This window comes from Ovis aries, chromosome 1, assembly GCF_016772045.2.
Source record: "Ovis aries strain OAR_USU_Benz2616 breed Rambouillet chromosome 1, ARS-UI_Ramb_v3.0, whole genome shotgun sequence".
Lineage (NCBI taxonomy): Eukaryota > Metazoa > Chordata > Mammalia > Artiodactyla > Bovidae > Ovis > Ovis aries.
The window spans coordinates 65,455,186-65,599,364 of NC_056054.1; the positions used below are offsets into that span (position 1 = coordinate 65,455,186).

The 144,179-nt window shown below is 38.7% G+C and overlaps 1 pseudogene; it reads left to right on the plus strand.

Annotated features, from left to right (window-relative positions):
* Positions 1-78,195: 78,195 nt before the first annotated feature.
* On the plus strand, positions 78,196-78,416 carry LOC121817547 (cytochrome c oxidase subunit 6C-like; annotated as a pseudogene).
* The last annotated feature ends 65,763 nt before the right edge of the window (positions 78,417-144,179 follow it).

The window sequence follows — 144,179 nt, forward strand, 5'->3', positions numbered from 1 at the left end:
TCTTTAAATAACAAGATTTCACTCACTGCTCAGAATCTTTGCTCTTTCAGAAGTTCTGAAATGGAGCATCTAATACCAAATCACCAACCTTCCATGCCCATCCATGGAGTACGAAATATCACACAAGTTCAGCATTCCGCAAAGCCGAATCAAAGGTTTGAATTTGGCAGCAGGCGACATTTCTTGGACTTTGAACTGTACCTGCCTTTAAACTTGACTGGCTGTCATGGAAAAGCAGATGTCTCAAATGTTCTCTTAGGAGCTGCAATGAATTGGAGGGCATCCCTTTCTCAGTAGATGAATGAGATGACTCTGTGCTTCTCATCCGCTTGATACTGAAGCTTCCAGTCAAGGACTTCAACATCCTGCCCTGCTCCTCACTGCTTCCATTACCTTAAGTCTCTTATCCTCTGAACAGTTCCCAGATACAGGCCTACTTATCCCCATGAAGAACACAATATTGCTGTATTCTATAGTCTGAGGAAGGAAGCCAGGAAATATGGAGTTTTTACCACCCAAAAAGATAAAAGCAATACTAGGGGGGAAAATGGGATCTTCTAACTCTCAATCTAGTACTTTTGCTATAGACATTGGATATTCACTGCTGAAAAAACAGTGAAACAAACATATGCCCTTGTCATTCTCAAGTAGGAGGGAAATGTTATTAATATTTTTTAGCCAGAGGTACACACCTGATAAACACATAATGATAATGACGCTCCATTTAATCATTTCTACAATCATTTTATTTTTTAAGAAAAAAATACATATTTTATCACACTCCTTCCTCCTTTCCTGGCCTCTCTCATCTGTCTCCAGCTTCTTCTCCAATAGTGTTAGTGTTGGAAGAGGTCTTCTAAAGAACATGATCACATGTTGTCCTATACAGTGGACCCAGGCAACTGAATGCTTCTCACCCTCTCCCCTGTCCTTGGGATATAAATCCTGCCCACTGTTCCTACAGTAGGAGCCATTTCAAGGACGCAGCCTTGAGACAGCAAACTTATGGAAACCATCTGACAGTGTATGTAACTCAACCTTGTTAAGGCCTCTGTATACTTTTAAGACTCTGGCTGATGGGTATGGAGACCTATACTCATCTTGTAGCCACCTTAGACAAGCCTCATATGCAAGTTCTCTGGCTTATTAAGACTGCCACCTACTCAGGTGGAATGGGCTGCCTCTTTTTTCTGTCTTCCCTTATCCTCCATCTATGGGGACTGGTTTCAGATTTCAACCAGGGAATTCCAAAAGTTGTGAACTAAAAGTCAGGAGTTCCAATTATGATTTAGAACTTTACAAAAGCAAATCAATTACTGAAGAATTTACTCAAATGAATTTACTCCTACCACCTGACCTCAACCCTTGGAAAGAAAGATTCCAAGACTGATGGAGAAACTGTATAAGAAATTTAGTCTAAAGTTTAACAGCCCAAACTTCACTGACTCTGAATATCACAGATGGATTTCAGAAAATGATGTGAATTCTCAAAATATACAAATTTTAAATATACAAATTCACATGCCTTTCTTTTGAAGAAAAGTTAATGTGTATTATAAAGATTAAAAATGGAGAAGAATGATATTTAAAGAATGCTGCATGCATGCCCACAATGAAGTCATTATATATTTTATAAAGTACCACAATTATACCATTCTTACCCCAAAATTTTTCATAAATGCTCCTCTTCAACTATTTTATTGTCTCAGAAAGATTTGCCATGTAGCATGCAATTCCAACATTTATCAGTATAAATCCAAGAAAAATCCCCTGTAATGTGCTTACAAATTTTCTTTTCTTTTCCAAGCAGTAATAATAATACCTATAGCAAAAAATACAGGTGTTACTGTTTCAGCCTTTGTGGCTGATTTGATGTTAAGGTCCTCTTCAATTTTCAACTATCTTCTGATACAACCCAAGTTTCCCAGCCTCATCAAGGGTTTGCATTCCAAAAACCACCTTGTTTCAGAACACTCCCAAACCTATCACAATTTCATGAGTGATTTGTCCTACTGTTAAGTTCTCCCTGGTTAGAATAATACACAGTGGAGTAATTTGGGAATTAGCTGCTTGGTCTAATTATTTGAAATACATTTTTTGCTTAATAGCTATAAAAGCATTGGAGTCTCTTCAAGGTTTCTATGACTCGCATCAATTCAGAAATCATGCATTTGCACACTCATCCCCCACCCTCAGCACAACTGGAACACAGCCCAGCCACTCCTGAAACCAGCCTTTCCAAAGACACAATATACATTTTTGTTTTTCAGAGCATGTTCCCAATTTTCACTTTCAATAGGAATATTTTTAGAGATCATTGAAAGCAAAATGTCTCGAAAATGTCTTCAAAACTTCTCTAAGTTTCTTTCCAAATGTCATGATTTTTGGAAAAGACCACACCAAGTGGTAAAGAGATGGACAAGACTGCAAACACTTCTAAAATCTCTTTGGAGATATTCCATGTACCACATTATATATGAACTGAGAAATGAAACATCTGTGACTAATACAAAATTGAGTCTGTCTTAAATTATAATTAACAGCAATGAGAAAATGTTGCCTGTTCACTTCTTCAGAGAATCAAATCATCTTTTTACCATTAAAAAGCTTGAGTCAATGATCATTATTTGTATAATTGCCCTGCCCAGTGTTTTTCCAAATTGCAGCTCAAGACTCACAACAGAATAAGAACAATGAGGACTCATGCCACAATTGAATAAGACCTTCAAAAATTAGTTTTCAGAGGACTTTAAGCGCTCCATAATACTTAATCTGTAAGACCTCTTTTTGGCTTCATATCAAATATTCATACCATCTTTTTCTTTGCACCAGACACTAAGTTGATAGAACTTAAGCTTCTAGCTTTAGAAAATATATAGTACTAATTTTTCTCCTGACAAAATCTCCAAGAGAATGTAACAAAGGAGAAGGGAATAAATTAAATGTCTTTGGGGATCCATGCTGAGGGCTCTAGGCTGTGCTCGTATAAGAGGAAATAAGTCCTTAGTATATCAGCGCTTCATCACAAACATGGACACCTGATCCCCAAGGCCTCCCCAGCCTTTCCCCATTCCAACAGCATTGATACAGGCCCTTGCCTTTAAATAGTCTAGTCTACATCTGTCTGCCAAAGGTCTTCACATTTTGGGACACATCACTCCTCCTTTCTAACTATCTAATTGCAATGCATCCTTCAAAGCTGGTTCTAGCCGTGCCTTCCATTTGCAGTTTCTTTGACAACTGATAATTTTGCTTTCTCCATGAACTCCCTGTCTTCTGAATTCCTATTATAGCCCCGAGGTCTTGCCTTCTTTAGTGTGTGGGTGCCATACCTCAACTCAACAAAAAGCTACTCAAAGGTAGGGTGCTGTTCTAGTCTTCATTAACAAGAACAGCAATTCCTTGTACCTGGGAAAACATTCTGGAAAACCATAAATTACTTTCAGATTTCAGCCTCCTTATATAAGCCTTTCTATTTGAGTTTCACAATAATTTTGTGAGGTAAGCCAGGACAGTCTTTTAATAATTATATTGTACAGACTTGAGAAGTTAAAAGTTAGATCTATCTGGTGACAAACCAATGGTACCCTTGTTGAAACTATAAACCAGGTCTAGGGTTCTGTACATTAACAATAGTTTCAAAGTTTTCATATGAGAATACCATTCAAACATCTAAAAATTCATAGACCCTGAAATAATTATTGTTGCATTTAATTTATGTCTCCCTTGACTCTGATGCTTACCTTCCAAATTTTTGGGGCCCTCTGATATCCAGTAAAGCCTGTTTTGTGTGCCATGCATCCACCCACATCCACTCCCGAAGGTTCACCCAGTTAGTCTCTTGGCTGGCCCTCTTCCACTGACATCTGGGACTCCTTGTAACGTAAATCATAGTTTCACTTAGAAAACTAATCACCTTCTCAACATCCTCCTGCATCTTGGCCTTCCAGACTACCAGAGCTGCTTGTCCCTAGGGAAGGGGGTTTCTGTATTCTCCAGGCATAAGAGCCCATTGCATATTTTGGAAGCAAGCAATGTCCATTTAAACTTCAGAAGGGTGTCTGGCATTCACATAAATAACTGGGTAAGAAGGACCAGTCAGGAAGCTATTTCATGAGCCTAAGCAGTCACTTCATGGGAAATAGATGGGGAAACAGTGGAAACAGTGTCAGGCTTTATTTTGGGGGGCTCCAAAATCACTGTAGATGGTGATTGCAGCCATGAAATTAAAAGACACTTACTCCTTGGAAGAAAAGTTATGACCAACCTAGATAGCATATTCAAAAGCAGAGACGTTACTTTGCCGACTAAGGTCCGTCTAGTCAAGGCTATGGTTTTTCCAGTGGTCATGTATGGATGTGAGAGTTGCACTGTGAAGAAGGCTGAGCACCAAAGAATTGATGCTTTTGAACTGTGGTGTTGGAGAAGACTCTTGAGAGTCCCTTGGACTGCAAGGAGATCCAACCAGTCCATTCTGAAGGAGATCAGCCCTGGGATTTCTTTGGAAGGAATGACGCTAAAGCTGAAACTCCAGTACTTTGGCCACCTCATGCGATGAATTGACTCATTGGAAAAGACTTTGATGTTGGGAGGGATTGGGGGCAGGAGAAGAAGGGGACGACAGAGGATGAGATGGCTGGATGGCATCACTGACTCAATGGACGCGAGTCTGGGTAAACTCCGGGAGTTAGTGATGGACAGGGAGACCTGGTGTGCTGCGATTCATGGGGTTGCAAAGAGTCGGACACGACTGAGCGACTGAACTGAACTGAACTGAAGCAGTGATGAAGCCCTAAGGCAGTAGGAGTCATGTTTGGAAAGAAAAACAGGGGCTATGAGCAAGGAAGCCCTGAGCAATATACAATAGGGGAAACGAAGATGGCATAATATGGCATAAGAAAGATATGATACATAGAGAAAACGGGAAACTATTTAGCCAAATAGCATCTCACTTTCTTTTCCATTCAGAAGCTCCTTCAAACCCAACCTCCTATAAAAAGTTTCTGCAGATTGTTGAGATGGACACCTTTCAGGTAAGTGGAATGAGGAAAACATACCTCTTTAGTATAATAAATGGGCTTCTTAGAAGTTTTTTTCCAGTTGGTGTCAGGACCAGATGGTAAAGAATCCTTGAATGTTAGTGCTTGAGCTCATTAGTTACGTACACCATTCAGGAAAGCTGAAAAGAAGAGAATGCATGTGTGCTAAGCCAATTCAGTCCTGTCCAACTCTTCAAGACCCTGTGGACTGTAGCCTACCAGGCTTCTCCACCCATGAGACTCTCCTGGAAAGAATACTGGAGTGGGTTGCCATGCCCTCCTCTAGGGGATCTTCATGACCTAGGGACTGAACCTACATCTCCTGCATCTCCTGAACTGGCCGACAGGTTCTTTACCACCAGCACTACCTGGGAAGCCCCCAGAGAAAAGAATGTGTATGCTTAGTCGCTCTGCTGCTGCTGCTAAGTCGCTTTAGTCGTGTCCAGCTCTGTGCGACCCCATAGACGGCAGCCCACCAGGCTCCCCCATCCCTGGAATTCTCCAGGCAAGAATACTGGAGTAGGTTGCCATTTCCTTCTCCAATGCATGAAAGTGAAAAGTTAAAGTGAAGTCGCTCAGTCGTGTCTGACTCAGTCATGTCCAACTCTGCAGCCCCATGGACTGTAGGCCCACCAGGCTCCTCTGTCCACGGGGATTCTCCAGGCAAGAATACAGGAATGGGTTGCCATGCCCTCCTCCAGGGGATCTTCCCAACCCAGGGATTGAACCCAGGTCTCCCACATTGCAGGTGGATTCTTTACCATCTGATCCACCAGGGAAACCCATGAAGAAAAGAATAGTAGGAGTCAAATGATCTGCCATCCTTGAACCTCAAGCGTGAAATAACGTGTGTATGGTGGTGCTTTGAATACTAGAAGGTGTTATTGTAATGTGACAGTGAATGACATCTTTGAGACACCTGAGATGGACTGAATACAGTCTTATACCAGTCTCTGTGTATGGGCTGATTGACCGGCTGATTATTATCCAAATCAGGTTTACCTGATTTCAACTCTTTCCATTAGTACTCCTCTATATATCAGATTTAAAATATCAACCCTGTTGCCAAGTATTGAAATATTCACATTAAAATCACTGGCTTAAAGTTTAATTGTATTGATCTGATTTTTACAGGCAGCTCTCACAAAAAATATTAACTATGCTATGCTGCAATGCAACATTGACTCAAATTGGCTTTGAACATAAAACCCACCCTGCAATTATGCAATCCGTAAACCCTCAGAAGCAAAGACAAAGCATAATCCATGCTGAATTTCACCTCCTCCCCTACTGATTGCATCTCTCCTTCAGTGTCTCTGTAGTGGTCCATTAAGGAGCCCTCAAGCAGTGAGTGGTGCTCCATTTACTGAGAAACTGAGTAATCGTGGGACAGAAAAGCATCATCAACTTCTGACTGATTGTCAGAGGCAGGTAAAAGTAACAGAAAGTATGAGAGCCTGGGCAACAAGTAAATAAATTTTCTAATTTTGGTTGGAGGTATTAACTTAGATGAACTACAAGCAAATCACTTATACTCATCTCAAACTTCATGACCGAAAATTAGGTAATAATCTTACCCAACTCACATCTCTGGAAAGGACAGAAGTAAGTTTGGGAGCCATCCTAGCAGGGTTCAAACCCAGGATTCTCACAAATCACACCATTAGTCATTATGTCCTCTTGAAATTAGGAGAAATAATTTTTAAATCATCAGTGCCATACAAGGATTAAATGAGATAATGTGGTAAATGTATTTTGTACAGAAGATATTCGCTAAATGTTCTTTTCCTTCCTTCCTAAAGAGCTGTTATGGGAATCCAATTATAGCAGTGAAAGTGAAAGTGAAGTCGCTCAGTCGTGTCCGTCTCTTTGCGACCCCATGGACTGTAGCCTACCAAGCTCCTCCATCCGTGGGATTTTCCAGGCAAGAGTACTGGAGTGGATTGCCATTTCCTTCTCTAGGAGATCTTCCCAACCCAGGGATCGAACCCAGGTCCCCCGCATTGCAGGTAGACGCTTTACCATCTGAGCCACCAGGGAAGACAAAGACCTATGCAAGTGTATGTGTGTTTGTCTACCAGTTGCATAGAGTGTCTACCACTCTTTGAGACCCCATGGACTGTAGTCTTCCAGGCTTCCCTGTCCATGGGATTTCCCAGCAAGAATACTGGAATGAGTTGCCATTTCCTTCTCCACTATTCAAGTGTAAAGTATTATTATTATGATTATGATCCTTCAACTCAATTTTCTCATTTCATCCAGACACTGGTGTTCTTTAAAAAAAAAAAAAATGGTTTGTGGATAAGAGACAAGCTGAGAGGAATAGAGTTAAAAAAACTAAAGCAGACAGTAGAATGCTAATGCTTCTTCATTTGTTTCCAGTTCCGTGGTACTTGGTAAGTCAGCAAATAAAACCAGTCAGTTCCAATTAACTTTCCTGGAAGTGAGGAACCAAAAATAAAAGCGCAAGTTATATATGTATTTTTTAAAATCTTCTCGGTGGTAAAAAAGCCCCAGAAGTCTGTACAGTGAAAAAAAAATAAAAGTGCAATGATATTACTAACAAAATGTGAATTACTACCTGAAACAACAGATAAGATCCTCTGGTGACTGGGAAAGAGCAAGATTCCTGGGTTTCTGTGGGTATTGTTCATAGCTGACTCATACAATCACTAATAGCAGGAGTACTCCAAGGAGCGCTGCTGTGTGGTTGCCAAAAAAAAAAAAGTGGATTTCCAAGGGCTGTATCCTAAATTCTGGTCATGATACCTCCAAAAATAGCAATAAAAAGCAAGGACTTCAATCTGCTCATGGTGTGAAGCTACCAGTCCTTTAGCATCCACATATCAGAAGCTACCAGAAATAGTCTCAGCAATGCCACAGGTGGAATAACTATCCTTATAAAGATAAACACATAAAAGGAACACCCACAATTGGACATGACCCTGGGAGTATACGGAGAAAGAAGTCTTGACTGGAAGTCAAGACACTCAGTTTAACTTCAGAAGAGATTTATTTCAAGGCTCAAGTTTCAACTAGTTCATTTCTTGTTTAAGTAAAAAAAAAAGTTACTCTTTCTCCATATGCCTTTAAAAACAGAATTCTTCAGTGCTGTCCCCCGAGAAGCTTAGTTATATAGGAAGGGAGATCTTTTAACTCCTGTAGAAATTCACTCTTCATTTAAAACATGGAAGGAGAAGGAACTAACGTGTCTAGCTTTAAAAAGTGTTAAAATACAGGGAACATTGTGAAATGGTCATTTTAACTTAAAATCCTAACATTTTCTTCTACCAGTTTTCCCAATCAATTTCTTCTCTTCATCCACAAATACAGTTGTATTCCATCAAGAGTCCTATGCCTTCAAATCAAAACATATGGAATAGGCTTCCTCTTTCAATACCCCCATTTCTCAAGTAGGAAATACCTCACACTCATTACTGAACCTGACAATTCCTTGTCTTAAATGCCATTGTAAGTCCACTGGATATGGAATTGTTAATGTTATAAATAGGAAAATACTAGCCAAAAGGGAAACAAAATAGCATTGATGAGCTTTGCTCCAATGCTGTACATTAAAATTCTCTTCACTGTAAAGCTTTTTCATCTTTTGAAATTTGAAAAAGGGCTAAGATACATGCTAATTTTTTTTAAGTTCACACCATCTAGCAAAACCATCCAAATCATTTTGGTGTGCAGAGATTTTATTTCTAATCTTTCTCTGCAAAATGCTTTGTTAAATCCTGATGACAACTTTTATGCATAATGCATAAAATAAACTTTGCCAAAATCTAAGTCACTTTCAAAAGCATGTAAACCCCTTTAGAAGCAAAATGACACATTACAGGGCATGTCGTTGCAATACACTGGGAAAACCACACGGCAAGGTTGACAGTTAAAGCACTGTGCTCTATATCATTAACTTCCAAATGTCTAATATGTGTAGTTACCTTGGTTTGCTTGCATTCAAAATTGTTTGCTATTTCTTGTAAGATTTTTCATATACTGATGCCTCATTTATGTACTACATAAATTCAACTCTTGTCTTCCACACTTCTGGGAATCTTTACACTTTAAAAAGACCAGGTACTCATTTCATATAACCAAGAAAATCTTGTCACTGACCAAAAAATAATTTTGAAAATGTTTGTGTGTGTGAATTAGTATTTCTACACATGTACCTTTCATTTGATAAATTAGATAGGTAACTCCAGTTCAAATCTTATGGCTGTTTTTGCTTATTTAAAACCATAAAAATAGAGACCAGGAAGGAAAAAGACTTAGCATTCAAAAGTAGGTACTATAAATCCTGTCATGCAAAAGCAAAATAAAAAAAAAAACCAACAAATAAAAATCACAATAATAACAGTGTATCACTAGCCAGTGTCACTAAAATGATTTGTTTTACTCCTTTAATATTTACCGTATCTAAACTGACTATAATAAATGAATAATCGCTCTGAATACAGAGCAGTTAATTGAAAAACTGCACCAAGTATAAAACCAAGAAATCATAATACACAATACAAGGTTTCATCAGTGTTTAAGAACATGTCTTTGTCAATATTTTTAAGGTTCAGTGTAAATGATATTGTTACTATCATATATAACAGACTCTCGTGAATTATGTTAGATATCCCGTGAATATTAATGGCCTTAGGTTAAATGACATTTCATCAGCACACACCCAGGTGTGAAATTCTGACAGAGTTTGGTTTCTTCTTCAAAGGAAAAGGTGCGATCAAAATGAGCTTTATCTTGAAAGCCAAGTTTCTGAGGGCAACCCCTCTTGAAAAGGCATGTGCCAATTTGACAAAGAGTGGGCATCGCCTTGAATGTGGAAGGTGTGGCCTCTAGCTTTTGGGCAGGTTGTTTTTCAAAGTTTCCCTCTGGACATTCATTTACCATTGTGTGTACCAAACAATGCAAATCCTGAGAGGGGGGTGGATATTAGAATGCAGAAACAAAAACTGCATTGTTGATTTCAAACAGTGTTGTCCTGGGAGAGCACACATTTGTGCAGGCATCCCACAGTAGACAAAGTAAGAATTTGCTGAATGGAAGCAAGGGAACAAAGACAAGTTGTTAATTATTTGGGCCAGTGGAAAATGTCCTTTCTGGAAAATCTCTGAAAACCTATAGCACCTGAATTTGCATGAAAGTAGTATTGTGTGAATATTTCTTTATTGAAAATAAAGCATTTCTGGCTCAGTTCAATAATAACAGCTTACAGGAGAGTAATTGAAGTTATCCAATTCTCTTCCCATTGAAAATGACCTACAGTACATACATACAGAGACACACACAGAAAAATCTGTCATGCCATTTTATTGATACTGAAGTAAAAAGGAATTGGGGTGAGGCACTGTGTGAGCGTTTAACGCACACCAAATGATGATATGGTCGGGGAAAATTATCCCTTTTTCTTCACGTTCCTTTTCCAAATTCTCATCTTGTTCTACCCCCTGCTGAGCTCCTATTGACTTCAAAGAGAGGTCCATGGGGGTCCAGAGCAAGATGAGAATTTGGCCCCGCATGCATAATTTCTGTGCTCTCTTATTCATAACATACACAATAAGCACTGGATTTGAAAAGGCTCTAACAGAGGCTGGTAATGGCTCCTGAACCATCACATATCTTCTTGGTATACTAAATGATATCTTCAATTGTGCCAGTGGAAACACTGAACACTCTGAGGATAAGACCATGCCAAGTCTTTACCATTCTCCTCGTCTATCATTATTACTCTAGCTAATAATAACAATATTTATGCTGTATTAGAATCATAATCTCATCATTGAAACTTTTATAAGATCACAGGCATATCTGAATCTTTGTAATAAGGAGGATGTACAGAAAATTCTGGAATCTGCTCCCAGGAAATCTCACCACCCCAAGGTGCAAGAAGACATCATGTAGACCAGCATACAACAAAAATCACATCAAATTACTGTGAATAATGATGAAATAATGAGATGAAGTCACTTTTTAGAACACTAGTAGAGAAGATAAGTTAGTCTATTCTGTGACTGCAAATGTCATAGATGACATCCGAAGGAAAAGCTGAGAGATAAAGCTGGGGTGAGGCTGGAGGATGCACCTGAACATTGCAGCATTGTGTAAAGAATATTACAGGGAGGGGGAATGTGTAATCAAGTTACAACCTGATGGAATCTGACCATCTTGGCAAGCAAGACACTATACCATGACATTAGTTTATTATTCACAAATGAAAGTGTTCAGTCAACTATAGACAAATGAAGAGCAGGTAAAGATAAATCAGTCCCCCTAGTATATGTTCAGTCCATCATTATTTCATCCTACAAAGTTTTTACCTAAGTGTGTGGTTAATCTAATATTGCCTCTTATTTTTCACTGTCCTGTCCTTAAAGGATAATTTGCATTCTCAAACACTGATGCCTTACTGTCTATACTATACTATCAAAGACAGCCAAGAATGTGGATTTGCTGAGCAACTCATTTCCTTATATAATTTTCAGATAATCATTTTGACATTTCTTGGTATCCAGGATCCTCAAAAACAGCTGATATACCTTCCTACTTAAAGTGCATTTATAACTTCGATGGGCAGCAAAGTGCTCTCCCCTATTTATAGATAAGGCCTGCAACTTACAGAAGTTAGTATACAAAAATTGGAGTGATGTCACAAACCCAGAAAGCACTTTATGGTTTGTTTACAAGAAGTTTAAATATTTTATTTCATTTGTTTCTCAACACTATTGGAAGTCCGTTGAAGGGAAGAAAGAGGAACTTCTAATCACCAGGGCAGCTTGCAACAGACCTCTGTGCTCTGGCAGATAAGGCACTTAACAAGCAGACATACTGCTTCTTCGGTCACTGACTTCCCTTTCCTGGATATCTCCCGGTAGCCTTAGCATTCCACCTTTGTCTTAGTTTTTAGTATTGTTATTATCACCAATATATGCAAAAAGGAAAAAATGACAGTAACTCAGAGATGCTATCATAAGCGTTGAGCTAGTAGTGTATACGCTCTGCTTTTACTTCTTTGAGATGAACCTTATATCAACATACTGTTACCTGTTGTTCTAGCTCTATGACTCAATAATGCATGCTTCTGGACTAAAGAGGGGAAACCAGGCTTATTTGATATCCACCTGTTTTTCCTTCCTGATTCACTATTTAAAATGAAATTCATGGACAAGAAGTTCTATGGGTCCCCAGCACCTGACTAAGCACTTAGCACAAAATAGGTCATCAATAACTACCTTTAAAATGAATGAAACAGTCAATGTGTATATTATGTGCAGAGACACTCTTTTAAAATAATTATTTGATTCATTTGCCTTTAAGACATTACTCTCAACTTGAAGCCAATTTAAAATTTTAGGCTCTGTGATTTCATTTACTGATGGGTCTCACTACTGTAGGCATTTAAGGTGGACCTAAAAAGGAGAATTTAAAACAAAGGCAAAGAATTATAACTCAGGCTTTTTCCTAGCTCGTTGGGAAAGATGTCTTTCCTTAAAGAGACCTTTTCTCCTGTCTCTCCATGGTTGAGAAATCCGAAACAAAACACAACACACAGGCGAAAATCACATGTAAATGGTTGAAGCACTTGGCATGCAACTGTCTCACATTCTCACAGCCTTAAGTAGTAGAAGATTATCCTTTTAACGAGGATAATTTTATTTTTCACTAGATATCTATCAAAGGAAAGATTACAACATAGCAGCTGGAACGCTGGAACCTACATAATGTATTGCGCATTTTAATCATGTTGGATAAAACACTCTTTCTATGGATATCAATTATACTAATGACTCTTATATAATACTCTCATTGTGCCTACGGGATATGTATTGTCACCTCTCCTTTGTCATAAAAATAGTAGCTCTGGATCCACACTGAAGTGGTTGCTTTCATTTTTATATAATGAATGAGTAACACTGTAAAAAAAGACATTTTATCCCATATTAGTTTAACAGAGTGAAGAGATTTCACATATGACAGTGCTAAATATACTTTTAAGCTGCTAATAAAGCCAAAGCCTGCAGGGAAAAATTCTAATGATGAGCAATGCTAGAAGTTTGTATTTCTGAAACTAAAGCAAAAATGTTCCACTTAGGTACATGCTGAATATCTTAAAAAGGAACAGGGATTTCTAATAATTTCATTTCCAATAAATCTCCCTAGTCAATTTGGAATCATTTTATTTGCAATAAATCTCCTCAGTCAGCCTGAAAGATAAGCACACATTTTTTTTTCTTTTCCCCGAGTGCAATGTTATGGAGGAAGCTTCTTTTAATGTGTCCTTAAAATTAATAATGACAACAGAAGGTATGATTCATAGCCAGACTACTACATGCTTCCTATTTATCAACAGAACAAAAATTTCTGCTAGAATGGTTGAAGATTATTCACCTAAAAATAAATAAATGACCACGTGACCAAATTTCTCAGGTTATGTTCTAGAAACGCCTCTGCCGAGGGTCCATCAGTGTTCCCATTCTTTTAGTACCTGCTAGCAATGCTGGAGTTAAGGCTTTATGAGAATTTCTATTATAAACTTCTAGTTTCCAGGTTTAATAAATCAGTCATAAAAATGTGCTCAAAGCTGAAACTTGGCAAAGCAATTTAAAGACAAGAAAAAACTTCTGCCTGGTCATTTTTAAGTTACACAAGTATAAAAAAGATACGGCTAGGAAGGAGTCTCAGAAGCATTCCCCCTGCTAGTGGTTTTGAAGGAATATGATTTCAATTATACAGAAAATTGGTCAAGTGATTGGTCTATAGTATAGTCAGGGTATTTGGGGTGGTTTCAAGGAAAAGGTAAAATAATGAAGTTATTTAAATTCCACCTAGAAGCTTTTAGATGTGCATTTTAAATGTCATAGTCTCTCCAGTTCACCAGAGTTTTTAAAAAAAGCACTGGATCATCACTTGCTTCTCTTTTTGTTCAACTAAATAGGGTATCAATCTGAAAAGATCTTGGAAAATTTTCTCCAATTTAAGTACTGACATTTATAAGATATGTATACATTTAATTATTTATGTAGCAAAATGGAATTACCTGCATTAATAGAATTTTTTGGTTTCTCCAATTTCTTTACAAAAATTGCCTCTAAATTTTGTGGGTAACTCATTTAAATATGTCAATAGATCCATTTCAACACTAAATCTTCAAGTCCATATTGAGTGTTTCTTGGACTCTACTCATACAATCGAATGGAATATTTGTTAACTTATTATAACCCCTGTTCAAGTTTGATGGCACCCCACTCCAGTACTCTTGCCTGGCAAATCCCATGGATGGAGGAGCCTGGTAGGCTGCAGTCCATGGGGTCGCTAAGAGTTGGACACAACTGAGAGACTTCACTTTCACTTTTCACTTTCATGAATTGGAGAAGGAAATGGCAACCCACTCCAATGTTCTTGCCTGGAGAATCCCAGGGCCGGAGGAGCCCAGTGGGCTGCCGTCTATGCGGTCTCACAGAGTCGGACACGACTGAAGCGACTTAGCAGTAGCAGCAAGTTTGATGGCCAATTGGAGTACTGAAGATTTTGCCACAGCTATCCAAACCTTACTACAAAAACATGAGGACTAAGGAGAATTTTGTAAGGCAAACGTCTTTTTAATTTAAATTTCTTCCCTTTCTCCCAAAATGGAGACATTAATTCCTTGGTAGTTACATATTTAATCTTTGACTGTTCAAGGTCAAAGATTTTGAATTCTGAAGGTTCACACATTTTTTTCAATTTTGCTCACGTCCACTGTGAGATCCATATATAGGGGAAGGACTTAGCTGGTGAGTGAACCAAGCCAGCTGCCCCCAATCTCTATCCTAACCCAGCTCTTTTCTAATTACTCTCATGTATCCAGTAATAACATGATCATTTCTTGTAAAAAATATCCCTTAAAATAAAGGTAACTGGTATTGAAAGTGACACAGGCTAAAAAGTTATAATTATTAGTACAAAACAGAGCAATATAGTATATTGTATTGGAATTACACTGCCTGGATTCAAATCCCAGATTCATTCATTTTCTATTTGTGTGACTATGGGCACATTATTTATTCTAAAGCTCAATTTCCTTATTTGAAAAAAAGGTGATGAAAATAATAATAATGCTTCCTCATAAGATTTTTGTGAGAACTGAGTTTCAGCACTTATCAGACTAGTTATCAGTAACCTACTATTATAGTTATTATTACCATCACTGTCATTGTTAATATAGTCATCCTCATTAAGGAGAAATAAAGATGTCGTCCAAATATCTCCCGAGCTTTCACAGTTCCCAAAGTCTATGTCAAATAGTTTTTATCCCACCTCCTTTTTTTTATTTCCTTTTGGTTTCTTTATGCTCATTCTCTGGCAACACTTTATAGTCTAACTTTCAAGCAAAGCGAAGCCAAGGGTACCTGTCTACCTACTAGTGAATAGCAAGAATAGTTCACAACTTGGATGAAGATTTAGAAATCATATCTGTCAAACTGGTATTAACACATAACATAAAGTTGGCACAATCACTAATATGAGAGATGAAAAAAATAAAACTATAAAGACCCCAACAGATGAAAATGATAGGTAAGAACTAACAAGGTAGTCAAATCACATTTGGAACATTGGGCTAGTTCTGGGCAAGAGCAGACTAAATTTCATCTAAAATACAATCAAAATGACGAGAGGCCATGAAAGTCCCAATATCTGAGAAAAGATTGAAATATTTGTGACCATTTTTCCCAAATAAAGACTGAGGAGTCAAACATACCATTTTCCAAATATCTGAAAAAGCTATTATTTTAAACAGAGATTGTTTTTATTCTGCATATTTACATAAAGATTGACCAGGGCCACTGGATATAAAACTGGACATGGATTTCAAATTATTAAAAGATTCTTTTCAAACTATTAGATATTTCTCTAAAAAAAAGAGATTACTCTCATGAAGTGCTACATTCTCAGTTTTCTCATCTTGATTTTGTATTTTATTTTTATTTCTATTGGGCAATATCAGTGATTCTCACATGCTTTGTATGCTGACGTTTCTCCTGACTCTAGGTCCAAATGTCCCCTGGATTTCCAACAAGCCTCTCAAAGCAGATTCACTATCTGAATATGCCAACGTGCTTCTATTCCAGGCTTCCCTGCTCATTTCTCAGTCACTGAAGATAAAAACTTGAAGGGCTCAAATTTTCCCTTTCTTCATGATGATGATGGTGACTACTTTCTGCTGAATTTTTACTATCTGAAGTCAACATGCTAAATTTTACATATATTACTACATATATAATCTTTACAGTGATTTTTTTAAAGTTTGCATTATTTTTCTCATTTTATAGAGGAAGCTGAGGCTTAATAGGGTAAGTTGAATAGCCTGGATTTGTAGTCATGAGTATATGACTCTAAAGACAGTATGATTATTCCCTCCCCTATATAGCCTTTCCAATTATTTATCTGTTCTTCTGCAAAATGTTTCTCTCTGCAGGCCTTCTCACTTTTTGTCTCTCTGAGAGTGAGGGAACTCTGGCTCTTCACATGGCTGTCTTTTTCTCTCAACCTCCATGCAGCAGTTCATACGTCATCTTAACTGAGAAGACCCCCTTTACTCTAACCTCATGGCACCCTAAGCATAGTGTTCATCATCATTAGTTCTTTGTTATATTTACTTATTTATTGCACCAATTCTTTAAAAAAAAAAGAAGAAGAAGAAGAAGAAGAAAATTCCATGGGGGAGAGCTTCCTATCTTGTTCTCTGAATCTCTAGCACCTAGATTGCACTCAGTCAATATTTGCTGATGGACTGGTTGACGGGATATGGCTTTTACCCCCTCCCCTCATGTGTAGTCTTTCCACCACTTGACACGGTTCAAGCCCTGATCATCTCATTTAGGCAACACTGACAGTCACCCCTTTTGCCTCCAGTTTCTTCTCACTTGAAGATACAGATACAGAAAGAATCATGTCCCCTGCTCAGAAATCTTCAGTAGCTAGAGAATAAGACTAAACTTCTTAACATGACACTGAAAATTTGATACTAACACTACATATGTTACCTTCTATGTTCCTCATTACCAGTGTTGTTTGAGTAAGCTGTATAATAGAAAGCAGTATAAATTCATGTCCTCATATCTATCTAATGTTGTTTCATTCCAGAAACACTTTTTTCCCTCTCCTGAAAAAAAAGAAATTCATTCCTCAGGAATTATCTCTTCCACATGTGTTTTTCTGGTTCTATCCTTCAGAGGAAAGTTAAACATTTCCCCCACTCACATATATTTCTGTTGCACTTTGTCCACTGTCTTTATATTTGTAGAATATATTACAATTCATTATACACTTTTTTTTATCTTCCCAATTGGATTTAAGATTACAGAAATGACGTAAAATAAATGCTTAATAAATGACTAAATTTTGAGTAAAGGAGAAAGTGTACTAAATGATATCTAATACCCTTTCATATTTGATATTGTATATATCTTTAATGATTCCATTATTTTAAAAATAAAAAGCATGTTGGTAGCCCCTATCACATTCTTTTACTTTTGATCCATGTCCACTCATTAAAAGCAGTTAATGTTAAAAAAAAAAATTATAGTGCCAAAAATGGGGAGGGGATTCATATAAAAAAATTCTTAGGTTATTTAATGCTGACACCTATTAAGCAACTACATTTTTCATTTAAATTAAAAATCTCCTCACACATCTCTGGTGGAAATTTAAATTGATGAATCTGTTTGGAGGACAAGCTGGCAATATGTATCATGAGTTTTATAAATGTTTATGGTCTTACACTCAGCATTTGACTTCTAGGAAATAAAAGGAAAAACATCTAGGAAAAACAAAGGTACAAAATCAATTGTATCATCAATTTACTATTATATTATATATTATTTTATACTAAAATGGCCAGATAAAATTGGAATCAAAAGTTCAATAACAAGAAAATGAAGAATATTTAAATAAATTAGAGTATCTGCATACAATTAGAATACATTTTTGAATAATCAAGGGCACAAAAAACTGATCGTAACAACATGAAAAAGTGGCAAAAAATGTTTATCATATAAACCCCAATATATACATATGTATACATACATACACACATATATACACACATATATACACACATGAATGCATACATACATACATACATACATGTGTGTGTGTGTGTGTCGGTGTCTGTATGTGCGTGGGGGGGGGGGTAATTAATCTATAATCTCCAGGCGATGAGACTATGTATAATGATTTTTTTCTTTATTTTCCAGCTCAACAAAAATAGATATTCCTCATGCATAAGATTTTAAAAATTATTTTAAAAGTTTTCACACTCAGTCTGATTGACATTCAGACAATCTAAAGTGCAGTTAATGATCCAGAATCCTCCCAGTCTTGAAGCCTAGTAGGACTACTAGCTAACCACACAATATAAATTCTGCTTCAAACAAACATATACTTCACACAAAAAATCTTCCATGCAGCATAAGTTATAAAATGTCTTCTGAAAAATTAACACATTTTAACCAAAGAGCTCAATAAAAAGTAGCATAAAGAAGGGGGTAATCTAAGAAAGAAAGAGCATACATAATTCTTGGATGAAGTTGATATATGGAAGTGATGAATGGTTAACATAATGTGCCAAGGAGAAAGGGACATGTGTGGGAGAGATGGCCTAATATAATATGTGTACATATTCATGTCTGAGTAAAAAATGCAAAATATATCCCATCTGTTTTCACCCTCTTTTTATTCTCTTTAGTTCCTCAACAGCTGGTTACCCAGCAGTGGACTTTCTTGGTGATCATCGCTTGTTAGAGAAGGTTTCCATTATTACTTTAATAAACCAGAGATGGCTAATGGGGCCAATTCAAGGGGACAGACACTGTCACAGCTTATGTACAAATTTCCTTACATAATGAGTGGTCCTGGGTTATTAATTCAGTCTTTAGTTTATTGCTCCTGCCAGGCACATTTTGTCCACCTTTAGTTATAAACTATTATGGTATCAGGACACTTGCAACAAATTCCTATCTAAAGTAGGGTGGCAGAAGGTAAGAGACTTGCACAGATTCCTTTCACTGCAGTACAACTTCAAACATGCTATGTGAGCAGTTTGACACTTTTAAGTTATCATCACCTGAAGTATCTGCAAGACTGAACTGTAACAAGTAAAACTTTTCTGAATATTTCTATTTCATTCATATAAATAGCATATTCTTTCTGACTCTACTCAGATGGCCACCATCTCAAGGCACCCAGGATGTTCCTGAGTAATGACTTTCCTGTTTGTGAATCAGTAGAATATTCCTTCCACAGTACTATCCAAAGTTAATATGCTACAATGGGAAGAATACTATAAGAATAATAAGATCTAGGTTTGGGTTCTACCTCAGCTTCTAATCAATTGCATGATCTAGGACATGTTATTCAGCCAACTCACCTTCAAATTCAGTATCTAAAAAAACTAAAATGGAGTGGAACCTTAGAAGTCTATGCTTCCACCCCAGTGTTTCTTAATCAGGCATGGTTTTGTCCCTCTGTCCATCTACTCAAGGGACATTTGGCAATGTTAGGAGATATTTTTGGTCATTATAATTTGGATGAAAGAGCTACTAACATCTAACAGGTAGAATCCAGGGCTGCTGCTAAACATCCTACATGCCTAGGACAGCTTCCCAAAACAAGGAATTACCTGACCCAAAGTGTCAATAGCACAATATTGAGAAAGCCAGCTCTTATCCTCCAGCTGTATCATTACAGAAGAGAAATTTCAAATGATACATCAGCACTTTAAACATTTACTTTTTTATACTATGAAGCTTGAACATTTATGGCAGGATTCTAGATGGTTGGTGAGCTTCATCTTCTAAAATGAAAAAAATTAAGAAAGACTAGAATATCACCATCTATTTCAACTGTCTCAGGGACTTAATTTAATAGGTGGTTATTTATATAAAATGAGTCTTCTAAACCTTAAGTACAAGTGGCATTTTCTCCTATCTCAGTAAAAGATTTCAAAAATCTGTTTTCAAGTGACCAAAACTCTTAACATTATGAATGTGATAGCATTTGGAAATCAATGCGGGCTTATCTATCAGTCTATTTAAATAGCTGACCATTTACTTGGTTATTTTGCTTAACTCTGAGCTTGGCCATTTTTTCTAATACTAAGGTTGCCAATGGCCTCATATTACTGAAGTAATATGAGGATTAGATGATAATATTTCTTGTTGGAATTTCATTTCTTAAAGGACTCAAGATTCTAATATAAATGATCATTAATTAAATGTGAAGATTAGGAAAAGTTCATAGTTAAGAATCTTCTTAAAAAATATTTTTAAAAGCCAGAGTTTTATGAGATTTAAATATATATATAGTATAAAAGATTCATTTTGTTAATTTATTTGTTTTCCTTTAACAGGAGAACAGTGAAAAATCTGTTATTGACATTAATGAATACTGTAGTTCAATATGTTCTTTGAAAAAGAGATGGAGAAAAATCTTGCCTTATTTTTTCTTTAAAATTGTAACAATTTTGAAATAATTCTGTCACCATGGGTCCTAAGTATGGATTTATAATAACTGAAGTTCCTATAACTCACCTTGAAGATTTCATCAGAGATGCTGTCAACTTCAAAGATTCTATTTTCCATTGATTTCTCATGTTGCCACACCCTATCAAAAAAATGAAAAAAGGGTAAAATTTGCTTTAGATTAGAAGTTCCAAGTTAGAGTTGCAAATACATATCTCTCAACAAGAGTCTTAGCTAAGTAAATCTTCCGAAAGTCCTTCAATAAACACAAAATTATTTTTTAATATTCATAAAGTTAGACCTCAATGTGTCCCTGAGTGTGAGAACTATAGAACATTGTGGGAAAACCAAATGAATCTGTATATTGTAGGAATCAGAGAATTGTTGGGTAGACATATACATATCTGACTATCCTACCATTTGTTCTTGATGTCCTAGGCTCTCCTTTGAAACTCTGTGTAGATAGTTCCATTTCTTTCGCTTATAGTTTAAGCAATTTTAGAAAGCTTTAAAAGCCTTGTACTAACAGTCAATCAACTCTTAAACTGCCTCGTCATTCTTGTCAAATCAGCCTTAATGTTTCTTGGCAGAAAATCCAATTGTTTCCTTAATGGTGGACTTAAAGAAACCCCAAGTTAATGCTGAGGAGGATTCTTCAATTTCTAAAAGAAAGACTGGTACAAATGCTTTAACTTGATTTGAATGTTCAACCCTCAGTTGTTTGACAGGATAAATTCTGCTATGGCAGTCTGACATCATAGGCAGAGCACAGAAGTTAGGGACCAAAAATATCTTCCTTAGAATCACAGCTCTGCCATTTAATACTGGTGGGTCTTTGGATATATTACATCACATTACTGAGTCTTAGTCACTATTATGGGATAAAAACACTCAATTTATAGGGTTATTGTTGGCATTAAAAGGAAAAATGTTCTGAAAGTACTCTATATATTGCAAATCACTATACAACTGTCAGTCATAATTTCTGCCTTTAAGGATGCATCGAATAGATACACTGAGCAAACTAATCCAAGGGTAGACGTGGTAGAACACACGCCACTATGAGCCTGTGTGCTAACATCATGACAGCACAGTCTTTCTCTACATTACAAGCAACCTATTTCTGTAACTGTGCATAGAGGAAGAGCTAGCTCCTACTCCCCTAGAAGGTTAATGTCTTTTTTCCCCCTTAATATAAAATATGTAGCAAGAAGATTACCTCATGAGCTTCTATTTTTATGCAGATGTAGAAGGAAAAGGAGTTGGTAAACTAAGGGTCCACAATAAGAAGGGACCCTTTCCAGGAGAGATACCACTGCTAAGGAAAGCGGTTCCCAATATTCAGAAGTAGGATTTAGATGCATATTTTTGTAGAAGCAAAGTAAGGCGCAGTAAATGTAATTGAAATAATATTTGCCATCATTGTTATACTTCTGGTTTCCAATAGTGTGCAAAAGAGGCGCTTATAAATAGCCTCCAAACCTAACCATCACACATGGCATTCTTTCTATAGGAAAATGTGTTTAAAATACAAACAGATAAGTTTAAATTAACATTCAGAGTTCGACTGCACTCAAAGTTAGGAAGTGCTTGTACAACCAATTAAATATAATTATATTGCAAATTCTATCAGGTTTAGATTTCCTGAGGATGGAAGCAAGGACTTGCCTGCTAGTGAAATAATGGTGAGCAGCTGGCCCATGATGTGCTATTCAGAATCCTGGTTTAATGGAAACAGTCCCTGTCTGCTTTGGTGCACACCATCTTTCTCTGAGTTTTCCTATTGCCTTATATTGTGCTTATCTGATGAAATGTGTTTTAATATAATATTCTACTTGCTTGAATAAGAGGAAAGGATAATTGACTTTTCCTTCTTCAATTACCAATGACTCCATTCTTAAACCCTAGTGTTCTTTACAACCCGATGTGAATGTTACTAAATAAATCACTTTTCAGAATTATTAATAAATTAATGACTATAGTCCAGATAATTTTATCATCTCAGCTTTTTCTATCATGCCAGTAAATATTTGTGACTGACTGGTAGTATGAGGGTGTAAAATGATTCTTATGAGTACTAACATTATTGTATGTTTGCTGTTGTTCTGTGTTAGTTGCTCGGTTGTGTCCAACTCTTTGCAATCCCATGGACTATAGCCCGCCAGGCTCCTCTGTCCATGGGATTCTCCAGGCAAGAATACTGGAGTGGGTTGCCATTCCCTTCTCCAGGGGTTCTTCCTGACCCAAGAATCCAACCCAGGTCTCCCACATTGCAGGCACATTCTTTACCATCTGAGCATGAGGGAAGCCCAGCACTTACATTACCACTTTATGAATACCTCTTTACAGACCATTTCCTGGGTGTAGGGAATATGTTATTTACCTGTAATAATTACTATAGAATAAAGTGAATCAAATAAATAATAATTCTTTTATGATTACATAAGAGATATTTGAGAGTCAAGAATTGTGCTCATGATGTTTTAGCTTCTTAACAGTTTTCACAAGTCTCATAATCTGATCAGTTTTTTCATTCAGTGGATCGTTTGAAGGGTAGTTGTGGTTTCTGTGTATCCATTGTGTGGACAGAAGACCCTGCATTAGTCGTATCCTCCTACCGTGTATTTAACGGTGATATCATGAGTCTCCCACAGGAATTCTCAAGCCATTGATTCTACTCTGATCGTTCCTAATAATAGGTCAGTTGCAGATCTGAGGAGACTGGCTGGACTCTCAACAACTCTACTCAAAACTATCTACATAAATTTGAGAAAGTTACTTAACCTCTCGAGACCTCAGGTCTCACATCTGTAAAATGACGATTGTTGTAATAACATAACTTGTGTAAAAATCCTAGAGGGCACCTGCATATGGCAAGGGTGCTATGGCAAGAATCATTAAATGTTTCATCTTAATTCTTACTATGGCAAGAATCATTCAATGTTTTATCTGCCTGCTTCCCTCACCATTCTCATCCTTCTTCAATAGCAAAATTTGATGTAACCATGTTGGATATCATCGTCCTAATGGCCATGATGATTCTACCAAGGGAGAAAATGTAAACATATAAGTGGAAATTTTTAAAAACATGAAGTAAATCACCTACTTTGAAAAGAATCTATAATTCCCAATACCTCATTCATTCATTTATTCACTTAAGAATATTTTACTGAGTGTCTGACATGTGCCAGAACTTAACTAGCTTTGAATATACAGTAATTAATAAGACAACATTCCTTACCCTCATAGGACATTTAGTCTAGTGGCCTTCAAACTATGAAGAAATCAAATGCTTGAGTTTATGTATAAAGCTGGAGAATAGTTTTGCCTTCTAATCATGTGTTTTATTGTTTCTTAACTAAGACAGAATTTCCATGTTGAATTGTTTCCCAGTAACATATTTTTTAAGGTTATCACAGTGTCTTGTACATAGTGGCTGCTGAAAAAAACACTTATTGACTTAATGAAATATTAGAAAACTTGTATTTATTTTAACTTTAAAATGCCTATGAAGGTACAACAAGTCCAAAAAGATCTTAGAAATAGTCACTGAATGTTGACTGAGGAGCAAAGAATGTGAATTTTATGCATCATGCCGGCTATCCTGCCTCCTCTAGGAAAAACAGACAGGTTGGATATCTAAATAAATAAAAAATTTTCACAGCTGGTGATTTTGGGTATTTAATTATGAGATGAGAAGGAACTGCTTTTCCTACCAGAGAGGAACATGTATTGGTCTTACCCACAGAAAAGATTTTTAAAAGCATATTTTACTGAGAATAAGTTACACAAGAGAAAGGAAAAAATATCCACCCACTGGTGCATGAGCATACTAAACATTCATTCCATTGAGCTTGCTGTCAACTTCCTCCTTTTGCTTCTGTGAAGAGACTTTGGGAGCCTTTCTGTTTTGTTCTTTTGTAGCTAGGGTGGCTAATGGTGCTTCATTGAGTCTCACTGCACTTAGGATGTATCTGTATTTCTGCAGAAAGTGAAGAGGCTCTCACTGCATCAGATGATGAAGAATACCCTTGTTCCAACACCCACATGGCATTGTGCAGTGCTCACTGAGGCAACACTAACTTCATCCTCTGCAATGGAACAATGGTAAAATTTGGGAGCTATATATATACTTAGGATTTCTTAGTTGTTTGATCACATCGATGAAAGGATATGCAATCAATCTACCCCTAAGACAGTGAGTGGTATTGGCCATAACTCATTACTCCGTCAAGGATTTGGCATTTCAATCGATGGGAAATGATGTGTGATCATTCTAATTTATTATACATCATTTCCCATCAATCGACAAGCTGAAGCCTTGACATAATAAGTACTTACAGACACTGTCAATCATTCTTGGTTTAAATACCTCCCAGTGCTGCCTCTTGGGATATCCTCAAATAGTCATGAAAATGGGATGTGCCCCCAAATCTCAAAATGCAATGACTTCATCCAGCAGAAGACATTGAGATGACCTCTTGCTGGTTGATTCCATCAGTAAGTACTTAACGGCTGGACCATCCACCAAACTGGAGGGGATGAAATTGATGAATATTTTCATTACCCATGATTTTCCGCCCAACAAGTCCAAATGGGATTCAAAGCATGGTGGTGTTACCAGAATCATAGGGGTACACATCTGTCTTTGGAAAATGCCAATCTTCTCAACTTACTTCATCTCAAAAAAATTGCTATTTCCTGAGTGCTTTTTGGAATAATGTCAAAGCACATTTATTTTCCTGCCTTTTGTCACTGTGGGTAATGACATCACAAGAGAGCAGATCACTAAATAGTATCAAGATAAGAGATCTCATGAATTGCCAGTCCTTTTAAACACCGCAAAGGATGAAAACTGTCTGGTTTGAATAGTTTTAATTGTTTAAAGCTGAATTCTCATGAAAATAACATGAAATAATTCACAAGTGCATGTGCCAAAGCAACAATGTCCAAAGTCATGATTTTGGACATTACATGTTGCATATGGTTTTCATGGTGACTCCAAAAAGTGCCTGCTGCTTCATATAAGCACTTTTTGGTAATTTTGAAAATATATTACGACATTTTCAATCTACTTTGTGATGATTTTCAGAAACCAAAACATATTGCCATGAGAATTTGCATATATAGTAGGAGGAGAATTTTTATTTTCACCAGGAGAAAAAGGGAACATTTTCCGAAGAAAGGAGGGTGATGTACTCTCGAACTGACACACATAGCAACATTCTTGTGAGGACAGAAAGAAAAACACTGCATTTGGGCAGGAAAAAGTTTCTTTGCCTGTGAATATCTCCTTTAAAATAGCTTGGAAAATAAGTAAGTCAAGCTGCAAAGGATTTTTCAATCTTAATAAATTTTTTAAAAGGAGGAAAGAAAAGGAATAAACTCTACATGATATTTTTTCACTGGCAACATTTGTGGCATCAGCTTTTTCAAATTTTTTTAAGAATCCAGCTGCGGAAGTCTGATCATTGTGGAGAAAGCCTAGCATAGTGCTTCGCATGCAGTGTGTGAGTATGATCTAGAAGTCAGTTCAGAGATGCTAAATCATCACCAAGAAAGTCTGATTCCACCCTGTACAAGGACCCAGTACCCAAGAGATTAAAAATGACAAACTAATACAATGGATAGACTCCCTCCATCCATTAGTCTAGTTAATAGACTCCCTCTCAATGGGTTTCAAAGCATTCATTAGCTCTTTGAATCTTCACAATCTGCCTTAGCCAATAACTTTCTAATCTTGGGGGTGAATGCCCTCCTCCGTCTTCCCAGCACCAGTGTTTCCTCTTTGCTTCCTCATCAGGAATCAGTGGGTCTTGGCAGAACCAGGGCTTGCTGGGGAGCCAGCTGGCTCTGTCAGCTCTTCATATGCTCTCAGGCTTATCCGGACTAATGGAGTAACACAGCTCATTATGCACCTTCCTCCTTTACCCCCTCTGAAGAAGTTCCAGGGTATACCAGGTTTAGGGTAGGAGGCATCGTCGCCACAGAAGCTGCCAAAAGGAGCTGCCAATATCCTATGGAGGAGCTGAGGGATATCAATACTTGTAATAAAATGTACCCTGACCTCAGAAGAGGCTTAGAAGGGAACCCAAGGATGCGGGAGGACTAATGTTAGGGCCTAATTCTACCTGACTCTATATTAGTAGGGCACCAGCAACCATCACTAAAAGGGCAAGCCCTTTACACATATTAACTTATGTATATCTTTATATAAATATATATAAAAACAATGCTAGAGATTGGTATTGTTATTGTACCTGTTTTGTTTTTTTTTTTTAATGAAGTAACAGAAACAGGGATTACATAGTCAAAATCACTTGCCTAGAATCATGTGGCATGTGTAACAGCTGCCATTCCAACCTGAGTTTCAGTAAGCCCATCTTCTTACCTGTATTATTGTTGTTCTTTAGCCGCTAAGTTATGTACAACTCTTTGCAGTGCCATGGACTGTAGCCCGCCAGGCTCCTCTGCCCATGGGATTTTCCAGGCAAGAATACTGGAGTGGGTTGCCATTTCCTTCTCCAGGGGATCTTTCCAACCCAGGAATCGAACTCATGTCTCCTGCTTGGCAGGCAGATTCTTTACCACTGAGCCACCTGGGAAGCCCTCTTACTTATATAGTACAATCTTTAAGAAAGGAGAGAGTTGACATTCAATTCAGAGACAAAGAGGAAAGCAAGTCAAGGAGGCATTTTTAAGCACAGAAAGGGGAACAGGCAAGAAAAGAGGAGGGAAATGGCAAACACCTAAGTGATCAAGAGAAGCTTCCAAATATGATACAAGCACATAAAATTATAAACTAAAAGAGCATAAGGGTGTCCTTATGATAACTAAGACTTTTTAAAATAAATATCTATTTCAAGAGAAGAAAAGGTATAAACATTCAAAAACATTTTAGAGAAAAATTGATTTCAAAAAAGGGAAGCTTTTTTAAAAAATCTGATGCAGAGTCAATCACAGTCCTCACCATTCCATAAGAAATGAGGCTCCTGCCTCAGAACCCTCGCTAACAAAAGAAACAATGCAGAGAGTGAATGCTCACACATGACATCTGAGTTTGATGCGATTTGAAAAGCTTGAGTAATAAACTCCTGAAAAATGGGGTTTGGTAATGAGCAAGGCTTTAACTATATAGACATGTTGCCAGGTACCACTTTAATAAACTATTACAAATGATCGATGCAAAGGTGTTTCCAACAGCTGTTTATGCAATGTGGCTGGAAGAATTCTTCCCTAAAGAAACTGTTAGTGGAAAAATTGGCTATGCATGGTTGTGATGTCAAACCCATACATAACAAACTTTTTCCTGTCAATCAACAATCTTGCCATAAATTAATCCATTTATAACAGGCTTTTTTGAGTTGACAACATCGATGTGAATAATAAAAAGGACTCTTTAAGGATCATGAACTCAGAATGGCTTTTCACAAGTCTTTAACACATAGGGAGAAGTGGCAAAGGCTTGTGACTTTTAGTTTATATTGAAAAAGGTTGGCAGCAGCTCCAAACACCAAGGTAGCTTTCCAAAGACATCTGAATACAACAAAGCCAGGGTGACCTCTAACGTTCAACTTACAGAGGTTAAGCAGGATCAGTACATATTCAGTGATGGAAACAAACGCCAGAGCATTTCTCTTGACTGCTTGAGACACAAAGATCAATGTAGATGAGGCTGTTATGTAAAAATATTCTTGTTTGCATTCTGTTCAATAGGGTATTGGAGAGCCTCATGTAGGAAAATGTGCCTGTTTCGTTACTAGCATCATATCAGGTACATGAAGCAGACACTTCCATCCTGATTTAGGGTTCTGTTGCCCTGACCTTTGACCTTGCTTTGATCTTACTTTTCACCCATCTTGTTTCTCAAACTCAGTTAACTCTGCTTTCTGATGTTGTTTCAAAGAAGTTGACAAAAATCACGGGTTGTAAAGAATGTCTCCATGACATCAGATATGTGCTCAGTGTCTCAAATTAAACAATACCAAGGCAAGAGTTGGGTTCTTAGACAGCTAGAGATGAAATGTCATAATCCCTTCAGAGATCTCTAATCCAACATTTCTGAGTTTACCTTCATGTAGTACAATGGCCCTTCCTACCGTCACTACAGTGAAAATTTGACTATTTCTCATGTCTAAATTCAACATGCTTTTTCTGGCTAACTAACACATATTTCTGGAACCAGGGTTTCCTTTCTCCGAAGTTCTTTTAGCATATATAACGTTTCTGTCCTCTTCAATCCTCTTTTACCTTCCACTTTGTCAATCTGATCAAAAAGTAGATATGAATACATGACCATAAACAGACATGAAAGGCAAAATTATGTAACCTATTAATAAGATTTTTGCAATGTATTAGGAGTATCTGGTTGATTTCTATTTTGTTTTCTTGCACTGGATAAGAACCACTGCTTTAAATTCTCCACACTTTACCCTATTTCATCTGCCCTTAAAGAGAGAAGCCAATTCTGCTGCTGCTGCTGCTGCTGCTAAGTCGCTTCAGTCGTGTCCGACTCTCTGCGACTCCATAGATGGCAGCCCACCAGGCTCCCCTGTCCCTGGGATTCTCCAGGCAAGAACACTGGAGTGGGTTGCCATTTCCTTCTCCAATGCATAAAAGTGAAAGTGAAGTCATTCAGTCGTCTCCAACTCTTTGCAACCCCATGGACTGGAGCCCACCAGGCTCCTCCGTCCATGGGATTTTCCAGGCAAGAGTACTGGAGTGGGGTGCTGTTGCCTTCTCCAAGCCAATCCTAGACCCGATCCAATATATCTCTCTTCACAGGTGCTCTGTTAAGAAAGATTACTCTGAGATTCCTTTGTTCTTGCTTTGCCCATCAATTGGCACACTAGCTGAACTGCTCACCTGCTTCCAGTTGATTGCACCCCTTTGCCTGGTGAATCTTTACAGGCATAGTCACACATAGACACAAAAAACCAGTGTCTAGGCCTATCCATTTATTTCATAGATGCTTGAGTTTTTCCCACTAATTTTCAATCTCTTAACTTTCCCTCATGTCTTCACTTTGTCAAGAGCATATAGTACTAAATCTATTTTCCAGTGTAGGCTCACCCAACTAAGCCATACATGCCTCTGTAGAGTCCATTTTCTCAATTCCACCATCAGAGCCGTTGATGAAAATGACTAAGTCTGATCACAGGGTAGGGTGTTATTGACAGAATAGATTTTAAGATGGAATATAAAACACTAAATTTTGAAAGACAATGAAAAACCATTCTAAATACATCCCTCTCCCTTTATCTATCACAATGTGTTTTATACCTAGCAGACTCTTGCATTTGTTCAGTAAGTAAGTGAATGGACAAATAAATAATTGGTCCAATGGAAACTTCTGCTGGGCAGGGAACCTACATTCCCAACCGCAATGCATAGCTTTAAGTTTAAATTTACTCAAATTAAGTTTCTATAATGTGGACAAATATTTCCATTTAAATATCTCAACCTACCCTATGAAATTCTTTTAAGGATCTTCTTCAATATATCAATACTATTAACACAACTATAACTATTTCTGCAGAGCTACCAAAGACTGAAATACTAGTATATTCAAAGAGAAAATTACAGCCATACCATTCAAAGCAGATAAAGCAAATCTGTGCCTACTGTTAAGAAATGCATTTGTTCAAAACGTGGGGAGCCTTTTACACATTAATGTTGAAGATGTAATAAAATGCTCATTCTCAGTATCTCAATTATTCATTTGAAGTTATTGCCCAAACCAGTATATTGGTCTCAACTTGTTTGAAGCTAAATGTTACCTACTCTCCTTCTTCTCCTTCCTTCTTTCCTTCAATATTCACTGAGCATTTAATGTGCAGAGAATATGTGATCCTGCTCAAAACCAGATGTTCCTGGCTACAGCACTCCAATGAGACTGTACTGGCAGGATGAAGGAGGCACAGCAAGTAACCAACAAGATTTCTTTCATATTCTTTCACAAACATGTATTCAGGGCCAGGTACTGTTCTGTCAGTGTTCTATCAGTGTCAAAAATACCTAAAAACAAACAAAAGTCTCTACCGTCATAGAGCCCATTGAAGCAAACAAGTCCTATATTTTATTTTACTGATTCTGAACTGGTTCAGTATTCAGTTCAGTCAATTTAGTCACTCAGTCATGTCCGACTATTTGTGAACCCATGGACTGCAGCACGCCAGGCCTCCCTGTCCATCAGAAACTCCCGGAGCTTGCTCAAACTCATGTCCATCGAATTGGTGATGCCATCCAATCATCTCATCCTCTGTCATTCCCTTCTCTTCCTGCCGTTAGTCTTTCCCAGCATCAGGATCTTTTGCAATGAGTCAGTTCTTCACATCAGGTGGCCAACGTATTGGCACATCAGCTTCAGCCTCAGTCCTTCCAATGAATATTCAGGACTTCAGGATTTCCTTTAGGACTGACTAGTTGGATCTCCTTGAAGTTCAAGGGGCTCTTAAGAGTCTTCTCCAACACCACAACTCAAAAATATCAATTCTTCACTGCTTAGATTTCTTTATGGTCCAACTCTCACATCCATACATGGCTACTGGATAAGCCATAGCTTTGACTACATGGACCTTCGTCAGCAAAGCAATGTCTCTGCTTTTTAATACGCTGTCTAGGTTTGTCATAGCTTTTCTTCCAAAGAGCAAATGTCTTTTAATTTCACAGCTGCAATCACCATCTGCAGCGATTTTAGAGCCCAGGAAAATAGAGTCTGTCACTGTTTCCATTGTTTCCCCATCTATTTGCCATGAAGTTATGGGACCAGATGCCGTAATCTTAGTTTTTTGAATGTTGAGTTTTAGGCCAGCTTTTTCACTCTCCTCTTCTATGGCTCAGTTGGTAAAGAATCCACCTGCAATGCAGGAGACCTGGGTTGGATTTCTGGGTTGGAAAGATCCCCTGGAGAAGGGAAAAGCTACCTACTCCAGTATTCTGGCCTGGAGAATTCCATGGACTTTATAGTCTATGAGATCACAAAAAGTAGGATACAACTGAGTGACTTTCACTCACTCAGTCATGAACTGATTTAGATAATGAAAAAGATGAAAGAAAGGACAAAGAAAGCATGAAAAGAGAAACATGAGACAGGCAGTCAGGGAAATGGGCCTGACTTAGGTTAGAAAATCAGAGGCTTCTTCAGTCACCTATTTTCTCTCTTCCCTGCCATGTTAAATTCTGGATGCTTCATTATCACCCAATCATGAGCAGTTGCTCTGCAGGAAACCTAACAATCTGAAACAGGCTAAGTTTACCATTTGCAGATATCTAAAACTTCCCTTCAAATCCCTAAATATGGAGAGCTCATTGCCTATAGATCAACATTATCCTTAAAAAATCCATGTATAATGAAGAATAACAACAGTAATCCAGGTGATTACATATCTCCCCTGCTCTCAAGTCCACCACAGTTCTTTAGTAGCATTGTTGGAAAAAAAGTTTTCTCTACTCTTGTAGTTTTTTCTGTCCAGCTGAATAGTTAAATTGACTTGAAACAGATAAATAGCAAAACAACAACAACAACTTTAATTACATATGTATGGGGAACTTGAACACAAGAGATTCCAAAGGCAGTTGGATAAAATGAGATATATTTGTCCGTTTGGACTAAGTAGAAGGAGATAGGGGTTTGGGACTTCAGGAAAAGAAAGACAATCACAGGAAGATGGAAAAGAGCAAATGCTTGGTCAACAAATATTTGCTAGACCATGCAGAGACAATGAGTGACTGAAAGTTTTTGGTCTCCAGGCCCTCCCAGGTTGCCTCGACCACACCCAGCCCAGATTCTGTGTGAACATCTCAGAGGACTGACCTCTTCCTAGTCTAAACCATTTATATAAATATTTTTAGGCATTTAGTGAAGTTAAATGGGCTTCCCTGGTGGCACAGAGGTTAAAGTGTCTGCCTGCAATGTGGGAGACCTGAGTTCGATCCCTGGGTTGAGAAGATCCCCTGGAGAAGGAAATGGCAAGCCAATCCAGTGTTCTTGCCTGGAGAATCCCACGGATGGAGGAGCTTGGTGGGCTACAGTCCATGGATCACAAAGAGTTTGCAACACTATGGACTATACAGTCCATGGAATTCTACAGGCCAGAATACTGAATTGGGTAGCCTTTCCTTTCTCCAGGAGATCTTCCCAATCCAGGGATCAAACTCAGGTCTCCCGCATTGCAAGTGGATTCTTTACCAGCTGAGTCACAAGGGAAGCCCAAGGTAAGGCGGAGGCAAAAAAGAAGGGCTTCCTGAGTCTTCTGCTTCTTTAAAATAATCAGCCTAAAATAATCCTTGAACCAAAGACACATATACTGGAATAGCAATGTCTGCTCCCTTACAAAAGCAAGGGTCTCCTTTCCGGGCTGCATTGCCTCTTCATTTCACACCACCTATTCAATTAAACAACAATTCACTAGCAAAATCTGACCCTAAATTTCCTGAACTTATTATTTGAGAACTTTTCCCAAAAAAGACATTTGGAAAGAAGTGATAAGACTCAAAAGCTTAGGTGAACATTTTTGCTTTGGCTATATAGTTTCAAATTAGGAGCAGTGCAAATGGAGATCCTGGGATAAAGTTAATGTAAATAAAGTCTTTGTCTCTAAATGATACTAGTTCCTCAAAACTCTTATTTCTTTTTGACTTGAACCATTCGGCATGGACCTAACAGAAGCAGAAGATATTAAGAAGAGGTGGCAAGAATACACAGAAGAACTATACAAAAAAGATCTTCATGGCCCAGATAACCATGATGATGTGATCATTCACCTAGACCCAGACATCCTGGAATGTGAAGTCAAGTGGGCCTCAGGAAGCATCACTATGAACAAAGCTAGTAGAGGTGATGGAATCCCAGTTGAGCTATTCCAAACCCTAAATGATGATGCTGTGGAAGTGCTGCACTTAATATGCCAGCAAATTTAGAAAACTCAACAGTGGCCACCGGACTGGAAAAGGTCAGTTTTCATTCCAATCTCAAAGAAAGGCAATGCCAATGAATGCTCAAACTACCACACAATTGCACTCATCTCACACGCTAGTAAAGCAATGCTCAAAATTCTCCAAGCCAGGCTTAAACAGTACGTGAACCATGAACTTCCAGACGTTCCAGCTCATTTTAGAAAAGTCAGAGGAACCAAAGATCAAATTGCCAACAACAGTTGGATCATCAAAAAGGGGAGAGAGTACCAGAAAAACATCTATTTCTGCTTTATTGACTATGCCAAAGCCTTTGACTGTGTGGATCACAACAAACTGTGGAAAATTCCTAGAGAGATGGGAATACCAGACCACCTGACTTGCCTCCTGAGAAATCTGTATGCAGGTCAAAAAGCAACAGTTACAATTGGGCATGGAACAACAGACTGGTTCCAAATCAGGAAAGGAGTACGTCAAGGCTATATATTGTCACCCCGCTTATTTAACTCATATACAGAATACATCATGCAAAATGCCAGGCTGGATGAAGCACAAGCTGGAATCAAGATTGCCGGGAGAAATATAAATAATCTCAGATATGCAGATGACACTACCCTTAAGGCACAAAGTGAAGAAGAACTAAAGAGGAGCCTCTTGATGAAGGTGAAAGAGGAGAGTGAAAAAGTTGGCTTAAAACAATATTCAGAAAACTAAGATCATAGCATCTGGTCCCATCACTTCATGGCAAATAGATGGGGAAACAATGGAAACCATGACTGACTTTATTTTGGGGGGCTCCTAAATAACTGCAGATAGTTACTGCAGCCATGAAATTAATAGACATTTACTACTTGGAAGAAAAATTATGACCAACCTAGACAGCATATTAAAAGCAGAGACCTTACCTTGCCGACAAAGGTCCATCTAGTCAAAGCTATAGTTTTTCCAGTAGTCGTGTAAGGATGTGAAAGTTGGACTATAAAGAAAGCTGAGCACCAAAGAATTTATACGTTTGAACTGTGGTGTTGGAAAAGACTCTTTTAAGAGTTCCTTGGACTGCAAGGAGATCAACCAGTCCATCATAAAGAAAATCAGTCCTGAATATTCATTGAAAGTGTTGCAGGAAGGGGGATCCCTTCCAGGGCCCGAAACTGGGCTCTTGTCTAACACTCAGAAATGAATTGTCCGAGGAGACACATGTGCTGACAAAGCAAGAGATTTTATTGGGAAAGGGCACCTGAGTGGAGAGCAGTAGGATATAGGAACCCAGGAGAACTGCTCTGCCGCGTGGATCGCAGTCTCAGATTTTATGGTGATGGGATTAGCGGTGGGTGTTCTTTTCCAGGTGGTCTTTGGCCAATCATTCTAATTTAGAGTCTTTCCTGGTGGCACACGCATTGCTCAGCCAAGATGGATGCTAGCAAGAGGGATTCTGGGAAGTGGACAGACATGGTGTCTCCTTTAGACCTTTCCCGAACTCTTCTGGTTGGTGGTGGCTTATTAGTTCCGTATTCCTTATCAGGATCTCCTGTCATAAAACAGCTCATGCAAATGGTTACTATGGTGCCTGGCCAGGGTGGGCGGTTTCAATCAGTGTGCTTCCCGTAACAGAAGGACTGATGCTGAAGCCGAAACTCCAATGCTTTGGCCACCTGATGGGAAGAATTGACTCATCTGAAAAGATACTGATGCTGGGAAAGATTGAAGGTGGGAGGAGAAGGGGACGACAGAGGATGAGGTGGTTGAATGGCATCACTGACTCAATGGACATGAGTTTGAGTAAGCTCCAGGATTTGCTGATGGACAGGGAGGCCTGCAGTCCATGGGGTTGAAAAGAGTTGGACAAGACTGAGGGACTGAACTGAACTGAACTGTTAGACCCACTTGCAGTCAAATTTAATCACATTCATTAGCATTTCTAAAGAATGTAAGCTACTCAAAACAGCTGCATTGTCTTTCCCTTTCAACTAAAATGCAGCTTTTTCCTCTAAAGGGAGAAATCTCCCTTTAGTTACAGGATTCTTTCTGCTTGGCACCCATAATTTTCAATGGCAGAGCCAACCCTCACGAAATAGGAAGCACAGTCCCATTTCATCTCACTTGAAAGAAACTGTAAATACTTAGTAAGGATGGAAACTGTGGCTTAAAGAAAAACACAATAATAATAACAACAGTGGAAGGAAAAAATGCAAGTGAGACAAAGCAACAGTCACTTAAATGACCTAATTCTTTGTCCCTGAACTAACACTATCATTATCAAAGGTCAATATATTCCCTGTGGAAAGCAGGCTGTAGACTGTCAGACTTCCTTCTTTTTCATTGGCTATTTCATTAGAACATTTGAAGCAGCCATTGGAACATTTCATCTTTTTAATTTCTTAGGTCTGTATGAATAATATTCCATATGCTTCAAATCATAAAATTACCTACTTATTTTACAGATGGATATTGATAGAAATATTATTGCAGGAAAGAACCAAGGGTTTATAAGTTAATCTTTTTTCACTGACACAGAAAACCATCTTTCATGATGCCCAGTTAAAAATTCTGCCTGTAATTCAATGTAAATCCAATTTTGTGCAGTTAAAGCTTAGAGAATATGCTGTTATTTACAAAGGAAAATGGTGCACTAACCCTTCTTGAGAAGGACAAGCCCTGGGCCTCTGTTTCAAAAAAGTTTCCCCATGATCTATAAGATGTTCTGCTGTATCCCTGTGACAGTTCTATCAGACAAGGTTAGAGGGGCTTTGTGTTACCATGGGCTGGAGACCCCACTAGTTTCAAGTCCTAATCCGATGAACTAAGCAGGAACAGAGATTAGGAAAGTGGTGGGCATGCTGGAAATATGGAAACGGATCATTTATAATCACATCTGAATGAAACTAAAGACAATGCAAGATTGAATCAATCTTCTGTTTCCAGTAGATGTCATATTGAATTAAAACACTGTAATTTATAAAAAGCTGACCAAAAGAACTTTTGGAAATGAAGCTGCTCATTAGTGGAATCCACTAATAGCAACTGGGTCTGATGCTATAGACAGTAGGAATAGCAGCAGTCAAGGCCCTTGCTACTAATGGATGTTTTTGGTTTTTTTGCTTGTTTGTTTGTTTTTTTTTTTTAAGTGTCTCACATGTGATTTGCTCAAATTACTGCACTTGTGAAATTAGTAAATCCCTAAACAGGTGTGTCAGAGACACTTTCTATGTTTAAACCTGGCACACCAATTCCCTTCGTAGAAACTGCTGCTGACCTGGGCTGAGTAACTCTCTAATAAGAAAGAAAATATGAATCTGAGACCACAAGTGATAATCTGATTGATTCTAAAATTTCATGAGATGTAAATCCTTCTTAAAGGAATTTTTCAATTCATGCATATGGAGAACAGTAAGTCAGAAATGTCAAACTGCAAATGACAATTCCCTGCAAAAGTGCTTCTTCAGAGACTGTCATCCCTGAAAGACAGGCTGGTTAACTCTCCAGCATCCCTGTAATGAAACTGAAAACTGTGGGTAGTTACTCACATGTTACAGGAAACTGATTGGAGAATAGCTTTATAAAGAAACGCAAAGGATCCAAGAGAGGAGTACTAGCAAATTCGTGCCGTATTCCATTAGGGACTCTCCCAGCTGGGAGAAACAACAGCATTTCTTTGTCCTGACGGCCCAAGGAGGACAAGTATCTGATGCTGTAGTTCTAGAAGGAGCATTGGACTCCCACTGGAAACTGTGCCCATCAACTTCCCTGAGTTTCTGTCATGGTGGATGCAGAGATCCAAGCCGAAAGTGTATGATTCTAAAAGATTTCATCCATTCTGCAGGAAATTTTGCCAGATAAATCCTACTCTTCAAAACTCATTTTGACCCTGTTCTGACCCTCTTGGCTTCCCTGGTGGCTCAATGGTAAAGAATCCACCTGCAATGTAGGAGACAAAGGTTCTGTCCCTGGAAGGGGAAGATCCCCTGGAGAAGGGCATGGCAGCCCACTCCAGCTTTCTTGCCTGGAGAATCCCATGGATAGAGGAGCCTGGTGAGCTATAGTCCATGGGGTTGCAGACTCTGACACAACTGAAGCGACTTAGCACACATGCACATATGACCCTCTTACTCAAGTGTTGGTATACGTAGAAAAAGAGACACTAGTGTTTAAGACCATGATTGAAATGGAAGGACACAAGTATGGGTATGTGCCCTCCTCCTGAGGATCTATATAACATAATAACAGCAATAATAATACTAGCTGCGGTTTACTGACCTTGTATTTTATACTGGAGACACCAATAAATACTTTAAATGCATCCACCTTCTTAATTTATACAACAATGCTATGAGTAAGGTATTATTATTAACCCATTTTACAGTTAAGAAAATGGAGAGGGGCAAAAACAGATGGAATTCTTGCTCTTGACATATAGCTGTCAAACAGTATAGGAGGATGAGTCTTCAAATTTCTCTATCACCAACTCCATACATTTAACTAGGATGTTAAACTCCCTCGTTTCATAATAGTTAAAATATCTCTCTGTCCTAGCTGAGCAACTGTCCTGTGTAATCTTGCAAGACTGTCGAGAGAATCATCCAATCATTTGACCACATTATGCATGACACTTGCTCAGACAGTAAAGAGTCTGCCTGCAATGTGGGAGACCCAGGTTCAGTCCTTGGGTTGGGAAGGTCCCCTAGAGAAGGGAATGGCATCCCACTCCTGTATTCTTGCCTGGGGAATTCCATGGCAGAGGATCCTGGTGGGCTATAGTCCATGGGGTCACAAAGAGTCAGACACAACTGAGCAACTTCCCCATTCACTACTATCTAAAATTTCTTTTGGGCTTCCTGGTTGCTCAGCTGGTAAAGAATCTGCCTGCAATGAGGAAGACCTGGGTTTGATCCCTGGGCTGAGAAGATCCCCTGGAGAAGGGAATGGCTAACGACTCCAGTATTCATGGAATTCTAGAGAATTCCATGGACTGTATAATCCATGGGGTCACAAAGAATCAATATTTTGGGGCTTCCCTGGTAGCTCAACTGGTGAAAAATCTGCCTGCAATACAGGAGATCCTGGTCTAATTCCCGGGTAGAGAAGATCCCCTGGAGAAGGGATAGGCTACCCACTTTAGTATTCTTGGGCTTCCCTAGTGGCTCAGCTGGTAAATAATCTGCCTGCAATGTAGGAGACCTGGGTTCGACCCCTGGGTTGGAATGACCCCATGGAGAATGGAACGGCTAACCACTCCAGTGTTGTGGCCTGGAGAATTCCATTGACTGTATAGTCCATGGGCTCACAAAGAGTCAGACATGACTAAGCAGCTTTCACTTTCACTTGCATGACATACATGGCTTAGACTTCAGCAATTGAATTTAAGCTCTCTAGAACAGTGCTAATCTGTAGAACTCCCAGCAATGTTAGAAGTACTCTAAAAGTTGCACTGTTCAATGCGGTAGCCACTAGTCACATGTGACTATTAAGCATTTGAAATGTGTCCAGTGTGACTAAAGAACTGAATTTTTTATTTACTTTAATTTTAGTTAATTCAAATTTAAATAACCACATATGGCTAGTGACCACTATGGTATAGCACATCTCTAGAGGGAAAACACGACGCTCACCGAACTGAAATTATTTAACTTAAATAACGTTTCTTGAGAGCCTACTATACATCACATCCAGTAACAGACATTATAAAGAATACAGTGAACAAAATAGACATTGATTTCTGACCAAAAGGGAGAATAAGATAAAGGAGCCAGAGAGGTTAGAGTAGATTAAGAGTGTGGCATCATGTAAAGTCAGAGAGCCTTGGGTCCCTGCTCTACTGTGTAGACAGCTATTGAAAAGACAAGAAAAAAACACAATTCTGAGCTGGATCTGTCATTACCAAGAAAGGTTATCACCTTATCCAGAGTAGTTTCAGTGAAATAAATGAACGATAATCCAGATTGGAATTGGTTAGAGTAAATAGAGTTACGAAAATGAAGACAAAGATGACTTGCATGGACAATACTTGAGAATTAAGACTAAAGAGGGGAATAAAGAAATGAGGGTGATATCAGAAACGATATGCATGATCCAGGCATCTGGTATTCTGCATATTTGTAGGCCCAAGGAAATAATCTACTTAACAGAGAAGAGAAAAAAAATGGCAAAGCAGAAAAAGTTGGGGAGTAATGGAAGGGAATATTATCCAGAGACCAGTGAGTGGTCTGGCCTGGCTCAAAGGAAGGACACTTCCCCAGATAAGAGCAGGAGGAAGAAGATAGTACAAGTGAGGAGAGGCCTGCAGATTTATCTGCTTCATCCAGCTGAGCCTGGCTCCCCTGGAGCCTTCCCAAGCCAGGTTGTTGTTGTTCAGTCACTAAGTCGTGTCTGACGCTTTGCAGCTCCTTGGACTGCAATGCACAAGTCCTCCCTACCCCTCACTATCTCCCAGAATTTCCCCAAGTTCATGTCCATTGAGTCAGTGATGCTATCCAATCATCTCATCCTCTGCCACCATTTTCTTTTGCCTTCATTCTCTCCCAGCATCAGAGTCTTTTCCAATGAGTTGGCTCTTCACAGCAGGTGGGCAGGGTATTGGAACTTCAGCTTCAGCATCAGTCCTTCCAATAAATATTCAGTGTTGACTTCCTTCAGGATTGACTTTTTTAGTTGCATCCTAAAAGGTCATCTAGTATCCAAACATAACTGAAAAGCAATTAAATATTTTTGCAGTTTCTGGAGAAATCCCCAAAGGAAGTTACATTAGTAACATACAATTAAAAAAAAAAACTTCCTAAAACTTCTTCACCTGTCTGTCTCTCTCTGTCTCTGTCTGTCTCTGTCTCCTTCTCTTTCTCATTTCCATCCCTATCATTTCCCACCATTCCAAAATCTCAAGAAAGTCTCTTACTAAAAATATAAATGGAGTGAGATGAACCGATGTCTAGCGCTAGCTCTAAAATTTTATGATTCTATAAATGATAGAACCTGATATTTAAAACTCCACCTTTTCATTTGTGAGAAGCACAGCAAGCTTGGAGGAATTTTGAAGGTTATTAAGGGTTTTTTAAATAAAGTTACTAAGATGCCATATCGTACAGTATGTAAAAATTTAATGTGGAAAATTCCAAAATTGCAAGGAACATAATATGAGGGGAAAAAAGGTTTAGGGAAGGCAGGGTTTGGAAATGGAGGAGGAGGAGGAAGAAGAAGAGATCACAGAAATAAGTAGGAACCAGGGCCAGTGTTGCCAAGCCCTGAGGAGAAAATTAGAGATGTAGATGGAGGCATAACATCTGCTTTTCTGTTCCAAGCAGCTCTTGTTTCCAAGTTCACCTCTTCTTTCCTTGCCTCAGCCAGACCCTGGCTCCCTTTCCTTTGAAATAATCTAAATAGCAAAAAACTCACCAAACAATGGAAATCACTGTTATATCACATCCCAAATGAGATGGGTGCACTTGAGCACATAGGATGATAATAATACAACCAGGATTTTCCGGGGTTTTTTTTTTTTTTTTTTAATTGAAGGGGATGCAAAGGGAGGAGGTAAAGTAACTTACCTCTTAAGCTGTTTGTTTGAAAATAATATGCAGAAAGGGAAAAACAATCCTCAGCTAACAACTGCCTTCCTTGCCATCTGCTTAATCTAAACATTAGCATATCACATATCTGGGTGAACTCAAATTGCACTAGAAACAGAGTGTTCTGTTCTACTTTTTCAGGCCCTTAATGGAAGAGTCAAGTGAGAATTCTCTATGGGATTATATGGGCTTTATGGGCTTCCAACACATGCATTTAGGGCCACGTTTTCAGTCCAGCCTTAACTCATCATACTATGACTGGAGGCAAAATTGTGCCTGGCTTAATTAGCACAAGTACTAATCAAGTACTAATGAAATTTGCCCACAAGCATTTCTTCAGACTAGGGCACAAGTAGTGCGCACAATTTCCGTATATATCACTTAGCATGTCAGCACAAAAGGAGGGAAGAAATGAACAATTCTTTCCTAAAATTTGCTTCAGGCTAACCACAGGCAAATATCATCTCTACGCAGAAGTAATACATTAGTTGCCTCAGTGTAAACTTCGTAAACCCCAAATGTGCAAACTGCATCCCAATTTGCCATATTAGGTTGCAAATTTATAAAAATATAAACAATGTTATTAAGAAGGACACTTCTTTCTCACTGTTTTATGAGCTATTTAAGACCTGAATTTGGAAATGAATGTGATCTATAATATAGCTTAAAACACACAGGCACCCTTTCAAGCTAAAACATCAATTCTCAAAGGTAGTAATAATGTTGGAAAACAGACCGATTTATTTACACTCAGAAGAGTGAAAAAAAGGAGGCCCAATTTTTATCCCTTCCATCAGTGATAGGTCCCTAGTCCTCTTTCTGTGTTTTAAATCTGCTATTTAGATCTGTCCAAACATAAGAGCTTACTTACAACACAAATATCAATTAAGCTAAGGAAGATGCCTTCAATCTATCAATTAAATCATACTAATCGGAGATGCGGTAAGCACGCTGAAATAAGTACTTATGTAATCGAACTTCACCAATAAGAAACATTTTGCTCTGAGTATCTCACAGTTTTGCCAAAAATGAAATCCTGGGTCATCCCATTTCAGGGAGCACAGGGAGGCAGTGATTCATTCTCAGAGCAAGGTCATATTAAAAAGCCAGGCAGAAAATTAAGAGAGTACTCTAGGAGGAAGGAAGCTGCCATCTCTTCTTCCCTGTAAACTACACCCCTTCCTCAAAGAGCTGTTACATTTCTCCTGGGGAAAGATGTCACCTTTAAGGAGCTGAAACTTACCCACTTGAACAGGTGCGAGGGCCAGACAACCGGTTGTTCTCTTTACGGACTATCGACAAAGATCACTTAAAAAAAATCATGATCACTGGTGAGTGGTAAAAACCAGCCAATTCACACAATGCCTTCAAAAAATGAAACTCAGGAGAGAAGAAAGAAAATTGACCAGAAGCAGGGTAACTCAGATACAACCTGTCACCTGTGGTTCCATGCAGTGAAAGCCTCCTACAGGGCCACCGAAGTTAAAAACAGGTTAATTTTGACACTGACTTCTCTTGCCCTTTCAAAGATGAAGTTGTCTAGGTATTATGTTATACTCATTTTTTGGTCTGTAAACAGATCTAACTTATCTCTACAGAACAGCGGAAGGGGGAAAAAAAGAACTTTCTTGTCATTAATAAGTTTTGTTTTTCTTGATTAAATACATGTTTGTGAACTATAAAGAGTATGCAAATTTAACATACTGTAGAAACAAGCAAAATTCATGTGGACCGCAGACATTAACAAAACCCATGTCTGACATTCTTCAAAGGAAACAAGGGCCCCATCTGCTGATGTTTAAATGTACTACAGTAGCAAACAGATTAAAAGGAGCATATGAGACAAGAAATGCTGGCACTAAAATACAAATAAAGTGCCTAAAGATGCAGAATCTGAGCAGCAGAAGGCACCTTTAGAAGCTGGAGACTTATGTATTGGGACATACCTGCAGGGCAGTCTTTCCAAGCAGATAAGTAGTTATTTTGGTTTTTATATTAGTCCTCAGGAAAGGAGCTCCAAGCATACAGTCTTCCCCAGCCACCACTTCTCTCCTGAGAGACCGCTGGTTGGAGCAAGTGTTCTTGTGCCTCTAATGGGGGCATTCTTGCTTTTAAGGGACTTTAAAGAGTTTTTTTATCTTAACGGGTTTTGAAGTTTCCCCTTTTGATGAGAAAGAAGACATCCCAATCGCTTCTCAGCCTTATCTCCAACATGAGATAGCTCTGGGTCCTCTCTCTCAAGTTTATTCTGTGTATTACCATTGCAGCAACTGAATGAGTGAAGGATAAGAGGAAAAACCTGAGATATATTAGAATAATGTGTTTTGGAGTTCCGTTCACAGCTGTGTCAAATATTCACTATTTGACCTTTTTCTACCTAGTTTTATTCACCTTAAAAGTAAGGTGTCAGACTGTGTGAACTTTAAATGCCTTTCTTCCCAGCTCTAAAATCCATTGTATTATCCAAAAGGGTAGAGACAGTATCATATAGATCTTTATATCAGCATAGCACATTGCATACATTAGGTGTTCCATAAAAATGTGTTAAATGGACATGCTTTCTGTCAAAAAAATATTTGTCATGTAACCATCTTCTTTATCCAAAGTTTATTATACCCCTTTTATATTTGGAACTTAATAATACCTGTAGCTAATCCAGCAGTAAAGAACCCACCTGCCATTGCAGGAGACATGGTGGGTTCAATCCCTGGGTTGGGAAGATCACCTAGAGAAGGAAATAGCAACCCACTCTTGCCTGGGAAATCCCACAGACAGACGAGCCTGGTGGGCTACAGTCCATGGTGTCGAAGAGAGTCAGATATGACAGCAACTAAGCATACCTGGAGCAGACAGTTTTCTTGGGATAACACAGATGCCCTTCCCCCTTTATTTATAAAACTACCTCAGTGCTCTTAGGAACAATTATCTGCCCTCCACTATGAATAGTTCTGGTGGGACCATCAGGCAGGCTTCTCTCTGATCTCCCTCATATGAGTCATGAGCATACGAACCAAGCCTGGCCCACTCTCTGCCATGGCTTTGAGTCATATGCAGAGTAAAAGCATACAGGGTGGTTCATTCTAGAAGCATGTTCTGAAATACCTGTCCACTGGTGCCTGTGACCTTGGCCCCTAGACTCTAGGAGCTGACCTAGTTTCTGTCCTATTTCTGAAATGGATTCTCCAGCCTTTCCTTCAGGCAGCTGAAGCAGGAGGCTGAGCTACTTTCCAGGCTCCTGAAAACATTTATTTTCTGCATAAGCAGTGTGGTGGACATTTGCTGGTTGTATTTCCCACGTGAATCCCCCTTGCCTGCTTTCTAACAGCATCCGGACGTCCCAGTCATGCAGTTAGTGTAGAATTGACTCCATCTGTCTCTCCAGGGGTAGATCTTGATTGGTTCAAGCTAATTATCACATCTCCTCCCTTGGCCACAGCAAATGGTTCAGAAATGGACATTTAACTATATAACTAAATTTGGGCCAATCAAATATAAGACATGTTTACTGGGGACTCTGGGGAAGAGGTTACTTCTATTTTCTGTGGAAATTATTTTAAAACTTGCTCTCTTTATCATTGGATGTGAAGCATGAAACCCTATTTGTATCAGCATCAGTAACTACCTTATTATCAAAAGAGGAACCAGTCTCAAAACGAGGCCAACACTTTGAAAACTATAATGAAAAGAAAGAAAGAAGCTACATCCTTGGAGATAATGTAACAAGCCTGAAACCTGGATTTTTTAGCTGTATGAGGTAGTGTATTCCCTTTATTGTTTAAGCCATTTTGATTTGGATATTCTATTACTTAACATTGAAATTATCCTAAACAATATCCAGTCTGTTTCTCTCGGTAAGAACCAAAGCACTTCAGCAGGCACAGTATTCATTTAGGAATCTGACTTTCTAGGAAAATGAATCATTTTTGTTCTTACAGTCTATATTATTATCTAGTTTTTTCAGCGTGATGCTTGATGTGATATTTCAATACCATGCTTGCTTTTTTCTTTACATTGGTGAATCCTGTTCAGTCTGCAGTCCACTATTCCCACCATTCTCCTCTAAAGCCAATCAATCATTTATTCTCTTCTATTGGGAGATTTTTTCTTCCTTTATTTACTTACTTCAGTATTTACCACTTATCTTGTTTTCCTAAGTAATTCTCAAGTAAGCAAATTTTGCCTTCTAAACTACCGGGCAAGTATACCACACAGTAGGTGTTTGTGTGAAGAATGAAAAAAGGGCTTTATGTCCCAAACCACTCTACTTTATTAATTTAATGAATACTCTCCTACTGTTACTCTAGGGTTAAAATAAATGAATTTTATCAGAGGTCCAGCAAGGTCTTGGCTTGGGAGCATGTGGTTATTGAAACACTAATGATGTGGTCATCTGTGACTGGGAGAGCCAACCTAAACCCTGTTTGGATAAACCCTTGATTTTCCTCTGTGGCACTTATCCCACCTGTTCAGCTTCCACTGTCCTTTCTCCCAGTAATAGAAGGGAAACTGGACGGACCACCTCCCTGACTGCAACACCATCTCTCATCATCTGAATCACTTATCTCACACCGAGTTCCCAGGCACCTCGAACATATCAGCTCCTTCTGTTTCACCGCTTTCCAGTCCTTCTCCTTTGTTTCTGATCCATCTCACCTGTGAGACCTTCACTCCCCAACTTGCTCAGACTGAAACACCAGCTTTTCCTGTCCCTCATCCACCACATATTAAAACCATTGAAAATGGCTGACTCTATATAAGCAATAGTTAGCATATCACCTCCTCCACTCCTATCTGCATTTTCTGTTTGGGACTCTTTTAAACTCTTAATTGAACTATCATTCTACTTCGTGTCTCTCCCTCCAGTCCTGCCACATTTATACACATCTTTCATTTTTCTCCAGGGTGATGCATCTAAGATGTAGATGTGACTTTGTCATTCCCCTGAATAAGACAATGGTTTCCTATCACTTTCATTGTGCACTCTAACCTGGATCCTGCCTGCTCTGTTCTTATCTCTCACCACCATGGACGCTGCTACTAAAGTTCCCGGAAGATTAAACAACATGTGGTTCCGTCTCTGAAACATATTCTGCCTACTGTACTCCTTATGGCTTATGCTATTTTCTCTGCCTAGGATACCTTTCCACCACTTCCTCCCTAGCTAACTTTGACTGAACCTGCTTGAGTATCATCTTTCCCAAGGGGTATGTTCTGACTTCCCCTAGATTTGGCCAAGTGATCAAATTCTATGACCCTAGAGAATTCTGAACCCCATCAAGTTTTAGCATTACAAAGCCGAATTTGAAGTAGATATATCAACATACTGCCTATACTCTGCCTCCTTGTGTAGCCTTTAATGAACTTAGACTTGATTTTACCATGTGATCTTACTTTCCTGTTCCTACTGATTGGATCAGGGGTAGGCACATAGTGTCAAAGGGCAGCCAGGACTGCATTTAAAAAAAAAATGGGTTGGACCAATTCTATCATGCTTGTAAGTATTTTGAACTAAGTAATACAGAGAAAACTTTAGAAACATGGGAAAATTCTAAAAACCCATTATGTAGAGGAAAATATTGATCAATTCCCTCACCCCTCACAAAAAAAAAGATTTACGTGAGCAGAAATTACACATAAGAAAAAGGTATATGATAGAGAAGTAAAGAGAGCCTGCTGAGGACTAGTGAAGTCCCACTCTGAAATGAGTGAAATCCCCAGGGCCACCTGCATCCAGAACCACCTTTCAGTTCTTGCTCTTCTGAAGTCAAGAGGCTATTGTGTGCTTATCTTCTTACGATAATCTTTATAACACAAGATGTATGAGCTGAGTCTTAGTCCTAGTAAGTAAAGGGGTCTGACCAAAACTGGGCTGAATTTTCTGCTATCTTCATTGGTGTTTATCACTAGCTTACATGCTTTCTAGGGAACAAAACATATATAGCATCTGCCACATAGTAAATACTAAATAGAATAGATATTGAAATCCATGAATGAGAAATTAAATAGAAAGTGTGTAGAGCAGGTGATGGGGATCTATTGCCAGTAAACTTACCTTAACTATAAGGAAATTTACATAAAACAATAAAACAGTATACTTGTCTCATCAATTACTTAAAGACTCTTTATTTTCAAGTGATTATCATGTAAGGGAAACTGTTCCACACTACCCTGTATCCTATAAAGTATGGTATTTGAAATTTGATGCTATATAAAATATTGTAGGTTAAACAAGGACTTAATGATCACCTGCTATGTGCTTAGCACATTGCTGTGTTGTACTCAGTTGCTCAGTCATGTCCAACTCTTTATAACCCCAGGGACTGTAGTTCACCAGCCTCCTCTTGCCTCTTCTCCAGGCAAGAATAGTGGAGTGGGTTGCCATGCCCTCCTCCAGGGCAACTTCCCAACCCAGGGATCAAACCCAGGTCTCCCACATTACAGGCAGATTCTTTACCATCTGAGCCACCAGGGAAGCCCAAGAATATTGGAGTGGATAAGCCTATCCCTCCTCCAGGGGATCTTCCTGACCCAGGAATCAAACCCGTGTCTCCTGCATTGCAGGCAGATTTGTCACCAGCTGAGCTACCAAGGAAGCCCCAGCACATTTCGAGCCACCAGGGAAGCCCGCTATGAAAGATACTAAAATATACAAACATAAAACTCCTATTACTGAGACCCCGATTTTCAGCATCTGTCCTTTCTAATGTTTCATTATCACCCTGTTCCCTGATCTTTACGATGTATTTTGAAAGTAATTTAATCATCCTATACCTTGCCCATAAAAGCTTTCAAAAATGGAGTATTTTTTAAATGCCACAAGTTCTAGCTTCTTGCCCCAGTTAATCTAGTAAAGGCACAGTGAAATATTATCTACCATAGACAATTTTTTTGACTACTTCAGCCACAATAAAGAGATTATGAAAATTCTAAATGCCTTGCAACTTAAAGTATATAAACTCTATTTTTCAAACTATATGAATAGCTAGAAGAAGCAGCTAAGAGGAAAGGCAAGCAGGGAATTGTGGAATAAAACTTTCATAAAGTCTCTGAGATGTCTAGTGAGGAAGTCTCAGGGCTGACTGTTAGGATGATTTAAAACCTTAAACACTATTTTGTTGACACATAATTCTTTTATATATTTTCAGTATATAAATTGTGAGCTTCTCTAAAGGAAACACAGTTTTTCACAGCAAAAACAAAGCAAAAAGCTTCTAACTCTTATTACATTTTAAGCACTAGATAACTTTGCAAGTGGGTAACCAAGTTTATGAAATCATGTAAGTCAGCACTCTGTGAATTGGTGTGGCAGGAAGCGTCTCCGAAGCAGACTTTCTATTGACATGTATCTAACTGTTTTCACATTTAATATTTTTTCTTATGGTTGTTAATGTGCCGCAAAAATATGGAAATGTGGAAACCAATAGATTCTGTGGCTGCAGATTGGATAGTAACTAATGCAGACAGAAGTTTTTTTTTTTTTTTTTCTTTTCCCTTTGGAAGCTTGGAAAGCTTTGAGCAGTAACAGGGTCTTTATTCCTTCAAAAGAAGCCTCTCTTATTCACAACACTATTTCCACTAAATATAATATCAGGAGAGAGGTTGTTTTTCCTTTACTACATTGGGAGGAAAAACAGTGCTCAACATATATGTATTAATATTCAATGAAAAAATAGATTAAAAAGAAAGCAGTAAGGGATAGAAATGAGGGTATAGTGGGAACTGAGGCAAAGCTTTCTTTTTTTTAAAACAAAATTTTCTAAAATTCTAGGCCCCACCTAAGGTGGCTATCACCATGGCATTTCATAACGTGAAAAAGAACAATGAGTCGTTCTTGGATCAGATAAGGTTGTTTTCAGAAATCAGATGACCGTTCAGTTCAGTTGCTCAGTCGTGTTGGACTCTTTTCGACCCCAGGGACTGCAGCACGGCAGGCCTCCCTGTCCATCACCAACTCCAGGAGTTTACTCAAACTCATGGCCTTTGGGTCAGTGATGCCATCCAACCATCTCATCCTCTGTCATCCCCTCTCCTCCCACCTTCAGTCTTTCCCAACATCAGGGTCTTTTCCAATGAGTCAGTTCTTCCCATCAGGTGGCCAAAGTATTGGAGTTTCAGCTTCAATATCAGTCCTTCCAATGAACACTCAGGACTGATCTCCTTTATGATGGATTGGCTGGATCTCCTTGCAGTCCCAGGGACCCTCAAGAGTCTTCAACACCACAGTTCAAAAGCATCAATTCTTTGGTGCTCAGCTTTCTTACAGTCCAACTCTCACATCCATATATGACTACTGGAAAACCATAGCCTTGACTAGATGGACCTTTGCTGGCAAAGTAATGTCTCTGCTTTTTAATATGCTGTCTAGGTTGGTCATAACTTTCCTTCCAAGGAATAAGCGTCTTTAATTTCATGGCTGTAGTCACCATCTGTGGTGATTTTGGAGCCCCCCAAAATTAAGTCAGCCACTGTTTCCATTGTTTCCCCATCTATTTGCAATGAAGTGATGGGACTGGATGCCATGATCTTAATTTTCTGAATGTTGAGCTTTAAACCAACTTTTTCACTCTCTTCTTTCACTTTCATCAAGAGGCTCTTTAGTTCTTCTTCATTTTGTGCCTTAAGGTTGGTGTTATCTGCATATCTGAGGTTATTGATATTTCTCCCAGCAATCTTTTTTTTTTTTCTTGAGTAGGAAGATACTTTTTTTTTTTAATTTTAAAATCTTTAATTCTTACATGCGTTCCCAAACATGACCCCCCCCCCACCTCCCTCCCCACAACATCTCTCTGGGTCATCCCCATGCGCTAGCCCCAAGCATGCTGCACCCATCTTGATTCCAGCTTGTGCTTCATCTAGCCCAGCGTTTCTCATGATGTACTCTGCACAGAAGTTAAATAAGCAGGGTGACAATACACAGCCTTGACATACTCCTTTCCCTATTTGGATCCATTCTGTTCCATGTTCAATTCTAACTGTTGCTTCCTGACCTGCATACAGATTTCTCAAGAGGCAGGTCAGGTAGTCTAGTATTTCCATTTCTTTCAGAATTTTCCACAGTTTATAGTGATCCATACAGTCAAAGGGTTTGGAATAGTCAATAAAGCAGAAGTAGATATTTTCTGGAACTCTCTTGCTTTCTTGGTGATCCAGCAGATGTTGGCAATTTGATCTCTGGTTCCTCCGCCTTTTCTAAACCCAGCTTGAACATCTGGAAGTTCACAGTTCATGTATTGTTGAAGTCTGGTTTGGAGAATTTTGAGCATTACTTTACTAGTGTGTGAGATGAGTGCAACTGTGTGGTAGTTTGAGCATTCTTTGGCATTGCCTTTCTTTGGGATTGGAATGAAAACTGACCTTTTCCAGTCCTATGGCCACTGCTGAGTTTTCCAAATTTGCTGGCATATTGAGTGCAGCACTTTCACAGCATCATCTTTTAGGGTTTAAAATAGCTCAAGGGAATTTAACCATTCATTAATCTATTCACTCATTTATCCACCAAATATTTGCTGAGCAGGGCAGGAGGATGGGGAGTGATAGAAGCTATAATTTTAGGTATCATGGACAGAGAGACCAAAGGACAGGGAGACCATTCTTGACCTCATCACTGAAGTGAAAAAAGAAGCCATGTGAGCATCTGGGTGAACAGTAGGAATAGCAAGTGTTGTTCTGAGCCAGTAGCAAGTGCAGTGTGTTCAAGAAGCAAGAAGGAGGGAGGTGGGAAAAGAGCAGGAAGCTAGAATAAGTAGGGCCTTACAGGCCATGGTAATATCTTTGGATCAACACTAAGTGTGATGGGAAGCCAGTGTAAAAGATACTCAGACTTGTCCTTTTGTAGCTGGAATCTAAAATCTCAGGAATGAAGAGTGTGGGGTTCAAGTGCATCAAATAGGGTTCACACTACTGACCTCAGGCTTACAACAGTTTTCCAATCAATTTTCCAAATGTAATTCTAAACTTTGTACTTGAGGAAAGGTAGACATTTTTCTTCAACCACAGCAATCAACCAACGGTGTATCAATGAGGGACCTTAAAGAAAAAAACTGACAGAGTCTGATCAATAATAAATATTTTCAGGATCCAACTAAGAGTGAGCTTCAGGAACATGCCATTGACAATCTCAGTTTACAGAAGCCCAAGGTGTAACTAGGCTCTGCTGAAACTTGGCTTATGCCTGGTCAAATCATACTGAGGCTCTAGGGTAGACCTCTAGGGTAGACCTCTATGGTAGATATAACTTCTGTTAATAATTCGGCATGATTTTCAGACCTAGTACAAGAAAGCACAAATCTGATGATAAATCATCTTTTAAAACAATATTCTGTTGCATTTGAATATATAGTCCTAAAATCAAGGTAAAAGTGAAAGTACTTCTTTAATGACTCATTAATAATGAATAGCATTCATGAATATAGCAACAATTAAAATTTGCTAAATCTCTCAAAATAAGATGCTGACACCTTTCAAACAGCAGCAGTTCTTGGGCTAGTCAAGGCACACCAACAGTTGTTTTTAAAAAAAATCTCCAAATCTCAGAGGCCCAGCACAGTAGAGTGTTGCATCTTGGCCTCATCACAGTTCATGCTGGCAGCAAGGACCTTGACTTCATGTTGTCACTCAGTGGCCAGGCTCCTGACATTTGATTACTCTGCCTTCCTCTGGGTCCTTGGGGTCCTCTGCATTCAGCCAGTGGGTGGGAAGGGGAAGACATGTGTGAGATTTTCACTCCACTTTCACGTCAACACCCCATCTCCTTGATATGCCTCCACCTTCCCTGGTCACTGCTTCTTGGTCTCCTTTTGCTGCTTTCTCTTCTTCTCATTGATTTCTTAATGTCAAGGGATGAAGGAAGAAGGAAGCTAGAAATCAGTCCCAGAAGCTCCCCTCTTCTTTGTCTAGAGTTGCTCCTAGTAATATAGCCCAAGGCTCTGTATATCAAGGCTTTAATAACATCTCCCTTGGACTGCAAGGAGATCCAACCAGTCCATTCTGAAGGAGATCAGCCCTGGGATTTCTTTGGAAGGAATGATGCTAAAGCTGAAGCTCCAGTACTTTGGCCACCTCATGCGAAGAGTTGACTCACTGGAAAAGACTCTGATGCGGGAGGGATTGGGGGCAGGATGAGAAGGGACGACAGAGGATGAGATAGTTGGATGGCATCACGGACTTGATGGACGTGAGTCTGAGTGAACTGCGGGAGTTGGTGATGGACAGGGAGGCCTGGTGTGCTGTGATTCATGGGGTCGCAAAGAGTTGGACACAACTGAGTGACTGAACTGAACTGAACTGAAGTGGTGACACCTCCCAGGTGTACTTCCCTACTTGGACTTTGCTCTCCAGTCTCCAGATTATAACATCTACTTGCCTATTCAGCATCTCCATATCAAAGACCTTATTTTTAAAAATAGACTTTCATCTTTCATGCCATTGACTGTACTAACTGATTTCTTCTCTCTAATAGAACCTAATTCTCTTCTTTAACTTAATACCTTTTCCAAATGGCTGCACTGCCAGTGCCCAACACCATGCTTCTCTTCCCACCCCAAGTTGCAGTCAGTCTGGTTGTCATGGACAGAGGAGAGGTTAACTATTATTGCATAATGCTAAAAATTATGTGCATAGAGAAAGGAAGAGAATTGGGTTCGTAGGAGGGTAGAAGGAAATGAGTTTAAAAATAGAATGGTAGATGGTGGAATAGAGCAGGCAAGAATTCAAGGTTGATCTCTCTTGTAGAACCAGCTTCACAGTTTCTTAAGTCAACTCTGTTTTTCATTTATTTTGAGTTCCTTGGAGATTGCACCACAAGACCCTTATGTACAGACTTGTGTTTGTGAAACCTAGAAAGACTGCAGTTTCAAACTGTGTACAAGGCTCAATTCCAGTAGCCTAAATGCAATGTTTACAATAAATACTTAAGGAAGACAGTGCTATATGGAATAAAAGCTATGGTAGTGTAGTCATTAGATTTGTGGAGACTACATGCTTGCCAAATTTTACTACCAGATGCTTAGGAGAGAGAGAAAATTACAATTCCAACTGGTCAGTGGTCAGAGGTAATATTCAAAACATCCCACCACATGGATAAACAACAAAATAATTAGAAATCAAATGTTAGAGAATTCTGCAGTGAGCATGAATGTAATCCACAGGATAAACAACACTTGGTTGACATTTGACTGAATAAATTAAAACCCAAAGTAATTTAAATAAAAATTCAAGACATGTATCAGAGAAGTTCAGGACAGGAAACAAAAGATAAAACTTCTTACCATTTGAGCTTTATTGGAGTTCATGAGTAGGCCTGGAAAAGAAGGTCAAGATCTTTTTCCTTGTAGTGCTATCCCACTGCACTCTGGGATGAATTTCACTGTAGCAGGGCCAGAACTTGACCCGAGCAACCCATTAAGCTGAACTGTGTACATTTAAGACAGTGTGTGGCTAAAATTTCCATACTCAAAGCAAATAAAAAGTCAATCCAAACCATCAACGATGTCTCATGTTTCTTTGAAACAAGATTAATAATAACAAATCAGAAACATTCTACTAGGCTTTCATTACTCTCCATAAAAGAACAACAATAACTAGTTACCCAGGTAAGGGGAAGGAAGTCTGCCTGTCATATGCATTAACAGTGTACACAGACACAGACACACACACAGACACACACACACACACGCACGCACACACACACACACACACAGGCTTTCTTTGGAGAATAAGGATTCTAATATCATGAGTTATACAAAATTGGCTGTTCAGTTGATTTTATCATCCTACAGCAAATACTTTCTTCAACAAAAATGGTTCTATGAAACTTCCACAGTTTGAACTTTTGTACTTTAGGTTTACAGAAAAAATCATAACCATCTGCAAACCTGGCTCTCAACACTGAAAATATGCACTATATCACACACGAATGCACACGCGCACACACACACACACACAGATTTTTGCTTAAAGAGACTTAACAAATACCTGAATTGATGGTTATGTCACTAGGGTGACCACAGGTTCAGGGTTTCCGCTTTCTTGAATCTCCTCATTTCAGGCATACTGAAACCCTCTGGTCACCCTGGTGATATACTAGGGTGCTGAACTTGATATTGAGAGGAACAAAATATATGCTGTTGTACTTGGAATTTAGAGAAAAAAATCACGGATACTCAGAATTCTGATCGGAGAAAATACACGATAAAAGGTTTGTTCTGATGACCAGTGAAGCTATAGCCACTCAAGTACAGAGTGAGCAAGGCCATTGCCTAATGTATCAAATCCATCAAGAAAAATAATTACATCCATATCAATTATTGGTCTATTAGAAATGAAGACCTGGTGGAAGGACACTATCCAAAGGTGATTGTCTAGTGCTTTAAAAATAAATGTCTTATCTCTGCCTTGGCATTTTCTGTACCATCAAAAGGCCATTATCCCATGACAGTTCCATTCCACAGACATTAACATTAGATACCAATTCTTTCTAAAGGCTCTTTACAATGCTTTGTCTCATTTGGTGGGTTTGCCAAATGTTCTTCGCATTTCATTAATAAATTGACCCACACAAATCCCTTAGGACTTGAGGGGAAATTAAGTCTCATTCTTTTTTTTCCTCTTACTCTAATTAATACTATTAAGAATGAAAAGATGCTATCAATAGATCAATTGAGTATAGTAAATTAAGCAGCACAATTTAAATGAAATAACATTAAGTGGGAAACTATATTAATAAATATAACTGTATATAGCAATTATATGTCCCCTCAGTTTATACAGTTATATTTATTAATATAACTATTAATAATGTATTTCATTTATGCATATGTATTTCATTTATGCACACAATACGGCGGGTGTTATTTGTCTACATTATAGTTGAGGAAACAAAGGCTTAGAGAGTTACTAAGTGCTGACATCAGAATCTAGGTCTGTTTGACTTCAAAGCCTGGGCTGTAAACATTCTCTTTCATTGCCTTTTAGATGGTACACTATAGGACTGTCTTAAACACTGACCTTAGGCAAATCATATAGGAACTCCATATCTCAGTTTCCTACTAGTGAAAGTAGAAATGGATAAACTGATCCATCTCATAGTCCCTCCTTAGATGATCTCAACCTCACAGGTGGTTGGTAAGACTAGAACTTGTATCTTTAGGCTATGATCAAATGCACTATACAACAGTAGTCCCCAACCTTTTTGGGATCAGAGACTGGTTTCATGGGAGACAATTTTCCCCTGGACCAGGTAGGTGGGGATGGTTTCGGAATGATTCAAGCACATTACATTTATTAGTGCATTTTATTTCTATTATTATTATATTGTGATATATAATTAAATAATTCTGCAACTCACCATCATGCAGAATCAGGGGGAGCCCTGAGCTTGTTTCTCTGCAACAAGACAGTCCCATCTGGGGGGATGGAGACAGTGACACTTGAAATGTGTTGCTTATGTCCAGTCTACTCCCTAATCTTGCTTTGGTTGCTGTCACTGCCAAAAAACCAGCTTCACAAAGACAGGATGCTGGAAATGGAAGCAGGTTTTTCAGAGCATGTGTGCCAACTTCAGGGCATTCCACCTTGACTTTAATCCAGAATGTACGGAGATTTGAAGCTGTCTCAAACATACTTTTAAGACCACCTTCATTTGTGATCTCAAGCGGTAACGTGAGCCGTAGGAAGCGGCTGTAAATACAGACGAAGCTTCGCTTGCTGATCCACTGCTCACCTCCTGCTATACAGCCTACTCCCTAATAGGCCATGAACTGGTGCTGCTCCATGGCCCAGGGATTGGGGACCTCTGGTGTAAAACATAAAGTCATGTCATAAGAGGGAAGAGTAATACTAAAATCTTACTAGAATATGTTATTTCTAGCTCCTCTCTTTTCCTTTGCTCTAGGTGAGTGTCAATTTATCATTCATCAAAATACAATAAGACTCTCATCCTCTGTAAAGAATCCTAGGGAGGTCTGGTCCGATAAAGCACTAGAGCCAAGAGTAGAAATGACACCGCACACATGGGCTGCCAAGTTCATGAAACTTGTTCATAACTTGATCCTCCACTTGATTTAATTTTTTCCATAGGAAAATGCAGTTTATTCCCTTGAGCTTATAAGCCTGCAATAACCAGCCTACTGTTTATGATAATCTCTGCACTGTTCACATGGAAAACCATTCTAAGTAATTATAAATCAGAAGACCTCCACATAGGAGTTTTTGTCAGTAGGTCCCAAGCAAGAAGAAAATCAGCTGCAGATTTATCTCTTCCCAGATCCAAGACCAACTTTCCGCAAGCACAGTTGAGGGTTTGAGGATAAAGGAAAGACTGCCAAAGAGTTTACCCTGAATGGAGGGAAAAACCTTTCCTTAAGACTTTACAGATCAATACAAATCAGTTCCCCCAGTTACAGATAATAAAGACAGACTAAAGAAGATTAAGAACCAACAGCACTTAGGAGCTGGAAAGAACCATGAGAACTTATTTGACCCAACTCACTGCCTTCTGGCAAGTGAGTGTCAAAACCTTCCAAGACAACCTTTTAAAAATGTAATATTTTACAGAGTTGTTGTCCAACCATGAGGAAAGGGAAGACAGAGAGAAAACTTCACTGAGAAGCTCAGAGGCAGGCCAAGTTTCCTTTCCCCTTCCCTTCTTCTCTCTGGGTAACAGCCTGAAACAGCAAAATGGTTCTTCCCAGGGTGAGGTTGATGACCTTCATGCCAATCTCAGCATTTCCTAGCATGCTCCACAACCACCTCACACGGTACTAATGGTAGCCTCCCTGAATGTTCAGCTCAGAGATTTTTGCAATAGTCCAAACACTCTAAATATTATCCCTTTTTCTTTTAAAAATGTATAATATTAATTTTATTATTTTTGGTCCCAAATATACTTTTGTAGGAATATTTGAAATATATGAGTCAGACACAACTGAGCATGCACACACACACACCCTTTCCATTATGATGTCAACAGGAAATGACAGTTAGATTCCAAGGAATTGATTTGAGGGTAGCTCTGAGAATTTATTTGTTGCAGTGGCTGCAGGAATGCTGCACAGCTCATAGTGTTTGGAATATAGTGGAATGATGAACATGGAATGGAATATAATGGACTGGAACATGGGAGACAGGAAATCATATTTAAACAAGATCACAAGCAAGACTCATTTCCCTCGGTGTGAAGAGTTAATCCCAAATAAAAACCTTCAAGTGATAAAAGCCTTAGACTGTATGATACAATCTCCCATGGATTGGGGGGGGGGGGGTTGGTGGCGGGGGTGGAAATAAAGTGAAAAGAGAGAGGAAATAAGGTGAGAAGAGAAGGAGAAACTATTTATTTGATTATACTTTGATTCCAAGTCCCTTGTTCTAGCTACTTCTTCAGGTAAAGTTATGTACAAATTATTTTTGGCATATGCCCATAAAACTTAACTGAAAGAAACTAAACCATCAAATTGCATTAAAGCTCTGATCTGACAATTTAAGACAAAGATATTCAGAGAGAAGGTTGCTTTTCAATCCTTTAATCATCTGTTGTGTCCTGACATTCTAGGTGTCTCAGAAGAGTGCATGACAAATAACATTCCATATGTGCAGTTAAAACTATCTGCAACACGGGTAAGTGACAACTGAAGCACCCTGGCTATAAGTGATTACTACCAACACACTGGAACCACCTCTTCAATGACCTACATGATGGATAAAGTCATACACAAAAAAGGCATGAGCTGGTTTGTTTGTGTGACCCAAAGAAGTTGCACTGATCTCCACCCTCCTGGGGAAAATGCTTACAGTTCACTCACTATACAAGTTTACTTGGAGCTTTGTGCCCACAACTGATGGTTACCTTCCTATGAATTCTTCAAACCAGAATCCAGTACACTTCACTTCCCTCCCTCCCTTTCCTTACCAGTGCAATTACTGAACTAATACAAACTATCATTTTTTTTAACATTGGAAGAAGAAAAGGAGCTTCCCAAAGCACCTTACAGTATATCCAAAACCAAACACGAATGAGTTGGCTGTGCTTTGGGATTATCTGTGCCATTCCAAATGCACAGATATTTGAGGGGGAGACTGCACAGTCACCATTGGTATGGCTACTATAATCATGCTTGTTTTCCCTGAAGACAGAGGTCTCCGAACTGCAGGCCATGGACTAGTACCACCTGTCAGATCAATGACGGCATAAGATTAGAAATAAAGTGCACAGTAAGTGTCATGTTCTTGAATCAGCCTGAAACCATCCTCCTCACCCTTGGTCCATGGAAAAATTGTCTTCCATGTAATTGGTCCCTGATGCCAAAAAAAGTGGTGAACCTCTGCCTTAGGACATACACAACTACTCAATATACATCATTTTTATCAGACCTGCTCCCATTAGCTCTATGTGAAAGTAAATAGACTTTGGTGCTTGTGAGTGGACATATATCCTCATGATCAGAGTAATTTGTAAATATTTTTGTGGTTAAAAACACCAGCACTTATTTCTGCTAAAGACCTGTAAGCATAATGTATATAGAGTATGCCTGTCCTATTGAGTTTTGTTTTTAATATTGGGTCATGAAAGCATAAATTGTTTCCTAAATCCATATTGGGAATTTATGTGTGTGTATTTCCTGCTGAGATTTCTACATATTCTAAAGTGACATGATAGAACTTTTTAAGATTTAAATGCATCCCCAATCAGTATAAGAAATTATTCCAAACAAGTTAAAATATATTCAACTCCTTACGGGAAAAAAGAAAGTTATGCTTTATTTAATGAGAGCAATGTTTTGCTACAAAGGGAGTCATTTTTATGCTTCAACAACCAAATATTTTCTGTTATATGCACATGTGATATGAATGTACAATTTGGGGCAGTTATTCAGAGTCAAGTTCCTAATATTCCGCATTGTTCTGTATCCTATCACACCACACCCTTTCTTAATCATACTATGTGTAGTTGCTCATATAAATTCTGTAACTGAAAAAGGGAAGGAGGAAATCTAACAGAAAATTTCTTGCCAGATGGAGAAAATTGAAACATTACCCTTGTTTCTTTGCCAGCACAGATCCATTTTGACAAGCTAGAAATGATTTATGGGGAAAAAAATGTATTTACACTGGCAGAGACGTTATTAATTGCCATACAATGTTCACATTTTTGCATTGTTTTGTATATGATTACTTATGAGGCTTAAATATACAGTCTAAATATGTGGCTTTTTTGCATGCTGATTATTATATGACAGACAAACTTACAATACATGATGCATGCTATAAATTTCATTTAAACCCTCACAGACAACACTGCAGCAAAAAACATGAGAAAATGGCAAACCCACAAACAGCATTCAAAGAAAACAGGTCATTTTGTCTGTGCATTCACACACAGAGGCATGCACACATGGATGCAAATGATTTAAGGTATTATGTACAGTACATGGGAGTTGATGAATAATATAACATTCAAACACATAAAAATATTACTTTTATTACTTCTCAGGATGACTCTTGCTACATGAAACTATTACTAAAAGAAGGCCCCAAAATGTTTGAAAATGAAAATATTAAAGCAATATATAATTTCTGAGTTAGATAAATTTTACAACATAAAAGACTAGTAGATGTGTTAACTTCCCTAACAGAAATCTGAAGAGTACTTTTTAGGCATTTTATTTCAAATAGTTTGAAAATAATATTTTTAGAATGCAATTTTTCCTCATATGCATATGTAGTTATAGGAAAAAGAAAAATTAGACTATTTAGTGAGAATAAAAGTGATTGCAATAATAAGGCAATTTGTCATCGACACTAACCATTAGCTGTCTGTTTATTGCTTTTATAATATTGTCACATTTTACACTAATATAGATGGATATATTTATTACTACTTGAAATTCCAGATTTCAAACTCATATTGGAAAGATATTCCCATATAACAACTACTTTGTCCAGGAATCACTTACAATATATCTGTGTCCATTGAGAACATTTTAAGATATCCTTATTTCCAGTTGTAGAAATTAATTTCTAAGGTCTCTATCTCAAGCAATCATATCAGCATTCTTACGAGTGTTCATACATAGCTGTCCCTTAGGTTTAATGTTTTAGTAGCACAGTCTCTCTGCAATTAGTTTTATACTCCTTAAATGTAAATCAGATGTAAGTCTCTATAAACACTCATTCTCTATAGAGTTCTGAGGAGAGTTCCCATTGTATTAGGTTACTCTAGGAGGCAAATAATTCTAAATATGAAACAACACAGTGTGCATGTGCCAAAACTATAATTTAGCTGCTTATGATTTACCCAGTTCCATTTTTGCTTGGGAAAATGGATTCAATATGTCTATTTAAAATTAGTTCATAAATAAGAGCTTATTGTGAATGATTAACGAGTGGTCCTGCTTATATAAGATTAATTCTGTCCAAGGTCACTCTATCCTACTGGGAGTTTGGGCATTTGCCCAGTGACCCCCTGTGGGTGGTCTTTACTTTTCCAAACTGGGACACCCAATAAGAAGCAGAATCACCCAGCTGCCAAGCATCGCATTCAAGCTACTTCTTTCACTTTATCCTGCCTAGCAACTCTTGTACATTTCAGTTCCTAAGGAGCTGAGTACAGACCAGGATTCATAGGATTTATTACCTGCATGTTCCTACATATGCAATCACTGGCTCAAGAAGCTTTTATTGAGCATCTACTTTGTATTCAGTGCTCTACTTAGCGTCATTGGATGGAGGGAATCATAATACAGAACACTGTTGTTTTAATGAGGCCAATTGCTGATGATTCGAGAAACTGGCATCTCTTTATTTAGAGATGTTTTTAACATATATCAATTCAAATTAATAGATCTAAAAATAATTTTTAAATATATATCCTGGTTAATTGGAGAAGAAAATAGCTACCCATTCCAGTTCTAGCCTGGAGAATTGCATGGGCAGACGAGCCTGGCAGGCTACAGTCCATGGGGTCACAGTGATTTGGACATGACTGAGTGATTAACACTTTCTGGTTAATAGACGATTTAGAAAACAAGGGAATGAGGCTGGAAGAATGAAAAGGAACACCTAGAATATTGTTTTTCTTTTTTCCTCTCATCAGAAAGAACTCTGTTTTCAGATGGTTGTCATTAGAGAGACAGATGATATAGCATCATAATTAGGAGCAAGGGTGCTAGAGCCTGAAACTTAGCTCCACCACCAACCAGCTGGAGAGTTCTTTAACAGATTCCTTAATCTCTCTGTGTTTCAGCTTCTTCATCTGTAAAATGGGGATTATGATGATGATGATAATGATGATGACAATATCTCGAAATGCTATTGCAACGATTAAGTCAGTTAATAAATACAAAGCGTTCAACACGTTGTCTGACTTTCAGTAACTACTCATTAACATGTGTTACTACTTTTATCCAGAATGCATTTGCTTTATGATCGACTCTTTTAAACTAAGAGGGACTGGAGAGATACTAAGATTTTAAGGAAAGATATTATAAGTGCATATTTGTTTGCATAACTCAGCAGTGAAGCCCCTGACATTCGGACTTGCATATATTTCTCTGAATTCCCAGTCACTAACAAGATGCTGACACTTGTAGATGTTCTGTATCGTTTGTTGAACTTAACTGAATTATGTACACTTTTGAATACTTTTGAAACTGAGAGTTCTCAAATGTTCACCTTCCAATCTCTGAGTCAAGGAGTCTTAAAGCCTAACCATCTAAGATTGATTGAATAAATAAATAAACATAATTCTCAGGAAGGAAAACCTTTTTTATTGTAAAATGGCTTCTGTAAGAGCAGCAAGAGGATTGGAATGCACATAGAGGCTGGGAATCAGAGCAAGGACACAGCCATAGTTATGTGAGGAGGGATGCTAAGACAGGAAACAGAAAGAGTTACTGAGAAGTAGGACATTTTACCATCAGTGACCATGGAAAGAGTTGGCAAATGCACTCCAAGAGCCTACAGTCACATGGAGGGGAGAGCTGAACTAGACATTTGTCAGGTATATATGTTGAGCTGCCCAGCATGCAAAACCTTCCTATTAGAAAGCAGCTTCAAAAGAAGGTGGGAATCCAACTTCCCTGGTGGTCCCAGTGGTTAAGAATCTGCCTGCCAATGTAGGGTACCTGGGTTCAATCCCTGGTCCAGGAAAATTCCACATGCTGAGGTACAACTAAAGCCATGTGCCATAACTACTGAGCCTGTGCTCTAGAGCCCACAAGCTGTAATAAGAGAAGCCACCACAAGGAGAAGCCTGCACATCTCAATGGAGAGTAGCCCTCACTCGCTGCAACTGGAGAAGTCAGCATGCAGCAATGAAGACCCAGCACAACCAAAAATAAATAAATAAGGAAGTGGAAATCAGGGTGAAGGGAGATGGTTAATTCCTTTCCTCTCCTCTCAGACTCTGGGTTGTAGGCATGTGACCCAGGCTTGACATGGAGATGAAGGGGCTGAGAGTGATGGTTGGCTGTGGCTGTCGTTAGATCGTCCAGAGGTCCAAGGGCAAGTAGCCACTGGCATCAATTTCAATAGTAGCTTCCCAAGTTGATGATTTCTGTGGCATTTTCTACAGAATTTGCTGCCAAGTATCCCTTGGCTCCTGCCTGTTTTTGAGCCTGGTTCTTAAGAATTTCCTGGCTATTCTATGAAATCCTTGATATCCTTCCAGTAGATTTCTTTCCTGCTTCAGTTAACTCTAGTTGGTTTCCCTTACGTGCAACCAAGAACCCCGATTAGTACAAGGACAGAGCTAAATGCCTATGTGATTGTCACCCAAAATCTTTATTGTCCCTACTTTATAAATACTTACTGGCTATGTGACCTTGGGCGTGCTACTTGTTCCCAGGTTCCAGGAATAGTGACAGTGAATATATTAGGTTATAACAGAATTCAATTAAATAATGAACATAAAGGACTTAGAAGAGTGCCAAGTACATAGTACCCAATGTAGGCCACCTGTCATCTTTGGCTAATCCTAATGAAGGAAACAGTAACAAAGGAGACCCCAATTTTATCCTGAATTTTATCTTGCTTGAGTTAGATATCTCAAGACTCCGTTTCTTCATCAATGGAAATTATTCAATCATATTTTTATAGCTTCTCAATAATTGTCTGATATATCACATATAAAGATTTTTCCAGGTGGCTCAGTGGTAAAGAATCTACCTGCCAATGCAAGAGACACAAGTTTGATCCCTGGGTTGGGAAGATCCCCTGGAGAAGGAAACGGCAACTCGCTCTAGTAGTCTTACCTGGAAAATCCCATAGGCAGAGGAGTTTGGCAGGCTGCAGTCCATGGGGTTGCAAAAAGTCAGACATGACTGAGCAACTAAGCACACACAGTCCACATGAAGGAAAGATTTTTAAGGAAAAATTTATTAACACACGCATCATTTCCCTCACATACCTGATGCTACACAACTTCACAGAAATGAAAACAGAAGTTGACTTTTGTCATCTGTCCTCTGGCAGTCTTATGTCTCATAATTAGACTGCAGACTCAAAGGAGAAGAGAAATTGGTCTTATATTTCCTTTGTCTCCTCACAATGTCGAGCACATAATAGATGCTAACTATACGCTCATTGATTGATAGCCCAGCATTTTGTTTCATTACTAGAGCCATCTGGGCCACTAAATGATGTAGTTTGCACCCAACCATCTGGAACTCCCTCTGACCTCAGTCTGGTCCCTGCTTTCTAGGACTAGGACACAGACCACAAAGTCACCCAGAGATGAAGGTGTGGCTCATAATGGCCTGCCTGGTTCAGGTGGAGAAGTCCAATTCAGCTTTCTCCTCTATGTCCCTTCTGCTTCCTTACACTGTTAAATGAATGAGAACAAAATGGGCTTCTCCAGAACAGAACTAACCAGGGATCATCAGATTTTCCTAAGCAGGTACCAGTCCAGCATCTCACTTATCCAGATTGCAGGCAGCTGTGAGGTTTGCTCCTCTGGGTCACCTCAAGGAACACTGGAATGATGAGTTTCAGTATCATTTTTTTCTCCTTCGGGAGAATACAGCCACTGATGCCTCTCAGCATACACTTTATTATCATCCAAGTTCCCAAAGGCACTCAAGAATATATGATTAAAGGAATTCCCTACTGTCATATACACGATGAATCTAACTGGCTTTATTATCCAGCAAGTTTTTTATTTTAACTCCTTCAATCTAATGTCTGCTAGCTAGAGATGAAGCCACTCACCTAACATCTCAAACTCAGTCTTACTTTTTTGACATTGAATTGAGAGTGCCTAGGTCAAGTATCAAACTCCCAGCTTATTAGCTATTCAGATTTGGTTGGCTTGAAAAGAAGCTTACAGGATTTGAATATTCTAGTGTTATCTGGGCAAACTGAATTCAGAATTCCCACACCTTCAAAGTGGAGGTTAGATTTGAAGGCAATGGTAGCAAAAAGGACCCTCCTTTCATTTCTATTTAAAGCTTTATTTTCACGGTCCCATTTGTAAGTGGGTGCGAAACATCTAAATACATTCTTTCCCTCCTCCACTGGTCTCTTCACTTTCTGTCTTGGTCAGTTTGAGTAGCCATAACAAATTACCATAGACAGGGTAGGTTATAAATGACAGACATTTATTTCTTACAGTTCTGAAAGGTAGAAGTCTGAGATCAGGGTGCAAGCATGGTCAAGCTCTGGTGGCAGACTGCTGACTTGCTATATCGTCACATGGCAGGGAGCACAGAGAGGAAGCAAATGGTCTCCTATTATAAGGCACCAATCCCCTTCATGAGGGCTCCACCTTCATGATCTCATTGAATCCCAGTTACTCCCCAAAGGCCCCAGCTCCTAAAACCTTACTGAGCATAGTAGAGTTTCAGCATTTGAATTTTGGGGAGGAGACACAAACACTTATTCCATAACACCTTCTCCTTATTCTCTTACCAATTCAATCTCAGTCTTTTAAGCAGTGGATGGAGAAAATGGTCAGGTCAAAGACCTAGTTGAGGACCTTCACATCTGAACCCTGAGCTTCGGATAAGATGAGTGTGATGAAAATAAACCTTCAAGCCCAAAGGACCATTTTCCTGGTAGTTATTTGCCAGGTTGACTTGACTACTAATTCTCCTCCTGTGTTACCACACCAGCTGAACTGTTCTGTCAAATGATTTTTCATTTTCCATTGTTATTGCTGTCCTTGCCTATCTCTCTCATGCAAATGAGTGCTCATTATCAAATTTTATGTCTGCACAGCCTAGAATGGGACCCAATATATGATGATTATAATAGATTGGGAAGACACTTAATCATAAGTGTCTTCCATCCATGTATGTACCTCTTTCCAAGGGCACTAAGCTGTTCCTACCAGCAAAAGGTAGACCTGATTTTTCTTACCCCTTTAACTCAGACTGACCTCATAGCTTGTCCTGACCAATAGAATAAGGCAGAATTACAGAGCGCCAGGTCCAAGCCAAGGCCTCCAGAAGCGATAAAGTTCTGTTTTCAGGTTCTTCAAGGAATGCTGCCACCTTATGAAGAAGCCTGGACTGACCGCTTCCAGAATGAGAGGCTATATGGAGTCAAGATACACCATTCTGGCTGAAGCTCCTTCCACCAACCACTTGACAGAACACCACTTTCTAATCATGTGAGCAAGGTCATTTGAGGCTATCCAGATCCTTGTTGGGCTGCTGTATATGACGGCAACCACACAACTAAACCCAGGAGAGACCAGTAGATGACCATCTGGCTGAGCCCAGTCAAACCACAGACTCACATAAATATAAGTAAATAAAGTTATTATCCTAGGTCATTGACTTTTGACATGTTTTGTCACATATCAGTAACTCTGAGCATTCAATATTATAGGTTTGTAAGATGAATGAATAAATGAATCAGTTAATTGAGAAGAGTGGAGAATCTCATCAATTGCAATCCCTTGTCCTCATGGCCAGTCCAGGGCATCAGCAGAATAGGTTAGCATCTGCTTGATGTAACAAATTTATCTATACTTTTTCATGGTCATGATCACACAGACCTGAAGGGACTAATTCCCTACATCACACTATCCCCTAAAAATTCTCATAGATTTTAACATAGATTCACTAGAAAATTTGCCTTCTTGTCTCAAATCTGTCATTATCAAGTCAAATGGCTTTGGAGCAATCATAAGCTCTAAGGTACATCCAGGCCTACCCAGTACAATCCCAATTTAGTGCCCCTTTCATTCCCAAGGAATCCAAGTTTGGGCAAGAAATTATACAGTAACTCTGTCTTGAGTCTCAGTTCTTTATAAATGAAAAACAATGTTAAAACAGAAATAATATCAGAGCTATTTTCAGAACTAAAGAGAAAATATAGGGGTAAGTAAAAACCACTATTACTACAATAGTAAGATATTACTTATGAATAGTACTAATAAATATCCTTTTAATGAATGATGATTCAGAAGGCCAATTAAAATTTAATTACCCCCCCTAAAGTTTTCCTCCCACCTGACATAACTCTAATATTAACTATAGCTGTACATTGAGTGTCCATTGGGTTCCAGGCACTGAAGTAAGGGGGTTAATATCTTAACACGTAGCTATGTCTGACTCTGAAACCCCATGGACTGCAGCCCACCAGGTTCCTCTGTCCATGGGAAAGAAGGTTAGATGTAATATAAATGCCCCCTCTCTTCAGCCATTGATGAATATAAATGAATCCTACTCACAGCAACCAGTTCCATTTCTCTCCCAATTGGTTTCTGGCTTCGGTGCAAAAAAAATTATACTTGTTTTAAAGCCACCAAATACTGTGTGCATGCATGTTAAGTCACTTCAGTTGCATCCAACTCTTTGCAACCCTGTGGACTGTAGCCTGCCAGGCTCCTCTGTCCATGGGATTCTCCAGGCAAGAATACTGAAGTGAGTTGTCATGCCCTCCTCCCGGGGATCTTCCCAACCCAGGGATCAAACCTGGTCTCTTACATCTCCTGCATTGGCAGGTGGATTCTTTCCAACTAACGCCATCTAGGTAGTGACTAAGAAATACCCCAACTGCTCTTTGACCAAAAAAAAAAAAAAAAAAGGATACCTGGACGTCATATAACCATGATAGAAAATTATATTACTCATCTCAAAAAATACTCTTTGTACATACATTACCTTATTTATCTATAAGTCCTTATTATCACCCCCATTTTCCAGATGAGGAAATGTGAAGCCTAGAAAAGTTAAACACCTTGCCCAAAGTCACGTAGTGAGCAAAGGGCAGATTCAACCCAAAATCTAATTCCAAACTCTGCTCTCAAATCCTCTTCTACAGTCCCACATTAAATTATGTCTTGGCTTTTGAACTGTGGTGTTGGAGAAGACTCTTGAGAGTCCCTTGGACTGCAAGGAGATCCAACCAGTCCATTCTGAAGGAGATCAGCCCTGGGATTTCTTTGGAGGGAATGATGCTAAAGCTTAAACTCCAGTACTTTGGCCACCTCATGTGAAGAGTTGACTCATTGGAAAAGACTCTGATGCTGGGAGGGATTGGGGGCAGGAGGAGAAGGGGACGACAGAGGATGAGATGGCTGGATGGCATCACTGACTTGATGGACGTGAGTCTGAGTGAACTCCAGGAGTTGGTGATGGACAGGGAGGCCTGATGTGCTGAGATTCATGGGTCGCAAAGAGTCGGACACAACTGAGGGACTGAACTGAACTGAACTGATGGCTGATTCACTTTGCTGCACAGTAGAAGCTAACACAGTATTGTAAAGCAAGTACACTCCAATAAAAATTAATTTTAAAATGTTATTAAGGACAAGTACATCAGATTAAGTTCTAATACATTAGAGCCCTGCATTAAGACATTGGGCTTCCCAGGTGGCTCAGTGGATAAAGAATCTGCCTACAATGCAAGAGACACAGGAGACACAGGTTTGATCCCTGGGTTGGAAAGGTCCCCTAGAGGAGGAAATGGCAACCCACTCCCGTATTCTTGCCTAGAGAACCTATGGACAGAAGAGCCTGGCAGGCAATAGGGTCACAAAGAGTTGGAGATGACTGATGCAACCGAGCACACGTGTGCACAATTCAATAAATTTTAGTGGAATGATGGGTGAGGAGAAAGGAGACCAACAGACAAAGTATTTAGGTGGTGAAAAAGGAATGGGAAAGAGGAGGAGGGTATACAGAGGTGAGACCAAGTCAGGAAAACACTGGGGTGGGACAGACAACACGTAGAAACTAGGCTGAGGAAAAGAGGCCCTGGGACATTTCAGATAGCTTCCAGCTTAGAACAAGGTCTAAAAATGAAAGGGAGGAGAGCCTCAAAAACTAATTTTTCCTATGCTGACAGGGGCTAGCAAGACTTTTCCATTTTCATCTAAAAGAAGCTGTGTTTTAGATTTAATTTGTAAGCAAAAACACTAATGTCCTCCCATTATCCGTTGATGGGTACTTTATACTTGTTTTACTGTTGCTTAATAAATAAATTAGAACATAGCTGAACTTGTTCAGCAGCCAGTCATTAGTGCAGTTATATCTACTGTTCAGAAAACTGAAGGGCTATTGACTCTGCTCAGTTTAATGAAGGAAAATGAGTCACAGGAGATCTGGGCAGGAATGACTCATAGCTACACCAGCAGCCTTCTCTCCATTGTAAACTACTTTCCATCATTTGTAGTCAGCAAGAAGCTAAAAGAATGTTGATGTTTCTTTCCTGAATGTTAACTTCCTGAGTTCAGACATACTGAAACTGCGGACAACAGGAAGTCAACATTTCTACGGGAAGTGGCCAATTATATGAAAAGCTAGCAGGCAGCCAGAATTCTCGTTTGATTTTCAGAAATAAAGAGTGGTACTGTCCTAAGGGAAGTCAGGAAACCATCTCATAGGAGAACTGTCTAATAACAAGAGATCCTTCTGATACAGAAGTAATCAGATGGGAGAACTCTCTATTGAAACTAACAAAAACTGAATTCTGCTCTAGGGTAATGTTACTAGAAGGTCATCAAGTAGTTTCTTGGCTTGTCATGAGAGCAGTTCCTCTTTTTGGTGCCCCAGTATTAGAAAGAGAGATGCTGGTGACACAATCAAATATGCTATTAATAGGGACAATGAAAAAAATTGTCATTCTTCAGACGTAGAGACAGCAATCAGTGGGATTCTATAAAGCTATGGGAGAAGGCAGATTCTTATAAAGATAGCTGATGGCCACCACAAGACAGGGTAATCTATAAATTATATACAATTCTTGAATTAAGGGAAAAAAAAAGTATTCATGGAAATACTCAGACTCCAGATAGTTCTCAGAGTTTGTCCTGAGATAGTTCTCAAACTTGGAGATAGAATTAAGGTAGGTTTCCTTGGGCAATACCACACCTCTGTTACCCTTGGCTTCCCCCAATCTCAGTGTTACTGAGACCATCTTGAAAAATATTTGGAACTCAGATTAGAATTTCATTTTCAAAGAACCATATACAACAAAATTATAGATAAGCCAGCAAAAATATCTCAAACTTTTCCTGAAAAGAGAATTTTCTATAACATACCTTAAACTTCAGAACTGTGGAGCTGATCCCCTTGTATTCAAGACACATAAGGTGTAGTAGGGGACGCCAGCAAGTAGACAGGTATTTATTACATACCATGGTGAGAGTTATGACAAAACTGCACAGGTGCTATGGAAAGAGATATTAAGCCAGACTTTGAGTTAGGTGAAGGTTCCAGTATAAATCAGGATTTTCCAGAGAAACAGAACCAACAAGATGTGTGTATATAGACAGAGGGTGGGGGGACTTGTTTATTTGAAAGAACTGGCTCATGTAATTGCAGACGACCAATGAGTTCAAAGGGCTTCCCAGGTGGTATAGTTGGTAAAGAATCTACTTGACAATGCAAGAGATGCAAGAGACATGGGTTCAATCCCTAGATCTGGAAGATCCCCTAGAGAAGGAAATGGAAACCCTCTCCAGTATTCTTGCCTGGAGAATTCCATGGACAGAGGAGCCTGGTGAGCTATAGGCCATGGAGTTGCAAAGAGTCAGACATAACTGAGCATGCACTTCTTTCTTAGTGAGTCCAAAATTGTTGGGGTTAGGTCAACAAGCTGGAGACTCAGGGAAGAGTTGCAATTAGAGACCAAAGAAAGTCCTGGCAAAATCACTTCTTGGCCGGGGGATATCAGTATTTGTTCTATCAAGGCCTTCAACAATTGAATGAGGGCCACCTACATCAAAGAGGGCAATTTGCTTTACTTAAAGTACACTAATTTATACACTAATTTAGTTAAGAAACATGACACATAACATGATTTGTTTATAGAATAATTTCACTGATATCCATTAATATTTGTCTCCCCACTAGATCAACTAATCAGTCATTCCCCGTGTCCCCTCCCCTGAGCCCCTGCCAACCACTAATCTGCTTTCTATTTCTATGGATGTATCTATTCTAGATATTTCACAAAAATAGTATTGTACAATAAGTAACTGTTATGTCTGATATCTTTCACTCAGCATAGAATTTTCAAGTTCATCCATGTTGAAGCATGTATCAGTGCTTCATTACTTTTTCTGACTGAATACTTTTCCACTGTATGAAAGTACCATATTTTGTTTAGCCACTCATCAGTTAGCGGGTATTTTAATTGTTTCCACCTTTTTAGCTATTGTGAATGGTAGCTTTATTGACATTAAAGCTACAGGTATTCGAGTACTTGTTTTCCATTCTTTTAGTATGTATAGTTTTGTTGTTATTCAGTCACTAAGTCATGTCCAACTCTTTGCAATCCCATGGACTGCAGTGCCCCAGATTCCCTGTCCTTCATTATCTCGCAGGGTTTGCTTAGATTCATATCCATTGAGTTGGTGATGCCGTACAACCATCTCATCCTCTTCTGCTCGCTTCTCCACCTGCCCTCAACCTTTCCCAGCATCCAGGGCTTTTCCAATGAGTGAGTTCTTTGCATCAGGTGGCCAAAGTACTGGAACTTCAGCTTCAGTATCAGTCCTTCCAATGAATATTCAGGATTGATTTCTTTTAGAATTGACTGGTTGGATCTCTGCAATCCAAGGGACCCTCAAGAGTCTCCTCCAGCACAATTCAAAAGCATCAATTCTTTAGCTCTCAGCTTTCTTTATAGTCCAACTCTCACATCCATACCTGACTACTGGAAAAACCACAGCATTGACAATATGACCTTCGCTAGCAAAGTGATGTCTCTGCTTTTTAATACGTTGTCTAGATTTGCCATAGCTTTTCTTTCAAGGAGCAATCGTCTTTTAATTTCATGGCTACATTCACCATCTGCAGTGATTTTAGAGTCTAAGAAAATAAAATCTGTTAGTGTATCCATTCTTTCCCCTTCTATTTGCCATGAAGTGATGGGACCAGATGCCATGATCTTCGTTTTTTGAATGTTGTTTTAAGCCAGGTTTTCACTTCCTCTTTCACCCTCATCAAGAGGCTCTTTAGTTCTCTTCACTTTCTGCCATAAGGGTGGTATCATCTGCATATCTGAGGTTGTTGATATTTCTTCCAGCAATCTTGATTCCATTTTGTAATTCATCCAGCTCAGCATTTCACATCATGTACTCTGCATATAAGTTAAATAATCAGGGGGATAATATACAGCCTTGACATACTCCTTTCCCATTTTGAACCAGTCCATAGTTCCATGTCCAGTTCTAACTATGGAATTGCTGGGTAATATGGTAAATTTTCAAGAGAATTAGAGATACCAAAGGAACATTTCATGCAAAGATGGGCTCAATAAAGGGCAGAAATGGTATGGACCTAACAGAAGCAGAAGATATTAAGAAAAGGTGGCAAGAATACACAGAACTCTACAAAACAGATCTTCATGACCCAGATAATCACGATGATGTGATCACTCACACTCACCTAGAGCCAGACATCCTGGAATGTGAAGTCAAGTGGGCCTTAGGAAGCATCACTATGAACAAAGCTAGTGGAGGTGATGGGATTCCAAATGATGCTGTGAAAGTGCTGCACTCAATATGTCAGCAAATTTGGAAAACTGAGCAGTGGCCACAGGACTGGAAAAGGTCAGTTTTCATTCCAATCCCAAAGAAAGGCAATGTCAAAGAATGCTCAAACTATCGCACAATTACACTCATCTCATACGCTAGTAAAGTAATGCTCAAAATTCTCCAAGCCAGGCTTCAGCAGTACATGAACCGTGAAATTCCAGATGTTCATGTTGGTTTTAGAAAAGGCAGAGGAACCAAAGATCAAATTGCCAACATCTGCTGGATCATGGAAAAAGCAAGAGAGTTCCAGAAAAACATTTCTGCTTTATCAACAATGCCAAAGCTTTTGACTGTGTGGATCATAATAAACTGCAGAAAATTCTTCAAGAGATGGGAATACAGACCACCTGTCCTGCCTCTTGAGAAGCCTGTATGCAGGTTAGGAAGCAACAGTTAGAACTGGAAATGGAACAATAGACTGGTTCCAAATAGGAAAAGGAGTATATCAAGGCTGCATATTGTCACCCTGCTTATTTAACTTATATGCAGAGTACCTCATGAGACATGCTGGGTTGGAGGAAGCACAAACTGGAATCAAGATTGCCGGAAGAAATATCAATAACCTCAGATATGCCGATGACACCACCCTTATGTCAGAAAATGAAGAACTAAAGAGCCTCTTGATGAAAGTGAAAGAGGAGAATAAAGACGTTGGCTTAAAGCTCAACATTCAGAAAACTAAAATCATGGTACCTGGTCCCATCACTTCATGAGAAATAGATGGGAAAACAGTGGAAACAGTGTCAGACTTTATTTTGGGGGGCTCCAAAATCACTGCAGATGGTGATTGCAGCCATGAAATTAAAAGATGCTTACTCCTTGCAAGGAAAGTTATGACCAACCTAGACAGCATATTAAAAAGCAGAGACATTACTTTGTCAACAAAGGTCTGTCTAGTCAAGGCTATGGTTTTTCCAGTGGTCATGTATGGATGTGAGAGTTGGACTGTAAAGAAAGCTGAGTGCCAAAGAATTAATGCTTTTGAACTGTGGTGTTGGAGAAGACTCTTGAGAGTCCCTTGGACTGCAAGGAGATCCAACCAGTCCATCCTAAAGGAGATCAGTCTTGAGTGTTCATTGGAAGGACTGATGTTGAAGCCGAAACTCCAATACTTTGGCCACCTGATGCAAAGAGCTGACTTATTTGAAAAGACCCTGATGCTGGGAAAGATTGAGGGCAGGAGGAGAAGGGGACGACAGAGGATGAGATGGTTGAATGGCATTACTGACTCAATGGACATAGGTTTGGGTAGACTCCAGGAGTTGGTGATGGACTAGGAGGCCTGGTGTGTGTTCATGGGGTCTCAAAGAGTCGGACACGACTGAGCGACTGAACTGAACTGAACTGAACTGATGGTAACTCTGTGTTTAATCTTTTGAGAAACTGGCAAATTGTCTTCCATAGTAGTTGTACCATTTTTATTTTTCTACCAACACTACCTAAGCATTCCAGGTTTTCCATAACCTTATAAATTCTTGTTATTTCCCTTTAAAAAATTCTTGTCATCTTAATGGGTCTGAAGTATTATCTCACTGTGGTTTTGATTTGCATTTTACTAATGGCTAATGGTGTTGAGTATCTTTTCACATGCTTGCTGGTCATTTTTATATCTTCTTTGAAGAAATGTCTACTCAATATTTTGCTCATTTTTAAATTAGGTTGTTTATTGCTGAGTTATATGAGTTCTTTATACATTCTGAATAACAGATCCTTATCAGATATGTGGTCACTAATATAATCTCTCATTCTGTCACATCTGTTTTCCCCACAGTTATATCCCCAGGACCTCTTATAATTCCTAGAAGAAAATATGTATAGAATGGATGAGGAGACCATTTGGAGATATGAAGAGTCTATAGAAGGTTTAAAAAACAAACTCAAATTTACTATCAAGTGCAATATTCGCAGCATGACACTGTGTTTATCTGAAAGTTGTAATATTGAAACTGCGATTAATAGGCCACACATAGGTCTAATTTGTGCTTCCCTCATATCTCAGTCAGTAAAGAATCTGCCTGCCAAAGCAGAAGACCCGGGTCAAGTCCTGAGTGGGCAAGATCCCCTGGAGAAGGAAATGCAATCCACTCCAGTACCCTTGCCTGGAAAATCCCATGGACAGAGGAGCCTGGTAAGCTACAGTCTAAGGGGTCACAAAGAGTTGGACATGATTGAGTGATTTCACTCACTTTCACTTCCACTCAGGTCTAATTTACAAGAATGTTTGGTTTAAAATGTTTTTATTAATAAACTTTTGATAAAGTAGAATTTTAAACACTGATATCTGAGCATGATAATACATCAAGAGTGCAGCTTCAGGTAGAGTTGACAAGGACCAGGATGCCATAGTGCTGTTTTGTTTTTTGTTTTATTTTTTTTTTTTTGGTAGCATGACAGTAGCAATATTGCCTTGTGCTTGTTTATAGAATGTTTTTTCATCTTCAAACTGCTTTTCAATCATTAAGTAATACTCATAATGCTACTTTTAGCTCTTTTATTGCATCCCTACTTATTCTGGCAGAAAACAGTTAAGGCAGGAAACATACACACAAACACATACACACACATGCCTATAGGATAGCTTCTTCTCTATACTACTGAGATACAAACATATTTGATTTTATCACCAGTTAATATCTATTTCTCATCTTTTCATTTCCTAAAGAAATGTTCCCTCTAGATGCAAACTACTGAACTCAACAAAAGAATCTATAGAGGAAAGTGAAAATGGGGCAGAGGACCAAATGTTCTCTTTGTTCTTTCTTGACCCAAACTCCATTTTTGGAAGACATGTGGATTTACGATACAACTGCTAATATGAGGGGGTGACACAATAAACACTGATACTTATGGAAAAGGAGCAACTTGAAGACATATCTCTAAGAGAAAAAGACCTGCTTAGGATCCTAAGAGACATCCTTATCTTTTTAGGGTGGAAGCCAGATCTTTAGTGAGGACTGAGTTGTGTTCCCCCAAAATTCACATTTGAGTCCTAATCCCCAGTATCTCAAAATGTGACTGTATTTGGAGACAGAGCCTTTAAATTTGCAAATAAGGTAAAGTGAGCTCACATGGGTAAGCACTAATCATGACCCAGGGAGAAGACAGCCAACTACTAACCAAGGAGAGAGGCCATGGAAGCTAGCCATGCTGATGCCTTGGTTTTGGACTCCTAGACTCAAGAACTGTGAGAAATAAATTTCTGTTGTTTAAGTCTGTGATGCTTTGTTATGGCAGCCCAGAAAACTTTTCATATAGTGTCAAACTTGCTTTATTATTACAAGACTCCTTTCCAGAGAAATTCTGGTTATATCTGAAGCAAGTCCTTTAAATACAAGGTGGTTTTTTGTTTTTTTTTTCGGCTTGGCTGGTGTAATCAATCATTGATTTATTTTTCTAACTATAGTGCACAGTCAAATTAGATCCAAGCTAGGGTTTTCATTGAAAGAATAAATCAAGAATTGGATTATTTTAAACCCATTGGATATTCAGGAAAAATTTTCACTAATACTCAAATGTCTTAAAACAGAAAGTGTTTTTAACTTCTTTCATTCCAACATACGGGAGGTCTTATGTCTATGAGAAGCAGAGGGTCACAGCTGTATTCAATGAACATTTCTATATACTCTTAAAAGAATATATGTATACACTGTCTTATAGCTTACAAAGTACTGATAGACCATTATCCCATTTGATCTTTAAAACAACACTGAGATAAATCAAGGCAGATGGTATATTCTTGTTTTCTTTTTTTTAACTGATGAGAAAACAAAAGCTCAGAGAGTATAAGTTACTTCTCAATAGTCACACAGCTAATAGGATCACTGTAGAAGAGACTATGCCATGGGCTGACCAAACCAATTCTTTTTATCTCCTAGACCAATGGTTAGCAAACTGTAGCTCACTCACCAAGTCCAGCTTGAATGTGAAGTGAAAATGAAAGTCTCTCAATCAGTTCAGTTCAGTCACAGTTGTGTCCGACTCTTTGCGACCCCATGAATTGTAGCACGCCAGGCCTCCCTGTCCATCACCAACTCCGGAGTTCACTCAGACTCATGTCCATCAAGTCAGTGATGCCATCCAGCCATCTCATCCTCTGTCGTCCCCTTCTCCTCCTGCCCCCAATCCCTCCCAGCATCAGAGTCTTTTCCAATGAGTCAGCTCTTCGCATAAGGTGGCCAAAGTACTGGAGTTTCAGCTTTAGCATCATTCCTTCCAAAGAAATCCCAGGGCTGATCTCCTTTAGAATGGACTGGTTGGATCTCCTTGCAGTCCAAGGGACTCTCAAGAGTCTTCTCCAACACCACAGTTCAAATGCATCAATTCTTCAGCTCTCAGCCTTCTTCACAGTCCAACTCTCACATCCATACATGACCACAGGAAAAACCATAGCCTGGACTAGATGGACCTTGTTGGCAAAGTAATGTCTCTGCTTTTGAATATGCTATCTAGGTTGGTCATAACTTTTCTTCCGAGGAGTAAGCGTCTTTTAATTTAATGGCTGCAATCACCATCTGCAGTGATTTTGGAGCCCCAAAAAATAAAGTAAGCCACTGTTTCCACTGTTTCCCCATCTATTTCCCATGAAGTGATGGGACCAGATGCCATGATCTTCGTTTTCTGAATGTTGAGCTTTAAGCCAACTTGTTCACCATATCCAATTCTTTGCAACCCCATAGACTATACAGTCCATGGAATTCTCTAAGCCATAATACTGGAGTGGGTAGCCTTTTCCTTCTTTGAGGAATCTTCCCAACCCAGGGATTGAACCCAGGGGTCGCACATTACAGGCAGATTCTTTACCAGCTGAGCCACCAGGGAAGCCCAAGAATACTGGAGACTGGTAGCCTATCCCTTCTCCAACAGATCTTCCTGACTAAGGAATCAAACTGGGGTCTCCTGCATTGCAGGCAGATTCTTTACCATTCTTTACCTGGGAAGCGCCAAATCCAGCTTATTTCCATAAATAAAGTTTTGTTGAAAAGCAGCCACACCTATTCATTTACATATTGTTAGGGACTGCTTTTGTTCTACAGTAGCAGAGTTGAGCAGATGAAACAGAGTATAAGACCCACAAGCCTAAAATATTTATTATCTGGCCCTTTACAGGAAAAAGTACGCTGTCCCTGTACTAGACATACAACTAAACTACATTTCCCTGAAACTCCTCTCACAACCCAGGATTTCTCTCTTGCTTATCCTGGGGCTGAATGCAGAGGATGTTATGGAGTATTCCAAGGCTTCAGGGAAGGGCAGAACGCCTGGATGGAAGAGCGGGTAGAGAGGCATAGAGCACATCCATGCTGCAGTACACCGTCGATCTAGGATCCACACGAGAAACATTTGCTTCTTGCTTTTTGTATCAAGTCACTAAGATTTGGTAGTTTTTACATCAGTTAATTTATCACGGCTAAGAAAAAAGAGTGAAAGTGAAGTCGCTCAGTCGTGTCCGACTCTTTGCGACCTGGTAGACTGTAGCCCACCAGGCTCCTCCGTCCATGGGATTCTCCAGGCAAGATTACTGGAGTGGGTTGCCATTTCCTTCTCCAGGGGAATCTTCCCAACCCAGGGATTGAACCTGGGTCTCCCGCATTGCAGGCAGACGCTTTAACCTCTGAGCTACCAGTAACTCTGTTTTGTTTTTGTTTTTGTTTTTTTTTTAATCTAAATCCAGAACTGTTCCCCTTCTTGAGAAGGAATAAGGAGTCAAGAGCAAGGTCTGGAGCCAAGAGAGCATCACCCTGACTTCCAGGCAGAGGAGCCTCAGTGCACAGGTGATGATGGGCTTCGTCTCATGCGGGCAGTGCGGCCATTTCCAGTCTCCAAAGAAGTATCAGCAGGCCAGTTATCAATACCTACCATGGGCTCAGGAATGCGGAGAGGTAAGCCAATCAGGGATTTCACCATGCACACCTCAGAGACAACCTGAATGATGAGAATACCTGTTCTACCTTTAAGGATGCGAAAGGGCGAGGTTTCAGTCTGAGCCACATACTTAAATATGCTGCTACTAATTAATACAACCAGAAGCATATCTTAAATACCAATTTCAAATGATTTGGAGTGGGAGCAGGGGAGGCAAGGGGAGCTGTTTAACTCAGAGAATTGAAAAATTAAAATTAAAAAAGAGGTCCATTTCTCCATCAGCCTGAGAGGACGTCGCAGTTGAGCTGTCGAGAAGAAAAGCTGCCATGTCCACTGCTTTGGCAAAACCTCAGACCGTGGCCCCATGGCCAAACGTCTGCGATTTCATATTGTTGGAGCATTCATGGTCTCCCTGGGGTTTGCAACTTTCTAAAAGTTTTCTGTGGCTGAAAAAAGGAGGAAGGCATATGCAGACTTCTACAGAAATTATGACTCCATGAAAGATTTTGAGATGAGGAAGGCTGGTATCTTTCAGAGTGCAAAGTAATTTGGAATATAAAGAATTTCTTTGGGTTCAGTTCCTTGGAAGTTTGTCATTTTCCTGTGTTCCTGAACTATGAAACTATGACTATCTGGGGTGAGAAATACTCTCTCAATAAATGAACAATTAACAAATACTGTGGAAAAATAATAATAAAGTTAAATTAAATTTTAAAAGACCCCATAAGCTGAATTTTACCACTTAAGATATGCTAGGCTTCATACTAGAAATTTGATTGCATTTTTGTTTCATGAAAAATGACTGCTGCATTCCAAGCATTCACATGGTTTACCCAAGCTACTTAATTGCTACATAGGCAGAGACTTTTCAATGGCCTTCCCTGGTACGCAGGAAGGGTGTTTATCATTACTGTTCTTATTATTTACTTTCCTAAGCTTTTCAGTGTTTAGTTGGCAGAGTCTCAGAAGAAAGATTCTCATGAAAAGAATTCCATTTGATTGGGAAAAAGATGCAATTAAGAAAAAGAAAAAGAAATTATCTTTATGTCTCTTTCAACTTGAAGTTATTGCTCAAACAAACCATGGATCTCAAAACTCTGCTTGTGTCTTCAATGTTTTCTCATGGTTTCTCCCCGAGTGAATGCAGAAATCCTCATAAATATGGTCTATTCTAAAGATTCATTATGTATCTTCCATGAGTGTTTATTTTTGAGGCAATTATAGTAAATAGAAAAGTGGTGACAATAGGCTATTTTCCACCAACCCTCTTTTCCCTTTATTTTGGTAACACTATTGTGGGTCATTCTCCCCTTGCTAAAAATTTTCCATCGTGTTTTCCAGCATATCATTTTTATGTATTTGCCAGGTTGCTCACAGGCACTGCAGCACCAGTGAAAGGTTTCTGAACCATTCGGTAAGTGGTTCCTGCTCGAATGAATTACCTAGCTTTCATGAACAGCCATGCAGAAGCAAAGCAGGCAGAAAAATAATGAATACATTTGTACCTTGGCACTCTTCTCAGCTATGAGCTTCTTACAACCATACAATTTCCCCACGAGGAAAGACAAGATTGCACTGTCATTAGAATAGGTAATCATTAGATTTATCTTTTATATAATTTGTAGCATCTTAAACTATTCTATGTAGCCTCATTACTGCCAGGAGTCCTCTTTAAGAGAGATGATAAGTAAATAAAGTAGAAATTACACACCAACAAGAACCTGGAATATGTTGTTTTAGTGTATGTCTGAGAGCTCCCTTTAGCAAACCTAATCTGCACAGCAGTTACCATTATTTCTACCTCAACGAGCATCTCCTAATTGCTGTGCTATTGCTTGTGAAGAAAATATATTATTAAAGTCCACAACTCATGACTTGTTGCATATCTACCCATGAAAAAAACTTAAATTTCATCAGCTTTTAATCTGTTTCAAATGGGATGATATGGAGAAGGGGTATTTTTCCCCTCTCTTGAATATCTGTTCATTGCCATTTCCTAATATCAATGTATCCTTCTAACAGTCAAGATGCATTCATAATTTATTCAGAGACCTGAAGATATTATTAAACCAAATCTATTTAATTCTCCATGAATTGGCTAAGGATGATTTTGGTAGTTTTTATAACAAACAACAATTAAAGGACTCTGAACCCCCTTTTGGTTGTTAATGTTTTATACTCTGCTGTTGGTCTGCTGTCAGCTAATGATTCACCGAGCATTAAAATCTTGTATTAATACTATCTTTACAAATGCAGTGCTGTTCAGCGGCGGACAGAGTTTCCAAAGGTTTCTTTCTGTATGTGTTAGGTAACTATTAGAAATTTTAGGCAATATTTGAAGCTGACATATTGGACTCTGAGTTAGGGATTTAAAACCTCAAGACCCATGTTCTTCATTTCCTATTGGATATTCTAGCACAGGTCGGTCACACCAGCTGGCTTTCTGTCAAAGTGAAATCAGAAAGCCTTATGGTCTCTGAATGAATTTGAGCAGAGTAATAAATTTTAAAACTAGAATGGATTTCAGTATTCAATAACCAATTACAAATTATTTAATGATTCAAAACAATATGGATCAAGGGCCATACGTAAGTATCAATCAACAATACAGACAATTCAGGAATGCTAGGTTAGTACATTATTGTTCACTTGTGGCAGGAATTTGGAAGAATTATCATCAACAGTCAGTATATTTCTCCCAATATATATTGAGCGACTAAGGACAGCATACATTCCAATAAGTATTTGAATTTTCTAGGACCGTTGAGATAACATTTTGGTCAGAACTCAGATAACTCTAAAATATTTATGAGAGTCAAAAACCAGAGGTAAAGTTCTCTTTCATTAAACACTCTGCTTTGGGAGTGGCACACCAGGTGGTAAAAGATTAGGTTGGCATCAGCCTAGAGGAGCTAGATCAGCCTGTACAGTTATCCAAGCCAGTGATCCAATCTTGTCCCACAGGGCTCAAATGGATGGATCCATCCTAGTATCCTTAAGGTTCAAGGTCAGTTTGATTTGAGAACGGGTGATGAAGAGCTCTCCTTACCACCACCACTCATAACACTCCCAAACCCATCAAGAGCCTGGTGAATGAACCCTGTAGATACAAATGTCAGAGTAGCTTTACTCTAAAAAGTAAGGCTCTTTAAAAATAATACAAGCTTGTTGAGAAGAAAAGGACAGAAAGCAAAGGAGGGAGGTCCTGCAGTATTTCCTTCATTAACCTTTGCCTTCAGCTTTTTGCAAATGTTCCAACATAAAAGCTTTGCCTCTAAATTTTCCACAAAGAACATGAAAGATATTATACATGTTAGCAGAGCATATGATTAAGAGATTGAAATCTGAAATCATATCATTCAACATTCAAATTCTGGCTCTACCATGTACTACCGAGATAAATGATCTCTTGCAATATTTTGCTTCAGCTTTCTTTTTTATATATAATTTTATTTATTTATTTTTGGCTGTGCTGGGTCTTAGTTTCTGCATGCACACTTTTCTCTAGTTGCAGCAAGCTGGGGTTACTCTTTGCTGTGGTTCGAGGGCTTCTCACTGTGGTGACTTCTCTTGTTGTGGAGCATGGACTCTGGGGCACATGGGCTCAGTAGTTGTGATTCCCAGACTCCAGAGCACAGGGTCAACAGTTGTGGCACACAGGTTTAGTTGCTCCACGGCATGTGGGATCTTCCCAGATCAGGGATAGAACTGGTCTCTCCTCAATTGGCAGGTGAATTCTTTACAACTGTACCATTAGAGAAGCCCTGCTTTAGCTTTTTATCTATAATGGACATAATCATAGTTCCTACCCCATAGACTTCTTGGAAGAATTAAATGAATTATTGCATGTAAAACCCTTAGAACAGCAAGTAAGGAGTGTTCACTAAATGTTGGTCATTATTTATTCAGTGGACAGATACTTATTGAGTGTACACTATGTTTTAAACATTATATAAGCACTGGAGATTTAGCAGTGAGTGAAACAGATGAAATTTTCTGCTTTCTTAGGGTCCTTTTCAGACAATAGACCAATAAGTAAGACATAAAGTATTAAAATGATATACCAAATGGGTTAAGTGCTTTAGAAAAAATTAAGACAGTAGAAACATAGGGGAAAAAAAAAAAAAAAACACTGACATTGTAACCTTGAAAGAGGAGGCTTTACTGAGAAGGTGACATCTCAGAGCAGACCTAAAGGAGGTAAAGGGCTTCCCTGGTGGCTCAGACGGTTAAGCGTCTGTCTACAAGGCAGGAGACCCAGGTTCAATCCCTGGGTCGGGAAGATCCCCTGGAAAAGGAAATGGCAATCCACTCCAGTACTATTGTCTGGAAAGTCCCATGGACAGAGAAGCCTGGTAGGCTACAGTCCATGGGGTCACAAAGAGTCAGACACGACTGAGTGACTTCACTTTCAAAGAAGATAAAGGAGTGGGCCGAAACATTTCTGGAGGAAGAGAGGTTTGTGCAGAGGAAACAGAAAGTACAAAAGATCTGATGCAGAGCACGTTTGATTTATGATGTGATTTAAAAATAACACAATAAGTATTATCTGGCAGCCCAGTTGGTAAAGAATCTGCCTGAAATGCAGGAGATCCAGGCTCAATCCCTGGGTCGAGAAGACCTCCTGGAGAAGGAAATGGCAACCAACTCCAATATTCTTGCCTGGGAAATCCCCATGAACAGAGGAGCCTGGTAGACTGCTGTCCATGGAGTCATAAGAGTCAGACACAACTTGTCAACTAAATCATCACCACCATTAGCTGCTAGTATTTTGGTTATATTTGCATTCCTAAACTCCATGATGGCAAATAGATGGGGGAAAAGTGGAAACAGTGACAGGTTGTCTTTTCTCGGGCTCCAAACTCACTGCAGATAGTGACTGCAACCATAAAATTAAAAGACACTTGCTCCTTGGGAGAAAAACTATGACAAATCTAGACAGTGTATTAAAAAGTAAAGACATCACTTTGCCAGCACAGGTCTGTTTAGTCAAAGCTGTGGTTTTTCCAGTAGTCATGTATGGATGTAAGAGTGGGACCATAAAAAAGGCTGAGTGACGAAGAACTGATGCTTTGAATTATGGTGTTGGAGAAGACTCTTGAGAGTCTCTTGGACAGCAAGCAGTTCCAGTCATTCAATCCTAAAAAAAATCAACTCTGAATATCCATTGGAAGGACTGATGCTAAAACTGAAGATCCAATATTTTGGCCACCTGATGAAAAGAGCCAGCTCATTGGAGAAGACCCTGATGATGGGAAAAATTGAGGGCAAGAGAGCAGGCGATGGGGGATGAGATGATTGGATGGAATCACTGACTCTGGACATGAGTTTGAGCAACCTCAGGGAGATAGCAAAGGACAGTGAAACCTGGCATGGTGCAGTCCTTGGGGTCACAAAGAGTCAGACGCAGCTTAGCCACTGAACAACAACAAGCTCCTTTAACAGTACAGACCATATCTATTCACCACTCTGGGGAAACTAGTTCTGTGAAAAATGATTCCTAGATGGGGATTAAAAGATCTACAGAAGAGTCAGACGCAGCCAATCAGGTCATCTCCATTGGCTTGAACATCACTGAGTGCAAAATCAATGAGGTGTCAGAATGAGCAAGCAATAAATGCTGGAGACCCTCCTACACTAATGCAAACTAGTACATTCTTTAGAACTACCTTATGTCCCCAACTGGCCACTTGATTGACCATGCCAGTAACCCCCATATCAGGTCTATAGAATCATGAGGTCAGATCCCTGGAATCTGCACTCAGGTATTATTGGTAAACACATGCCAGGCTGATTGATTCCTTTTTATTTCTACACAGATCCATGGGTCTACATTGCTCTGGTCCTGCCTTGCAGACGCCCTATAGATAGATGAACTTGGAATCTACTTTGGAGAGAGATGCAGTGTTTGATAAAAGTCAGAAAGCATGCTGGCATACATTTACATTGGATGAAATACCAATTCCATTTAGCTACAGTGTGAAATGCTTCTTTTATTTGCATGGGAGATCAACCATATAAGGCATAATAACTTCTTTCAAAAGTTCATTGCTAGTCCCACACTAGCTTCTCCCAGCAGGGATGGCTGGCAGCTCTTCTTGCAGTAAGTGGAAAGCCATAGTCTGTCAAAGCATCAAGCACTAATGAAATAAACAAAAACTTTCCTTACCTGAGGCAGGTGCCAAAGCCTGCTAGTCTAAGTGCGCCCACTGGACACAATTTAGACTTGCTTTCAAATGCTAAAAACAAATAGGTTCTCCTAAGTGCAATTAAAGCTAAGCCACACATTGAATCTACTGATACTGATGGAGTTATTTTGACTCCAAGGCTCTTAAGAGTTTTTCCTGAAAATATCACATAATTTGGTAATTATTGTTTTATACTAATATATGACAGGGAACGTCAAAAACATTCATGAGCTTCCTAGTCTTTCTTTTTAATAATCTTGAATCAATACTGAGTATTTCTCCAAAGAACAAAGTAGTTACTGTGCCATTATTGTACAGTATGATTTAATTTAAATGATTAAATATGCTGTTTTAATAAGAAGTATTTCCATATTAAAAATACTTGCTATTCCCTCCTGTTCCATAGGTCCCCCTCTCTACCCTGGAAAAAAAGCCTACTTCCCAACCCATGCCGATTATTTTACTATTTCTTTTGACATAAGGATTATATTGGAGCGGTTTTGTTCTTTTTCTGTTATTCAAGCCAATCTGTAAAAGCTCCCTACTCCCAAATATCTCTAGTTATTACCATCAAAAATTTAGACTGTGGGCAAATGAAACTTCTATGGCAGGATGAAAGAGAGTTCTATTAATCAGTATGTCAGGACTACCGGCTTAATTAAACCAGGACTGTCCTCAGCAAACCAGGAAATACAGTCATCCAATCTAAAGGCTTCCAAAGGGGCACAGTGGTAAAGAATCAGCCTGCCAATGCAGGAGACATATGATATATGGGTTTGATCCCTGGGTCGGGAAGATGCCCTGGAGAAGGAAATGGTAACCCACTCCAGTATTCTTACTGGGAAAATCCCATGGACAGAGGAGCCTGGTGGGCTACAGTCCATGGGGTCGCTCCTAAGTCTAATAGAGGGTGTTAATGAAGATGCTTAGAAACAATTGCCCGCAAAGAAGAGAGAAAAGGATACTGCCATCGTCTTCCCTAACATGGGAGAATTCAGCCTGCTAAGCACACTGCTCAAGGCCCTGAGGTTCTCTCTGCCAGTCCTTCCCTATCCTCATCTTTTCTCCCCATCCAGTCTCCTCATCCCCTCTTAGGTATCCAAACCCTGAGCAATTGTAGCAGACACTTCTTCAAGCCCAGGTATAATGAAATCCTTTACTCCCAGGGCCGTAATAGACTCTAAGCATAATGTATTTCATAATCATTCTCCACACACACTCCAAGTAGCCCCTAATAATTTATCATTATTGACCAATGGGATGGAAGTTAGACTGTCACTCTGGTCCAATTTAGTGTCATGCCAACTTCCATTGCCCATATTCTCTGGTGGTAAAGACTGAAAATTATACTATCATAGGAATGGGTCATAATTTAGCTAATGAATTCTCTGTGAAACATGCAATACCTCCTGGTTTTCTTACTCTCAAAAGCAACTTGGCAGTAAAAAATGTTACTAAAATTTACAAGAATATAAGCTGCATAACGTAAGATGATGAGCCTGTTCTGCTCATCTAACACAAAGCCTGGCACTTACTAAGTAGATGTTTGTTTATTAAGAATTTGGTGATTAACTAACTGATAGGGGGAAAGAAATAAAGAAATACTACACTCCAACATTATAAATGTAAAGAAGGATACACAAGGGAAAATTAATTTACTTAGGAGGAATTAGAAAAAGATACAGACAAGAACTAACATTTGAGTGGACCTTAAAAGGATAATTAGAAATTGAATAGAATAGGAAAATGTGGAGGCAAACATTTCAGATAGAAAGAACAGTAGGAAATAATTAAAATGTAAAAGTACATTGGCTTTTTAGAAAATGTGAGTCAAGGTAGTTTTCATTTTAGGGTAATGATGTAATTCTAGAAGAGTAATAGGCTAAGACTAGGTTTTGAAAAATCTTATAGATATGCAGGAAAAGGTCCCTTAGACACAGTTGTACTTTTAAACATTTATTTTTAATATTAGACAAGTGTATCAAGACATTTGTTTAGGCATGTTTATCACAAAATTTATTACAATATTTAAAAGTCTAAGTAACATAAATGACCATTAAAGGGATTTGAAAGTTAAATGAATGATGGTCCACCCATAAAATGTACCTGCTAAAAATGATGATAAAATCTTTATTTATTGATATGAGAAAATATCCACACTACATTAAGGGGGGAAAGAAGGCTACAAAATATGCAGAGCATGGTCTCATTTTTGTTTTGTTGTTTTGTTTTAGGTGATATATTCATAGAAAAGAATCTGGAAGGAGAAATACAAAAATGTTCAGTTCAGTTCAGTTCAGTTGCTCAGTTGTGTCTGACTCTTTGCATCCCCATGGACTGCAGCACACCAGACCTCCCTGTTCATCACCAACTCCCAGAGTTTACTCAAACTCATGTCCATTGAGTCAGTGATGCCATCCAACCATCTCATCCTCTGTCATCCCCTTCTCCTCCCGCCTTCAATCATTCCCAGCATCAGGGTCTTTTCCAAAGAGACAGTTCTCCGCATAAGGTGGCCACAGTATTGGGGTTTCTGCTTCAGCATCAATCCTTCCAATGAACACCCAGGACTGATCTCCTTTAGGGTGGACTGGCTGGATCTCTTTGCAGTCCAAGAGACTCTCAATGGGAACAGATGCCATGATCTTAGTTTTCTGAATGTTGAGCTTTAAGCCAAATTTTTAACTCTCCTCTTTCACTTTCATCAAGAGGTGCTTTGATTCTTTGCTTTCTACCATAAGGGTGATGTCATCTGCATATCTGAGGTTATTGATATTTCTCCTGGCAATCTTGATTCCAGTTTGTGCTTCATCCAGCCTGGCACTTTGCATGGTGTACTCTGTATATAAGTTAAATAAGCAGGGTGACAACATACAGCCTTGACATACTCTTTTCCCTATTTAGAACCAGTCTGTTGTTCCAAGTCCAATTCTAACTGTTGCTTCTTGACCTGCATACAGATTTCTCAAGAGGCAGGTCAGGTGGTCTGGTATTCCCATCTCTTTCAGAATTTTCCACAGTTTGTTGTGATCCACACAGTCAAAGGCTTTAGTGTAGTCAATGAAGCAGAAGTAGATATTTTTCTGGAACTCTCTGGCTTTTTCAATGATCCAACAGATGTTGGAAATTTCATCTCTGATTGCTCTGCCTTTTCTAAATCCAACTTGAATATCTGGAAGCTCACAGTTCACGTACTGCTAAAGTCTGACTTAGAGAATTTTGAGCATTACTTTGCTAGTGTGTGAGATGAGTGCAATTGTACGGTAGTTTGAGCATTCTTTGGCATTGCCTTTCTTTGGGATTAGAATGAAAACTGACCTTTTCCAGTCCTGTGGCCACTGTTGAGTTTTCTAAATTTGCTAACATATTGAGTGCAGCACTTTCACAGCATCATCTTTTTGAAATTTTTGAAATTTTGAAATTACTAGCTTTGCCCACAGTGATGCTTCCTAAGGCCCACTTTACACATTCCAGGATGTCTGGCTCTAGGTGAGTGATCATACCATCGTGATTATCTGTGTCGTGAAGATCTTTTTTATATAGTTCTTCTGTGTATTCTTGCCACTTCTTCTTAATATCTTCTGCTTCTGTTAGGTCCATATCGTTTCTGTCCTTTATTGAGCCCATCTTTGCATGAAATGTTCCCTTGGTAACTCTAATTTTCTTGACAAGATTTCTAGTCTTTCCCATTGTACTGTTTTCCTCTATTTATTTGCACTGATCACTGAGGAAGGCGTTCTTATATTTTAGGAATGGTTAATTCAGAATGGTGTGATCAGAGAAAATGTTTACTTCCTTGTTTTATATATATATTATGTATACATATATAAAATAATATAGCATATACACATATAGTGTTTTTTACAAAGTACATGTATTATTTTTACAATCAGAAAAAGCAAAAATTTTTAAGAAACGTAATTTTATTGGTAAGTTTACTTACCAAGTGAGGCTTACTTCACCTTTGTTTCTGTGTCTCTGACTCTCTCTTGAGATCATAAATATGTATATCTATCTTTCATGGTCATCTTCACCCTGGCTAGGAACACTTGAGGTCAATTTACTTAATTGCTCCTAAATGTCTGAATATCACTGCAAGAAGATTAGCAAGAAAATTGTATTCTACTTGCAAGATAATAGTTATGATTTTCGAGTTACAGGTCCAACTGCAACCTGGTAAGAGAAGTGAATTTTTAAAAAGTAGTCATTAAAGGCACAGGCATTGTGAAGACTCAGAAAGGAAAAAAGACAGTCTGAATGAGGGAATGATCAAATTGAATGATCACATCAGGAAAGACACATTCATAACCCAACAATGGTTGTATAAAACTGTGGTAATTGTAGAAAGTCAGAAAATGAGATCAGATTTGTCAGACAGCATTAACATCAATTCTTCAGAGACCAATTAGAGTCTACAAAGACAAAAGTATATTCAAACCTTAAACTGGGTCTATCCCAGCTCTCTTACAGGTCATATATAAGACCCACCAGTTCTTAAGGCGTAGCTATAATACAATTGGGCTTCCCAGGTGGCACTAGCAGTAAAGAATCTGCCTGCCAGTGTAGGTGACACAAAAGACACAGGTTTGATACCTGGGTAGGGACAATCCCCTGGAGTAGGAAATGGCAACTCACTCCACTATTCTTGTCTGGAAAATTCCACAGAGAGAGGAGCCTAGTGAGCTACAGTCAAAATACAGATAGTGAGGGAAGACATGATAAAAATACATATTTCTGAAATTTAAAAATACAAATAATAAACTGGAAAAAATGAATGAACAAAATTCTCACTCAGAAACGAAAATGAAAGCAAGATATTTAGGAAATTCCTACTTTTAAATATTTTAAAATGTGACAAATATATATATAGCACTTGTTTTATTATTATTTATGCAATAAAAAGGTACTTATACTTCACTACTGTATCCTCAGTGACTGGAATTGTGTTGGGAACATAATAGATGCTCAACAAATGCTTATATTATGAACTTTCTATTAATAGTTTTAGAAGGAAATATGCAGCTGGTTTAATTTTCTCCAAATAATCAAATCAGAGAACTCAAAAAGTGATTCTGGTGAACTATATTAGACTCTGGATAATAAAACATGAAGTTTGAATAATTGAAAAGTCACTTATATTTGATGCTGAGACACAGAAGGGCCCTGCCACTTTAAGCATTGTATGATGCTGGACACATTAGAGTGAGAAAGTTTGGAACTGGAAATCAAGTGTATGAATTCTGGCTCAGTACTTAACACTATGGCCTTAAAAAATGATTTATTTACTCTTGTTACTAACAGCTCCAATTACCTCATCTTTAAAAAGATAATAATAATACTTGCCCCACTCATGTGACTAGTTTTTATACTCAAACTTGATCATATATAGTGTAACACTAAAATTCTAAATAAGAGCTATTTTGGTATAGAAGGGGATTTGAGAGTCAACCTTGCCTCCATTATATTTTGTTAAATAAAGGCCTTGAAAATTGAGTAGTTGGGAAAAGATCAATCTACTGTTTTCTATTAAGCACATTATAAACATTATCTCTTTATTCTGATGTATAAACAGTATCCCTATTTTAGGGATGAAGAACTGATGTTTGGAGAGGTACAGAGAATAGGTCAACACTATACAAGCTGTAACTGATGATGTGGTTCAATTAATATTAAATGCATTTTTTAGCAATTTTATAAGAAGAATCATAAGAAAAATATGTAGAGGTCCAAACTTCTGTCAGAAACCACTGTTCATCAAAAATAACCATTTAAAAGCCAATAGAGGCAAGGTTAAGAAGAAAATAGGATTATTTTAAAAGGCACCCAGAACGGCTCCTAATTGTATTCACTCTATGTAAAAAGCACCTAAAAAAAAAAAAGAAAAACCTCTGTAAAGGTTACTAGACTTCAGTGTTAAATTTAAATAAGCAGTTTTAATTACCATATGAGACAGCGATCTAACTCTATACATCTCCCCACATGCAAATCATCCTGAAGATTACTTCCAGAGAATTGAAATCTGGAAGAGAGAAGCCCCCTCATTCTGTCATCAATGTCTGCCGATTTCAGTGAAGCATAAAGGCAACCAAGCACAGGAAGGGAAGTAGTAGGAGTAGAAGGCTTGTCATTGCCCAGCAGTATAGTCTGTGTTATTGTGTCTGACCCTGAGTTCTGCATGGTCACCCAACTCTGCATTGAATACCCAGGGGATAATTTATCATAAATGAAAATGCTCTTCGTAAAGGTAGGGGAGGAGTCAGTGGTCATGGCTAGAGCTGGGATTTATGACATTATAACAAGTTAATTAACTGTTGCACTCATTGCTTTTTAAAGGATGAGGATAACATCTGAAAGCACATGCTTATTGGGAAAGCTATCTTAAGGCATACCAAATGCTTGTTAGAGAAGGTGTCTTAAGATGAATTAAAATATGGAGTTTTATGAGGTGTAGGCCTACACATTAGTCATAAGAATTAGAGAATTACAGGCTAATGGTGTCATAAAGATTTGATTGGGTTACATTTGTGGATATGCGGTGAGATTGTCAGTTAAGAAATACAAAGGGAGTACTAATAGGAATGAGTTAATTTCATTCCAAAATAACCTGAATATATTCAGTATACCTGAATAATTGGGAAGATTCTGAAACTAGTGACTAAGATGTTAATAAATAGAAAGAAAAATATTGATGCATTATTCTGCTTTATGTAAACTAAAATAGAATGCTTCATGTGAACTAGAATATATCAAAATTATTAATAGCACAATTCATTAAAAATTAAAATAAACTGAAGAAGTCATCTGAAAGCCACATCTGAGCCCTAGAAAGGGAACTCTGTGTCATAACACATTTACATTGAAGTAAATTCCTTCAGACTTTCAAGGGACAAATTTTTGCCACATTATATAAGCTATTTCAGAGAATAGAAAAAGATTAAAAGTATTTCAGATCATTTTAAGAAAAAACATACCCTAGTTTTTATAATTCCAACAAATTCCAGAAAAAAATATAGCTGCATGTCATTTAATAAAGGTATTTTTAAACTTAAGTAAAATGATAGCAACTAGACTTCAGTAATATAGGAAAAGGAGTCTTTTACTTATAGCCAAATGGTATTTATTATTGGAATCCACAGATAGTCTAAAACTAGAAAACCTATTTATATACTGCACTAGTAGATTTAAATTCAAATCAAAAACATTTTAATAGTAGTATATCTTCTTAACTATCTTTAAGATGTCCAGTTCAAACCATCAGCCAACATTTTAGTTAACAGTGAAATAATAAAATAATTCTCATTAAAATACAGATAAGTGAAATCACTGTTATTATTTGTTATTATTATTACTAATAATATCATCTGACACTTGAGTTCTTATATGTCAGATACTTGCTAAAGGATATACATACATGTTATTTATTTTAATATCATTTCAAACATTCTTAAGATATAAAACAAACAACATTACAAACATTAGAGGGAAGAGACAAAATATGTTTATTTATTGTGATGATTTTAGAACATAAAAATAGAAAGAAATCAAATGAAAAGCTATTGGAATTAAATTAAAGATTGCCATAATAGCCAGACAAGATATAAATATTCTCATATACCAAATACAATTTTATAGAAAAAACATAAACTGAAAAGATCCCATTTATATCACAAAGCAAAATTTAAATTAACAGAAAATAATGTCTTACGTGACAATAAGCTCAATGTTTCATGAACAGATATAAAAGACAAAAAAGCTGAATAAAGGAATAAGGAGGTCTGATGTGATTCTAAATAGGAAGACTAATTTTTACATAATAAAAGTTTTTATTAAAATGTTTAGTGCATTCATTAAAATTCTACATCACATCCCAATAGGATTTTTCTGGAATTTCACCAAATAATTCTAAAATTGATTTGAAAGTATAAACAGATTTGTGGATTCGAAGGGTTGGGGGAGGAGAGGGTGGGACAAATTGAGTAGCATCGAAACGTACGTGTTACCATATGTAAAATTAGATAGCCAGTAGAAATTTGCTGTATGACACAGAGAGCTCAAATCTGGCACCCTGTGACAACCTAGAGGAATGGGATGAGATGTGGGAGGTTCAAGAGGGAGGGGACATACGTATACTTATGGCTGATTCATGATATATGGCAGAAACCAACACAATATTGTAAAATAAATAAATAAATTTAAATTGAAAGTATAAACAGAAGAGTAATAATTGCTTTAAAGAGGGAGGGATTACTTTTAACAAAATATTAAAACACATAAAACTAACTACAACTTAATGGCAAGATTAAGAAAAAGGCAAATGAGTAGAAAAGAATAGGCCACTCAAAATATACCGCATTACCCATATGTACTCAGTATTTGCATAGACCTATATGACAAAACAGAAAAGAGATAAGATTTCAACCAAAAATAATCATAATTTGTCTATAAGTTTATAATTTAGTCTATTAAGCCTCTCAAAAGAGAAGGAATTCCTAACCCAAAATCAATTAGAAGAGAGAAAAGGAACAGAACGGAGAGGAAAAAAGTAACAGAAAGTTTTCTAAACTAAAAGAATTATTTAAAAAGAAGGAGGTGGAGAAAGAAAGAAAAATTAAAGCAAAGTAAAAGAAAAGGTTTGGCTATATAAAAAGTAAAAATAGTACCAGGAAATTTAGAAGCAGGTTTAAAAGATAAGCAATATGTTAGGAGAAAATATTTGTAGAGAACACATCAATTCAAAGGGATACCATCTTTATTTCATATAAAGTTCATATGAAGTGATACACAGCCCTTAAGCTAGATAGGTGCCATACTGCTGAGGCTAAATTCAAACGCTGAAAGGGTCCCAGGTGAATAGAGGAGGCAAGTGAAGAGGGCAGACAGCCATGAAGACCACATGAGCAATGAATGGGAGATTGGAGGTGGTGGGGGCATTCTAAGCAGTGTTCTCATGCTGGAGTGGATTGTGAACCTCTATCCCCAGATCCACTTTTTTTTCAGGAGAAACCAAAAATTTAGATCTTTTTTGATGCTGGCAGAAATTATCAACAATATGCTGACAAAACAGAGCATGCATAGTTAGCTACATGCCATGTAATCCACCCGTTTATAGTCACTAACTGGCGTGAATAGACAACTAAGGAGAAAATACTATTAGTAAACAAACACTATTAGTACTGATTGTGAGTTCGTCGTATAGCTCTCATCTATATAGGGGCTCTTCAGGATATAAGAAATTTCCAAAAAGCAAGCAGCAGTTCAAGCAGCGTCGTGCTGTTTATTTCTAATACTCACTGGCTCGGCATCTCACTGTGGAGTCTACCCTGTGCCCAGCCATCAGCAGTCCTACACTGTAGCTATCCTGAATTACATGCAGTTACCCAAACACTTGCATTCTTTTGTTCCTGCTGTTGCTTCTTCCTGGAATGTTCTCTATTGTTGATAAAGAAAATCTTACTTACTCTTTAAAGCTTAGTTCAAACATTGCTCCACTGTAAAACCCAAGGCAGAATTAAGCATAAAATCAACACATCTGTTGAGTACCTGCACAGTGTCAGGCAGTGGGAACTATAGCACCAAAAAAGAGAGAATCATTTCTGCCTTCATGGAACTTATACTCTGCCTTTCCGTAGCACTTAGCTCCTGCCACAGTTCTTAATGTGTTCATATTTATAATTATTAGAGTAATGAGAGGTGTTTACTTCCCTTGCCAGATTCGAAGCCCCTAGAAAGAATGACTGTGACTCCCCATAATAGCAGCTTCTCCAGTCGTGCATACCTTTTTCTCCCTACAATTTCAGGGTTTGTAAATTAGGTATAAAATAGACATTTGGGCTTCCCAGGTGGTGCTAGTGGTAAGAACCCACCTGCCAGTGCAGGCGACATAAAAGACACAGGTTTGATCCCTAGGTGGAGAAGATCCCCTGTAGGAGGAAATGGCAACCGCATCCAGTATTCTTGCCTGGAGAATCCCATGGACAGAGGAGCCTGGTGGTCTATGGTCTACGGGGTCGCAAAGAGTCAGCCACTACTGAAGCGACTTAGCATGCATGCACATATAATAGGCATTCAGTATATTCTATCCTGAGGGGTGAACCATCTTATTATAAAAGATCACCATGACAATGAAGTTTTAAACTTTTTGTGGGTAAAATTTTAAAGTTATTTAGAAGTCAAACTATTCATCACAATTTCCCAGTACTTAGTGCCACACTGCTGCATTCTGCTTTCCCTAAAAACGTGACAAAACACTGAAACATTAATCAATCCCGATATCTGCTAATCACTCTTACAGTTAATTTGAGCAACAGAAAAAGGAGTCGGTATTCTTAAATTATCAGAGATGTATTAGCATAGAAACACAACACAAATTCGTTTCAGCATCTGGAGTTCTGTGCAGTAACTACACCTAAAACACAAGTATATAGGTCACGTCCTCTTAAAAAAAACCTGCAAATTCATTTCTTCTTGGTATCAGGTCACAAGAGATTTCTATCACAGGGTTATCTTGAGTTGCCATGTCTAAGGTCTACAGTTTTGGCTAGAAAAAAAGGGAAGTGTTCATTATCCAGATAGGAAATAAGAGGCAGAATTTAGAATATATTTAGTGCCACTCTGGCTTGGGGCTCCCTAGCGTATTTTGTAAGGGGGAGTTATGTGACCCTCCTTAGGTCTGTCTTCCTCTATAGACCAAAAGTTTTCTGAAAGTAAGAAGACACAGAACATGTATCTTTTAGGACAATGACTTGCATTTGATGGGTGTGCAGTGAAGGTTCTATCACTGTTTGAATATGTATTATATTTCATCATATAAAATGTAATATGAACACTTTGCATTTGAGATTATGCAATGACAACATTTGGTCTTCCCAAGTGGCACAGTGGTAAAGAAACCTGCAGGAGGCTCAAAAGATGTGGGTTTGATCCCTGGGTCAGGAAGATCCCCTGAAGAAGGAAATGGCCACCCACTCCAATGTTGTTGCTTATGACCCCATGGACTGCAGCACACCAGGCTTCCCTGTCCTTCACCATCTCCCAGAGCTTGCTCAAACTCATGTCCATTGAGTTGGGGATGCCATCAAACCATCTCATCCTCTGTCGAGCTCTTCTCCTCCTGTTGTCCATCTTTCCCAACATCAGGGTCTTTTCTAACAAGTCAGTTCTTCACATCAGTTGGCTGAAGTATTGGACCTTCAGCTTCATCATCAGTCCTTCCAATGAATATTCAGGATTACTTTCCTTTAGGATTGACTGGTTTGATCTCCTTGAAGTCCAAGGGACTCTCAAGAGACTTCTCCAACACCACACTTCAAAGGCATCAATTTTTCAGCATTCAGCCTTCTTTAAAAAACTCCAACTCTCACATCTATACATGAATACCAGAAAAACCACAGCTTTGACTAGATGGACCTTTGTCAGCAAAGTAATGTCTCTGCTTTTTAATATGCTGTTGAGGTTTGTCATAGCTTTTCTTCCAAGAAGCAAGCGTCTTTTAATTTCGTGGCTGCAGTCACCAACTGCAGTGATTTTGGAGCCCAAGAAAATAAAGTCTCTCACCGTTTCCATTGTTTCCCCATCTCAGATCATGAACTCCAGTATTCTTGACTGGAAAATTCCATGGACAGAGGAGCCTGGCAGGCTCCAGTCCTTGGGACTGCAAAGAATAGGACATGACTGAGTGCACAGCACAGTGCCAACATTACCACGTTTTCATTGTTTGAGTTTTAAATCATCTGCATTCTATTTATAATCCCCAGTATAAAATATGGAAAATGAGTGGAAAAGAGAAGACAGAGGACCTAATCAAACAGTGAGAAAGCCAGTAAATGGGTCCCTCTCTCAGGCTAGAGTCTATTTACAGATCATCAGTGAACGATTCAAACTGATATGCCACAGATATCTCATAGTGAATACTAGAATCACCCAGGGCCACAAAAATATCCAAGTTATTTATGCTAAGGTATTGACTATATGCAATAAATCATCCTTAAATACAGTCATTCAAAGGTAGGAATTGGCTCATTGTTGGGAGCGATAATCATTTGTATAGACATTGTTCAATCATTCATTTATAAAATGTTTTTGAGAGTTGATAGTGTAGAAAGGTGAGTCATCACTGAGAACATCAGACGTGGTTGCTATCCCCAAAAGCCTACAGTCTGAAGGAGGAGAAAAGATAGACATAGCTGGAGTATCAGATCCTCATGTTAACCGGAGTTACATATAGAGTTGCTGACTTGGAGGTATTTACAAAGTACTATCCACATTTGTTTCTCTACATCTCTGTGTTAGAAGGTCATGTCAGAAAAACAACAAATGCTTCATACAGTCATGAAGTGTTACAGTTTGAAGAATCCATTGAAGTCACGGGCATGCATGCGCAGTCGCTAAGTCATGCCCAACTCTCTGTGATACCATGGACTGTAGCACACTAGGATCCTCTGATCTTGAAATTCTCCAAGCAAGAATACTGGAGTGGGTTACCATTTCCTCCTCTAGGAGATCTTCCTGACCTAGGGATCGAACCTGCATCTCCTGCATTAGCAAGTAGACTCTTTACCACTGAGCCACGTGGGAAGCAGAAGTCATGTAGTTACTCTCTTTTTTTACATATTAAAAAAGAAATTCTGTAACAGCTAAGTGCATTGTTCAAAATTATCCATAACAAAGCAACAAATCTTACACAAAAACATAAGTTTTTAGCCCCTTTGTTTTTCTACTAACACCACACTGAGCTGTCTTTAAGAGAAGTAAGGTATTACGTTTATACTGGAAAATACAGATTGCTTCTAATATTAACATGCCCAACTATGTACGCTCTTGTCTTTCAATTGACTTTTAGCAATTCTAGCTCAGCTATAGTCTAGTGACCCCCTACAACAAAATGCACATCTCTTTATACATATTTTATAATTTGTTTTAAGTTGTACTTTACAAGGTATCTAAGTTTTTCTTTGGTATCCTGATTTTAGTTAATAGCAGAAAACAACAACAAGAACAAAAATATAAAATAACAGTCCTTGATCTAGACCTGTTTAGTGTACCAAAGAAAAAATGCATCAGGGCTGCAGGCACATGAAAACATGTCAATCAGATGTAATTGCTCTCCAAGAGAGACACTTTTCAGGCAAGTAAAAAAGAACTCATCCTGAACACAAGGCTTTGTAGCAGAAACTAATCTACTAATGACAAGCTCAGTTTGTTATTCCCAAACTCGTTGTTCAAGATTCAACATTTGAATCATGACAGAAAAGGACAACCTGACCAAGTCAAAGCTCTTTAACAGTTACGAAAATGATATGTGCAGACATTTATAGATTATGTATTTATATACTGTAGAGAAAGATTATATATGTGTGTATATATATTACAATGATATTTTATTATATCATTAATAGTTGCTGAGAATCAAAGTAGCTTTTAAGTACTTGATGGTTACTTATACCAGTGCCAACAAATATCTGAACTGTAGCACATTTGACCAAAAAAAAAAAAAAAAAAGCTTTTGCTTTTTTGCACAATTATTCTTAAGGACACTCAATAGGCCAGATTCTGCCTGAAGACAGTAAAGCCCACATCCCAGGGGGTAGTATTTGAAGGCTATATTTGGCTGGATGCATATAAAGATACCTTTAAAATTCTTTCAATATCTTTTTCCATTATTGCAGAGTCTGCTTAAATGGAAACTTAATAATTTTTGTAACAAAGGACAACTGCTAACTCCAAAAAGAAGGTAGTGGCCTCTATTTTTGCTGCTTGCATTCATTACTCAAAAACTGAGATGTCATATTTTTTTAGCACCAGAGTTGGGATATTCACTAACTAAAAGACATAAAAGTTAGAAAAAATTAAACAAATAATGGAAAACAACAACAACAAATCTTATAGTAAGCCTGAGCCGAGACCTCCATTGCAATCCCAATCTAAATGTGCTAAAATTGGACGCCACCCATTAAGATACTGTCATTCTCTGGATGCCATATTCAGGACAGCCCACAAACTGTGTACAAAACCCATCTGAAGTTTCAAAATAACAGATTTTCAGTCAAGTGGGCAGGCAGGATTATAGGATAGGGTATTTTCTTCTCTCTGCCCATCAGATGCCTCAGTGCATAAGAGAAGAAACCTGAAGCTGAACACCTGTTCAGTCTCTACAAGCTCTTCCCGACAGTGCAAAAATGGCTATCACATTGCTCCTGATTTGGGGTAAAGATTAGCTGCAGTTCGTTAGTGGTTATGATTGTGGTGGCATTTACAGGTAGAGTTAGACTCCACCCCTTCTTTCCTCTTCATGTACTCAGGCCATAGGATGTCTCTGCAGGTAACTTCCAGGTTGTAAGTGCAGTTTCTAAGGGGAAGAGCAGCCCCTTTGCCATGTGGACTGTTGGTAAGAGCATTTGGTTGGTATGGTAGTTACTACGATGAACCACCCAGATGCTCCTTGCAGAAAGGACTTGTTACATCAACTTCTGGGATTACTGTTAGCTCCTCTGGAGCCTACTTAGTCTTAGAGAGCTACCACCCTCACCCCGCAAGGTCACTCATCTTCCCAGGGCAGCCCACATCAGACAGCTTATTAATGGAGCAGTGTAAAAGCCTGGTCATCTCAGCCCACCTCAAGAAAACTCTGAAGGTTCATTCTAGTTCCAGAACCCCCAAGGAGTCAGCCTCGACTGTCCTTGTACCTGCATCACAGCTTAACTTTGTCCTCTCTGCACGCCTGCTTCCTAGATTTCCCTTCCGTGGGTGTGGAAGGGAAATGCCTTCCACAGGCATTTGTTAATAAACATCTCTGTACACTGAATCTTGACTGAGATGCTGCTTCCTGGGGAACACAATCTGAGACAGTAGGGCTCTGATCTTCCATTCTAGATTCCACGAAGTGGGACTCTGTGTTCAGTTTTCAGCTCTAAGAGTCCTGCTGCAGCTTCGTTTACCAGAGCAGTTCTGCCCTTGGATGTGACTGAGCACACTCTAGCTATTAATAAAAATGTATCTCATTTCCCTATTGGGTGCTGCCATCATGTCAGAACCTACTTGTCATCGGAGCAGATTAGAAGTGAGCGATAAAATTTAAGTATCAAAATCCCACTCAATATCCCTAATAAGGCCTACTCCTGAAGTCAGCTGGAAAGAAACACCATGAGAATCCAGAATGTCAAGACTTCATCTTGAAATCATTTAAATTTGCCCTCTTGAGATTCATCATTTCCATGACAACTATAAAGGAGAAAAGTTACCTAATAGTTTGCAAAATGCAGAAAAGCTGCAAAGACTGAGAAATTTAATAAATTTAATTAGTTAAATTAAATTAAGGTAAACTCTCTTTGTTATTTAATAAATGGAAAGAATATAGATTTGAAAGAATATCTTTCATTCCCAGTCCCAACAAAGAAGCAAGAGGACCAATCCTCAGGGAAATCTTCATTTGACTAGTTGGAACGTCATGAGAACTTTCAAATTTCAACGCATATTCCATGGCCAGCATTTGTCAGTAAGGGAGAATGATACAAAATAAATGCACATTTCAAATGCATATATCCATGGTCTGATATTTAGGTACCTTATTACTTTTGTGTTGCTGAAGAAAGTTTAACCATTAGATTTATGAATTCTACCTACATGAAAATAAAAGATTATATTCCCTTTACTTTGCTCTTGTTGCTCAGTACCTAAGTCAAAAGCGACTCTTTGTGACCCCATGGACTGCAGCACACCAGGCTTCCCTGTCCTTCACACTCTCCCTGAATTTGCTCAACCACATGTCCATTGAGTCAGTGATGCCATCCAACCATCTTGTCCTCTGTCCCTCTTTCTTCTTTTGCCTTCAACTTTTCCCAGAATCAGGGTCTTTTCCAATGAGTCAGCTCTTCACATCAGGTGGCCAGCTTCAGCTTCAGCATCACTCCTTCCAATGAATATTCAGGATTTATTTCCTTTAGGATTGACTGTTTTGATCTTCTTGCAGTACAAAGGACTCTCAAGAGTCTTCTATAGCACCAGAATTCAAAAGCATCAATTCTTCAGCACTCAGCCTTCTTTATGGTCCAACCCTCATATCCATACATGATTACTGGAGAAACCATAACTTTGACTATACAGATCTTTGTCAGCAAAGTGATGCTTTTGCTTTTTAAAACACTGTCTAGGTTTGTCATAGCTTTCCTTCTAAGGAGCAAAGTGTCTTTTAATTTCAAGGCTGCAGTTACTGTCCACAGTGATTTCGGAGAGGTGTGTGTGTTGAGGAGTAGAACTCTCACTCTCTCCCAAGAGAGCCCGTCTCTGTTTCTACCCTTCCCTTGGTCCGTGGACACCTTTTAGCTCCACAGCTCTTTAGTTCTTACTCTCAGCTCTCTTCTTTGACTCAGAAATCACTTCTAACTGGGAAGCTTGTAATGTCACGGCAATTTCCCTGACTTTCCCTAACATTCTGTGCCTCTTCCCTTCACATTTAATAGAATGTGATTATGAATGTGATAGCATGACACACACAATTTTTAAAGAGGCAAAGTATCTTGGTGCTTTAAATGATGAGAGCATATTTTTTTCACTAGCATAAATCAGTCCAAACTCCTTTGATTGCAAATAACAGAAACTACATTCAAACTGGCTAAGAAGAAATACTGTCTCCAGGATTCCAGGAATTGTTAAATGACCAAACTGCAGGAGTAAGGCCTCAAAAAAGATGGAACCAAGGGACTTCTCTGGTGATCCAGTGGTTAAGACTCTGCACTCCCAATGCAGAGGGCTGGGTTCGATCCTTGGTCAGGAACTAAGATCCATGCAAACCACATGGTGCAACCTAAAAAAATTTTTCATGGGACCTGGAAATTCAGCACTGCCAGAATTACCTATCTCCATCGCCATCTGATTTTTCTGCATACCAGCTTTATCTCCCTCACTGAAGACTAGAGTCAACCGCAAACAGAGGCAAGCGTGACAGCAGGCAGTTCTGTCCTCACAGCATCCAACTTTACCATCAGAGAGAGACTTTGCCAGCTCAAATTTTAAAGCTCCTAGGGAAGAACTTATTGGCTGATCTTGGGTAAGGTGTCCAACTCTGGACGAATTAGTTATGATCAGGGAATACTACAACTGGACAGGTTGAGCTGTATGACCCCTACTCCCACTGGCCAATCAACTGTTGTAAGGAACACAAATTCATGCAAGAACAGCCAGCTCCTACAGGAACTGTGTGGTTACAATAGAGGAAAGAAACTCTTAAATGAAGAGAAGTGTGGGGTTCCCTGGTGATCCAGTGGTTAAGAATCCACCTACAAATGCAGGAGACATGGGTTTGATCCCTGGTCCAAGAGGATCCCACATGCCACAGAGCAACTAAGCTCATGAGCCCCAACTACTGAACTTGTGCTCTAGATCCTGCCAGTCGTAACTACTGAGCCCATGTGCCGCAACTACTAAAGCCCTCATGCCCTCGAGCAGGTGCTCCGCAACAAGAAAAGCCACCACAGTGAGAAGCTTATGCACTGCAATGAAGAGTAGCCCCCACTTGCCGCAACTGGAGAAAGCCTGTGCTCTGCAACAAAGACCCAGCAAAGCCAATAAATAGAAAAATCTTTAAATATATATATAAGAGAAATGTGATTCCAAAGAGTGGGATTCCGTGATAGATGTATTAGAAAGACAAGATAATAAGTGCTTGCTATATAGGAAATAAGACTAGCTTAAAGAAATTACCTGGTGCCTAATAATTGTGAAAAAAAATAGTTATCATAGCATTGGGGCTTTGCTCTTGAAAAACAATAGTTAAAGCATTAATTCAACTTCACCTTTCAAAAAGGCAGAAGAAGAAGAAGAATGATTACTTATGCTCTTAAAGATTATCTTTAAGAAGAATGATTGATACCATCTTTCTAAATTCCATATATATGTGTTAGTATACTGTATTGGTTTTTTCTTTCCAGCTTACTTCACTCTGTATAATAGGCTCCAGTTTCATCCACCTCATTAGAACTGATTCAAATGTATTCTTTTTAATGGCTGAGTAATACTCCATTGTTTATATGTACCACAGCTTTCTTATCCATTCATCTGCTGATGGACATCTAGGTTGCTTCCATGTCCTGGCTATTATAAACAGTGCTGTGATGAACATTGGGGTACATGTGTCTCTTTCAATTCTGGTGTCCTTGGTGTGTATGCCCAGCAGTGGGATTGCTGCAAAAGAGACACAGTTGTATAGAACAGTCTTTTGAACTCTGTGGGAGAGGGAGAGGGTGGGATGATTTGGGAGAATGTCATTGAAATATGTATAATATCATACATGAAATGAATCACCAGTCCAGGTTCATTGCATGATACTGGATGCTTGGGGCTGGTGCACTGAGACAACCCAGAGGGATGGTACGGGGAGGGAGGAGGGATGGGGGTTCAGGATGGGGAGCACGTGTATACCTGTGGCGGATTCATGTTGATGTATGGCAAAACCCATACAATAGTGTAAAGTAATTAACCTCCAATTAAAATAAATAAATTTATATTTTTTATAAAAAGAAAAAAAAGAATGATTGAATGAGAAAAAGAATGATTATTTATGGTCTTAAAGATTATTTAAATTTTGCCTACAACTTCCCTAAAATAATTTCATTTGAATCTTCTCAAAGCTGGCAAGATTTTGTTCTTAGGATATATATGTAGTTTCAAAACAACTAAATATCAGTTAGATATATGTGTGAGGACAAATAAGAAAGACAATCAAGCTAAAGATTTTGATTTCAACACATTTTAGTTTTAAAAAATAAAATACGTATATCTTTATTCACTCCTCTATTGATGGACATTTAAGTTGCTTCCATGTCCTGCTATTGCAAATAGTGCTACAATGAATATTGGGGTGCATGTATATTTTTGAATTATGTTTTTCTTTAGATATATGCCCAGGAGTGGGCCATATGGTAGTTCTACTTTTAGTTTTTAAAGAACTTCCATATTGTACCAACTGGTACATATATACAATGGAATATTACTCAGCCACCAAAAAAAAATGCCATTTGCTGCAACATGGAGGGACTGATTTTCATAATTAATTGTCATACTGATTGAAGTCAGTCAATCACAGAAAACAAATATCATAGAATGTAGCTTATATGTGGAATCTAAAAAGGGGGTATAAATGAACTTCTTTACAAAACAGAAGTAGAATCATGGATGTAGAAAGCAAACTTACGGTTACCAGAAGATAAGCGCAGGGGGTGGGGATAAATTGAGAGACTGGGACTGACATATACACACTACTATATAAAGCAATGGCACCCCACTCCAGTACTCTTGCCTGGCAAATCCTATGGATGGAGGAGCCTGGAAGGATGCAGTCCATGGGGTCACTGAGGGTCGGACACAACTGAGCGACTTCCCTTTCACTTTTCACTTTCATGCATTGGAGAAGGAAATGGCAACCCACTCCAGTGTTCTTGCCTGGAGAATCCCAGGGATGGGGGAGCCTGGTGGGCTGCTGTCTATGGGGTTGCACAGAGTCGGACATGACTGAAGTGACTTAGCAGTACCATATATAAAATAGGTAATTAATAAGAACCTGTTGTATACTACAGAGAACTCTAGTCAATACTCTGTAATGGCCTATAAGGGAAATTAATCTTAAAAAAGAGTGGATATGAATATGTATAAGCTATTCACTTTGTTGTGTACCTGAAACTAACCCATTGTAAATCAATTATACTCCAATGAAATTTTTAAAAATAAATAGGTAAATAAATCTTTAAAACAATACACTACATGATACAATCAGTTTTCCTGTGTGGCTCTACAAATAATTCCAAAGAAGGATTACAGAAGTCATATTTGGAACAAGAGATGTATTTTTTAAACAAGTGTGTATCATACGTCTATCATTGGTCTTGCTCCTCTATGCTGATATTCATACACTTTCCTCTATAAAGAGCCAAACAATTAGTTTAGGCTTAACAGACTGTCCTATCTCTATAAGGGCTAACCAACACTGATGTTGCTGCTTAGAGACAGCCATAGTCAGTAAGTATATTAACTGATATGGTTGTGTTGTAACAAAACTTTATTTACAAAACCATACTGTTGGATTTGGCCTACAAGCCATAATTTGCTGACCTCTGCTCTATACTAAGCAAATATTTGTTATCTCCATTCCCTCACTCTTCTTCCACATATCCTACCTACCACTTTTATTCTGTTTTAAAGCACAAATGTGATCATATCACAATATTGCTTAAAAACATTTATGACAAATTCCAGTTCTCACTTCATTTGAGGTGTTGGCTGAAGCCTAAGTTACAAAGGACTGAGAGGCTCAGTAAACAACTTTTGAGCTTGAATACAGTGGCTTACTCTGTGCTTTGTACAGCATAAATATTGACAAAACAAATATTTACTCAAGAACCAAAAGACATGGCCTTCAACTTTCACATGCTTACTAGTATTGGAAAGCATCTAGTATTAGCAAATTAAATGGCATCAAAGCAATCAATCACAAAATAGTGAATCAAAAAAGAGTGAAACACAGGCACTAATGAAATATCAACATCTTTAGGGGTCTTTAGCCTGTTATGCCCTAAGCCTTTATGATTTTAGTTCCATCAGACCAATGTCAGTTACAAAATAGATTCAATCAATCTTACTAAATTATTTTCCTATGGATCAAGTTCACCTTCCTTGCCTTGTTCCAGAAAACACTTTAGAACTAGTCTTATCTTTAAACTCCTCAAAACAATGATAATCATTTATGAACTGAGGTAACAAGCTCTACACAATATTCATATTTGTGTTTGTAATCTCACACACAAAAAACCATTAAGGTATTTTTTTAATTTGTAGATATCAATCCTTTTAAAACTATCTCTAGTGTGCTACTCTCACTTGTCACTTGATTTAAATATCTTCTCAAATAACATATTTAAAGAATATTAAATGTATTATTTCTGCAGAAATAATACAAACTCATTATGTCAAATTGTAAGCAATATGGAACTTTTTAAAATTTTAAGACTCACTTGATATCTACCACTTAGTAATAATTATCCTTAATATTCCTAAAATATATGGATTGATGGATAGTGTGATAGGCAAAATAATGACTCCAGAAAAGTGTCCACATATTGATCCTCACTGCCATGTTACCTTACATAGCAAAGAGACTTATAATTAAGGTTATGGACCTTGATATGGGGGAGATTGGGCTTCCAAGGTGGTGCAGTGGTAAAGAACCTGTCTGCCAATTCAGGAGATGCAGGGTACACAGCTTCTACCCCAGGTCTGGAAGATCCCCTGGAGGAGGAAATGGCAACCTGATCCAGTATTCTTGCCTGAAAAATTCCATGGACAGAGGAGCCTGGTGGGCTACAGTCCGTGGCATCATAAAAGGTCAGACATGACTGAACAACTGAGCACACACACACACATACATACACACATATGAGGAGACTATTCTGCATTACCTGAGAAACCCACATTTAATTACAAGTCTTTAAAAGCAGAGAACTTTTTCAGGTTTTAGTCAGAAAAAGAATCAAAGAGATGAAGCATGAGGATCCAGTTTGCCATTTCCGGCATTGACAATGAAGAAAGCAGGGCATGAGTCAAGGAATGGAGTGGCCTCTGAAAGCTGAGAATAGCCAAATTATAGCCAGCAAGAAAACAAGAACCTCAGTCCTATAAATTCCAAAAACTTTATTCTATCAACAACTCAAAAGAGCAGGAAAAAGATTCTCTGCTAGAGCATATAGGAAGAATCACCTTGATTTTAGCCCAGTGAGGTCCATGTTAAACTTCTGACACATAGAACTATAGTTCTGGTGACAAAAGAAATTAAACAGAATTAATACATACAGGTAGATAGATGCAGGACTTTCCAAAAATGAATCATTCTATATATCCCATTTTAGAATAAAAAACTTTATTCAGTTATATGTGCATTTAAAGAAGAGCAAAAATTAAAATAGAAACATTTTCTTACCATAAGATGTGTTTCTAAAAATTAAATTCATCTAATATTTTAAAATTATGAAAAACTGAAACTTTGGAAATGGAATGAGCTTTTAAAAAACTATGTTTCTGATTTAGGCAATAACTATCAACTTTGCTATAAAAATAAGTTAGTCTGTTCCCATTTCTTCCCATTCCTCTCCCATATCACCAAATTTTATTGCTTATAGTATTGATATTACTATATCAAAGTTAATAATATTTACACTTTGTTATCTAATCAATAATTCCAATAATTTTGAGTTATTATTTCTAGTTTCAGTGCTTAAAACCAGTCCTTTTATCATGGATTATTTATTCAAGAGTATAATTTTTATTCAGCTTTGGTTGGCTGAAACTGCCTAATATGCTTCCAAGAATGATTCATGAGTACTGTGTTCTGAGTTCTTGCCTGTGAGGAATACTTTAAACTTGAAGGATAATGTAGCTGGGTATAAAAAACTTTGATTAAATTTATTTCCTTCTGAAATTTTTAGCTATTTGCCCCACTCTTCTCTGGCATTGGATGTTGTTATAGAAAGACTGAGGCTAGCCTAATATTACACTCATGTATATTTTTGTTTTTTTAAATTTTCTTCTCCTGATAGAAAAGGAATCTTTCTTTACCTATGCAATCCTCTAAGAAACGTATTTTTGTGGATAGTTTTATATCAATTGTTTTCTAGGACAGGATAAACCTTGTTTATATATTCAAATATTTTTTTCAGAGAATTTATTTGCTATCACATCATTTTTCCTGTTTTCCCTCCTGTTCAATTTTTTAATAGGCTTTCCTTCAATAACTACAGTTGTATTTTCAGTTATGCTTACTCATTTACTCATCCCTGCAATATATTCATTTTATTTTCCATTTCTTTTCCAATCACTGCAAATTCTCCCTTTACTTCCTTCAGAAATCTATTATCATCTGGGGAAAATGGTATGGCTAGAGATAAGTAAAGGAAATCCTTGCTGCTCCTGAACACATTTTCAAAAAATAAAGCACATTTTCAACAATGTTTTAAGGAATATGTTGAAATGATGCCTATAATGAAAAGACATTACAGTTGGTCTGTTCATCGTACAATTAAAATGTCAATGTTCAAAATGTGTTGACCATTTAAACTTCAAAACATCCCCTTTCATACCATAACATACCATATCACCTCTCCTTCATACCATATTACCTCTCCTTCACCTACATATCACCTCTTCTTCATACCATATTCATACCATGTTCATACCATATCACCTCTCCTTCATCTACAGTAATCTTTCCTTAGAATAGATGATTTTAAAATAAAAGAGTAAGATGATTTGTTGACATGTTGCCTCCTTCAGTACCAACTTACAGTTCTATAGTACTTAAGTTTCTACAGAGCTAAATCCCACTGCTTTCTGGGCCTACTCACATCCCTAGATTTTACCTTTAATGAAAAGACTATTAGATAATATCTTTTAAAATCAAAGATATTTTAAGGGAAGAATAGGTTCTGCTCTGGTTTCAGGATGGCATTTATGGGCAGCTTCTTTGTCAACTCCCATTCAGATATCACACTAGGTAAGTATTTATAAAAGTGTTCCACTGTAGCTGATAATTTTTTTATGGAGTGTTTCTTTCTCTAGTTAAGATTTTTACTGTTTTGATTTGTTAATTTTGAGGGAAAGAAACAGAAAACAATGATTTTATTTATCATTTTTCACCATGAATCTCAGATAATTTTTCCTAAATCAAAATTAATAAAACCCTAGCCAATGGGTAATGGAGTTGAGGTAGAATTTGGATATGGGTAAACAATTCAGATATGGGTAAACAATTCATGGACCACAGCCTTGTCTAACTCAATGAAACTAAGACATGCCGTGTGGGGCTACTCAAGAGAGAAGGGTCATGGTAGAGAGGTCTGACAGAATTTGGTCCACTGGAGAAGGAAATGGCAAACCACTTCAGTATTCTTGCCTTGAGAACCCATGAACAGCATGAAAAGGCAAAATGATAGGATACTGAAAGGGGAACTCCCCAGGTCAGTAGGTGCCCAATATGCTAGTGGAGATCAGTGAAGAAATAACTCCAGAAAGAATGAAGGGATGGAGCCAAAGCAAAAACAATACCCAGTTGTGGATGTGACTGGCGATAGAAGCAACGTCCAATGTTATAAGGAGCAGTATAGCATAGGAACCTAGAATGTCAGGTCTATGAATTAAGGCAAATAGGAAGTGATCAAACAGGAGATGCAAAGAGTGAACATTGACATTCTAGGAATCAGCAAACCAAAATGGACTGGAATGGGTAAATTTAACTCAGATGACCATTATATCTACTACTGTGGGCAGGAATCCCTTAGAAAAAATGGAGTAGCCATCATGGTCAACAAGAGTCCAAACTGCAGTACTTGGATGCAATCTCAAAAACGACAAAATGATCTCTGTTCATTTCCTAGACAAACCATTTAATACGGTAATCCACGTCTATGCCCCAACCAGTAACGCTGAAGAAGCTGAAGTTGAACGGTTCTATGAAGACCTACAAGGCCTTTTAGAACTAAAAAAGATGTCCTTTCCATTATAGGGGACTTGAATGCAAAAGTAGGAAGTCAAGAAACACCTATAGTAACAGGCAAACTTGGCCTTGGAGTACAGAATGAAGCAGGGCAGAGGCTAATAAAGTTTTGCCAAGAGAATGCACTAGTCATAACAAACACTCTCTTCCAACAACACAAAAGAAGACTCTACACATAGACATCACCAGATGGTCAACACTGAAATCAGATTGATTATATTCTTTGTAGCCAAAGATGGAGAAGCTCTATACAGTCAACAAAAACAAGACTGGGAGCTGACTGTGGCTCAGATCATGAACTCCTTATTGCCAAATTCAGACTTAATTTGAAGAAAGTGGAAAAAAAACACTAGACCATTCAGATATGACTTAAATCAAATCCCTTATGATTATACAGTGGAAGTGAGAAATATATTTAATGGACTAGATCTGATAGAGTGCCTGATGAACTATGGATGGATGTTTCTGACATTGTACAGGAGACAGGGATCAAGACCATCCCCATGGAAAAGAAATGCAAAAATCAAAATGGCTGTCTGAGGAGGCCTAACAAATAGCTGTGAAAAGAAGCGAAGTGAAAAGCAAAGGAGAAAAGGAAAGATATAAGCATCTGAATGCAGAATTCCAAAGAATAGCAAGAAGAGATTAAAAAAAAAAAAAAAAACCTTCCTCAGCGATCAATGCAAAGAAATAGAGTAAAAGAATAGAGTGGGAAAGACTAGAGATCTCTTCAAGAAAATTCGAGATACCAAGGGAACATTTCATGCAAAGATGGGCTCGATAAAGGAAAGAAATGGTATGGACCTAACAGAAGCAGAAGATATTAAGAAGAGGTGGCAAGAATACACAGAAGAACTGTACAAAAAAGAGCTTCACAACCCAGATAATCGCGATGGTATGATCACTTACCTAGAGCCAGACATCCTGGAATGTGAAGTCAAATGGGCCTTAGGAAGTATCACTACAAACAAAGCTAGTGGAGGTGATGGAATTCCAGTTGAGCTATTTCAAATCCTGAAAGATGATGCTGTGAAAGTGCTATACTCAATATGCCAGCAAATTTGGAAAACTCAGCAGGGGCCACAGGACTGGAAAAGGTCAGTTTTCATTCCAATCCCAAAGAAAGGCAATGCCATAGAATTCTCAAACAACTGCACAATTGCACTCATCTCACATGCTAGCAAAGTAATGCTCAAAATTCTCTAAGCCAGGCTTCAGCAATACGTAAACCATGAACTTCCAGATGTTCAAGTTGGTTTTAGAAAAGGCAGAGGAACCAGAGATCAAATTGCCAACATCCACTGGATCATTGAAAAAAGCAAGAGAGTTCCAGAAAACATCTATTTCTGCTTTATTGACTATGCCAAAGCCTTTGACTGTGTGGATCTCAATAAACTGTGGAAAATTTTGAAAGATATGGGAATACCAGACCACCTGACCTGCCTCTTGAGAAACCTGTATGCAGGTCAGGAAGTAACGGTTAGAACTGGAGGAACAACAGACTGGTTCCAAATAGGAAAAGGAGTACGTCTAGGCTATATATTGTCACCCTGCTAATTTAACTTATATGCAGAGTACATCATGAGAAACGTTGGGCTGGAAGAAGCACAAGCTGGAATCAAGATTGCCAGGAGAAATATTAATAACCTCAGATAAGGTTGTCTGGTGGCTCAGATGATAAAGCATCTGCCTACAATGCGGGAGACCTGGGTTCCATTTCTGAGTCGGAAAGATCCCCTGGAGAAGGAATGGCAATCCACCCCAGTACTCTTGCCTGGAAAATCCCATGGACAGAGGAGCCTGGTAGGCTACAGTCCATGGGGTCACAAAGAGTCAGACACGACTGAGCGACTTCACTTTCTTTCACTTTCAGATATGCAGATGACATCCCCCTTATGGCAGAAAGTGAAGAGGAACTAAAAAGCCTCTTGTTGAAAGTGAAAGAGGAGAGTGAATAAGTTGGCTTAAAGCTCAACATTCAGAAAACGAAGATCATGGCATCTGGTCCCATCTCTTCATGGCAAATAGATGGGGAAACAGTGGAAACAGTGTCAGACTTTATTTTAGGGGGCTCCAAAATCACTGCAGATGGTGATTGAATCCATGAAATTCAAAGACACTTACTCCTTAGAAGGAAGTTCAGTTCAGTCGCTCAGTCGTGTCCGACTCTTTGTGACCCCATGAATTGCAGCATGCCAGGCCTCCCTGTCCATCACCAACTCCTGGAGTTCATTTAGACTCACGTCCATTGAGTCAGTGATGCCATCCAGCCATCTCATCCTCTGTTGTCCCCTTCTCCTCTTGCCCCCAATCCCTCCCAGCATCAGAGTCTTTTCCAATGAGTCAACTCTTCGCATGAGGTGGCCAAAATACTGGAGTTTCAGCTTTAGCATCATTCCTTCCAAAGAAATCCCAGGGCTGATCACCTTTAGAATGGACTGGTTGGATTTCCTTACAGTCCAGGGACACTCAAAACTTATGATCAACCTAGATAGTATATTAAAAAGCAGAGATATTACTTTGCCAACAAAGGTCCGTCTAGTCCAGGCTATGGTTTTTCCAGTGGTCATGTATGGATGTGAGAGTTGGACTGTGAAGAAAGCTGAATGCCGAAGTATTGATGCTTTTGAACTGTGGTGTTGGAGAAGACTCTGGAGGGTCCCTTGGACCTTAAGGAGATTCAACCTGTCCATCCTAAAGGAGATCAGTCCTGAGTGTTTATTGGAAGGACTGATGCTGAAGCTGAAACTCCAATACTTTGGCCACCTCATGCGAAGAGTTGACTCATTGGAAAATACCCTGATGCTGGGAGGGATTGAAGGCAGGAGGAGAAGGGGACAGAGGATGAGATGGCTGGATGGCATCACTGACTCGATGGACATGAGTTTTAGTGAACTCCGGGAGCTGGTGATGTACAGGGAGGCCTGCCATGCTATAGTCCCTGGGGTCGAAAAGAGTCCAACATGACTGAGCAACTGAACTGAACTGAACTGAAACAATTCAGACATCAGAATGATGGTGATTAAGTGAAAGGTGGGGGTAAAGTCAATCCCATGGGCATTACTGTGATAAAGAAGATTTTAAGAGGCAACATGTTCAGGTTACAATATTTTTAACCAGGAGAGATGTGATGAAAAAAAATCTTCAAAGACAGAATATAATTTAAACTCTTGGGTTACATTTTTAAAAAACAGATAGATCTTTGGCAATATTCTGAAGAGCTCTTGGAGTTTCTGCACAAAGAGCATGAAGAGTTTCAGCTGAGAAGATCATTTCCATCAAATAGGTTGTGAGTTGATCTATCATAGTTTTAAACCTTGTCTACATCATATTATGAGGCATCTTTTTCTAAAACAGAAGAATTTCATCTCTGTTGACAATCCAGTAAATAACCCTTTTTGTGATAATCACAGCAAGAGTAATAGTGAACTCTTCAGTAGTTACAGTTCCACCTTCAGTGTCCCGACCACTCACTTTGATGTTGCACAGATTAAAATAAGTTCCATCTGGTGCTTGACTAAAGTTTCATTGGTGGTACACTATGATTAGCTTTTAGGTTCTCAAATTCTTAACCTTCCCCTGAATTTATATTAAGCTAACGTGCACTGAGAATTTACTTTGATCCTCTGAAAGAAAGTGAAAGTGAAGTTGCTCAGTCATGTCTGACTCTTTGCGACCCCGTGGACTGTAGCCCACCAGGCTTTTCCTTCCACGGGATTCTCCAGGCAAGAATACTGGAGTGGGTTGCCATTTCCTTCTCCAGGGGATCTTCCTGACCCAGGGATCGAACCCAGGTATCCCACATTGCAGGCAGATGCTTTAACCTCTGAGCCACCAGGGAAGCCACACTCAAAATATTTTCCATCAATCATATTTTTTCACCTCTTGTTAATTATGGTTAAATATATATATGCTGCACTTCTCACATTATGGCTGCCTCATTCTGTATTTCAGAATTTTCTCATTGTCAAATGACTAATTCACAATAAATTATGATACTTACGCATCATTATCTCATCCTTTTCCATTTTTTAAATTATCTCAGTTCTGTTTGCATCATAATATATACTTCTCCTTACTAGCATTTACAACATTACTATTATGTTGGGATTAATAATACTCCTATAATTCCTTAAAACTAAACAAGAGCACGGTCAACATGTAAGCATATATAAATGATGATGGCTAAGTCAGCTGCTTGTACCCAGTATCACATCTCTTGGTTTAACAATAATGTGCTCTAGCAGGTAGCTTTCTTGCTCAAAAATTGGTACAACTTATGCCTGCTTATATAACTTATATACAGAGTACATCATGAGAAATGCTGGGCTGGAAGAAACACAAGCTGGAATCAAGATTGCCGGGAGAAATATCAATAACCGCAGATATGCAGATGACACCACCCTTATGGCAGAAAGTGAAGAGGAACTAAAAGCCTCTTGATGAAAGTGAAACTGGAGAGTGAAAATGTTGGCTTAAAGCTCAACATTCAGAAAGCGAAGATCATGGCATCTGGTCCCATCACTTCATGGGAAATAGATGGGGAAACAGTGTCAGACTTTATTTTTTTGGGCTCCGAAATCACTGCAGATGGTGATTGCAGCCATGAAATTAAAAGACGTTTACTCCTTGGAAGACAAGTTATGACCAACCTAGTAGCATATTCAAAAGCAGAGACATTACTTTGCCAACAAAGGTCCGTCTGGTCAAGGCTATGGTTTTTCCAGTGGTCATGTATGGATGTGAGAGTTGGACTGTGAAGAAAGCTGAGTGCTGAAGAACTGATGCTTTTGAACTGTGGTGTTGGAGAAGACTCTTGAGAGTCCCTTGGACTGCAAGGAGATCCAACCAGTCCATTCTGAAGGAGATCAGCCCTGGGATTTCTTTGGAAGGAATGATGCTAAAGCTGAAACTCCAGTACTTTGGTTACCTCATGCGAAGAGCTGACTCATTGGAGAAAACTCTGATACTGGGAGGGATTGGGGACAGGAGGAGAAGAGGACGACAGAGGATGAGATGGCTGGATAGCATCACCAACTCGAAGGACATGAGTTAGAGTGAACTCTGGGAGTTGGTGATGGACAGGGAGGCCTGTCATGCTGCGATTCATGGAGTCGCAGACACAACTGAGCGACTGAACTGAACTGAACTGATACCTCTCTGAGGGGCTTTCCTGGTGGCTCAGATTGTAAAGAATCTGCTTGCAATGAGAGAGAACTATGTTCAGTCCCTAGGTTGGGAAGATCCCCTGTAGAAGGGTATGGCAACCCATTCCAGTATTCTTGCCTGGAGAATCCCGTGGACAGAGGCGCCTGGCAGACTATGGGGTCACAAAACCTGGCAGACTATGGGGTCACAAAGAGACAGACTCGCCTGAGCAACTATCACACACGCACGCAGCTCTTTGGGCCTTGAAAGGCAAGCAGTGAGGCTAAATTACTTGCTAACCTAGTAATATTGCTTGTGATCTCAGTTATAAATATGGATGGAAAAGAAAAGTGAAAATGTTAGTTGCTCAGTTGTGTCCAACTCTTTGAGACCCCATGGACTATAGCCCGCCAGGCTCCTCTGTCCATGGGATTCAACAAGCAAGAAGACAGTGGGTAGCCATTCCTGTAAATATTGCTAAATATGTTCCTAAAAGTATTAGAATATTTGGCTTAAAAAAATGGAGACAGTTGGCATTACCAGGATTGTCTTTGTATCTCAGTTTTTACATAAGGAAAATCTTGACCTCCTAATCTGAGGAGACAGAACTTGTTTTAATGATTACTAAATTCTATTTCATATGGTAGCATTTTCTCCCTTGAAATTTTAGAAATTTGCTGCTTAATGCTCTTAAAGTTAGGCAGTGGATTGTAATAGTCTTATTTCCATCAGTATAAACGCGAAGGTTGCCCATGGGAACTCAAGGAAACCCTGTCGGCATCATTGACATTTAGATGGAAACCTGCTCTAGTCATTTACTTCCAATCTGGTGAACTATTAAGCTCGTAGATTTAAAACATATACTTCCTACTTTTCTTCTTCTTAGCGCAGCACCTGATACAGGGCATAAAGGCACGTCATAAAACATTTTTATGGTAAGAAAGAGATTATTTTTGATATTTGTGGCTACCACACAATAAAATGGTATCAAAGTCTTCTAACTCTCTGCTTGAGCTCCTTAAAAATCCCACAAAAGTAGCTTCTCATAGGTTCACTATTGCCATTAAAGTCGAATGGCATATACCATGGTATGTGTTTATTCCTTCCAAATGCACACCTTTCCGAATGGAATTCTATGATTTTCCTAGAAAGGAAAGAAATGTGATCTTTGGCATGATTTGTGTTATCCAGTATATCACTGAAATACATTTAACTAGGGATCTACTGTTTGGGGAATTTGTGGTGATTGAGTTCCAGTTCATTACTTTCAGGGCTACGATGCTATTGTCATGGCCTCAAAATCAGTGCAATGGCCTAAACCCAGGTCAGAGAGGCTACGATAGCACAAAGGCAATTATGCTGCAAGAAAAATGTTGTCCACTAATCAGCTGGCAATCAATTACTAAGAAGAGAAGATAACCCTCTCCCCACTCAAGCTCTTCAGTATTAATAGTGCCATCGTGTAATTACTTTCGGCTTGGGCAGGTGCATGAAAGGACAGACTATAGCACACTGCATTGAAGATTAATGAGTTCTGTCAATTTGCCCAGCAGACATCTGATTCTCCAGCTTTCTGTGGCTACTAGTTTTACACATGCCTCAGGGTTTTTTCCCCCTGAAAAAATTAGCTAGTAATTTAAATACATTCAATAAGCATATATCTTTAAGGAAGGAAACAAAACCCACTCTAATTTTGCAATGAAGTACAAACTAAAAAGACTCTTCATATGAATATTAACATAGCAAGTCGTTCATAATGGCAGTATTCTTTTAAGTCATACTTTATTTTTAGTTATTACAATTAGTGATTTACAGGATTCGGAGGCTGTATAAACTCCTTAAAGTAGGATCATGTACACCACACATCCCTAACATTCTCCCTTTACCTTGCTGGCCCAGAAGCTAAAAAGGGAAAAACTGTGAGAGCTCCAGTAATTTATAGGACTGTTTTAAAGCCTTCTATAATACAAATGGCCTAACAAGGAGGAGACTTTAGCCCACAGATTTTCTGGGTAAAAGTCACTGAGACTTCCCCCACACTCCCACCCCAAAGGAAAATGCAGCATTGGCCCAGAGAACTTGGTCATCCAGGCCTTATACATTTGTGTCAGAACAGGAATTGCCTATAAACTGAAATGAATATCAGGAAATTTGCTGTTGCTCCAAATTGATATTTTATAACCCAACTACTGTAAAATCTCATAATCTTTAAATACATGAGGTCAATGTACTAAATGGCTATTTTATGATGTTACCTAAAGGCTCCGATTTGTTTCTCATGAGGATCTAAGTCTTTCTAGTTCATGGCTCTCTTTCGATTGCTCTTTCAATGAGTATATGAATAAAAGGAAGAGAAAAAACTGATTCAGAAACATTATTTGTTCCTTTACCTCTGCCTGCATTTAATGTTACAATCACCCATCCATGAAATTTTTTTCCAGACTACATTTATTGGATATTAGATTCTGCTAATTAATTCTTTGTATTAATTTCTTTTGAAGTGATGTTATCAATTGTTTCCAGGAGAAGAAAAAGAATAAAACACAGACAGACATTTAAAAAAAAAAAAAACACAGCCCAGCCATACTTGATTTTTGCATAAATGGATTTAAGCCTACTCAAATGCTATAGGCTTTTTTATCCTTGATCTGTATTCATTGGTTGATGCTGTTTAAATTATTATTTTCCACAGTGAGAGACAAAAGAGTAGGAAATACTTTTGATCTGGAAAACTGTGTCTAAGAAGATAGCAGTACCTGTGCTTCCTTAAAAAAAAAAAAAAAAAAGTCTCATGCCTCTAAAGTTACTAATCTTCAAAGTTGGAAATATTTTGAAACCCGCATCAGACAGAGAATCTTCATCAAAAAAAAGATGAGAGACATTATAAAAACCATGATCTCCTGGTCAACAAGGACTAATGCCACCTTACCCCTACTATAAAATGATCTTCACTGTTTGAGTTTTCATCCTGATCATATTTTTAGTTATGCTGATATCTTTATAGCCATCTAGGGGTTACAAAAGAGGTTATTTTTCCCAAATATCTGTTACCTTCTAACGAAGCTCTTAGCAGGTACTTCATAGGGCTCAACTAGAAGAATGTCCAGCCCAGCAACGAGAGCTGTCCTGCCTGGAGCTACAGTTCTGGGAACTTACCCCTGACGTGTGATGACCCAGGCCACCATGTGTACTGCCCAAGAAGTGTCAAAGGTAGAGCTAATTTCAGTCATAATCATTCAAATATGTACACATGTAAGTATGCATACATGTACATTTAAGTAATACTTCAATACCATTCTAACTGCTAATTTTTGGTCAACATTGTTATGTTAGTCACTCAGTCATGTCTGGCTTTTTGACCCCATGGTTGGTAGCCCACCAGGCTCCTCTGTCCATGGAATTCTCCTAGCAAGAATACTGTAATGGTTAGCCATACCTTTCTCCAAGGGATCTTCCTGATCCAGGAATTGAACCCAGGTCTGCCACATTGCAGGCAGATTCTTTACCATCTGAGCCACCAGGAAAGCCCCTGGTCAGCATTACCTGAGTACTGTAGAGACCAACATTTAAGATCTATTTGGCTACTTGGCCCAGGAAAATCTAAATAGTGTAAAGTCAATAGATATGTAAGGAAAATAGGCAGTACTACACTCAGCACACATAAGAAATCTCGGGCTTCCCTGGTGGCTCAGACAGTAAAGAAGCTGCTTGCAATGCAGGAGACCCTAATTCAATCCCTTGGTCAGGAAGATTCCTTGGAGAAAAGAAAGGCTACCCACTCCAGTATTCTTACCTGGAGAATTTCATGGACAGAGGAGCCTGGCGGGTTACAGTCCATGGAGTTGCAGAGTCCAACATGACTGAGCGACTAATACACACATATAGGAAATCTTAGCACTCTGGTCCAAAGGGAACCTAAGTTCAGTAGTCTCTTAGCATCACTACTCCATGACTGGAAATTGATTAATCCTAATAGGTATGTTATTATTTTTAGATGAAGAAAGATAATTCTTAGCAGACATAAAAATGTCTAAACCCCCTCCATCCAGACTACCAAGGGGCAAAAAAAAAAAACCCAACACTGAATTTAATTTTAATACAACTTTGAGCAGGAGGGGATACGGAAACTTCAGGGGTTTGTCATAGGAAAATAAGGGGATTTCTAATTTCTAACCCTCATCAGTCCTGGAAAATGTTTTATCCAGACGGTTTTCTGTTACTGGTCAGAGTATTTCTTAAGTAGGGGCCACCTTTAACTGGAAAGAGCTCACTATGGCTGCCAAAGGCAGTCTTTCACTCAAAGCACATCCTGCAGGTGTTGGCATGTAGAGATATGTTTACATAAGCATAGAGGTAAGCCTGGATAAGCATAGAGGTAACCCTGAATCTTCCACCTGCCAATGCAGGATACATGGGATCCCTGGGTTGGGAAGATCCCCTAGAAAAGGAAATGGCAACACACTCCAGTATTCTTACCTGGGAAATCCCATGGACAGAGGAGCCTGGCAGGCTAGAGTCCACGGGGTCACAAAGAGTTGGGTATGACTTAGTGACTAAACAACAAGAAGCCTGGATCTACTTAAACAGAGGGACATTTCTTGCAAATCCCAAACCTCCCAGCTTCTTCCATCCAGGAAACAGATTTAATTAGCATGTCTTGAAATAACATGGGTGAAAGAAACAAACACAGTCTCTCTATTTCCTGCTCTGTGAAAACTATCACCTACAAAGTCCTTGTACAGAATTTACCTAGTACATACACAAGGGGCTAAATCCCCTAAGTACATTTACAATTTAAGCCCCTTTGAACATTTTTTTCCTAGTTCACCATCCCTAGAAACAGTCTTATCAGGTATTCCAAATATAAAACCATATTACTTTGTAAATTATAATTTTGTACTTAAAATTCAACATAGTCTAAAAACTTTTACAACTATTATAATAATAAACATAAAATAATAGCTAACACTTTGTCCTTACTAAAGTCAGGCACCATGTAAGTGTTTCACATGCATTAACACTTTAAATCCTCATGATGACTTCATGAAATTGGTACTACTATGATTTTCACCCTAGAGATGCAGAAACTAAGGTTCACAGAAGTTAGTAATTTGATTGGGACCAAACACTAAGTGGAAAAACTAAGATTCAAACTCAGAATCTCTTCAGAATCTGCTTTTTACCATTACATTAGAATAGAATTTTTAAACGATCATACCATCAAAACATGACAAAAACAATAGAAACTATTTTTAAATGGTATCAAATACTAGACTCAAAAATGAACATATAATTGAGCAATATTGTGATAGAGCTATTTAATCAATGTAACATATCAAAACACCTTATTTATAAGCCCAAGGCTGAGTCAATTGAGTTTTCTGAACTCACCGAAGTTTGTTTTTAGTGCTCAATCTAAAAGCTCATTTTCCATCCAAATAATTTTTGTGGTGGGCTGGCATTGAATTAATTGCATGCATCATTGGATTTCATCCACAAGACACATAATTATCTTACTTTTTCTAATCAGGGTATCTATGAAGATCAGCTTGAGAACTGAAGGACTGACATGCATCCCCTCTTAAAGGACTTCCTGGAGACTGCAAGAAATCATCAAAACCTCCCAGTACACAGACATGGACCACACATCCTTCCCCTCATGCCTCAGGTGTGCTAGGTTTTGGATGGAGTCCCAGGACACACTGCCAACAATTTAAGCAGCTATCTTCCTATGTCATTTCATAAGCAGGTTCAGCTACACACAGCAGAAAATTGACCTCATTATGACTTAGGCAAACAGAAATTGGTTGGTTGGTTCTCATACAATAAGAGATTGAAAGTTGCCAGCTGATCTACTGTATAGTATACGGAACTCTACTCAATGTTACGCGGCAACGTGGATGGGAAGGGAGTCTGGGGGAGATATATGGGTATATGTATGGTTGAATCCCTTTGCTGTACATCTGAAACTATCATAGCATTGTTTGTTAATCAGCTATACCCCAATACAAAATAAAAAGAAAAAAGAAAATCCCAGGCTGATGTGGCAGTAACAAAATGTCATTGGTAATGCATCTTCTATCCCTGTTTCACCACATGCTTGGACTCTGTTTGCATAGTCTCATGCACTGTTTCTGGCACAGACAGAACAAAGTGGGGAGGACAAGGTGAAAGGCATATGCCAGATGGGCATGGCTGTCATCTAAGGAACATCACTGAGAGTCTTGTGCTAAGACTTTTGTTTACATCTCATCGTCCAAAATTGCAGCATCTTGCCAATCCCAATCAGCAAAGAAGTCTGGGAAATGTGTTTTTCAGCTGGGCACTTTGCCACCTAGAAAAATAATTTGGATTATGATAGTAATAAAAGCAAGAGTAGAATTGGGTTGTCAACTCTCCGTATGCCGCACTGACATTAGTCATGCATGGGAGAATCCTGACATTAATGTATCTTACCTCTGCTTAACCAGTTCCAAAGTTTGGAATCTGTTGACTGCAATTCTGATATGTAAGGACACTACCAGTTATAAATAAAAGAACTCATTTCAAAGAAGCTTAAGTGTAAAAGAGTGATTATGTATGGTATTGAGGTTCCAAAGAGGAGTTAAACATTACGCTATATTTAAGGAGTTCACAAATCTAAGGAAATGCTTTAACTTTCTTGGATGAATCAAGCTATATGAAAGTAAAATATTATACTCCTACTAATTTGAAACACTTTTTTAAAACTATTGTTCATCTCTAGTCTGTACTACCATCCATCATTACATAAATATCCCTTCGACTCTAAAACCATAAGACTGAGCATAATATCTCAAAGGTATACCAAAAAGCAGCAGATCTGTCATGTTATATAGAAAAGGGTTTCCATGCCAAGTGAGTGTCAGAAACCATGCGTACTCATTCTATTCTTATATATTTAAAATGTTCATTAACTTTTTAAAGGTCCTAAAGTTAGGAAACCTGTATAATTTTATAAAATCAGTATTGTCCAAACTTTACCAAACAATAGTTTTTTGAGTTGAGTAAATGAAATTTAGCTCTGAAAAGCAAGTTCTTGGATTTGAACAAAATTTTGAAAACAGGAAAGAAATTAGAATTGTAATTTATATTTTATAGTATCTCACATTATCTTTCTCTTACCTGTAAAGACATAATTCCATGTTCATGCCATGACACCCATCATTATGACAGCAAAAGTAAGCAGGGAGCAGAGCAATGAAAAAATGAGAGAATGGTTCACTTTGGTATGAATTGGAAGACTGAGTTATTTCTTTTAAAAGCAGCTTTGTCTTCCAACAGGAATCTAAGTGCATTTTGACAGAATAATGCTGCATGGTTCATGTTGTTTATGATACAGTGTTTCGGTTACTTAATTATACACTGAAGTAACTAGAAATGAAATCTCTCTTTTATATACAACATGCCTAGGAGAGCTTCTAGATTGAAACTACATGGCTGTCTGTATCCTGGCAAGTTGCTCACTGCCTTATGCATTAATAGGCTCTCTTTGTACTTGATGTTGACAGTAACCATGAGCAATCAGGATCAACTAACCTGATCTAGTGACCCTCTCTCAGCACACTTTCTGCTTCGTTACATTCACACCATGGTGCAAGCTCTTCCTGCTATATGAACCCCCTATTCGGAAGCTAACAAAAAACCACCCAAAACTAATCCCACGTCTTCTGTGAAGTCATCCCTGACAATAAAAGTAATAGTTAATATTTGCCAGGCATTTACCATGTGCCCTGGTCTAGGCATTTTGCATACATTATTTATTTGATCTCCATGTATCTTAAAGCCCTATAGGGTCAGCTGGATGATTATCTCCATCTTATATGAGGCCTAGCCATCATACTCCAGTTATTTCCCAGGAACCACTTTAGACAATTTCCACTAGGCATGGCTCTAAAATAGGACAGGAATTGTTCTCATCCCATGGCCACTCTGGCAAGCATGGTGCTAGTTGTAAGAGTTTTGTGTCAGATTGCAAATATCAAAGGTTACATAGAGTGTATGAACTGAGGTTGACTGTTGAAGGACATGGTAGATTGTTAAAATGAAGTAAATAAAAGCTTACTGGGGCTCATGGACCTTGAAAATCCTCATCATGGAATGACTCTCGAAGCTGTCTAAAGTCTGGATCTCTATATATAACGTCCATTACATCAAAAGAGAGAGGCAGGAATCCATTCACTGAAACTGATATTATGCCTTTAAAAAGTATTTGATTTGAGCATTTAAACTACTGTGCTTCAGTGCTGGTTTAATTTTTACAAATGTTCCCCCTCTTATAGATCTTCTCAATAGCCACATCAGAGGAGAGTGAAGCAAGAATAAGCTCCTCATTCAGGCTCTCAGTACACTTCTGCTTGATTAGAATGGATATTGTACATAATATGTCCCTACAGATGTTTCCTCCAGTGGGGCACATTGAATTTCATTTAAATGCCAAGGCACAAAATCTAAAACAATGTGACTTTAACAAAAAATCTGATGAGGAATTTGATGAGAAAATGGCAAGAATTCCTGTGGCATTTGGGTAACAATTTCAAGCCTTCATTTTAATAGAATAAACAGGATCATATTTCATTCAAATCTGGCAATGAGATGAGCTTTGGGTATTACATTGATATAAACCAATAAAGAATTTGCAAATTTGAAGCACTAATTAACAGACATAATATTAAATGAAAAAAGTTTGCTCCAGGGGCAAATATATTTTGAAGACTTTAAACTTTTATTAAAAGACATTTTTTTGAATCACTTCTTTTGTAGTTTGCTCTTCTGCTGATTTTTATAAAATATGGGAATATTGTGATATTTTCAAAATGATACCTTTAACACAGCATCTGATATTTCTTTTTACCTTTTTGAGGCAATACATCAATGTCACAGTGTTTTGAAATCTAGAGAAAAATAAGCCAAAACATGAGCTCAAATATCACAGAATAATCAGAGCAGGCTTAATTTAAGATATTCTGTCAATGAACAAAGTGCAACAAACTACAGGTATTCAACTTAACTATAGTAGGTGCATACTATAGCAGTCACAGGGTCATTCTCATGATAGACCAAATTAAGCCAGTTATCCCCAAGGCGAAGGGCAGGTACTCAGAAAGAGCATTAGAATGGTAGAAAGATGGAGTTCCACCATTTTAGATCGGAAGAGGTCTCAATATTTTATTTATGTAATCAGATAACACTTAACTCCCCCCCCCACCATGTCAAGAGCATCCATGTAAATGCTTTTGTGACTCCTTGCCCCAAAGATGTCATCAGGATGTTAATTTGGACCTGATTTCCACCTGGGTCAATATGTGAAGGAAGATGAAGGGATGAATGTGAAGAGATACAGTATATTTGACTCGGGTCTTGCAAACAGATAAACCTTTTTAAATGAATAACCTATTAATTTTAAACTCCATGTGAAAATCATTTCATCATAATTCTACAGGAAGGACTCTGAAGCTTGACTTACTGGTCACAAATGCACTACAGAATGTTCTCTATCTAATTGCAATGCTGCACAGTTACATTCTTGAGACTACAATGTCTAAGATATATGCGTCTAAAGACTCATACTTCAGAAAGCAGAAATGCCTGAAGAATGTTAAAGAATCAAACACATGAGACCAACCTTCACATAAGATATTGTGGCCTGGCTGTGTGTGTGTGTGTGTGTGTGTGTGTGTGTGTGTGTGCGCGCACGTGCATGCATGCACATACAAGTGCACATTTTTGGTCTTGGTTTGAGCGTGCGTATTTTTAAAGTAGTTATTTTATGCTAAGCATGTACTCAGCAAAAGTCAGCTGCTGTTAATATTACCTGTACCAACAATTCTGCAATCTGTGTCCCACTTACGGGTTTTCACAGAGAATAAATTTGTTTGCATAATGACTAAATACCACATTCTCTAAGAGGAAAGGAAAGGGGGATTAAGTATAGTACAAAGATCTTTATATACATTTTATCCTTACAACCACCTCATGAAAGAAATATTACTGCATCCACATTACAAATGAGGAAAGTAAGACCCAGAAAGATTAAGTAGCCCGCCCAATGTCACACAACCAAAAACAATTTTTAAAAGAGCCAGAATCTCAAACCAAATAGATTTGGCTTCAGAACCCAGGCTTTTTTCCTACTACATCACAACATCAGAAAAACTGGTTTAAAAGTGAAAGATTTGATCAAATTAGTTAGACCATCAAACAACCAATTTAACTTATTTTAACTCATTTTTTGCTCAGAAGAAACTTATCTGATCCAATGCCAAGAATACCCATTTCATGAAAATTGTGAGCCAGGTTTTGTTGTAGAAAGCTTAGATATAAATTTGTGCTTTCCTACCCTGTCCTTTCGGTCTGTCATGCTATCAAGTAGAACCTTATCACTAGCCTCATTCAACCTCAACCGCTTTTCTATTTTGTCACTTTGTTATATTTTACAAACCGTTTTAGGTACAAGAATTGCTTTCTGGAAGAAAGTACACTATAAATAAGCAACAAAATTTTATCCTATTGCACTAATCAGTACTTGGGTGGAACTTATGGCTCAACCAGTGTCTTGAGTATCATTTTCCTTCCTCCAGTTTTTTATATTCATCGCCCCATCTCCATTGTATTTAATACAGTACAAATAAATGATATTCTATTATAACATAAGATGTATTGACTTTATATCCTAGTATTTAAAGATTGTTCATTTTACATCATCATATTTAAGTTCAGTTCAGTTCAGTTCAGTCGCCCAGTTGTGTCTGACTCTTTGCGACCCCATGAATCACAGCACGCCAGGCCTCCCTGTCCATCACCAACTCCAGAGTTCACTCAGACTCACGTCCGTCGAGTCAGTGATGCCATACAGCCATCTCATCCTCTGTCGTCCCCTTCTCCTCCTGCCCCTAATCCCTCCTGGCATCAGAGTCTTTTCCAATGAGTAAACTCTTCGCATGAGGTGGCCAAAGTACTGGAGTTTCAGGTTAACATCATTCCTTCCAAAGAAATCCCAGGGCTGATCTCCTTCAGAATGGACTGGTTGGATATCCTTGCAGTCCAAGGGACTCTCAAGAGTCTTCTCCAACACCACAGTTCAAAAGCATCAATTCTTTGGCGCTCAGCCTTCTTCACAGTCCAACTCTCACATCCATACATGACAACAGGAAAAACCGTAGCCTTGACTAGATGGACCTTAGTCAGCAAAGTAATGTCTCTGCTTTTGAATATGCTATTGAGGTTGGTCATAACTTTTTTCCAAGGAGTAAGCATCTTTTAATTTCATGGCTGCAATCACCATCTGCAGTGATTTTGAAGCCCAAAAAAATAAAGTCTGACACTGTTGCTACTGTTTCCCCATCTATATTCCCATGAAGTGATGGGACCGGATGCCATGATCTTCGTTTTCTGAATGTTGAGCTTTAAGCCAACTTTTTCACTCTCCTCTTTCACTTTCATCAAGAGGCTTTTTAGTTCCTTTTCACTTTCTGCCATAAGGGTGGTGTCATCTGCATATCTGAGGTGATTGATATTTCTCCCGGGAATCTTGATTCCAGCTTGTGTTTCTTCCAGTCCAGCGTTTCTCATGATGTACTCTGCATATAAGTTAAATAAGCAGGGTGACAATATACAGCCTTGACGTACTCCTTTCCCTATTTGGAACCAGTCTGTTGTTCCATGCCCAGTTCTACCTGTTGCTTCCTGACCTGCATACAAGTTCTCAAGAGGCAGGTCAGGTGATCTGTATTCCCATCTCTTTCAGAATTTTCCACAGTTTATTGTGATCGACACAGTCAAAGGCTTTGGCATAGTCAATAAAGCAGAAATACATGTTTCTCTGGAACTCTTTTGCTTTTTCAATGATCCAGCGGATGTTGGCAATTTGATCTCTGGTTCCTCTGCCTTTTCTAAAACCAGCTTGAACATCAGGAAGTTCACGGTTCACATATTGCTGAAGCCTGGCTTGGAGAATTTTGAGCATTACTTTACTAGCATGTGAGATGAGTGCAATTGTGCAGTAGTTTGAGCATTTTTTGGCATTGCCTTTCTTTGGGATTGGAATGAAAACTGACTTTTTCCAGTCCTGTGGCCCCTGCTGAGTTTTCCAAATTTGCTGGCATATTGAGTGCAGCACTTTCACAGCATCATCTTTCAGCATTTGAAATAGCTCAACTGGAATTCCATCATCTCCACTAGCTTTGTTCATAGTGATGCTTTCTAAGGACGACTTGAGTTCACATTCCAGGATGTCTGGCTCTAGATGAGTGATCACACCATCATGATTATCTAGGTCGTGAAGATCTTTTTTGTACAGTTCTTCTCTATATTTAACTTACAGGATATCAAAGAGAAGGGTAAATATTAGTCAAGGATTTTACCTCATTTTCTGGGGAAGGAATTGGTGCATTTCCAGTTGTGTACAGGATAATTATACAATGCTGGATAGAATTATGACCTTGCTACTATTTTTATTTGGAGATTAAGTATGGTTTAAGTTAATACATATGGATGCCAAGTTGACAAGGGGTGGACTTGTGGTGGTTAATTTTTGTGTCAACTTGACTGGACCATGTGGTATCCAAATATTTGGTTAATGTTATATCTGAGTGTGTCCACGAGGTGTTTCTGGATGAGATTAACATTTTAATCAATAGAGTAAAGCAGATTGCCCTCCCCAGTGTGGGTGGGCTTCCTCTAACCTGTTGAGGACCTGGAGAGACTAAAAGGCTAAGAAAAAATTTTTGCTGTCTGGCTATACTCCTGAAACTAAGCCATCAGCTCTCTTGAATCTCCAGGTTGCCAAATGCAGATCTTGGATTTCTCAGCCTCTAGATTCAATCATATGAGCTAATTCTTTATAGTAAATAAAAGTGTGTCTCTTTCTCTAAGATATATCTTTCCAGTTTATATACATTTATTATATGATAATAAATTATGTTATACTTCCACACACAGTTTCTGCTTTTCTGAAGAACCCAGACTAACACAGATTTTGGTTCCAAGACAGGGGCTTGCTGCTGTAATAAGTACCTAAATGTGTGGAAGTGACTTTGGAACTGAGTATATACTGAAAGGGTTTCAAGGCATCTGCTAGAAATACGAACATTAAGGGCAGTTCTAGTGAGGTCTCAGATGGAAATGAGGAACATGTTATTGGAAACTTGAGGAAAGGCAATCCTTGTCATAAAGTGATATTGAACTTGGCTGGGTTGTATTGTGTTCTAGTGTTTTGTGAAAGGTAGAAATTTCAAGTGATGAAATTGGATATTTAGCTGAGGAGACATCTAGGCAAAATATACAAAGTGGGGTTCTGTTCCTCTTGACTGCTTATAGTGAAATGTGAAAAGAAAAAGACGAATTGAAAAAAATAATGTTAAGCAAAAGGTAACCTGATCCTAAGGATTTGGAAAATTCTCAGACTGTTCATACGGCAACAAGCTAAGAAATTATATTCAGAAAAGAACATTAAAAGTATAACTGGGCTGTCACTTGATAAAACAGTTCATTGTATTATAAGAGCAAAAGCACTATCATTTCAAACTGAAGGGGATGGAGACAGGACGAAATAAAGAAAGCTGACAGATTCCTTAGATCCTGCAGGACTGGAAAACAGAGCTATGTAGCTGCACACATGCACTATCCTTCAAGTTTATAAAGAGAAGAATCTCAAAAGTAATTTAGAAATTATCATAACCATGGGAAGGGAGGTGGAGGGATGTTCCAAGTAGGAGGGGACATGGGTAAACCTAAGGCTGATTCATGTTGATGTTTGGTAGAAAACACCAACAAAATACTGTAAAGCAATTATTTTTTCAATTAAACATAATTTAAAAAAAAAAGTTATCAGAGCCACTACCTCAGTCTGAACAGGCCACAGCCTTGGAGTTGAGCTCATCCTGTGGAGTCAGGGCCTGGGACTTCCACTTAGACCCAGAAGGAGTAGTGCTTTTGTCCCTGTGGGCAGTGCTTTGAAAGTTGAGTTCAGTTCAGTCACTCAGTCGTGTCCGACTCTTTGCATCCCCATGGACTGCAGCATGCCAGGCCTCCCTGTCCATCACCAACTCCTGGAGTTTACCCAAACTCATGTCCATTGAGTCAGTGATGCCATCCAACCATCACATCCTCCATCATCCCCTTCTCCTCCTGCCATCAATCTTTCCCAGCATCAGGGTCTTTTCAAATGAGTCAACTCTTCCTATCAGGTGGCCAAAGTATTGGAGTTTCAGCTTCAATATCAGTCTTCTAATGAATACCCAGGACTGATCTCCTTTAGGATGGACTGGTTGGATCTCCTTGCAGTCCAAGGGACTCTCAAGAGTCTTCTCCAACACCACAGTTCAAAAGCATCAATTCTTTGGTGCTCAGCTTTCTTCACAGTCCAACTCTCACATCCATACGTGACCACTAGAAAAACCATAGCCTTGACTAGATGGACCTTAGTCGGCAAAATAATGTCTCTGCTTTTGAATATTCTGTCTGTTGGTCATAACTTTTCTTCCAAGGAGTAAGTGTCCTTTAATTTCATGGATGCAGTCACCATCTGCAGTGATTTTGGAGCCCCCCAAAATAAAGTCAGCCACTGTTTCCACTGTTCCCCCATCTATTTCCCATGAAGTGATGGAACTGGATGCCATGATCTTCGTTTCCTGAATGTTGAGCTTTAAGCCAACTTTTTCACTCTCCTCTTTCACTTTCATCAAGCAGCTTTTTAGTTCTTCTTCATTTTCTGCCATAAGGGTGGTGTCATCTACATATCTGAGGTTATTAATATTTCTCCTGGCAATCTTGATTCCAACTTGTGCTTCTTCCAGTTTCTCATGATGTACTCTGCATATAAGTTAAATAAGCAGGGTGACAATATACAGCCTTGACGTACTCCTTTCCTATTTGGAACCAGTCTGCTGTTCCATGTCCAGTTCTACCTGTTGCTTCCTGACCTGCATACAAGTTTCTCAAGAGGCAGGTCAGGTGGTCTGTATTCCCATCTCTTTCAGAATTTTCCACAGTTTATTGTCATCCACACAGTCAAAGGCTTTGGCATAGTCAATAAAGCAGAAATAGCTGTTTTTCTGGAATTCTCTTGCTTTTTCCATGATCCAGCGGATGTTGGCAATTTGATCTCTGATTCCTCTGCCTTTTCTAAAACCACCTTGAACATCTGGAAGTTCACGGTTCACGTATTGCTGAAGCCTGGCTTGGAGAATTTTGAGCACTACTTTGCTAACGTGTGAGCTGAGTGCAATTGTGCAGTTCTTTGAGCATTCTTTAGCATTGCCTTTCTTTGGGATTGGAATGAAAACTGACCTTTTCCAGTCCTGTGATCACTGCTGAGTTTTCCAAATTTGCTAGCATTTTGAATGCAGCACTTTCACAGCATCATCTTTTAAGATTTGAAATAGCTCAACTGGAATTCCGTCACCTCCACTAGCTTTGTTCCTAGTGATTCTTTCTAAGGCCCACTTGACTTCACATTCCAGGATGTGAATCTGGTGAGTGAATCACTCTAGGTGAATGATCACACCATCATGATTATCTGGGTCGTGAAGATCTTTTTTGTACAGTTCTTCTGTGTATTCTTGCCACCTCTTCTTAATATCTTCTGCTTCTGTTAGGTCCATACCATTTTTGTCCTTTATTGAGCCCAAATTTGCATGAAATGTTCCCTTGATATCTCTAATTTTCTTGAGGAGATCTCTAGTCTTTTCCATTCTATTAAGCATCAAAACAAAGAAGATTATTCTGAAGGTTTAATATCTCATGCAATTTGCCTAACTAGGCTTTGCACTTGCCCAATTCCATCACCCATTCCTTCTTTCTTATTATTCCTTTTAGAACGGGGATGTCTATCTTATGACTGTCCCATCATTGTTCCTGAAGCACATAACTTGTATAGTTTCACAGGGTCACATCTGGATGGGAATTTTGCCTCAAGACAAACTGTACCTCAAGGCTCATTCATATCTGGCTTAGATGATAATGGGTTGAGATTTTAGACTTTAGAGTTAATGTAAAACAAGTTGCGACTTAGAGGTTGGTTGTATGGAATGAATTAATTTTTCATTCAAGAAGAACATTAATTTTAGAGGTCCAAGGGTAGAATATTACAGACTGAATATTTGCTCCCTAAATTCATATGTCAAAGGCTTTACTTAAACATGATGGTTTTTAGAGATGTGGCCTTTGAAAGATAATTAGGTTTAAATAGGTCATATATATTATATATGTAGGGCCCTCATGATGGTATTAGTACTCTTAAAGGAGATCAACAGAGAATATTCATTGGAAGGACTGATGCAGAAGCTGAAGCTCCAATACTTCGGCCACCTAATTCAAACAGCTGACTCATTGGAAAAGACCCTGATGCTGGGAAAGATTGAGAGCAGAAAGAGAAAGGGATGACAGAGGATGAGATGGTTGGATGGTATCACTGACTCAATGGACATGAGTTTGAGCAAACTCAGAGAGATAGTGAAGGACAGGGAAGCCTGGAGTGCTGCAGTCCATGTGATCACAAAGAACTGGACACAACTGAGTGAATTAATGACAACAAGGTGGCAGAGAGAGTTCTGGTTTGTATTCTCTCAGCATGCACACCCTTAGGAAAGGCTACCTGAGAACATAGTTTAAAAAAGGCCATCTGCAAGCCACAAAGAGAGCCCCTAAGAAACCTGCTCATGCTGGCACAATGATTTAACCCCTGAAACTATGAGAAAATACATTTCTGTTGTCTAAGCCACCCAGCCCAAGTTATTTTGTTATGGCAGCTTGAGTAGATCAAGATATGAATTTTAAAGGCCAGAGTTAGGCTGAGTATGTCTATTTCAATTATTCATTCCAGAACTGAGCAAACAACCACAAGATGGGTTTATGTCTTAGTCCACTCAGGATGTTGCTACAAGAATATCAAAACCTAGGTCGGTTATAAACAACAAACATATGTTTCTCACAGTCCTGGAAGTTGAGAAGTTCAAGACCAAGACTGTGACAGATCCAGTGTCTGCTGAGAACCCATTTTATGGCTTAGAGATGTAACCTGCTCACCATGCCCTCTGTGATGAAACAGGCTAGGGAGCTCTGCAGGAATTCTTTTATAAGCACACTAATCTTATTCTTGAGGGCTCCACCCTTACCTCCCAAAGGATCCAAGTCCTAATACCAACACACAAGACATCAGGTTTCAGTATATAAATTTTGAGAATATTCAGTCAATAGCCATTCAAGAACCCACTAAATCTACTGTGAGATGGTCCTCGGCTAAAATTTCATCAATCACCTGACCTCCTTAAAGCTTCAACTCTAGCTGGTAGACCACAGTGACATCCTTGGTTTCCTGGAATCAATTCAATTTCAACAGCAATATATGTTGAAAAATATATCAGAAAATGTTATTATTTTTCTTTTTTTTCAGTACACATAAACCTTGTTTAAAGGACATAGATTCCTTTGAGGAGACTGGGGTAGGGGGAAAACTAACAGTATAAATTTTGGCCCTGTAGCAAGGTTCTTCCTCAAGGAGGGAGACCTGACCTCTCTTTCATTCATGGGATTCTGGGTCCCTAACCTGGCTCAAGTCTGATAATTGATTAAGGGATCATGACTCTATCATTAAATCATTAAATCATTTTAATGATTCCAGTTAGACTTCTATTCACTTGACCTTGAACTCACCCAGATAAATAGATTAAGTAAGAATTTAGTAGACTGCCCATCTATTTCACTGCTAGGGACACCATGATCAACTAGTCAAGGTTATAGGTCTGTAAAAGTCAAGACTATTCTGGTTACTGCTTTGACTCTGTTGTCTACTATGGTAACCACACCCACCTGTAACATGGCCCTGTCACTCTGAGATTCAGTTGTCCACACTGCATTTAGTTGTCCAATTCAGTGGCATCACTTCCCAGTATGATTTCTGACTCACAAAGAAAAGTGACCAGAGAGAATTTTTCGGCAGTCTAGAGGTTAGAACTCCATACTTGCACTGCTGAGGGCCTAGGCTTGATCTCTGGCCAGGGAACTAAGATCCCTCCTCAAAAATAGTGACCACAGACACCAAGAACCATGGGCTCCCCTCACAAATTTATCCCTTGCAGTGGTGGTGAAAGATAGGTCCTCAGGCCTCTCCTGGAGTAGATGAGAAGAACCCACTTTAACATGACAGCGTTGAATGTATGGCTGCATGAGAGCAAATGACCAAGATGGGAAGGATCAGTGGATAGTGTTTAAAAAGTAAAATAAAACATAACTCTTAGGTAGAGATTTAATTTAAAAGTGCTTGATTTCTTACAGAGCTAATTCTATCAAACCATAATCTTAAAAGCAAAGACTTGGCTTTTTCTTTCGGTTGGATATAGTCTTTCCAAGTTCAGAACACTTCAGTACCTTTTACACTAATTTCCCCTATCTTCCAAAGATAGTGACAGCTTTTTTTCCCATTTTCAAACAAGAGTGAGTGCATTCTAAGTCATGTCAGTCGTGTCTGACTCTGCAACCCCATGGACTGTAGTCCACCAGGCTGCTCCTGTCCATGGGATTTTTCAGGCAATACTGAAACAGGTTGTGATGCCCTCTTCCAAGAGATCTTTTCAACCCAGGGATCAAACCCGTGTCTCTGACATCTCCTTCATTGGCAGGTGGGTTCTTTACCACTAGCGGTGGGTTCTTTACCACTAGCGCCACCTGGGAAGCCCAACAAAGAGTAACACCTACAAATATAAATGAGCCTCAGCTTGCAGATGAAGGGCCTATCTTTTTAGACACTGACATGAATCAGAGTCAAAAGGGGAGGAAAGTATTGCCTGTCCAGCACTGATTCTATCAATAACACTTTAAGAAAATTTACCTCTGTTTCTAAAATGCTATTAACTATAGAAATAATTTAACTGACATGCAAAACAAAACAAAACAACTCTAAAAGTTTTACCCAATATCCATTCTAATAGTTTAGCCTTGCCACTTCAGCATACAGAGTAATACAGAGCTGAAGCTGGCTTTTTATTTATTTTTTTTTCCACAGAGACACTGTTTATATTAGTTATGGATAGTTAATCATATTATAGGGTCCTAGGTCCTATATTATTATACTAGGCTCCTAGTATACATTATACTAGGGTCTTCATATCTGCTGCAGTCCTTTTTTTTTTTTTTAATTGGAGGCTAATTACTTTACAATATTGTGGTGGGTTTTGCCATATATTCACGTGAATCAGCCCTGGGTATACATGTGTTCCCCATCCTGAACCTTTCTCCCACCTCCCTCCCCATCCCATCCCTCAGGGTTGTCCCAGTGCACCAGCCCTGAGCGCCCTGTCTCATGCATCGAACCTGGACTGGCGATCTATTTCACATATGATAATATATATGTTTCAATGAAGCTGGCTTTTTAAAAATTAAATCTACATACCTTCAAATAAAAAATCATCCAGGAAAGTGATTTGTATATTATACAGTTTAAGTGCAAAAATCTGCCAAGACTTGCCTCCTAGGCTAGTGCATTTGAGATGTAACTTTTCTTATGGATAAGACTATTCTTTTACAACATCTGGGAAACATTGGCTTTACATAATAGAAAAGGAACCAAAGTGTTTTCTCTTTCTTCACCTGTGGGTACCTTTTAGTCCATGCACATGGAAGTCGATGAGACACTCTGTATCATTCAAGGAAAGATATGGAAAGTTTGAATTTTAAATATCAATGCTGTTTTTCAATTCCAACTGATATCTATGATTACATATACCATGCCATTTTAATTATTCATATATTTATATTTCCGTCTGCCCCAGTACACTGTGAGCTTTTTGAAGACAGATTCTTTCTCAATTTTTCACATCCAGTGGCTAGCACCATTCCTGGCATGAATCTCTCTAGGCAGCATGTTTTCAACCTAAGCTTCCCATGTGAAGGTTTGTTCAATCCTAATGATTGGATAGAATATAGCAATTCAGTGGAGTAGAACTCACATGAAAAACTGGCCATGAAACAATCTATCTAGCAGACTGGCTGCTCCCTTGTCTCCAACTACTGCAACAACTATTAGCATTACGAAGTGATAGTTTATAGCAAGTTGAATCCTAGAAAGTCTCTATTTCTGTTGGATATAGAGTCCAATGTAGCAGTTTGGGAGCAGAACTTTTGGGAACCATGCTATTGCCTCCAAGACCTAAGCTGTCAGCCCCATCTCCATATTCTTACTATTTTTAAACCTTTGATGTGCAGAATTTAGTTTTCACACACTCCAGTTTATGACCCACTGCTGTCATCTGTCTGTACCAAAAAAACACACATTTTGTTTTCATCCACTATATTTGATATATTTTTCCTTAAACATACAGGTTTCCTTGAAAAGTAGCGTGTTTCAGACTCACAAACAGAAAACGGCTTATGGTTGTCAGTATGGAAGGATTCGGGAAAGGGATAGTTAGGGATGGACAGATGCACATTGCTATATTTAAAGTGGATAATACAACACAAACCTACTGTATAGACCATGGAACTCAGTTCAATGTTATGTGACAGCCTGGACTGGAAGAGAGTTTGGGGGAGAATGAATACATGTACATGTATGGCTGAGTCCCTTCACTATTCACCTGAAATTATCACAACATTGTTTGTTAACTGGCTATACCCCAATACAAAATAAAAAGTTTAAGAAAAAAGTATCATGTTTCATAGTTTAAGGTATGATGTTATTGTATATATATATTAATATTTAACCATTAATCACTAATAATCATATGTTGTTTCCTATATGTCCCCTAAACATTATGTTTTTGAATTCTGCTTGCTTTGCCAGTTCAGTTTAGTTCAGTTCAGTTGCTCAGTCATGTCCGACTCTGCAACCCCACAGAATGCAGCACACCAGGCCTCCCTGTCTATCACCAACTCCCAGAGTTTACTGAAACTCATGTCCATTGAGTCAGTGATGCCATCCAACTATCTCATCTTCTATCATCCCCTTCTCCTCCTGCCTTCAATCTTTCCCAACATCAGGGCCTTTTCCAATGAGTCAGTTCTCATCAGGTGGCCAAAGTAGAGTTTCAGCTTCAGCATTACTCCTTCCAATGAACATTCAGGAATGATTTCCTTTAGGATGGACTGGTTGGATCTCCTTGCAGTCCAAGGGACTCTCAAGAGTCTTCTCTAACACCATAGTTCAAAGGCATCAATTCTTCAGCACTCAGTTTTCTTTATAGTCCAACTCTCACATCCCTACATGACTACTGGAAAAAACATAGCCTTGACTAGATGGACATTTGTTGGTAAAGTAATGTCTCTGCTTTTTAATATGCTGTCTAGGTTGGTCATAACTTTTCTTTCCAGGACTAAGCATCTTTTAATCTCATGTTTGTAGTCACCATCTGCAGTGATTTTGGAGCCCCCAAAAAACAGAGATAAATATAATTCTGGGTTTCTGACTTCTGCATCCCATCATATGCATATACTCACAATTTATTTATCCTTCTTCTTTTTTTTAATTTTTAAATTTATTCTGTTTTTGTCTTTTTTGTTTTCTTTTTTTGGCTGTGCAGCATGTGGGAATCTTAGTTTCTTGGCCAGAGATCTAACTGGCACCCCTGGAAGCATGAAGACTTAACCACTGTACAACCAAAGAAGTCCCAATTACTCACCTTCTTAATACCTCTGAATCCTCACCACCACAAATAATCCTGCAGTGGATATCCTCGCACATTTCCCCTTGGAGACTTTATCTACATCCTTCACTGGGCACTGCCAGATTTCCCTTCAAAGCAGCTGCACTAATTTATACTTCCATCTATAGTTCCTAGAAGTTCTCACTTGCCCACATCCCTGTCAACACTTAATATTATGCATTTTCTAAACTTTGCCAATACAATGGATATAAAATTATATCTCATAGTTACAATATAGGTTGAACATAATTTCATATAGTTTTGGTCTTTTTTTAATTCCTCCTTTTCTTGAATTGTTGTTTATATTCTTTATTTTTCCTTCTGCTCTGTTTGTGATATTCATTTGCCAGAGTTTCTTATATAATCCAGATTTTTTTGATGGCTTTCAGTTCAGTTCAGTCTCTCAGTCGTGTCTGACTCTTTGCAACCCCATGAATCGCAGCACGCCAGGCCTCCCTGTCCATCACCAACTCCCAGAGTTCACTCAGACTCACGTCCATCGAGTCAGTGATGCCATCCAGCCATCTCATCCTCTGTCGTCCCCTTCTCCTCCTGCCCCCAATCCCTCCCAGCATCAGAGTCTTTTCCAATGAGTCAACTCTTCGCATGAGGTGGCCAAAGAACTGGAGTTTCAGCTTTAGCATCATTCCTTCCAAAGAAATCCCAGGGCTGATCTCCTTCAGAATGGACTGGTTGGATCTCCTTGCAGTCCAAGGGACTCTCAAGAGTCTTCTCCAACACCGCAGTTCAAAAACATCAGTTCTTTGGCGCTCAGCCTTCTTCACAGTCCAACTCTCACATCCATACATGACCACAGGAAAAACCATAGCCTTTACTAGATGGACCTTTGTTGGCAAAGTAATGTCTCTGCTTTTGGATATGCTATCTAGGTTGGTCATAACTTTTCTTCCAAGGAGTAAGTGTCTTTTAATTTCATGGCTGCAATCACCATCTGCAGTGATTTTGGAGCCCCCAAAAATAAAGCCTGACACTGTTTCCACTGTTTCCCCATCTATTTCCCATGAAGTGATGGGACCGGATGCCATGATCTCCTCCCAATCTAGGGCTGTATCCTTATTCCACAAGTATTGAGGATGACTGTATAAGAGTTACTGTTCTAGAATCTGCAGAAACAATAGTGAACAAAAAACAAAAAAAAAAACTCTGCACTTAAAGTAGGAAAAAAAAAAAGAGTAGGAAAAAACCCATAATCTACGTGAGAAGTTACATAGTAACGCACACTAGATCAAAATGAACCACCACAACTTCTGGATCCCTCCCAAGAACTAATCTACTTTAAAAAATCAAGATGTTGAAAAAACTTGGAGAAAATCCCTGAGCATTGATAGGAAACGGTTGGACTAACTGGTGTATGTGGAGTAGCAGCATTGGCCTGAGGCCAAGAGAAAGGATACCAAAAGGCTGTTGCTGAACCACGAAAAGACCTGGGATTCTTGGCCTCTGGAGGAAAGAATTCAATCTGGGGCCAGAGACGAGGCTTGATCACTCAGAGCTTCTGTGTAATAAAGTTTTATTAAAGTATAAAGGAGATAGAGAAAGCTTCTAACATAAACATCAGAAGGGGCAGAAAGAATACCGCCCCCCCCCGGCCCCGCCCCCGCTAGTCTTTAGCTGGATGTTATACAGCTACTAGCAGTCTGGCTATTGAGGGAAGGAAATGTCTCAAAATTCAGAGAATGGCATCAGGCCCCTCACCCACAAGATGCATATTGAGATCATCTTGGCACCAGGTGGTCATCCCGGGCCATAAAATGATTGACATGATTCTTGAAGAAAGGCAGATTCCCATACAAATATGTAGTTTCATTTACACAGATTAAGAGAACAATGTATGAGTATTACATACTGGTTCGTCAAGTCAGTTCTGAGCCTCTAGGTGAACCAACTTGAAGACAGAGTCTGGGGTAAATGCATAGTACATTAACATAACTTAAGACCAACATTTCCATAAGAAAAATGCATTGCTTAGCTCAAGGTTTGAGAATAGTTAAGTTCAGGTGGAACCGGGTGTCATTATGGTAACAGTATTTTAAGTGAAACCTCTTTTTAAATTTGTATAGAGAAGGGGAAAAAATATATATATATCACTAGTTTGTTTCTTCCTGCCACTTAACAGAGAGATAAAAAATGTCTGACACTTGCAGCCTATTTCTTCCTTTTGGAGACCCCTGGCCTTCCTGCCTGTTACCCTCTCAATACCACTGTTGGGGGTTCTGCCCTTGAATTCCCTTTCCCCTTTTCTCCTCTCGTCCTCTCTGCACCCATACCTGTATAACTCACACTTCTGGTCCAAGTGTTTTCAGAAGTTAAATCAAAACAAGACAAAGTCCTGAACTTGAAAGCTGCTGAGAGAAACAGGGAAGAATTAACTAACTGCAGACAAGTAGCATCTCATCCTTATCCTCCAAGGTCCTGGGCCTGGTGACTTATAATCTATGTATGTCTCATTCTACAGCTGCTTCTCCTTGGGCCTTGGGGTGCAGAGTGTGAAGATTTGATCTAAGGAATTGTTTAGTAGGTTATGGTTTTCTGGTACCTGCTCTCTTCATCCAAGCTCACTCGTTCACTTTCTCTCTCTCTCTCTTTCACACACACACACACACACACACACACACACACTCATTCTTAAGATCATGCACACTAAAATTTTTGCACCTGACTTTAACAAGAGTCTGGGCTTCCTCTGTTTAGTTTACCTAACAGCATTGGTGAGATTCCCGGGGGAAAATGAACTCACAGGCCCAGAAAGGAGCACAACTGTTTCAGTATCGATATCATTAAGAAGAATATTAGAAAAGATACACCAAGATTTCAAAACTGAAAAATATGTTGAAAGAAAGAAAGATATTAGCATACGGAACAAGCACATAGGCAAGAGGTGAAAGACGCAATTTCAAATAAAACATTCAGGGATGGCTTCACTAAAAGGTAACATTTAAATAAAGACCAAAAGAAGAGAGTTTGTCACATGAATACCTGGGAGAACAGCAAAGCAATCCAAGCTGATAAAAGTCAAGAGTGAGCTGGAGCCAAGAGAGAGGAGGAAGAGTGGCAGGAAATGAAGCCAAGAGGAAAGAAGACAGACTATAGGGGTCAGAGATACCATTGTTTTGTTTTGTTCTTTTCTGGAAGCATGGAGTCTTAATCACTGGATTCTCAGGGAAGTCCCTGGATACCATGCCATCGTATAGCTTGATTTTACTCTAAGGGAGTCAGGAAAGTTATTGGAGGGTTTTGAGCTTAGGAATGATATGATCTAACTTGTTTTAACAGAATTATTCTGTTAAAATAGACTATAGGGGATAAAAAAATTGACAACAGGAATACCAGCCAGTAGGATATTCTAGGTGAGATGAAGGCAACTAGGACTTGAGTAGCAAGTGCTGAGAAATGGTAAGCTTTGGGATGGAATAGAGAAAAGAAGCAACTATTTACTGAGTTGAGGGAAACTGAGAGAGGAGCAGGTTTTGGAATAAATAGTAGCTCAGTTTTAGATGTGCTAATTTTAAGAATGCTTATAGAATATCCAAATGAAATGTCAATTAGGCAGGCAGATATAGAAAGTCTCTATGTCAGAGGAAACATCTGAACTAAATATAGAAAGCGTTGGAAGTCATATACTATTTAAAAACTAAAAGCTTTTCAATGTGATGAATTAAATGAATGGACTTTCTGATTTTGAACAATCATATCATTCCTGGGATTAAAAAGTACTCAGTCATGACATATCAGTTTTAATACAATCTAAGATTCAATTGGGCTTCCCAAGTGGCATTAGTGATAAAGAGCTTGCCTGCCAATGCAGGTTAGAGGTAAGAGATGTGGATTCAATCCCTGGGTTGGGAAGATGCCCTGGAGGAAGGTACAGCAACCAACTCCACTATTCTTGCCTGGAGAATCCCTTGGACAGAAGAGTTTGCTGGGTTACAGTCCACAGGGTCGCTAAGAGTCAGATATGACTGAAGCAACAGCATGCATACGGAAGTTTCGATTAGCCAATATTTTATATGCATAGATTTTTGCATCTATATTCATGAGTGATGTTGATCTATAAGTCTTTTTTCTTAACAATGTTTTCCAAAACTTAAACCTCAAGTGTTGATAACAGGTTTTACTTACCTCATAAAATGACTTTGGCAACTCTTCCTCTTTTGCTATTTGCTAGAACAACTTGTGTAAGATAAGAGTATATGCCTTATAAACAAAGAAAAAGACTTTGGGGTATATTCCAAGTATGATGGGAAAGCATTGGAGGATTTTGACCAAGAGGATTACAAAATTCAATTAATATTTTAAAGAGACTAACTCAACTGTGAGATAGAGAGGAATTATCAGGGGTTATTGCAGTAATCCAGGTGAGAGATAATGGTGCCTTAGACCAGAATCATAGAAGTGGAGATGAAACAAAATGAACAGATTCACAATATATTTTGGAGAATCTAGTTAGTGACTGTGTGTATATTTGAGTTTCTAAAAGAGGAAGTGGTGACCATTGGGATGAAAACAATTTCTTAAAGGTCAGAAGAATCATGTATAAGTAGGACAATCATCGTACCGTACACATGGCCTCCTATCCCAAATACAAACTAAATGTATAAATTATACTAAAATTGGTGTTACTATAGGTCAGACTAATCTCAAATCTCTCAGTAATATGTTTCACACTTGTGAGGGGACACTTTCAAGTGCATTTTTCATTGCTGCCACGTGTTCATAACTATCTCAAAAAACATTAGACTGAATTTTTTAAAAAAAATTAGGTTTCATTTTTGTGGAACTGGAAGATCCAACTACCAATCACAGGTGAAGATTCCCACTGTGTAGAGGATGCCAAAGAGTATAACAGTGCCAACAACCAGAGGTAGGAACCCATGCAGCTTGGCCCACTGTATCTCCTATGGGTTCAGAGTTGTTGAGAAGGACTCAACTCACAAGACACTGGTTGGAACAATGCTTAACTCACAGAAAGGAGAAGAGATACAACAATATCCTCATCTCTAGTGTGCTCTGGTCTCCAATGGCAAAAAGGTCTCTCCAGAGAGCCTTCTTAGAGCAATAAACTGCATATACCCCTCTCACGCTGCAGAAGAGAGGAGAGTGGGACTAGTCAGGTGCTATATGACCACAGGTGTGAGCAACATAAAAGTTCACTGCACACCCAGGACAAGAAAATATTTCTCCTAATAAGTAAGAAGAATCTAGGGTCAAGTGAAAGCTTGGAACCTGGTCTCCATATAAGAGAAAGCTCCAGACCCAGGGCACTGACTGGGAATCCTAGGACAGGCAACAGGTCATATGATGACTGCTTTTCCAACAAATGTTATAGGTAATGGTATTTCTTCTAACTTTTCCATTCTCAGGTACTTTTTAACATCCACATGAGAAGGGTTTCTGATAAAAAATCATAAAACACTATTCATAAAAAGCTACCCAAGTGTTGTATGATGACTTCAAAATTTTTCATCTACCCTTCTTCTCCTACACATCCTGTTGATTAAGAAAACTCATTGATTTATAAAGTAGTAAAATGTAACTAAGTTATACTGACTTGTTATGCATCAAAAATATGTATATCACAGAGTCAAGGAGGAAATACTTGTAAGAAAAATTTCATTGAAAATAAAAGTATCTGCAAAAAAAAATGTTCTCAATCTTTCAAAGGCAGCAGGTGGGTTATGGAATTCTACCAGCTCAAGTAATTTTAGTCTCCATTTGGAGATGAAATTGCTTAAATCTTTACCACTACAGCGCTAACTTGTAAGACATATTTGAATCAGAGCAGGCTTAGTATCTGCTAAGAATCTTCTCTCAAAGTTGAGAGCTATTGTCACTGGTTCCCCGAGGACCATTCATGTTTATGAGTTTACATGTATCAATTATGCCTTTTTCAACAGACTCTATCTATTTAAGACCATCAACCAAGCTTCTGCTAAACTGCAGACAGGCAAAAAATCTAATATGCTATTGAGAGGATCCATGGACAAAGATTGAAAAGGTCAAAAAGAACTTACTGCTGCCTTTTTTTAAAGTGTTGAGTGGAAAGCTGTCTATCCTGTCTATTTCTGTTCCTGAGAAAGAAGAAGAGGCTTAATTCCCAAGTATATAGGGCTAACATATTAATACTACAGTTTCTGAAAACATATGGAAAAAAAAAAACAGGAATCAAGACTTGAAAAAGGAAAAATATACTGATCCTAAAATATAAAAGCCACACAATCTGAACTTGTGATCCCATTTGGGAGTGTAATCTAGTGTTTACTGGTATAATATTTTGGTGCATCATGCTACTATGACATTTTATTTTTCAGTTACACTCTTGCCACACTTGTGGCTGTGTATATTTCTGTCACTTTAAAGTGAAAGGTCATTTAGGGCAGAGAATCTGGTGTAATGGATTCCAAAGTTGAAAGACTTGACTTTGAACCTCATATATGAGTCTTTTTATGTAATAAGACTTAAATAAGTCACTGGGCCTCAGTTTTCTCCTCTTTAAATGGGGATAACCATAACAGATCCTTCTCAAAGTTTTAAATGATAAGATGTCTGATAAGTAAATGTAAATTTTAGATCACTAAACGAATACTGATGACTATTGTTGCATATCTATGTATGCCACAGGGTGAAGCACAGTTCTTTGAATACTCAGAGCGCTTATTAACCTTCTCAACTCTGCAACACTATGGACTGTAGCCTGCCAGTATCCTCTGTCCATGGGATTTCCCAGGCAAGAATACTGGAGTGGGTTGTAATTTCCTTCTTCAGGGGATCTTCCCAAGACAGGGATTGAACCCAGGCCTCTTGCACTGCAGGAGCCACCCAACCCACCATCTGAGCCACCAGGGAAGTCTCTTGTTAAATGGAACACACACAACTGAAATAGTGAATTAATCTTCAGTCAGTTCAGTCGTTCAGTTGTGTCCAACTCTTTGCAATCTCATGGACTACAGCCTACCAGGCCTCCCTGTCCATTACAAACTCCCAGGGCCTACTCAAACTCATGTCCATTGCGTAGGTGAGGCCGTCCAACCATCTCATCCTCTGTTGTCCCCTTCTCCTCCTGCCTTCAATCTTTCCCAGCATCAGGGTCTTTTCCAGTGAGTCAGTTCTTCACATCAGGTGGCCAACGTATTGAAGTTTCAGCTTCATCATCAGTCTTTCCAATGGATATTCAGGACTGATCTCCTTTAGAATGGACTGGTTGGATCTCCTTGCAGTCCAAGGGACTCTCGAGAGTCTTCTCCAACACCACAGTTCAAAAGCGCCAATTCTTCAGCACTCAGCTTTCTTTATAGTCCAACTCTCACATCCATACATGACTGCTGGAAAAATCATAGTTTTGAGTAGATGGACCTTTGTTGGTAAAGTAATGTCTCTGCTTTTTAATATGCTGTCTAGGTTGCTCACAGCTTTTTTTCCAAGGAGCAAATGTCTTTTAATTTTATGGTTGCAGTCACCATCTGCAGTGATTTTGGAGCCCCCTCAAAACAAAGTCTGTCACAGTTTCCATTGTTTCCCCATCTATTTGCCATGAAGTGATGGGACCAGATGCCATGATATTAGTTTTCTGAATGTTGAGTTTTAAAAAGCCAACTTTTTCACTCTCCTTTTTCATTTTCATCAAGAAGCCCTTTAGTTCCTCTTCATTTTCTGCCATAAGGGTGGTGCCATCTGCATATGTACAGTTACTGATATTTCTCCTGGCAATCTTGATTCCAGCTTGTGCTTCTTCCAGCCCAACGTTTCTCATGATGTACTCTGCATATAAGTTAAATAAGCAGGATGACAATATACAGCCTTGACATACTCCTTTCCATATTTGCAACCAGTCTGTTTTCCAGTTCTAACTGTTGCTTCGTGACCTGCACACAGATTTCTCAGGAGGCAGGTCAGGTGGTCTGGAATTCCCATCTCTTGAAGAATTTTCCAGTTTGTTGTGATCCACACAGTCAAAGGCTTTAGCGTAGTCAATAAAGCAAAAGTAGATATTTCTCTGGAACTTTCTTGCTTTTTCAATGATCCAACAGATGTTGACAATTTGATCTCTGGACCTCTGCCTTTTCTAAGACTAGCTTGAACAACTCGAAATTCATAATTCAAGTACTGTTGAAGCCTTGCTTGGAGAATTTTGAGCATTACTTTGCTAGCATGTGAGATGAGTGCAATTGTGTGGTAGTTTGAGCATTCTTTGGCATTGCCTTTTTTGGGGACTGAAATGAAAACAGATCTTTTCCAGTCCCATGGCCACTGCTGAGTTTTCCATATTTGCTAGCATATTGAAGGCAACACTTTCACAGCATCATCTTTTAGGATCTGAAATAGTTCAACTGGAATTCCATCACCTCCACTAGCTTTGTTCCTAGTGATGCTTCCCTAAGGCCCACTTGACTTTGCATTCCACAATGTCTGGCTCTAGGTGAATACACCATCATGGTTATCTGGGTCATGAAGATCTTTTTTGTATAGTTCTTCTGTGTATTCTTGCCATCTCTTCTTAATATCCTCTGCTTCTGTTAGGTCCATACCATTTCTGTCCTTTATTATGCTCATCCTTGCATGAAATGTGACCTTGGTATCTAATTTTCTTGAAGAGTACTCTAGTCTTTCCCATTCTATTGTTCTCCTCTATTTCCTTGCATTGATCACTGAGGAAGGCTTTCTTTTCCCTTATTGCTATTCTGTGGAACTCTTCATTCAAATGGGTATATCTTTCCTTTCTGCCTTTGCCTTTAGCTTCTCTTCTTTTCTCAGCTATTTGTAAGGCCTCATCAGACAAC